The sequence below is a fragment of the Drosophila obscura genome, unplaced genomic scaffold (genome assembly GCF_018151105.1).
Source record: "Drosophila obscura isolate BZ-5 IFL unplaced genomic scaffold, ASM1815110v1 contig_193, whole genome shotgun sequence".
Classification (NCBI taxonomy): domain Eukaryota; kingdom Metazoa; phylum Arthropoda; class Insecta; order Diptera; family Drosophilidae; genus Drosophila; species Drosophila obscura.
The window spans coordinates 627,583-762,884 of NW_024542782.1; the positions used below are offsets into that span (position 1 = coordinate 627,583).

At 41.5% G+C, this 135,302-nt stretch overlaps 2 protein-coding genes and 1 long non-coding RNA gene across 4 annotated transcripts; 2 read left to right on the forward strand and 1 right to left on the reverse strand.

The window, feature by feature from the left end:
* Positions 1 to 45,041: 45,041 nt before the first annotated feature.
* Positions 45,042 to 121,132, reverse strand: LOC111077529. Its single transcript, XM_022371839.2, has 5 exons — positions 121,114 to 121,132; positions 120,834 to 120,975; positions 45,625 to 45,692; positions 45,400 to 45,494; positions 45,042 to 45,335 (listed from the first exon to the last, which is right to left on the reverse strand). The coding sequence occupies exons 2-5, from the start codon at positions 120,944 to 120,946 to the stop codon at positions 45,165 to 45,167; spliced, it is 447 nt and encodes a 148-aa protein (XP_022227531.1). The 5' UTR covers positions 120,947 to 120,975; positions 121,114 to 121,132; the 3' UTR covers positions 45,042 to 45,164.
* Positions 51,922 to 52,428, forward strand: LOC111077530. Its single transcript, XR_005967927.1, has 3 exons — positions 51,922 to 51,960; positions 52,024 to 52,087; positions 52,142 to 52,428. It is a non-coding gene; the product is annotated as an uncharacterized LOC111077530 (long non-coding RNA).
* Positions 88,323 to 94,239, forward strand: LOC121404356. Of its 2 annotated transcripts, none has more exons than XR_005967926.1 (2): positions 88,323 to 88,695; positions 93,647 to 94,239. XR_005967926.1 is itself a non-coding variant. In XM_041593672.1 (2 exons), exons 1-2 carry the CDS (start codon positions 89,147 to 89,149, stop codon positions 93,728 to 93,730), a joined length of 729 nt encoding a protein of 242 aa, XP_041449606.1. In that variant the 5' UTR covers positions 89,116 to 89,146; the 3' UTR covers positions 93,731 to 94,239. The 2 variants fall into 2 exon arrangements, 1 of the variants encoding a protein (XP_041449606.1); XM_041593672.1 differs by lacking the exon at positions 88,323 to 88,695 and adding an exon at positions 89,116 to 89,791.
* Positions 121,133 to 135,302: the final 14,170 nt, after the last annotated feature.

Genomic DNA, 135,302 nt, shown 5'->3' on the forward strand with positions numbered 1-135,302 from the left:
GGTAATTGTAGCCGCTACCCCAACTCCAACATCCTCCACTTTCCAAATAAATTACTCGCGACCAAGGCACGGCGCACTTATAGTAATTATTTGGCAATTTCCACTGCCAATTGGGAAATTGGTGTTTCGGTCTTTTGTTGTTGTTTTTGTTCCGTGCATTAGAGGTGGCGCAATCCAAAAATATCGGTATCGTAACCGAGTCTTGCGTTCGACCAAAAATAAATAAATAAAAAATAAAAAGAAAACCTTACTGATGCACGTTCTAGTTGCATTAAGACAAAACAGCTGTGCCTAAATTGCTTCGCAAGAGGCCATCAGCTTCGCGACTGCTCAAGCTCCCACAATTGCAACACTTGTGGAGGACGACACCACACGCTTCTGCATCGTGGCAATCCAGCTTCCAGCAAGTCACTTTCCACATCCGTACCCAATTCCACAGCTTGGCCAGACGTCAATCGACCAGTACCTTCCGCAGAAAATTCAAGTTCTTCCGAACCTCATCCTAACGTTCAGACGTATTTCGCCTCCGGCACAAGCTCTGTCCTTCTAGGCACGGCAATTATTAATATTTGCCACCTTGGGAAAAATTTCCGCGCCCGCGCTCTGATCGACTCGGGCTCTAAGGCAACGTTCATTACGGAACGCCTTTTCAACACGATTCAATTGCCATTCCAACGTATTCAGACACAGATCTCCAGCCTCAATCAGACAGTATCCGCTCAGTCCGATAAGCTCTGTCAGTTTTCCATTCGCTTTCCAACGAGGCCGGGCTTACAATTAAACGCCAAAGCCTATGTTATCCCCGAATTGGCAATCCTATCCGTTGCATCCGTTGCATCCTATCTCGCCAAGTTTATTGAAAGATTTGCCGAGTCTTCCATTGGCGGATCCTACATTCTTCGAGAGCTCACCAATCGATGTCCTGATTGGAGCCGATATCCCACCATCGGTAATATCAAGCGGCTAACAGCCCAACATATGTGGCTCTCTTCTCGGCCAAGAAACCATTTTTGGTTGGGTGCTCACTGGTTGCATCCTTTTCTTGTCAAATTTCCAGAGAAGCTTTCAATGTCCCAAATGTGCCCGTCATCCGTTCCAAGCTCACTTCTAATGCTTTTTCGACTTTTTCATTTCGCCCTAGCTTCCACATACAGACATGGCTACTCGATCCCATTGTTCACAGTGAGGACGGCGCTGGCGGGGCAACAGATCTGTGGGCATTCCACCCACACCACTGTTAGCAATCCAGCGACGCAAGATGTTGCCCTCGCTCCCGCTCTCACGCTTAAGAGCGAACAATCTGACCAATTCATTATGCTCACGTAGAAGATTTCGCAACTGTTCATATGACATTTAGTCGTAGTAAAAATTGCACAACGCTTGACTTGCTCAGTTGCCAAACTGAAGAAATTTATGATCTTCGTTTGAATGTTTACAAAGCGGACGATCGATGGTCAATTTGAAAGCTATTTCGAAAAAAATGAGAAAAATTGTTCCTCTTAATAATAAGGCGTCTTTATAACTCGGATTGTAGCCGGGTTGATCAACAACTTCGTCGCCAAATGACGTAATTTAAAAACATCCGTTATGTTTTTGAGTATTCGCCAGGAAATGTTTTGATTTAATTGGATTGCATTTTAATAGAGTAACGAATACTGGCGCATGAGTCAAAGAGGGCAATTTCACCTTGCCACCATCGCAGTATATGCAATAGAAAAAAAACCATAACTCTTAAAAATATGTTGAAGTCCCATATCGTTCGTTCTCTTTCGTAGTGACCAGACGTGTTTTTGTTTTACGGTTCGCATTTTCCTTGTGTTTAACTTAAACAGCCGGTGTTTTTTATCTATAATTTAACTCTCTAACTAACTTACATTAAAATCAATTTTTACCGCGGATGCATGCCTGATAATTGTGTAAAAACACAACTTATTTAATTAATTTTGTGCGTCGGTTAGTCGTGTGTTTGTGTGGTTTCTCTTCGTTAGTACGCCCTCTCATTACATTTAGCCGCTCTTTGTCGAAGTTATTGCCGTCTATCACTCTCTCTAACACCTAACTCTCAATAACTATTCTTTCTCTCTCGCACTTGAAAATTTGTTGCGCAGTAACGCTCTCACTTGTAAGCTGTTGCTGCAGCCACTCTCCTCTCTCATCTTTTACCGATTTTGCTTTAAGCATTGCTCTAAGCATTTGCTCTGCACAGTGGTCTGATTGCTATTTGTTTTGAACTTTTTTTCCCGAAGTAAAAAAAATAAAAGACATAAATATGGAATTTTCTGTCGTCTGTGCCAAAAAAACCTGCAAGAAGCAGATCACCCATGACCAGCCCAATATCCCCTGCTGGCTTTGCGAAAGCGTAGTGCACGCAAAATGTGTAGGGATCTCGGACCGTGTAGGAGACGCCATTTCCCAAGACAACAACCTACATTATAGTTGTGAGGAATGCCGTGCTGTGGAAAACGACATGCGTTCGTTCATGAGGCAGACGCGGAGTGGCTTCAAAGAGCTGATCGTAGGCTTTAAACAGCAATATGATCGGCTCTTGGCCATGAACACTCAGTTCAGCAGTATACAGCTGCTGGCTGAGTCTCCGAGGAGCAAGAAGTTTACTCCGCGGGACTGGCAAGTGCCGACTGCCTCATTTCCGCCGGCATCTGAAAAACTTACTCCGACCACTCCCTTAGTGCAGCAGTTGATTACGTTTGCTACTCCAAGGGCAACGATCGCTGCTGGTGATGCAGATTCGGGAGTCGAATGCGTCACTTTGGAGAGTATGGAGTTAGAAATGTCTGTAGAGTCCGTGTCCAACCCCTTAACTATCCCCTCAGTCTCGCTCCCACCAGCTAATAGATGTCCAGGACCACCGGATACTGGCATCACAGGTACTATGCCTTTGGTGCCAAAACCACTGGTGGGAGTCCCACCAAAGCGATAAGTTTTTGTCTCCCCAACTCAATTTGAAACCATTTTTTCCGCTAAGAAAAAGAATAGGCCCCCCATTACTCTTCCTAGAATTCAGACCAGTGCTCCATCTCCATCCTCATCTTCCACCTCTACTTCCACCCATCCAAAAAACTAAATTCCTCTTTTTAGTTACCTACCAGAATGCTAGAGGCTTGCGTAGTAAGCTCAGCACTCTTTTTCTTGAGAGTCTCGCATTTTCGTCCCACGTTATTGTGTTAACCGAGACCTGGTTAAAGCCGGACATCCTTAGTTCCGAAGTTTTGGCAGGTCGGTACACAATTTTTAGAAATGACCGTTCGTCTCGACGTGGAGGTGGGGTCCTTATTCCAGTGGACTCAAACTTCACGTCGGATTATTTCATGGTCCAGGTTCAACAAGACCTGGAATTCCTGTGCGTAAAACTGATTCTCCCAGGCTTTTCCATTTTCATTATTTGCTCGTATATTCCACCTTCCTCGGATATCTTAATATACGAGCATCACCAGTCCGCTTTAAAAACTGTTTCTTCCTCGCTATCAGATAAAGACCATATGATAGTTCTTGGTGATTTCAATTTGCCAGGTACTGTTTGGTCTTCGGTAAACGAGTCTAATTACCTTGTGCCCATGTCACTACATGACTTTATCGACGACTTGCTAGACCTATCCCTGTCTCAAGTCAACCATGTTAAAAATTGCTTGGGTCGATTGCTTGATCTGTGCTTTGTCTCGGATACGACCATAGCGTTGTTAACCCGAGCCCTTCCGCTCACTATACCTGAAGACTCCTACCATCCCAAATTCGAAGTGTCAGTCGATATTGGCCCTACTGTATTGGATCGAATGGGTAGGCTATCTGAACCTGTCCGCTGCTTTCGTAAATCCGAGTTTACGAAGCTTAATAACCTTATTGACCCCTGCTTAAACTATTCACCCTATCCATTAACGCTTCATGCTTCCCCCCCATCTGGTAGGAATCTTTTATTATTCCGCTCCATAAAAAATTTAACAAGTCTGATGCAAATAATTATAGAGGTATATCTAAGTTATCCGCTATTCCTAAAATGTTTGAAAAAATTTTAACTCCGCATTTGCAACATCTCTGCAAATCACTTATATCTCCGTCTCAGCACGGATTTATAAGGCAACAATTACCAATTTATTAGAATTTACCTCTTTTATTATTAAAGGCTTCCAAGGTAACTTGCAGACGGATGTCATTTACGCTGATTTCAGTAAAGCATTCGATTCTGTAAGCCATTCCCTTCTAGCATAAAAACTTGACCTTTTAGGGTTTCCGCCTAATCTACCTTCGTTCTAGGTCTCAAAGAGTCCTCTTCAAAAACCTGTTACGATTACTTCTGGAGTACCACAGGGCAGCCATCTAGGCCCATCTACCATTCACACTCTTTATTAATGACCTGCCTTTAGTATTAACAAACTCTCGAGTACTCATGTATGCGGATGATGTTAAACTCTGCGTCCAGTATAAGGACATTTCATTTCACTCTCGCTTGCAATCCGATCTCAATAACTTTCAGTCATGGTGTTGTGCAAATATGTTACACCTAAATGCCTCGAAATGCAAAGTAATGACATTTCATCGCTCCTGCCCCTTTTTGGCTCCTTATAGCCTCTGCGGTGGTTCTCTTGAGAGAATTACCTTGGTTGATGATCTTGGTGTTAAACTAGACCTAAAGTTAAAGTTTTCTGAACACATTTCTACCATGGTAAATAAGGCCATGGGCGTGCTTGGGTTTATAAAGAGGTGGTCAAAGGAATTTGACTACCCCTATATAACAAAGACTCTCTATATCTCGCTTGTTCGTCCGATTTTAGAGTACGGCTCTTGTGTATGGTGCCCCCAGTACAAAGTGCACCAGGACCGTATAGAATCAGTCCAGAAAAACTTTTTACTTTTTGCTCTGCGTGGCTTAACTGGGATGCAGATGTGAGACTTCTATCTTGCCCTCGTAGATTGCTTTTAATAAACCTTCCAACCTTAGTTAGTCGTAGAAAAATGCTTGGAGTGATTTTTATGTACAACCTGATCAAGGGTGACGTAGATAGCCCTGACTTGTTGAGCCGCATAAACTTTACGATTCCTATTAGATCTACTAGAAACTTTATTACTTTGGATATGGAAATATGGAATTTTCTGTCGTCTGTGCCAAAAAAACCTGCAAGAAGCAGATCACCCATGACCAGCCCAATATCCCCTGCTGGCTTTGCGAAAGCGTAGTGCACGCAAAATGTGTAGGGATCTCGGACCGTGTAGGAGACGCCATTTCCCAAGACAACAACCTACATTATAGTTGTGAGGAATGCCGTGCTGTGGAAAACGACATGCGTTCGTTCATGAGGCAGACGCGGAGTGGCTTCAAAGAGCTGATCGTAGGCTTTAAACAGCAATATGATCGGCTCTTGGCCATGAACACTCAGTTCAGCAGTATACAGCTGCTGGCTGAGTCTCCGAGGAGCAAGAAGTTTACTCCGCGGGACTTGCAAGTGCCGACTGCCTCATTTCCGCCGGCATCTGAAAAACTTACTCCGACCACTCCCTTAGTGCAGCAGTTGATTACGTTTGCTACTCCAAGGGCAACGATCGCTGCTGGTGATGCAGATTCGGGAGTCGAATGCGTCACTTTGGAGAGTATGGAGTTAGAAATGTCTGTAGAGTCCGTGTCCAACCCCTTAACTATCCCCTCAGTCTCGCTCCCACCAGCTAATAGATGTCCAGGACCACCGGATACTGGCATCACAGGTACTATGCCTTTGGTGCCAAAACCACTGGTGGGAGTCCCACCAAAGCGATAAGTTTTTGTCTCCCCAACTCAATTTGAAACCATTTTTTCCGCTAAGAAAAAGAATAGGCCCCCCATTACTCTTCCTAGAATTCAGACCAGTGCTCCATCTCCATCCTCATCTTCCACCTCTACTTCCACCCATCCAAAAAACTAAATTCCTCTTTTTAGTTACCTACCAGAATGCTAGAGGCTTGCGTAGTAAGCTCAGCACTCTTTTCTTGAGAGTCTCGCATTTTCGTCCCACGTTATTGTGTTAACCGAGACCTGGTTAAAGCCGGACATCCTTAGTTCCGAAGTTTTGGCAGGTCGGTACACAATTTTTAGAAATGACCGTTCGTCTCGACGTGGAGGTGGGGTCCTTATTCCAGTGGACTCAAACTTCACGTCGGATTATTTCATGGTCCAGGTTCAACAAGACCTGGAATTCCTGTGCGTAAAACTGATTCTCCCAGGCTTTTTCATTATTTTCATTATTTGCTCGTATATTCCACCTTCCTCGGATATCTTAATATACGAGCATCACCAGTCCGCTTTAAAAACTGTTTCTTCCTCGCTATCAGATAAAGACCATATGATAGTTCTTGGTGATTTCAATTTGCCAGGTACTGTTTGGTCTTCGGTAAACGAGTCTAATTACCTTGTGCCCATGTCACTACATGACTTTATCGACGACTTGCTAGACCTATCCTCTGAGTCAACCATGTTAAAAATTGCTTGGGTCGATTGCTTGATCTGTGCTTTGTCTCGGATACGACCATAGCGTTGTTAACCCGAGCCCTTCCGCTCACTATACCTGAAGACTCCTACCATCCCAAATTCGAAGTGTCAGTCGATATTGGCCCTACTGTATTGGATCGAATGGGTAGGCTATCTGAACCTGTCCGCTGCTTTCGTAAATCCGAGTTTACGAAGCTTAATAACCTTATTGACCCCTGCTTAAACTATTCACCCTATCCATTAACGCTTCATGCTTCCCCCCCATCTGGAAGGAATCTTTTATTATTCCGCTCCATAAAAAATTTAACAAGTCTGATGCAAATAATTATAGAGGTATATCTAAGTTATCCGCTATTCCTAAAATGTTTGAAAAAATTTTAACTCCGCATTTGCAACATCTCTGCAAATCACTTATATCTCCGTCTCAGCACGGATTTATAAGGCAACAATTACCAATTTATTAGAATTTACCTCTTTTATTATTAAAGGCTTCCAAGGTAACTTGCAGACGGATGTCATTTACGCTGATTTCAGTAAAGCATTCGATTCTGTAAGCCATTCCCTTCTAGCATAAAAACTTGACCTTTTAGGGTTTCCGCCTAATCTACCTTCGTTCTAGGTCTCAAAGAGTCCTCTTCAAAAACCTGTTACGATTACTTCTGGAGTACCACAGGGCAGCCATCTAGGCCCATCTACCATTCACACTCTTTATTAATGACCTGCCTTTAGTATTAACAAACTCTCGAGTACTCATGTATGCGGATGATGTTAAACTCTGCGTCCAGTATAAGGACATTTCATTTCACTCTCGCTTGCAATCCGATCTCAATAACTTTCAATCATGGTGTTGTGCAAATATATTACACCTAAATGCCTCGAAATGCAAAGTAATGACATTTCATCGCTCCAGCCCCCTATTGGCTCCTTATAGCCTCTGCGGTGGTTCTCTTGAGAGAATTACCTTGGTTGATGATCTTGGTGTTAAACTAGACCTAAAGTTAAAGTTTTCGCTTTTAAGATCAAATTATTCCATGCACGAACCATTTAGGGTCCTATGCTCGGACTTCAATTCCCTCTACCATATAATATCCACTACTAATTCCCTTCCTCTTCTTAAATCATAATACTAACATACCTTTCCCGTAATTAGTACTATTTCTTAGCTATCTTTGCATGTTTAGCTCTTTGAGTTGTGTTTAGCTCTAATTTTTCTCGAATTTTAGTCTAACACCTATCTTTCCTGCATGCTCGCGATCGGTTCGGTAACACGCGTCGCGCGTCATGCCTGGGTTCCGCGCGTAACAGACTTCTCCTTGGTGTCGCATGGGCCACTTGATGGTGCAGTCATTGCATATCAACGTCCAGACAAATATCGATCAGAAAAATTCGGTTTGGATCATGAGGGAAAAAAACTTAGATTTTGTCGAGTAGTGTTACACTGGCAGATGCATTGATAAGGCGTCGTTTAAGCAATTGCTCATTAAAATCTATGGAGAAACTTTGGAGCTAAAATTCGTTAACCAAACCTAAGAAATGAAAAAAAATTAACAAAAAATAACTTTTCGAAGGTTGCGGGCCCAACTGCCAATTGGGAACAAAGCAATCGAAAAAGGGTTGTAAATTTAGTACCTGATCGCGTTCCTTCTGAGGTAGGCCTCAGGTCAAATGTTTCCTTTATATTCTCTCAAGTGCAGGTCCACACAAATGTTGTTGACATTTGTCGCTTCTACCTATTCATATTCCAATGAAACCAAAGTAGAAATACCTGAGATATAGAATTTAATTTATATACACTTTTTTTTGGTGTTATGTTGCTACAAATTTTAAACGTATGTGATAAATTTTGGGTTTCTACTGCTTGTTACTGTTCTTAAAATAATTTAAGTGTTCTGGTTGTCTTCCATTGTCATTCGAATCAGATTCCCTTATAAGAGTACACACATAGTCGCTCAACATATTCTCATGGCAAGAACCTTGATACCTTCGTTCCATAGCTTTTAATTGTTGGTGAAATCTCTATCCGTGCTCATCACTAACGTCGCCTAGGTTTGTCGGAAAAAGTCCAAGTGGGAGTGCAGGAAAAGGATTTTTATTGACATGGCTTCGATTTCCAAGAAAGTATGTTACTACTATTCGGAGATAAAATATTTTCAAATCCATCATCTTTTAGTAGTTTTCGAATTTTGGGGCCATCAAATACGCCTTCTTTAACTTTTGCCAGCGACAGACGTGGAAAACAGTTTTTGACGCGTCCGAAAATGGGTTATGTTTACGTTTTCCTTTAATAAGCCGGAATCTTTTAAAAACATCCAAAACACTCGGCTTAATATTTAGGAAGATCCAGGTTACTAAGTCTGGGTCGTGTGGAGATCAAGAGTGTGCTTCCTTAGCGTTTCCCTTACTAATTGGAAATAACGAAAAGGATAAGGCGTTTAGGTCGATGGTAGGCATGTGTAGAGTTGCTGATCGAGTCACGCTATGAATTAAATGGGGTTGTTATAACTCTTCTGTTAGGGACTAATGCTAAATATACAATGGTTCTTATGTTAGCGAAGTGGTGTAAAGTGTGAACTAATGAATGTAGCGATCCATTATTCCCATGGTTCGTTACACTACATTACATTACATTGTTCAAAAGCTACTCATAGCATTTTCTGGGCACTTCAGCTAGTTGATTAATGATTTTGATTTTATAAAATTCAAACTTGCACCCATGGTTACACCGAATACTTCGGCTAAATTTCCTGTCCTATCATTTAGGAATTTATCTATTACTACGTGAAATAGAATTTCTATAGAAAATTCGCCAATTTATACAGTTGATAAAATTTGGATTGTGCCACGAATCGAATGTTCTCCAATTACTTTCAAAATAACTACTTCATTCATTTTTTCCCCACCAATTTGGGCCCCAATCCTTACTTAATTCCGTTTTGCAAATGTCGCTATGTTCTGTCTGCTCTGCCGTCATAGTTTCTTGTTGTTGCATTCTTGCTAGGACATACCGCCATTTGTTGGCCGAGCTTTCCACTTGGCAATGACACGTCACTGTTGATAAAAATATCTGCTTCGCACCGGGTTCGTATGTTTGTCGGATATAGTGCCTTCTGCACCCCAGTGTCGACCTGCATGCGCCAACACCACTGAGACTGCTATCTCCTCAAATGTCATGCTTTTTCACTTCGACAGCAATGACGTCACCAGTCGGCTGCCGTATCCCGTTTCCTTTGCCGTTTCCTTTGGTCTCCTACTCAGCATGTTCAGCAAAATGCTGGCTGGTGTCTCTCTACAACATAGATTGAGGGAACACACCAGAACTTCCCCTGATCCGTTCTCATTCTTCTTTATTTAATTAACCGTACAATTTCTTATTTAATCTACGATATAAAAATGTATGTGTGTAATATAATACAATCAGGGCGGCTCCGATTTCCACTCTCGAAAAAAACTTCCTATTTACTTTTGAAAACGGAAAGTTAGGTGCTCCCACATTCGGGAAACGCAAAATTTTTCCATTTTCAAAACGGCAACATATTTCTCGCCGAAACGAAAACTAACAGGCTTTTTATACAACAAAACAAAACTTAATTGAAAAATTAAAAAAAAAACACAGATGACTGATTGATGCATTTACATGGATTTGATACCAATTGATAAATAATTTTTTTTTTTAACCAACCTAAAATTTGATTTTTGTGCGTTATTTTGAACTTTAAAAACTCGGGAAAAGTCGAAAAAAAAAATTATCTTGTGTCCTCTATTTTTTGTGGTTCGTTAACCAAACCTAAAAAAAAAAAAAAAATTAACAAAAAATACCTTTTCGAAGGTTGCGTGCCCAACTGCCAATTGGGAACAAAGCAATCGCAAAAGGGTTGTACATTTAGTACCTGTTCGCGTTCCTTCTGAGGTAGGCCTGTTCAGGTCACATGTTTCCTTTATATTCTCTCAAGTGCAGGTCCACACAAATGTTGTTGACATTTGTCGCTTCTACCTATTCATATTCCAATGAAACCAAAGTAGAAATACCTGAGATATAGAATTTAATTTATATACACTTTTTTTGGTGTTATGTTGCTACAAATTTTAAACGTATGTGATAAATTTTGGGTTTCTACTGCTTGTTACTGTTCTTAAAATAATTTAAGTTTTCTGGTTGTCTTCCTTTGTCATTCGAATCAGATTCCCTTATAAGAGTACACACATAGTCGCTCAACATATTCTCATGGCAAACACCTTGATACCGTCGTTCCAAAGCTTTTAATTGTTGGTGAAATCTCTTTCCGTGCTCATCACTAACGTCCCCTAGGTTTATCGGATAAAAGTCTAAGTGGGAGTGCAGGAAATGGATTGTTAGTGCCATGTTGGCTTCGGCTTCCAAGAAAGTATGTTACTACCATTCGGAGATAAAATATTTTCAAATCCATCATCTTTTAGTAGTTTTCGAATTTGGGGGGCCATCAAATACGCCTTCTTTAACTTTTGCCAGCGACAGACGTGGAAAAACAGTTTTTAGGTAACTCATCGATTCACCTTCCTTATCCAGTGCTTTAACAACATTTTTCATTATTCCCAGCTTAATGTGTAATGGTGGTAAAATAACGTCTTCAAACTTCACGGAGCTGCATTTTGTATGTTGTAATTTTCCAATGTATTTTCCTCCCGTTTTGACCAGAGTTTTCTTGAGTAATGCTCAGTTCTAGCTCTACTATACCATAGGCACAGGAAACAGCAGTATTTTGTGTAACCACCTTGCAATCCCGTTAACATGGCTAAGACTTTTAAGTCACACGCGAACCTTCCAATGGTGTTTTTTATATTTTAAAAAAAATTTAACCAGTTTTTTGGGTCGTAAGATTCACCCAGTTTCTTGAATAAACCGAAAATGTCGTGGGAAATGCACATATCATCCTTCGTCGTATAATGGGTTATGTTGCCGGTTTCCTTTAATAAGCCGGAATCCTTTTAAAAACATCCAAAAACTCGGCTTTTTATTTAGGAAGATCCAGGTTCCTCAGGTTTTCGAAAGTTGCGGGCCCAACTGCCAATTGGGAACAAAGCAAACAAAAAAGGGTTGTACATTTCGTACCGCGTTCCTTTGGTATGAAATGTTGTTAACAGTTACTTTTTTCGTTATCTGAGGAAGGTTACCTGTTCAGGTCAAATGTTTCCTTTATATTCTCACAAGTGCAGGTCCACAAAAATGTTTTGACAGTTACTTTTTTCGTTATACCCAATCTGAGGTAGGATACCTGTTCAGGTCAAATGTTTTCTTTATATTCTCACAAGTTCAGGTCCACACAAATTAGACATTTGTCGCTTCTACTTATTCATATTCCAATGAAACCAAAGTAGAAATACCTGAGATATACCCATACAACAATCAGTAATGTTAGGCTTTTCAGTAAATTTTAAGGATATACACTTTTACACATATACTCTTCCCAATTGTAGCCGTCCAAATCTCCGGCTGAGCTCCAAATAATTATGGCCCTGGGTTTTCTGTAGATGTTAGAATGATCCAGGACGACAGTGTTTATTATATTTAATGTTTTATTTGTATTATTATTAGATATTTTTTCTGGTTACAATGGGTGTATGTTTAAAACGAGGTTATGATATTGGATACAATAGAATGCTGCGCTTTTGCTTTTTGCGTGTTTTCTAGAGAGACTTTGGCACCGAACTGACGGGCGTCGATCGTTGAACTCTTGTTCTCTCCTTTATTCTTTCGACGGCCGCTTCTGGTCTGTCTATCTGTTACGGGCTCTGTTAGCTCAACAGACTCTGCTGGTCTCTGTGGCTTCTCACCTAATCCCACAGATATTGTAGGGAATTATTTGACCGTTAAGTCTCGTCTTGCAAGACCTTTGGTGGGACTTTTGTATGTTCTGGTAATGACCAATCTGACCAATTCAGTATACTCACGTAGAAGATTTTGCAACTGTTCATATCACGTTTAGTCGCAGTAATAATTGCACAACGCTTGACTAGTTTAGTTTCCAACTGAAGAATTTTATGATCTTCGTTTGAAGGTGGTTACAAAGCGAACGCTCGATGGTCAATTTCAAAGCCATTTCGAAAAAAAATGAGAAAACTTGTTCCTCTTGATAATAAAAAGACGCCATTACCTTATAACTCGGATTGTAGACGGGTTGATCTACAACTTCGGCTCCAAATGACGAAATTTAAAAACATCCGTTATATTTTTGAGTATTCGCCAGGAAATGTTTTGATTGAATTGCACCGCAGTATATGCCGGGGGCTTCCGATTGAAACTTCAATGCATTACATGTGACAGAAAATTAGCCGATATCAAAGCAGCGAAGATCTTTGTAGGTGATTGCGAAAGCAGCACGATTCAAATCTTTATTTACAACTGGTCTTCTTCCAATAAAATTTCGTCGAACTAGAGCTGGTAATTATGCAGCTTGAACATGTGGAATATGGACACGTCTCCCCTCATTTTCTTCCGCACGTTCATGTGAGTTTGTTTATAGCTGACTTTTTGACTAATTACAATACTCGACACGAGTTTTCCTTTCCTTTTTTATGGCAGACATTTTTTTTAGAATGTTTTAATTCTGGTATATTTTTTTAAGCTTTATTCAGAGGTAGCGCTTCTTTTTTTCACATAACTTTAGTATCTTACGACTGGTTGTAAAGAACTATGCTATTTTTAAAAGATAATTAAAACAGCCAGAAGTTAAGCCCAAACACTTTGTGATTTCAGCTTACCGTCTGGGAAATATAAAAAATATGACCTGTTACCACTATTTTTTCGTTTATAGGTGCATTATATAGGCGTCGTTTAAGGTATTGCTCATTAAAATCTATGGAGAAACTTTGGTTGATTGCACTGATTGCACTTCTCATGTAAAAGGGTCCCTCTGACTCGACACAACGCGATTTGTGTATCCCCGAATACCTGGTAACTTGGCTAAACAATTGACAAAACGGAGTTGCACCCGATCAGCAGAGCGAATGTAGGTAGCTTGATTGCTGGGGAGGAGTTGTAAGGTTTTTACGCATCCGCTCCAACACACCTACAGAACATATTATCAAGAGTCCCGTAAAGCTCATCTGACTTTACAAGCAGCACGACAATAAATAAAAGTGGCGAAGAAGAAAGTACAAAGTGACTCGGACCATACCGCTTACCTAGGTGTCATGGTAACGCTCTTGCCTCTATACCCACCCTACCAATGATCTTCCGCTGGCAACGATTATAGGAAGATCCCCAAAGCGGTTACAACACTTTAATTACCCTTTTATACCCATCTAGAAAAACCGAACACACGTTTAACTCCATTCTTAATTGTTATTTAATTCCACATAATAATTTCCAAGCTTTTCATTCGAACGTTAATACTAAGTGCTAGTCATATGCACGACATTGTAAACTACATTAAAGTTACTGATAGAAGAGCGAAAACCAAAACAAAAACGAAATTCTTAGCGCTTGCTAAGGCCTTCGTCGTTGCGATAAGGAGGTTTGGTATTTTATTCCGTTTTTACACTAATTCAAAAATATGGGTTATTTATATGAGACACCAATCAAGTTTATAAATGTTTAAGCAACTTGCGCGTTTGAAACCTTCTTTTACGGTTTTAGTTTGAAATTTCCTTTTTTTTTCTTCTCGCTTTGGTCGGTTATTTTTACGTTTTCATTCATTTTTTCCCCACCAATTTTGGCACCAATCCTTACTTAATTCCGTTTTGCAACTGTCGCTATGTTCTGTCTGCTCTGCCGTCATAGTTTCTTGTTGTTGCATTCTTGCTAGGACATACCGCCATTTGTTGGCCGAGCTTTCCACTTGGCAATGACACGTCACTGTTGATAAAAAAATCTGCTTCGCACCGGGTTCGTATGTTTGTCGGATATAGTGCCTTCTGCACCCCAGTGTCGACCTGCATGCGCCAACTGCTATCTCCTCAAATGTCATGCTTTTTCACTTCGACAGCAATGACGTCACCAGTCGGCTGCCGTATCCCGTTTCCTTTGCCGTTTCCTTTGGTCTCCTACTCAGCATGTTCAGCAAAATGCTGGCTGGTGTCTCTCTACAACATAGATTGAGGGAACACACCAGAACTTCCCCTGATCCGTTCTCATTCTTCTTTATTTAATTAACCGTACAATTTCTTATTTAATCTACGATATAAAAATGTATGTGTGTAATATAATACAATCAGGGCGGCTCCGATTTCCACTCTCGAAAAAAACTTCCTATTTACTTTTGAAAACGGAAAGTTAGGTGCTCCCACATTCGGGAAACGCAAAATTTTTCCATTTTCAAAACGGCAACATATTTCTCGCCGAAACGAAAACTAACAGGCTTTTTATACAACAAAACAAAACTTAATTGAAAAATTAAAAAAAAACACAGATGACTGATTGATGCATTTACATGGATTTGATACCATTACCAGTGCAATTGAGCTTTTGCAAATTTTATAAATAATTTTTTTTTAACCAACCTAAAGTTTGATTTTTGTGCGTTATTTCGAACTTTAAAAACTGAGGAAAAGTCGAAAAAAAAAATTATCTTGTGTCCTCTATTTTTTGTGGTTCGTTAACCAAACCTAAAAAATGAAAAAAATTAACAAAAAATACCTTTTCGAAGGTTGCGTGCCCAACTGCCAATTGGGAACAAAGCAATCGAAAAAGGGTTGTACATTTAGTACCTGTTCGCGTTCCTTCTGAGGTAGGCCTGTTCAGGTCACATGTTTCCTTTATATTCTCTCAAGTGCAGGTCCACACAAATGTTGTTGACATTTGTCGCTTCTACCTATTCATATTCCAATGAAACCAAAGTAGAAATACCTGATATATAGAATTTAATTTATATACACTTTTTTTGGTGTTATGTTGCTACAAATTTTAAACGTATGTGATAAATTTTGGGTTTCTACTGCTTGTTACTGTTCTTAAAATAATTTAAGTTTTCTGGTTGTCTTCCTTTGTCATTCGAATCAGATTCCCTTATAAGAGTACACACATAGTCGCTCAACATATTCTCATGGCAAACACCTTGATACCGTCGTTCCATAGCTTTTAATTGTTGGTGAAATCTCTTTCCGTGCTCATCACTAACGTCCCCTAGGTTTATCGGATAAAAGTCTAAGTGGGAGTGCAGGAAATGGATTGTTAGTGCCATGTTGGCTTCGGCTTCCAAGAAAGTATGTTACTACCATTCGGAGATAAAATATTTTCAAATCCATCATCTTTTAGTAGTTTTCGAATTTGGGGGGCCATCAAATACGCCTTCTTTAACTTTTGCCAGCGACAGACGTGGAAAAACAGTTTTTAGGTAACTCATCGATTCACCTTCCTTATCCAGTGCTTTAACAACATTTTTCATTATTCCCAGCTTAATGTGTAATGGTGGTAAAATAACGTCTTCAAACTTCACGGAGCTGCATTTTGTATGTTGTAATTTTCCAATGTATTTTCCTCCCGTTTTGACCAGAGTTTTCTTGAGTAATGCTCAGTTCTAGCTCTACTATACCATAGGCACAGGAAACAGCAGTATTTTGTGTAACCACCTTGCAATCCCGTTAACATGGCTAAGACTTTTAAGTCACACGCGACCTTCCAATGGTGTTTTTTATATTTTATATTTTCAAAAAATTTAACCAGTTTTTTGGGTCGTAAGATTCACCCAGTTTCTTGAATAAACCGAAAATGTCGTGGGAAATGCACATATCATCCTTCGTCGTATAAAATTGTGCGTGAGCCAAATGACGCGTCCGAAAATGGGTTATGTTGCCGGTTTCCTTTAATAAGCCGGAATCCTTTTAAAAACATCCAAAAACTCGGCTTTATATTTAGGAAGATCCAGGTTCCTCAGGTTTTCGAAAGTTGCGGGCCCAACTGCCAATTGGGAACAAAGCAAACAAAAAAGGGTTGTACACTTCGTACCTGATCGCGTTCCTTTGGTATGAAATGTTGTTTACAGTTACTTTTTTCGTTATCTGAGGAAGGTTACCTGTTCAGGTCAAATGTTTCCTTTATATTCTCACAAGTGCAGGTCCACAAAAATGTTTTGACAGTTACTTTTTTCGTTATACCCAATCTTGGGTAGGATACCTGTTCAGGTCAAATGTTTTCTTTATATTCTCACAAGTTCAGGTCCACACAAATTAGACATTTGTCGCTTCTACTTATTCATATTCCAATGAAACCAAAGTAGAAATACCTGAGATATAGAAACCACCCATACAACAATCAGTAATGTTAGGCTTTTCAGTAAATTTTAAGGATATACACTTTTACACATATACTCTTCCCAATTGTAGCCGTCCAAATCTCCGGCTGAGCTCCAAATAATTATGGCCCTGGGATTTCTGTAGATGTTAGAATGATCCAGGACGACAGTGTTTATTATATTTAATGTTTTATTTGTATTATTATTAGATATTTTTTCTGGTTACAATGGGTGTATGTTTAAAACGAGGTTATGATATTGGATACAATAGAATGCTGCGCTTTTGCTTTTTGCGTGTTTTCTAGAGAGACTTTGGCACCGAACTGACGGGCGTCGATCGTTGAACTCTTGTTCTCTCCTTTATTCTTTCGACGGCCGCTTCTGGTCTGTCTATCTGTTACGGGCTCTGTTAGCTCAACAGACTCTGCTGGTCTCTGTGGCTTCTCACCTAATCCCACAGATATTGTAGGGAATTATTTGACCGTTAAGTCTCGTCTTGCAAGACCTTTGGTGGGACTTTTGTATGTTCTGGTAATGACCAATCTGACCAATTCAGTATACTCACGTAGAAGATTTTGCAACTGTTCATATCACGTTTAGTCGCAGTAATAATTGCACAACGCTTGACTAGTTTAGTTTCCAACTGAAGAATTTTATGACCTTCGTTTGAAGGTGGTTACAAAGCGGACGCTCGATGGTCAATTTCAAAGCCATTTCGAAAAAAATGAGAAAACTTGTTCCTCTTGATAATAAAAAGACGCCATTACCTTATAACTCGGATTGTAGACGGGTTGATCTACAACTTCGGCTCCAAATGACGAAATTTAAAAACATCCGTTATATTTTTGAGTATTCGCCAGGAAATGTTTTGATTGAATTGCACCGCAGTATATGCCGGGGGCTTCCGATTGAAACTTCAATGCATTACATGTGACAGAAAATTAGCCGATATCAAAGCAGCGAAGATCTTTGTAGGTGATTGCGAAAGCAGCACGATTCAAATCTTTATTTACAACTGGTCTTCTTCCAATAAAATTTCGTCGAACTAGAGCTGGTAATTATGCAGCTTGAACATGTGGAATATGGACACGTCTCCCCTCATTTTCTTCCGCACGTTCATGTGAGTTTGTTTATAGCTGACTTTTTGACTAATTACAATACTCGACACGAGTTTTCCTTTCCTTTTTTATGGCAGACATTTTTTTAGAATGTTTTAATTCTGGTATATTTTTTTAAGCTTTATTCAGAGGTAGCGCTTCTTTTTTCACATAACTTTAGTATCTTACGACTGGTTGTAAAGAACTATGCTATTTTTAAAAGATAATTAAAACAGCCAGAAGTTAAGCCCAAACACTTTGTGATTTCAGCCTACCGTCTGGGAAATATAAAAAATATATCCTGTTACCACTATTTTTTCGTTTATAGGTGCATTATATAGGCGTCGTTTAAGGTATTGCTCATTAAAATCAATGGAGAAACTTTGGTTGATTGCACTGATTGCACTTCTCATGTAAAAGGGTCCCTCTGACTCGACACAACGCGATTTGTGTATCCCCGAATACCTGGTAACTTGGCTAAACAATTGACAAAACGGAGTTGCACCCGATCAGCAGAGCGAATGTAGGTAGCTTGATTGCTGGGGAGGAGTTGTAAGGTTTTTACGCATCCGCTCCAACACACCTACAGAACATATTATCAAGAGTCCCGTAAAGCTCATCTGACTTTACAAGCAGCACGACAATAAATAAAAGTGGCGAAGAAGAAAGTACAAAGTGACTCGGACCATACCGCTTACCTAGGTGTCATGGTAACGCTCTTGCCTCTATACCCACCCTACCAATGATCTTCCGCTGGCAACGATTATAGGAAGATCCCCAAAGCGGTTACAACACTTTAATTACCCTTTTATACCCATCTAGAAAAACCGAACACACGTTTAACTCCATTCTTAATTGTTATTTAATTCCACATAATAATTTCCAAGCTTTTCATTCGAACGTTAATACTAAGTGCTAGTCATATGCACGACATTGTAAACTACATTAAAGTTACTGATAGAAGAGCGAAAACCAAAACAAAAACGAAATTCTTAGCGCTTGCTAAGGCCTTCGTCGTTGAGATAAGGAGTTTTGGTATTTTATTCCGTTTTTACACTAATTCAAAAATATGGGTTATTTATATGAGACACCAATCAAGTTTATAAATGTTTAAGAAACTTGCGCGTTTGAAACCTTCTTTTACGGTTTTAGTTTGAAATTTCCTTTTTTTTTCTTCTCGCTTTGGTCGGTTATTTTTACGTTTTACGTTACTTTAATTCGATATGTTTAAACAGATAAAACAAAAGAGAAAACAAAAGTCAATTAAGTCTGCTGCCGTCGTCGAACTGACTTTGGAATACTCTACACTTTTCGCCTCCACGAAATCTACCGAACCCTCTAAGTTTGCCCAATATTCCAATCGCGTAGGTGGGGCTCCTGCAACTGCTATAGATATTTGAGATCTCGCCGTTTCCTCCGTAGATTCTCCCGCACCCACTGCCGCTGGTAGTATGGTTTTGCAAGTCCTCCGTCCTTCCAGTGGTATGTTTGCCCCGATCTTTGGGTTGGTGCAGGAAAGCTCGGAGTTAGACACTGTTGCCCAGCATTATGCCAATGCTACGAAAGATGTTTGGCCGCCGTCGCCCCGGTTTTTCTTTTGACCTGTCGTTTCGCTGGTATATTTGCATCCTCTCTGCTATTTCTTTGCACGCCAAGATCGGAGACACTCGCGTCTGAGATTATAGTTTGCTCTTCTCTGGGCCTATTATAACCTCGAAAAAGCGATTGCCTAGGCTAGGAAAATTTGCACAGGGGTTTAAGCTGACTAGTTTTTGCACTAAATGAAAACTCACCATCAAAATATATATCGGCACTGATTTAGTTCACTTGGGTTGTTTTGCCGTTTAATCGAGAAAATGACCACTGATGGGTCGAAATCATTCGGATTACACGTTGTGTTAACATAACGTTGCGGAAACTTTTCCGGGAGGCTGCACGATTTTACATTTGCACCTTTGAGTGGTTGGGGAAGAAAAGAACGAGGGTCAGCCTTCTGCATCGCTCCATGCAGTCGATCCGATATCAGAGCGGGAGAGAGAGACGTAAATTTTTTTTGACATTCCGCTTTCTCTTCTAGTCTTACGTTGCTTTGCGCAATTGTGAGCTCTACTCTTAACGACATTTCCAAGAACTCCAAAATTCCTATGTAAATTCATAACTACATTTAACATTCTACATCCCTGAAAAACTGTTCACTACAAACGGGAGGAACATACTTTGGAAAATTACAATATACATGTAACGAACCATGGATCCCATGGTTCGCCACAACAGTAGAAGCAACCCACGCTACGCCCAAACAAGGAGGCCGACACCCAGGTGTTACGTAATAAGTCTTGCCAACAATATTCAGGAAATAAATATTTCCTTAAAAAAAGTTTATTCAGCCAAATTCGTTTCCCACGGTACAGGTGCACACGGATAACCTTACCTGGGAGGTGGGGCACTACTGGGAGCCGATTGCGTTAGGTAACCATCTGTTACCGTGCAATCGACTAGCAATATATATACTTATGTAAGAACCGGCCATAATTCGGAAATTAGATAGCTGTAAGACATTGGTGGGAAGAGCGATGCCCGGCCGATCCATAAAAGGCACTGCCTGGAATGGGGACAGGGCAGTCGATCGGGAGCAATAACACGTCGCAGTCAATCAAACAAACACACTAACTAAGTAGCCATAATAATAACCCGACAAATAAATAAAAATATTAAAACTCGAAAAGAACCAAAGTTTTGTGAATAGCTAATCGTTCTCTTTCAGTTTCTGACAAAGTTCCTGGTTCTTTCCCGATAAAATCCTCGTGAATTACAAATATCTTTTGATTTAGAACCCTGGACGGACTGATGCATACCTCAGCCTCAGATAGGTCCTCACAACAGAATGCAGCTCTCGTGAAGTTTGAAGACGTTATTTTACCACCATTACACATTAAGCGAATCAATGCGCTACCTAAAAGCTGTTTTCCACGTCTATCGCTGGCAAAAGATAAAGAAGGAGTATTTGATGGGCCCAAATTCGAAAACTACTAAAAGATGATGGATTTGAAAATATTTTATCTTCGAATGAAGAATCAGCTTGGAACTCATTCCGAATGGTAGTTACAAATTTTCTTTGTAACAGCAAGAGTGATGATTACGTTAATATCATTCAAGACCTAATTGAGAATTATGAAAAAATTGGATTCAACATGTCAATAAAAATCCTTTTCCTGCACTCCCACTTGACTTTTTTCCGACAAACCTAGGCGACGTTAGGGATGAACACGGAGAGAGATTTCATCAACAATTAAAATCTATGGAACGACGGTATCAAGGTGTTTGGAATGAGAATATGTTGGGCGACTATGTGTGGACTCTCAAAAGGGAATCTGATTCGAATGACAAAGGAAGACATCCACAAAACTTAAATTATTTTAAGAACAGTAACAAGCTGTAGAAACCCAAAATTTATCACATACGTTTAAAACTTGTAGCAACATAACACCAAATAAAAATGTGTATATAATTTCAATTCTATATCTCAGGTATTTCTACTTTGGTTTCATTGGAATATGAAAAAGTAGATGGGACAAATGTCTAATTTGTGTGGACCTGCACTTGTGAGAATATAAAGGAAACATTTGACCTGAACAGGTATTCTACCTCAGCTTGGGCATAACGAAACAAAAAACTGTCAACAACATTTGTGTGGACCTGCACTTGAGAGAATATAAATTAAACATTTGGCCTGAACAGGTATCCTGCCTCAGATAACGAAAAAAGTAACTGTCCACAACATTTTATACCAAAGGAACGCGAACAGGTACAAACATCCAAAACACTCGGCTTAATATTTAGGAAGATCCAGGTTACTAAGTCTGGGTCGTGTGGAGATCAAGAGTGTGCTTCCTTAGCGTTTCCTTTACTAATTGGAAATAACGAAAAGGATAAGGCGTTTAGGTCGATGGTAGGCATGTGTAGAGTTGCTGATCGAGTCACGTTATGAATTAAATGGGGTTGTTATAACTCTTCTGTTCGGGACTAGTGCTAAATATACAATGGTTCTTATGTTAGCGAAGTGGTGTAAAGTGTGAACTAATGAATGTAGCGATCCATTATTCCCTTGGTTCGTTACACTACATTACATTACATTGTTCAAAAGCTACTCATAGCATTTTCTGGGCACTTCAGCTAGTTCATTAATGATTTTGATTTTATAAAATTCAAACTTGCACCCATGGTTACACCGAATACTTCGGCTAAATTTCCTGTCCTATCATTTAGGAATTTATCTATTACTACGTGAAATAGAATTTCTATAGAATATTCGCCAATTTATACAGTTGATAAAATTTGGATTGTGCCACGAATCGAATGTTCTCCAATTACTTTCAAAATAACTACTTCATTCATTTTTTCCCCACCAATTTTGGCACCAATCCTTACTTAATTCCGTTTTGCAACTGTCGCTATGTTCTGTCTGCTCTGCCGTCATAGTTTCTTGTTGTTGCATTCTTGCTAGGACATACCGCCATTTGTTGGCCGAGCTTTCCACTTGGCAATGACACGTCATTGTTGATAAAAATATCTGCTTCGCACCGGGTTCGTATGAGAAAACTTGTTCCTCTTGATAATAAAAAGACGCCATTACCTTATAACTCGGATTGTAGACGGGTTGATCTACAACTTCGGCTCCAAATGACGAAATTTAAAAACATCCGTTATATTTTTGAGTATTCGCCAGGAAATGTTTTGATTGAATTGCACCGCAGTATATGCCGGGGGCTTCCGATTGAAACTTCAATGCATTACATGTGACAGAAAATTAGCCGATATCAAAGCAGCGAAGATCTTTGTAGGTGATTGCGAAAGCAGCACGATTCAAATCTTTATTTACAACTGGTCTTCTTCCAATAAAATTTCGTCGAACTAGAGCTGGTAATTATGCAGCTTGAACATGTGGAATATGGACACGTCTCCCCTCATTTTCTTCCGCACGTTCATGTGAGTTTGTTTATAGCTGACTTTTTGACTAATTACAATACTCGACACGAGTTTTCCTTTCCTTTTTTATGGCAGACATTTTTTTTTAGAATGTTTTAATTCTGGTATATTTTTTTAAGCTTTATTCAGAGGTAGCGCTTCTTTTTTTCACATAACTTTAGTATCTTACGACTGGTTGTAAAGAACTATGCTATTTTTAAAAGATAATTAAAACAGCCAGAAATTAAGCCCAAACACTTTGTGATTTCAGCTTACCGTCTGGGAAATATAAAAAATATATCCTGTTACCACTATTTTTTCGTTTATAGGTGCATTATATAGGCGTCGTTTAAGGTATTGCTCATTAAAATCTATGGAGAAACTTTGGTTGATTGCACTGATTGCACTTCTCATGTAAAAGGGTCCCTCTGACTCGACACAACGCGATTTGTGTATCCCCGAATACCTGGTAACTTGGCTAAACAATTGACAAAACGGAGGTGCACCCGATCAGCAGAGCGAATGTAGGTAGCTTGATTGCTGGGGAGGAGTTGTAAGGTTTTTACGCATCCGCTCCAACACACCTACAGAACATATTATCAAGAGTCCCGTAAAGCTCATCTGACTTTACAAGCAGCACGACAATAAATAAAAGTGGCGAAGAAGAAAGTACAAAGTGACTCGGACCATACCGCTTACCTAGGTGTCATGGTAACGCTCTTGCCTCTATACCCACCCTACCAATGATCTTCCGCTGGCAACGATTATAGGAAGATCCCCAAAGCGGTTACAACACTTTAATTACCCTTTTATACCCATCTAGAAAAACCGAACACACGTTTAACTCCATTCTTAATTGTTATTTAATTCCACATAATAATTTCCAAGCTTTTCATTCGAACGTTAATACTAAGTGCTAGTCATATGCACGACATTGTAAACTACATTAAAGTTACTGATAGAAGAGCGAAAACCAAAACAAAAACGAAATTCTTAGCGCTTGCTAAGGCCTTCGTCGTTGCGATAAGGAGGTTTGGTATTTTATTCCGTTTTTACACTAATTCAAAAATATGGGTTATTTATATGAGACACCAATCAAGTTTATAAATGTTTAAGCAACTTGCGCGTTTGAAACCTTCTTTTACGGTTTTAGTTTGAAATTTTCTTTTTTTTCTTCTCGCTTTGGTCAGTTATTTTTACGTTTTACGTTACTTTAATTCGATATGTTTAAACAGATAAAACAAAAGAGAAAACAAAAGTCAATTAAGTCTGCTGCCGTCGTCGAACTGACTTTGGAATACTCTACACTTTTCGCCTCCACGAAATCTACCGAACCCTCTAAGTTTGCCCAATATTCCAATCGCGTAGGTGGGGCTCCTGCAACTGCTATAGATATTTGAGATCTCGCCGTTTCCTCCGTAGATTCTCCCGCACCCACTGCCGCTGGTAGTATGGTTTTGCAAATCCTCCGTCCTTCCAGTGGTATGTTTGCCTCGATCTTTGGGTTGGTGCAGGAAAGCTCGGAGTTAGACACTGTTGCCCAGCATTATGCCAATGCTACGAAAGATGTTTGGCCGCCGTCGCCCCGGTTTTTCTTTTGACCTGTCGTTTCGCTGGTATATTTGCATCCTCTCTGCTATTTCTTTGCACGCCAAGATCGGAGACACTCGCGTCTGAGATTATAGTTTGCTCTTCTCTGGGCCTATTATAACCTCGAAAAAGCGATTGCCTAGGCTAGGAAAATTTGCACAGGGGTTTAAGCTGACTAGTTTTTGCACTAAATGAAAACTCACCATCAAAATATATATCGGCACTGATTTAGTTCACTTGGGTTGTTTTGCCGTTTAATCGAGAAAATGACCACTGATGGGTCGAAATCATTCGGATTACACGTTGTGTTAACATAACGTTACGGAAACTTTTCCGGGAGGCTGCACGATTTTACATTTGCACCTTTGAGTGGTTTGGAAAGAAAAGAACGAGGGTCAGCCTTCTGCATCGCTCCATGCAGTCGATCCGATATCAGAGCGGGAGAGAGAGACGTAAATTTTTTTTGACATTCCGCTTTCTCTTCTAGTCTTACGTTGCTTTGCGCAATTGTGAGCTCTACTCTTAACGACATTTCCAAGAACTCCCAAAATTCCTATGTAAATTCATAACTACATTTAACATTCTACATCCCTGAAAAACTGTTCACTACAAACGGGAGGAACATACTTTGGAAAATTACAATATACAGTGTAACGAACCATGGATCCCATGGTTCGCCACAACAGTAGAAGCAACCCACGCTACGCCCAAACAAGGAGGCCGACACCCAGGTGTTACGTAATAAGTCTTGCCAACAATATTCAGGAAATAAATATTTCCTTAAAAAAAGTTTATTCAGCCAAATTCGTTTCCCACGGTACAGGTGCACACGGATAACCTTACCTGGGAGGTGGGGCACTTACTGGGAGCCGATTGCGTTAGGTAACCATCTGTTACCGTGCAATCGACTCAGCAATATATATACTTATGTAAGAACCGGCCATAATTCGGAAATTAGATAGCTGTAAGACATTGGTGGGAAGAGCGATGCCCGGCCGATCCATAAAAGGCACTGCCTGGAATGGGGACAGGGCAGTCGATCGGGAGCAATAACACGTCGCAGTCAATCAAACAAACACACTAACTAAGTAGCCATAATAATAACCCGACAAATAAATAAAAATATTAAAACTCGAAAAGAACCAAAGTTTTGTGAATAGCTAATCGTTCTCTTTCAGTTTCTGACAAAGTTCCTGGTTCTTTCCCGATAAAATCCTCGTGAATTACAAATATCTTTTGATTTAGAACCCTGGACGGACTGATGCATACCTCAGCCTCAGATAGGTCCTCACAACAGAATGCAGCTCTCGTGAAGTTTGAAGACGTTATTTTACCACCATTACACATTAAGCGAATCAATGCGCTACCTAAAAGCTGTTTTCCACGTCTATCGCTGGCAAAAGATAAAGAAGGAGTATTTGATGGGCCCAAATTCGAAAACTACTAAAAGATGATGGATTTGAAAATATTTTATCTTCGAATGAAGAATCAGCTTGGAACTCATTCCGAATGGTAGTTACAAATTTTCTTTGTAACAGCAAGAGTGATGATTACGTTAATATCATTCAAGACCTAATTGAGAATTATGAAAAAATTGGATTCAACATGTCAATAAAAATCCTTTTCCTGCACTCCCACTTTTTTCCGACAAACCTAGGCGACGTTAGGGATGAACACGGAGAGAGATTTCATCAACAATTAAAATCTATGGAACGACGGTATCAAGGTGTTTGGAATGAGAATATGTTGGGCGACTATGTGTGGACTCTCAAAAGGGAATCTGATTCGAATGACAAAGGAAGACATCCACAAAACTTAAATTATTTTAAGAACAGTAACAAGCTGTAGAAACCCAAAATTTATCACATACGTTTAAAACTTGTAGCAACATAACACCAAATAAAAAATGTGTATATAATTTCAATTCTATATCTCAGGTATTTCTACTTTGGTTTCATTGGAATATGAAAAAGTAGATGGGACAAATGTCTAATTTGTGTGGACCTGCACTTGTGAGAATATAAAGGAAACATTTGACCTGAACAGGTATTCTACCTCAGCTTGGGCATAACGAAACAAAAAACTGTCAACAACATTTGTGTGGACCTGCACTTGAGAGAATATAAATTAAACATTTGGCCTGAACAGGTATCCTGCCTCAGATAACGAAAAAAGTAACTGTCCACAACATTTTATACCAAAGGAACGCGAACAGGTACAAACATCCAAAACACTCGGCTTAATATTTAGGAAGATCCAGGTTACTAAGTCTGGGTCGTGTGGAGATCAAGAGTGGGCTTCCTTAGCGTTTCCTTTACTAATTGGAAATAACGAAAAGGATAAGGCGTTTAGGTCGATGGTAGGCATGTGTAGAGTTGCTGATCGAGTCACGTTATGAATTAAATGGGGTTGTTATAACTCTTCTGTTCGGGACTAGTGCTAAATATACAATGGTTCTTATGTTAGCGAAGTGGTGTAAAGTGTGAACTAATGAATGTAGCGATCCATTATTCCCTTGGTTCGTTACACTACATTACATTACATTGTTCAAAAGCTACTCATAGCATTTTCTGGGCACTTCAGCTAGTTCATTAATGATTTTGATTTTATAAAATTCAAACTTGCACCCATGGTTACACCGAATACTTCGGCTAAATTTCCTGTCCTATCATTTAGGAATTTATCTATTACTACGTGAAATAGAATTTCTATAGAAAATTCGCCAATTTATACAGTTGATAAAATTTGGATTGTGCCACGAATCGAATGTTCTCCAATTACTTTCAAAATAACTACTTCATTCATTTTTTCCCCACCAATTTTGGCCCCAATCCTTACTTAATTCCGTTTTGCAACTGTCGCTATGTTCTGTCTGCTCTGCCGTAATAGTTTCTTGTTGTTGCATTCTTGCTAGGACATACCGCCATTTGTTGGCCGAGCTTTCCACTTGGCAATGACACGTCATTGTTGATAAAAATATCTGCTTCGCACCGGGTTCGTATGAGAAAACTTGTTCCTCTTGATAATAAAAAGACGCCATTACCTTATAACTCGGATTGTAGACGGGTTGATCCAACTTCGGCTCCAAATGACGAAATTTAAAAACATCCGTTATATTTTTGAGATTCGCCAGGAAATGTTTTGATTGAATTGCACCGCAGTATATGCCGGGGGCTTCCGATTGAAACTTTAATGCATTACATGTGACAGAAAATTAGCCGATATCAAAGCAGCGAAGATCTTTGTAGGTGATTGCGAAAGCAGCACGATTCAAATCTTTATTTACAACTGGTCTTCTTCCAATAAAATTTCGTCGAACTAGAGCTGGTAATTATGCAGCTTGAACATGTGGAATATGGACACGTCTCCCCTCATTTTCTTCCGCACGTTCATGTGAGTTTGTTTATAGCTGACTTTTTGACTAATTACAATACTCGACACGAGTTTTCCTTTCCTTTTTTATGGCAGACATTTTTTTTAGAATGTTTTAATTCTGGTATATTTTTTTAAGCTTTATTCAGAGGTAGCGCTTCTTTTTTTCACATAACTTTAGTATCTTACGACTGGTTGTAAAGAACTATGCTATTTTTAAAAGATAATTAAAACAGCCAGAAGTTAAGCCCAAACACTTTGTGATTTCAGCTTACCGTCTGGGAAATATAAAAAATATATCCTGTTACCACTATTTTTTCGTTTATAGGTGCATTATATAGGCGTCGTTTAAGGTATTGCTCATTAAAATCTATGGAGAAACTTTGGTTGATTGCACTGATTGCACTTCTCATGTAAAAGGGTCCCTCTGACTCGACACAACGCGATTTGTGTATCCCCGAATACCTGGTAACTTGGCTAAACAATTGACAAAACGGAGTTGCACCCGATCAGCAGAGCGAATGTAGGTAGCTTGATTGCTGGGGAGGAGTTGTAAGGTTTTTACGCATCCGCTCCAACACACCTACAGAACATATTATCAAGAGTCCCGTAAAGCTCATCTGACTTTACAAGCAGCACGACAATAAATAAAAGTGGCGAAGAAGAAAGTACAAAGTGACTCGGACCATACCGCTTACCTAGGTGTCATGGTAACGCTCTTGCCTCTATACCCACCCTACCAATGATCTTCCGCTGGCAACGATTATAGGAAGATCCCCAAAGCGGTTACAACACTTTAATTACCCTTTTATACCCATCTAGAAAAACCGAACACACGTTTAACTCCATTCTTAATTGTTATTTAATTCCACATAATAATTTCCAAGCTTTTCATTCGAACGTTAATACTAAGTGCTAGTCATATGCACGACATTGTAAACTACATTAAAGTTACTGATAGAAGAGCGAAAACCAAAACAAAAACGAAATTCTTAGCGCTTGCTAAGGCCTTCGTCGTTGCGATAAGGAGGTTTGGTATTTTATTCCGTTTTTACACTAATTCAAAAATATGGGTTATTTATATGAGACACCAATCAAGTTTATAAATGTTTAAGCAACTTGCGCGTTTGAAACCTTCTTTTACGGTTTTAGTTTGAAATTTCCTTTTTTTTTCTTCTCGCTTTGGTCGGTTATTTTTACGTTTTCATTCATTTTTTCCCCACCAATTTTGGCCCCAATCCTTACTTAATTCCGTTTTGCAACTGTCGCTATGTTCTGTCTGCTCTGCCGTCATAGTTTCTTGTTGTTGCATTCTTGCTAGGACATACCGTCATTTGTTGGCCGAGCTTTCCACTTGGCAATGACACGTCACTGTTGATAAAAATATCTGCTTCGCACCGGGTTCGTATGTTTGTCGGATATAGTGCCTTCTGCACCCCAGTGTCGACCTGCATGCGCCAACACCACTGAGACTGCTATCTCCTCAAATGTCATGCTTTTTCACTTCGACAGCAATGACGTCACCAGTCGGCTGCCGTATCCTGTTTCCTTTGCCGTTTCCTTTGGTCTCCTACTCAGCATGTTCAGCAAAATGCTGGCTGGTGTCTCTCTACAACATAGATTGAGGGAACACACCAGAACTTCCCCTGATCCGTTCTCATTCTTCTTTATTTAATTAACCGTACAATTTCTTATTTAATCTACGATATAAAAATGTATGTGTGTAATATAATACAATCAGGGCGGCTGATTCCACCTCGAAAAAACCCTTTTACTTTGAAACGGAAAGTTAGGTGCTCCCTTCGGGAAAAATTCCTTTCAAAACGGCAACTATTCTCGCCGAACGAAACTAACGGCTTTTTATACAACAAAACAAAACTTAATGGAAAAATTAAAAAAAAAAACACAGATGACTGATTGATGCATTTACATGGATTTGATACCATAACCAGTGCAATTGAGCTTTTGCAAATTTTATAAATAATTTTTTTTTTAACCAACCTAAAATTTGATTTTTGTGCGTTATTTTGAACTTTAAAAACTGAGGAAAAGTCAATAAAAAAAAATTATCTTGTGTCCTCTATTTTTTGTGGTTCGTTAACCAAACCTAAAAAATGAAAAAAATTAACAAAAAATACCTTTTCGAAGGTTGCGTGCCCAACTGCCAATTGGGAACAAAGCAATCGGAAAAGGGTTGTACATTTAGTACCTGTTCGCGTTCCTTCTGAGGTAGGCCTGTTCAGGTCACATGTTTCCTTTATATTCTCTCAAGTGCAGGTCCACACAAATGTTGTTGACATTTGTCGCTTCTACCTATTCATATTCCAATGAAACCAAAGTAGAAATACCTGAGATATAGAATTTAATTTATATACACTTTTTTTAGTGTTATGTTGCTACAAATTATAAACGTATGTGATAAATTTTGGGTTTCTACTGCTTGTTACTCTTCTTAAAATAATTTAAGTTTTCTGGTTGTCTTCCTTTGTCATTCGAATCAGATTCCCTTATAAGAGTACACACATAGTCGCTCAACATATTCTCATGGCAAACACCTTGATACCGTCGTTCCAAAGCTTTTAATTGTTGGTGAAATCTCTTTCCGTGCTCATCACTAACGTCCCCTAGGTTTATCGGATAAAAGTCTAAGTGGGAGTGCAGGAAATGGATTGTTAGTGCCATGTTGGCTTCGGCTTCCAAGAAAGTATGTTACTACCATTCGGAGATAAAATATTTTCAAATCCATCATCTTTTAGTAGTTTTCGAATTTGGGGGGCCATCAAATACGCCTTATTTAACTTTTGCCAGCGACAGACGTGGAAAAACAGTTTTTAGGTAACTCATCGATTCACCTTCCTTATCCAGTGCTTTAACAACATTTTTCATTATTCCCAGCTTAATGTGTAATGGTGGTAAAATAACGTCTTCAAACTTCACGGAGCTGCATTTTGTATGTTGTAATTTTCCAATGTATTTTCCTCCCGTTTTGACCAGAATTTTCTTAAGTAATGCTCAGTTCTAGCTCTACTATACCATAGGCACAGGAAACAGCAGTATTTTGTGTAACCACCTTGCAATCCCGTTAACATGGCTAAGACTTTTAAGTCACACGCGAACCTTCCAATGGTGTTTTTATATTTTCAAAAAATTTAACCAGTTTTTTGGGTCGTAAGATTCACCCAGTTTCTTGAATAAACCGAAAATGTCGTGGGAAATGCACATATCATCCTTCGTCGTATAAAATTGTGCGTGAGCCAAATGACGCGTCCGAAAATGGGTTATGTTGCCGGTTTCCTTTAATAAGCCGGAATCCTTTTAAAAACATCCAAAAACTCGGCTTTATATTTAGGAAGATCCAGGTTCCTCAGGTTTTCGAAAGTTGCGGGCCCAACTGCCAATTGGGAACAAAGCAAACAAAAAAGGGTTGTACATTTCGTACCTGATCGCGTTCCTTTGGTATGAAATGTTGTTTACAGTTACTTTTTTCGTTATCTGAGGAAGGTTACCTGTTCAGGTCAAATGTTTCCTTTATATTCTCACAAGTGCAGGTCCACAAAAATGTTTTGACAGTTACTTTTTTCGTTATACCCAATCTTGGGTAGGATACCTGTTCAGGTCAAATGTTTTCTTTATATTCTCACAAGTTCAGGTCCACACAAATTAGACATTTGTCGCTTCTACTTATTCATATTCCAATGAAACCAAAGTAGAAATACCTGAGATATACCCATACAACAATCAGTAATGTTAGGCTTTTCAGTAAATTTTAAGGATATACACTTTTACACATATACTCTTCCCAATTGTAGCCGTCCAAATCTCCGGCTGGCTCCAATATTGGCCCTTTTTGTGTGTTAGATGTCCAGGCGCGTGTTTATTTTTTATGTTTTATTTGTATTATTATTAGTATTTTTCTGGTCAATGGGTGTTGTAAAACGGGTTATGTATTGGATACATACTCCTTGCTTTTGGTGTTTGGGTGGCACCGACTGCGGGCGTGATCGTTGAACTCTTGTTCTCTCCTTTATTCTTTCGACGGCCGCTTCTGGTCTGTCTATCTGTTACGGGCTCTGTTAGCTCAACAGACTCTGCTGGTCTCTGTGGCTTCTCACCTAATCCCACAGATATTGTAGGGAATTATTTGACCGTTAAGTCTCGTCTTGCAAGACCTTTGGTGGGACTTTTGTATGTTCTGGTAATGACCAATCTGACCAATTCAGTATACTCACGTAGAAGATTTTGCAACTGTTCATATCACGTTTAATCGCAGTAATAATTGCACAACGCTTGACTAGTTTAGTTTCCAACTGAAGAATTTTATGATCTTCGTTTGAAGGTGGTTACAAAGCGGACGCTCGATGGTCAATTTCAAAGCCATTTCGAAAAAAATGAGAAAACTTGTTCCTCTTGATAATAAAAAGACGCCATTACCTTATAACTCGGATTGTAGACGGGTTGATCTACAACTTCGGCTCCAAATGACGAAATTTAAAAACATCCGTTATATTTTTGAGTATTCGCCAGGAAATGTTTTGATTGAATTGCACCGCAGTATATGCCGGGGGCTTCCGATTGAAACTTCAATGCATTACATGTGACAGAAAATTAGCCGATATCAAAGCAGCGAAGATCTTTGTAGGTGATTGCGAAAGCAGCACGATTCAAATCTTTATTTACAACTGGTCTTCTTCCAATAAAATTTCGTCGAACTAGAGCTGGTAATTATGCAGCTTGAACATGTGGAATATGGACACGTCTCCCCTCATTTTCTTCCGCACGTTCATGTGAGTTTGTTTATAGCTGACTTTTTGACTAATTACAATACTCGACACGAGTTTTCCTTTCCTTTTTTATGGCAGACATTTTTTTTTAGAATGTTTTAATTCTGGTATATTTTTTTAAGCTTTATTCAGAGGTAGCGCTTCTTTTTTTCACATAACTTTAGTATCTTACGACTGGTTGTAAAGAACTATGCTATTTTTAAAAGATAATTAAAACAGCCAGAAGTTAAGCCCAAACACTTTGTGATTTCAGCTTACCGTCTGGGAAATATAAAAAATATATCCTGTTACCACTATTTTTCGTTTATAGGTGCATTATATAGGCGTCGTTTAAGGTATTGCTCATTAAAATCTATGGAGAAACTTTGGTTGATTGCACTGATTGCACTTCTCATGTAAAAGGGTCCCTCTGACTCGACACAACGCGATTTGTGTATCCCCGAATACCTGGTAACTTGGCTAAACAATTGACAAAACGGAGTTGCACCCGATCAGCAGAGCGAATGTAGGTAGCTTGATTGCTGGGGAGGAGTTGTAAGGTTTTTACGCATCCGCTCCAACACACCTACAGAACATATTATCAAGAGTCCCGTAAAGCTCATCTGACTTTACAAGCAGCACGACAATAAATAAAAGTGGCGAAGAAGAAAGTACAAAGTGACTCGGACCATACCGCTTACCTAGGTGTCATGGTAACGCTCTTGCCTCTATACCCACCCTACCAATGATCTTCCGCTGGCAACGATTATAGGAAGATCCCCAAAGCGGTTACAACACTTTAATTACCCTTTTATACCCATCTAGAAAAACCGAACACACGTTTAACTCCATTCTTAATTGTTATTTAATTCCACATAATAATTTCCAAGCTTTTCATTCGAACGTTAATACTAAGTGCTAGTCATATGCACGACATTGTAAACTACATTAAAGTTACTGATAGAAGAGCGAAAACCAAAACAAAAACGAAATTCTTAGCGCTTGCTAAGGCCTTCGTCGTTGCGATAAGGAGGTTTGGTATTTTATTCCGTTTTTACACTAATTCAAAAATATGGGTTATTTATATGAGACACCAATCAAGTTTATAAATGTTTAAGCAACTTGCGCGTTTGAAACCTTCTTTTACGGTTTTAGTTTGAAATTTTCTTTTTTTTCTTCTCGCTTTGGTCAGTTATTTTTACGTTTTCATTCATTTTTTCCCCACCAATTTTGGCCCCAATCCTTACTTAATTCCGTTTTGCAACTGTCGCTATGTTCTGTCTGCTCTGCCGTCATAGTTTCTTGTTGTTGCATTCTTGCTAGGACATACCGTCATTTGTTGGCCGAGCTTTCCACTTGGCAATGACACGTCACTGTTGATAAAAATATCTGCTTCGCACCGGGTTCGTATGTTTGTCGGATATAGTGCCTTCTGCACCCCAGTGTCGACCTGCATGCGCCAACACCACTGAGACTGCTATCTCCTCAAATGTCATGCTTTTTCACTTCGACAGCAATGACGTCACCAGTCGGCTGCCGTATCCTGTTTCCTTTGCCGTTTCCTTTGGTCTCCTACTCAGCATGTTCAGCAAAATGCTGGCTGGTGTCTCTCTACAACATAGATTGAGGGAACACACCAGAACTTCCCCTGATCCGTTCTCATTCTTCTTTATTTAATTAACCGTACAATTTCTTATTTAATCTACGATATAAAAATGTATGTGTGTAATATAATACAATCAGGGCGGCTCCGATTTCCACTCTCGAAAAAAACTTCCTATTTACTTTTGAAAACGGAAAGTTAGGTGCTCCCACATTCGGGAAACGCAAAATTTTTCCATTTTCAAAACGGCAACATATTTCTCGCCGAAACGAAAACTAACAGGCTTTTTATACAACAAAACAAAACTTAATGGAAAAATTAAAAAAAAAACACAGATGACTGATTGATGCATTTACATGGATTTGATACCATTACCAGTGCAATTGAGCTTTTGCAAATTTTATAAATAATTTTTTTTTTAACCAACCTAAAATTTGATTTTTGTGCGTTATTTTGAACTTTAAAAACTGAGGAAAAGTCGAAAAAAAAAAATTATCTTGTGTCCTCTATTTTTTGTGGTTCGTTAACCAAACCTAAAAAATGAAAAAAAATTAACAAAAAATACCTTTTCGAAGGTTGCGTGCCCAACTGCCAATTGGGAACAAAGCAATCGAAAAAGGGTTGTACATTTAGTACCTGTTCGCGTTCCTTCTGAGGTAGGCCTGTTCAGGTCACATGTTTCCTTTATATTCTCTCAAGTGCAGGTCCACACAAATGTTGTTGACATTTGTCGCTTCTACCTATTCATATTCCAATGAAACCAAAGTAGAAATACCTGAGATATAGAATTTAATTTATATACACTTTTTTTGGTGTTATGTTGCTACAAATTATAAACGTATGTGATAAATTTTGGGTTTCTACTGCTTGTTACTCTTCTTAAAATAATTTAAGTTTTCTGGTTGTCTTCCATTGTCATTCGAATCAGATTCCCTTATAAGAGTACACACATAGTCGCTCAACATATTCTCATGGCAAACACCTTGATACCGTCGTTCCAAAGCTTTTAATTGTTGGTGAAATCTCTTTCCGTGCTCATCACTAACGTCCCCTAGGTTTATCGGATAAAAGTCTAAGTGGGAGTGCAGGAAATGGATTGTTAGTGCCATGTTGGCTTCGGCTTCCAAGAAAGTATGTTACTACCATTCGGAGATAAAATATTTTCAAATCCATCATCTTTTAGTAGTTTTCGAATTTGGGGGGCCATCAAATACGCCTTATTTAACTTTTGCCAGCGACAGACGTGGAAAAACAGTTTTTAGGTAACTCATCGATTCACCTTCCTTATCCAGTGCTTTAACAACATTTTTCATTATTCCCAGCTTAATGTGTAATGGTGGTAAAATAACGTCTTCAAACTTCACGGAGCTGCATTTTGTATGTTGTAATTTTCCAATGTATTTTCCTCCCGTTTTGACCAGAATTTTCTTAAGTAATGCTCAGTTCTAGCTCTACTATACCATAGGCACAGGAAACAGCAGTATTTTGTGTAACCACCTTGCAATCCCGTTAACATGGCTAAGACTTTTAAGTCACACGCGAACCTTCCAATGGTGTTTTTTTATATTTTCAAAAAATTTAACCAGTTTTTTGGGTCGTAAGATTCACCCAGTTTCTTGAATAAACCGAAAATGTCGTGGGAAATGCACATATCATCCTTCGTCGTATAAAATTGTGCGTGAGCCAAATGACGCGTCCGAAAATGGGTTATGTTGCCGGTTTCCTTTAATAAGCCGGAATCCTTTTAAAAACATCCAAAAACTCGGCTTTATATTTAGGAAGATCCAGGTTCCTCAGGTTTTCGAAAGTTGCGGGCCCAACTGCCAATTGGGAACAAAGCAAACAAAAAAGGGTTGTACATTTCGTACCTGATCGCGTTCCTTTGGTATGAAATGTTGTTTACAGTTACTTTTTTCGTTATCTGAGGAAGGTTACCTGTTCAGGTCAAATGTTTCCTTTATATTCTCACAAGTGCAGGTCCACAAAAATGTTTTGACAGTTACTTTTTTCGTTATACCCAATCTTGGGTAGGATACCTGTTCAGGTCAAATGTTTTCTTTATATTCTCACAAGTTCAGGTCCACACAAATTAGACATTTGTCGCTTCTACTTATTCATATTCCAATGAAACCAAAGTAGAAATACCTGAGATATACCCATACAACAATCAGTAATGTTAGGCTTTTCAGTAAATTTTAAGGATATACACTTTTACACATATACTCTCCCAATTGTAGCCGTCCAAATCTCCGGCTGAGCTCCAAATAATTATGGCCCTGGGTTTTCTGTAGATGTTAGAATGATCCAGGACGACAGTGTTTATTATATTTAATGTTTTATTTGTATTATTATTAGATATTTTTTCTGGTTACAATGGGTGTATGTTTAAAACGAGGTTATGATATTGGATACAATAGAATGCTGCGCTTTTGCTTTTTGCGTGTTTTCTAGAGAGACTTTGGCACCGAACTGACGGGCGTCGATCGTTGAACTCTTGTTCTCTCCTTTATTCTTTCGACGGCCGCTTCTGGTCTGTCTATCTGTTACGGGCTCTGTTAGCTCAACAGACTCTGCTGGTCTCTGTGGCTTCTCACCTAATCCCACAGATATTGTAGGGAATTATTTGACCGTTAAGTCTCGTCTTGCAAGACCTTTGGTGGGACTTTTGTATGTTCTGGTAATGACCAATCTGACCAATTCAGTATACTCACGTAGAAGATTTTGCAACTGTTCATATCACGTTTAGTCGCAGTAATAATTGCACAACGCTTGACTAGTTTAGTTTCCAACTGAAGAATTTTATGATCTTCGTTTGAAGGTGGTTACAAAGCGGACGCTCGATGGTCAATTTCAAAGCCATTTCGAAAAAAATGAGAAAACTTGTTCCTCTTGATAATAAAAAGACGCCATTACCTTATAACTCGGATTGTAGACGGGTTGATCTACAACTTCGGCTCCAAATGACGAAATTTAAAAACATCCGTTATATTTTTGAGTATTCGCCAGGAAATGTTTTGATTGAATTGCACCGCAGTATATGCCGGGGGCTTCCGATTGAAACTTCAATGCATTACATGTGACAGAAAATTAGCCGATATCAAAGCAGCGAAGATCTTTGTAGGTGATTGCGAAAGCAGCACGATTCAAATCTTTATTTACAACTGGTCTTCTTCCAATAAAATTTCGTCGAACTAGAGCTGGTAATTATGCAGCTTGAACATGTGGAATATGGACACGTCTCCCCTCATTTTCTTCCGCACGTTCATGTGAGTTTGTTTATAGCTGACTTTTTGACTAATTACAATACTCGACACGAGTTTTCCTTTCCTTTTTTATGGCAGACATTTTTTTTTAGAATGTTTTAATTCTGGTATATTTTTTTAAGCTTTATTCAGAGGTAGCGCTTCTTTTTTTCACATAACTTTAGTATCTTACGACTGGTTGTAAAGAACTATGCTATTTTCAAAAGATAATTAAAACAGCCAGAAGTTAAGCCCAAACACTTTGTGATTTCAGCTTACCGTCTGGGAAATATAAAAAATATATCCTGTTACCACTATTTTTTCGTTTATAGGTGCATTATATAGGCGTCGTTTAAGGTATTGCTCATTAAAATCTATGGAGAAACTTTGGTTGATTGCACTGATTGCACTTCTCATGTAAAAGGGTCCCTCTGACTCGACACAACGCGATTTGTGTATCCCCGAATACCTGGTAACTTGGCTAAACAATTGACAAAACGGAGTTGCACCCGATCAGCAGAGCGAATGTAGGTAGCTTGATTTGGGGAGGAGTTGTAAGGTTTTTACGCATCCGCTCCAACACACCTACAGAACATATTATCAAGAGTCCCGTAAAGCTCATCTGACTTTACAAGCAGCACGACAATAAATAAAAGTGGCGAAGAAGAAAGTACAAAGTGACTCGGACCATACCGCTTACCTAGGTGTCATGGTAACGCTCTTGCCTCTATACCCACCCTACCAATGATCTTCCGCTGGCAACGATTATAGGAAGATCCCCAAAGCGGTTACAACACTTTAATTACCCTTTTATACCCATCTAGAAAAACCGAACACACGTTTAACTCCATTCTTAATTGTTATTTAATTCCACATAATAATTTCCAAGCTTTTCATTCGAACGTTAATACTAAGTGCTAGTCATAAGCACGACATTGTTAACTACATTAAAGTTACTGATAGAAGAGCGAAAACCAAAACAAAAACGAAATTCTTAGCGCTTGCTAAGGCCTTCGTCGTTGCGATAAGGAGGTTTGGTATTTTATTCCGTTTTTACACTAATTCAAAAATATGGGTTATTTATATGAGACACCAATCAAGTTTATAAATGTTTAAGCAACTTGCGCGTTTGAAACCTTCTTTTACGGTTTTAGTTTGAAATTTCCTTTTTTTTTCTTCTCGCTTTGGTCGGTTATTTTTACGTTTTACGTTACTTTAATTCGATATGTTTAAACAGATAAAACAAAAGAGAAAACAAAAGTCAATTAAGTCTGCTGCCGTCGTCGAACTGACTTTGGAATACTCTACACTTTTCGCCTCCACGAAATCTACCGAACCCTCTAAGTTTGCCCAATATTCCAATCGCGTAGGTGGGGCTCCTGCAACTGCTATAGATATTTGAGATCTCGCCGTTTCCTCCGTAGATTCTTCCGCACCCACTGCCGCTGGTAGTATGGTTTTGCAAATCCTCCGTCCTTCCAGTGGTATGTTTGCCTCGATCTTTGGGTTGGTGCAGGAAAGCTCGGAGTTAGACACTGTTGCCCAGCATGCTACGAAAGATGTTTGGCCGCCGTCGCCCCGGTTTTTCTTTTGACCTGTCGTTTCGCTGGTATATTTGCATCCTCTCTGCTATTTCTTTGCACGCCAAGATCGGAGACACTCGCGTCTGAGATTATAGTTTGCTCTTCTCTGGGCCTATTATAACCTCGAAAAAGCGATTGCCTAGGCTAGGAAAATTTGCACAGGGGTTTAAGCTGACTAGTTTTTGCACTAAATGAAAACTCACCATCAAAATATATATCGGCACTGATTTAGTTCACTTGGGTTGTTTTGCCGTTTAATCGAGAAAATGACCACTGATGGGTCGAAATCATTCGGATTACACGTTGTGTTAACATAACGTTACGGAAACTTTTCCGGGAGGCTGCACGATTTTACATTTGCACCTTTGAGTGGTTTGGAAAGAAAAGAACGAGGGTCAGCCTTCTGCATCGCTCCATGCAGTCGATCCGATATCAGAGCGGGAGAGAGAGCGTAAATTTTTTTGACATTCCGCTTCTCTTCTAGTCTTACGTTGCTTGCGCAATTGTGAGCTCTACCTTAACGACATTTCCAAGAACTCCCAAAATTCCTATGTAAATTCATAACTACATTTAACATTCTACATCCCTGAAAAACTGTTCACTACAAACGGGAGGAACATACTTTGGAAAATTACAATATACAGTGTAACGAACCATGGATCCCATGGTTCGCCACAACAGTAGAAGCAACCCACGCTACGCCCAAACAAGGAGGCCGACACCCAGGTGTTACGTAATAAGTCTTGCCAACAATATTCAGGAAATAAATATTTCCTTAAAAAAAGTTTATTCAGCCAAATTCGTTTCCCACGGTACAGGTGCACACGGATAACCTTACCTGGGAGGTGGGGCACTACTGGGAGCCGATTGCGTTAGGTAACCATCTGTTACCGTGCAATCGACTCAGCAATATATATACTTATGTAAGAACCGGCCATAATTCGGAAATTAGATAGCTGTAAGACATTGGTGGGAAGAGCGATGCCCGGCCGATCCATAAAAGGCACTGCCTGGAATGGGGACAGGGCAGTCGATCGGGAGCAATAACACGTCGCAGTCAATCAAACAAACACACTAACTAAGTAGCCATAATAATAACCCGACAAATAAATAAAAATATTAAAACTCGAAAAGAACCAAAGTTTTGTGAATAGCTAATCGTTCTCTTTCAGTTTCTGACAAAGTTCCTGGTTCTTTCCCGATAAAATCCTCGTGAATTACAAATATCTTTTGATTTAGAACCCTGGACGGACTGATGCATACCTCAGCCTCAGATAGGTCCTCACAACAGAATGCAGCTCTCGTGAAGTTTGAAGACGTTATTTTACCACCATTACACATTAAGCGAATCAATGCGCTACCTAAAAGCTGTTTTCCACGTCTATCGCTGGCAAAAGATAAAGAAGGAGTATTTGATGGGCCCAAATTCGAAAACTACTAAAAGATGATGGATTTGAAAATATTTTATCTTCGAATGAAGAATCAGCTTGGAACTCATTCCGAATGGTAGTTACAAATTTTCTTTGTAACAGCAAGAGTGATGATTACGTTAATATCATTCAAGACCTAATTGAGAATTATGAAAAAATTGGATTCAACATGTCAATAAAAATCCTTTTCCTGCACTCCCACTTGGACTTTTTTCCGACAAACCTAGGCGACGTTAGTGATGAACACGGAGAGAGATTTCATCAACAATTAAAATCTATGGAACGACGGTATCAAGGTGTTTGGAATGAGAATATGTTGGGCGACTATGTGTGGACTCTCAAAAGGGAATCTGATTCGAATGACAAAGGAAGACATCCACAAAACTTAAATTATTTTAAGAACAGTAACAAGCTGTAGAAACCCAAAATTTATCACATACGTTTAAAACTTGTAGCAACATAACACCAAATAAAAAATGTGTATATAATTTCAATTCTATATCTCAGGTATTTCTACTTTGGTTTCATTGGAATATGAAAAAGTAGATGGGACAAATGTCTAATTTGTGTGGACCTGCACTTGTGAGAATATAAAGGAAACATTTGACCTGAACAGGTATCCTACCTCAGCTTGGGCATAACGAAACAAAAAACTGTCAACAACATTTGTGTGGACCTGCACTTGAGAGAATATAAATTAAACATTTGGCCTGAACAGGTATCCTGCCTCAGATAACGAAAAAAGTAACTGTCCACAACATTTTATACCAAAGGAACGCGAACAGGTACAAACATCCAAAACACTCGGCTTAATATTTAGGAAGATCCAGGTTACTAAGTCTGGGTCGTGTGGAGATCAAGAGTGGGCTTCCTTAGCGTTTCCTTTACTAATTGGAAATAACGAAAAGGATAAGGCGTTTAGGTCGATGGTAGGCATGTGTAGAGTTGCTGATCGAGTCACGTTATGAATTAAATGGGGTTGTTATAACTCTTCTGTTCGGGACTAGTGCTAGATATACAATGGTTCTTATGTTAGCGAAGTGGTGTAAAGTGTGAACTAATGAATGTAGCGATCCATTATTCCCATGGTTCGTTACACTATCATTGTTCAAAAGCTTCTCATAGCATTTTCTGGGCACTTCAGCTAGTTCATTAATGATTTTGATTTTATAAAATTCAAACTTGCACCCATGGTTACACCGAATACTTCGGCTAAATTTCCTGTCCTATCATTTAGGAATTTATCTATTACTACGTGAAATAGAATTTCTATAGAATATTCGCCAATTTATACAGTTGATAAAATTTGGATTGTGCCACGAATCGAATGTTCTCCAATTACTTTCAAAATAACTACTTCATTCATTTTTTCCCCACCAATTTTGGCACCAATCCTTACTTAATTCCGTTTTGCAACTGTCGCTATGTTCTCTCTGCTCTGCCGTCATAGTTTCTTGTTGTTGCATTCTTGCTAGGACATACCGCCATTTGTTGGCCGAGCTTTCCACTTGGCAATGACACGTCACTGTTGATAAAAATATCTGCTTCGCACCGGGTTCGTATGTTTGTCGGATATAGTGCCTTCTGCACCCCAGTGTCGACCTGCATGCGCCAACACCACTGAGACTGCTATCTCCTCAAATGTCATGCTTTTTCACTTCGACAGCAATGACGTCACCAGTCGGCTGCCGTATCCCGTTTCCTTTGGTCTCCTACTCAGCATGTTCAGCAAAATGCTGGCTAGTGTCTCTCTACAACATAGATTGAGGGAACACATCAGAACTTCCTCTGATCCGTTGTCATTCTTCTTTATTTAATTAACCGTACAATTTCTTATTTAATCTACGATATAAAAATGTATGTGTGTAATATAATACTATCAGGGCGGCTCCGATTTCCACTTTCGAAAAAAACTTCCTATTTACTTTTGAAAACGCAAAATTTTTCCGTTTTCAAAACGGCAACATATTTCTCGCCGAAACGAAAAGTAACAGGCTTTTTATACAACAAAACGAAACTTAATTGCAAAATTAAAAAAAAAAAACAGATGACTGATTGATGCATTGACATGGATTTGATACCATTACCAGTGCATTTGAGCTTTTGCTAATTTTATACATAATTTTGGATTTTGGATCTGAAAAAATTGGTCAGGCAGCCGGATTTAATAACGCTAATGACTTTTTCTGATAAATTTCGGGATTTACAAATTTTTATAGCATTCATTTTTTATTTTATAATTTACATTTCGGGATTTAAAAATTTGTATATTATTGTTTTTTTATGGTTTAGTTTTTTTTTAAAGAATTTTTGTAATTTGACATTTTTTCATATTTTTTTTTAGAGGTAGTGCATCTATTTTTTACATAACTTAAGTATGTTATATCTGATTGCATAGAAGTTCTGAGAAGCTGACAAATGCAGCTATAAATCCGACCCAGACACTTTGTAGATGCAGCTTAACGTCTGGACGACATTAAGCTTACAAATTCAAATTTGATCATTTTTTGCGATATTTTTTCCAAAAATTTTGACTTTTCAAACTTAGGAAAAGTCGAAAAAAAAATATTTCTTGGCATGAATTGGTTTGTATAGACGCATTAATTTGGCGTCGTTTAAGGCATCGCTTGAAAGAATTTATGGATAAGCGGCCAAGTTGCAGCCGTTTGACTTTAACGACTGAAAGTTCATTAACTGAAAAAATACCGTCCGGTACGTTGCTGTTCCAACTTCCCATGAGTAGCTAATATATTGGATTTCATGCTTTAACCCATACAACCAGCAGAAATTTTCAGTCTTTTCAGTAAGTTTTAATAAAAATTTGTATACCCGTAATCAAAAAAGAGCTATGGGGTATATTAGATTTGTGGTAAAAGTGGATCAGTGGAAAGTGGTAAAAAGTGGAACAGAGAAGGAAACTTTTCCGACCCCATAAAGTATTCTTGATGGGCGTCAAGAGCCGAGTCGATAAAGCCAAGTCCGTCTGTCCGTCCGTCCATCTGTCCGTCTCGATGAACGTCTAGATCTCAGAGACTATAAGAGCTAGAGCAACCAAATTTTGTTTTGTGCATTTCAAAATTTCGCCCCGCCCACTTCCGCCACAACAAAGGACGAAAATCTGTGGCAGGCACAATTTTAAAGATACGATACAACTGAAAACGTAGTATCGTAGAGAATGACCATATCTACCAGATTGCCGAATCTGAATCAGATCGGATCATAAATATAGCCAGAATGAATAAATTAATTTTCAGTTGCTTCCCCCGCCTCCACCAGAAGGGACCCACTACTCATTCTCTCTTTCGCTCGTACACTCTGCTTAGTTATGTACGCGAGCGCCCGCCCGCTGGCGGAGAAGATGTAGAATCTAAGTGGTTCATGTAGAATCTACATGTTAGATTTAGAATATATATTGTAGATGTAGATAACAGTTGTAGCAAAAAATGTAAAATTTAAAATTTTTTAGAATTCTACATAAATCATAAGCTACAAAATTTATGCACTGACTGAGTACGGGTAAAAAAGTAGAGTCGCGTCCCCAGAAGCGACTCACACGTTCCTTCTCGTTTATTCAAGTGTTATGTTTCTACAATATTTTTAAGATTAGTGGTGAATTGGGGTTGTTACTGCTTTGTACTATTTTTAAAATGGTAACTTGGCTTTATTTTGACATTTATTTTGACATCTTCCTTCAATAAAAGGGCATCCTTTAAAAAATATCCAAGAAGCTCGGCCCTACTTTTAGGAAGATCCAGGATCCTTACCAAATCGTTTAATTGTTCCTGTGAAAAAGGCTTTCATTACTTATATTCTCCTGATTGGTCATTACTTGAATCCGTTGTTCTATGCGACGAAGATTACATCTCCTCTTTTTTTGCGTTTTAGTGGCGGTATTTCCTCTAAAGGAGGAGCAGGAAGTGTGAAGGTTGTTTCGGGTAACCCCATTTCATGGATCTCCCGAGTCCAGTTATTTTGAATGAACAAAAGAAACATTCAGAGCCGTGAATCTCTGGTTTTCGTCGTTTTGATTCGTTTTGGTCAAACGGCTGCAACTTGTCCGTTTATCAATCAATTCTTTCAAACCATTAATCGACGCCTAAGTAATGCATCTATCTAAAACCAAAACGTCATGCTAAGAAATATTTTTTTTTCGACTTTTCCTGAGTTTTTAAACTGAAAATTTCGGGAAAAAAAACGTAATACCTTCCAGGCGTTAAGCTGCAGCTACTGTATCCAGGTTTATAGCTGCATTTGTCAGCTTCTCAGAACAGCAAAGTTATATGCAATCAGATATAAGATACAGAAGTTATGTGAAAAATAAAATAGTGCATCCCTCTAAAAAAAATATGAAAAAATGTCAAATTACAAAAATTCTTAAAAAAAGAATTAAACCATAAAAAAAACGAGAAAGAACGTAAATCTAATATACCCCTTAACTCTTTTTTGAGTACGGGTATAAAAAGATAATACTATAAAAAATTGTAATCCCGAAATCTATCAGAAAGAGGCATTTTGGTCCACAGCGGGAAGAAAAAGTTCATTTTTGTCGAGTAGTGTAATCGATACATCTCTATTAACCATAACATAGGCCGTTTTGTATGAGCTGGCACTAACGCGTGTGTATAAGAGCAGTACATTTTGCCCTTAACAGTACAGGAGAAAAAAAACCTTACCTTTGGTAATGTCAGAGCGCCTTGAAATAAGAAGTATGACTTTTAGCTGAAAACGCAAAAGTAAGTGAAAGCCGGAGCCTGCCTGAATATGTTTATTAATGTTGTCTGAAAATGGATACTCAAAAAGTATTATAGATTTTCTATTCCAAGTATATACATATGTATATGGTGCTTACTAAAGAACCATATCAGTTTCGAACCCCAACGATTCAGAGTGTTTTTTTGCTTTCATTCTTAGATCTTCGATACTTGAACGTTTGCTGTGAGCTGCGGCAAATGCAGCCAGATTTATTGAATACTGTGGTACCGAGAAAATTCCACTTCCATTGGTCATTGCAGCAGCATACTGAAATACAAATATACATGACATACCAAATTCGTGGTCATACTTAAGACTATGAGTCATATACCTGATGAGCAGCTACCGAAATAAGGGCTGGATCAAATGCGGAAAATGCTGCAGCGACGGTGTTGGAAAAATGTTTAGTCCCTGAATGTGATATTGCTGTGGTATAGGTAGGATCTACTGTTACATTTTTGCTATTGTTTTTATCTCTCACTGATTGTGGATTTGTAGTGGTCGCAGTCACAGGGATCGATGCAACTATTGTGTTTTGTATGTTCGCCAAACTTACATATGGCGGCATGCGGCAGGGTTCCAAAGGAGTCGTAAGTGAAGGGCTTCGACTGCGTAAAGCGATTCCTTCAAAACATAAATATGTAGGTAAAAATAATTTTTGTTGGTTGTTGGTCAGATATGAGTTACATATTTAGCAAAAAGTTTTAGATATAAGTTCGATTTCGCGGCTTATTATAAACGAGAAGGAACGTGCGAGTCGCTTCTTGGGACGCGACTCTACTTATACCCGTACTCAGTCAGTATATACATTTTTGAGCATATGATTTTTTCGAATTTTAGAATAAAAAAAAAAATTTACATTTTACATTTTTTTGCTACATCTGTTATCTACATCTACAATGTATATTCTACATCTAACATGTAGATTGTACATGTTCCATTTAGATTCTACATCTCCTCCGCCAGGGGTTGCTCGCGCACTGAACGCGGCAGAGTGTGCGAGCGAGAAAGAGATAGGTCGTTGGCAGGGGGATGCAGAGGAAGCAACAGAAAATTAATTTCTTCATTTTGGCTATAATTTTGATCTGATCTGATTCAGATTCGGCAGTCTGGTAGATATGGGTATTCTCTACGATACTGCGTTTTTAGTTTTATCGTATCTTTAAAATTGTGCTTGCCACAGATTTTCGTCTTTTGTGGGGGCGGAAGAAGGCGGGGCGAAATTTTGAAATACACTTGTAGCAGTGTGATATCACATGAGTCTGGAAACCAAATTTGGTTTCTCTAGCTATTATAGTCTCTGAGATCCAGGCGCTCATCGAGACGGACAGACGGACGGACGGACAGACGGACGGACAGACAGTCATAGCTATATCGACTCGGCTATTGATGCTGATCAAGAATATACATACTTTATGGGGTCGGAAACGTTTCCTTCTCTGCGTTGCACACATCCACTTTTACCACAAATCTAATATACCCTTTAACTCTTTTTTGAGTACGAGTATAAAAAGTGTATATGTACAGTAAAACCAATGTGTAAACCTTAAATAGATTTGACATTTGTGTTCCTGGTAGACTGGTATCCAAAAATGAAAATATTGATTAGCCACCCAGATCCCCAGATTTGACACCTCCGGACTTATTTTTTGTGGGGTTTTTTTACCCTTATACCACTAAACTTCTTTATATATCACTTGTTCGGCTAATCTTAGAATATGATTCCTGCGTCTGGTCTCTGGTGTTACCAAAAATATCTGGATATGCTGGAGTCCGTTTAAAAACAATTCCTCATCTTCGCGCTTTGTGCACTTAATTTGGACTCTTCTAGATATAGTCCTTCTTATGAGAGTAGGGTGCGTATCATCAATATTCACTCTCTCAAATCCTCCACAAACTTACAAAATTCTCGCTGGTGAGATTGATTCTACTGCCCTCCGTAGCCCTCACTGCATCACTGTCCCGTCCCGCCGACTAGGCATTACTTTCCTTCATCTTCAACTTTGTCTTACTAGTTACGCTGACCATGAATCTTTCCGTTGCCGTAACTACAATTCGTTCTTCCATCTCTTTTCCTGTGATACTTGTACTATTAAGGTAAAGTCTACGTTAAGGAATAATTTAAATTTCGTTTATTCTTAATTTTATCGGCTATTCTCTGCTCTCAACTTGTCTGTGAATTGGACCATATCGGCTTTTTGAGCCAATAAATTAGTCACATCAGGTCAGGTTAATAGGGCAGATTAGTATACATATAATTTGTTCTTTCATTAGTTCAACCTCACATTGTTGAACCTTAAACAATAAACTATATCTTCTGCGTTCAACAAAATTCTCTAAATGCCCCACTTGCAAAGCTTCTACCTTGATCGGCTATGATAGGCATTGCCACACCAAAGATCGATATAGATGATTTGACTGATCTTATACAATTGTCGGAGTCGAAATTTACGGTATGATACAAATGAACACACTTTGTAAATGATGATATCAATGTGAATGCTGTGCCAAGGAATATCTACCTTGGGAATCGGATGCAGCTTTATTTAAGCCTTTAAGCTTTATTTTACCCATATACTTTGTTTAGTGTATTTTCCCATCTTTTCCCATTTTCATGCACTTGGTTGATCACAGACCATCTGATTGCTCTAGGTATTACAGGCAAGCAATGAACCTTACAAAAAATCATTCCCATTCTCAATTCATATGCTCCTGTTATATTTTTCCGTAATTTTTTGTTCTGAAGCTTTTTGACCATGTCAGAAGTTTCGGAATCGCACTGCTGGTCATCAACCAGCCAACTATCGGTAATCTATGCTCAGCTTACATGTTTTGTTTCGGTTTTATTGACTGAGTCAAGCTTTGTCATTTAGACGTTTCTAGACAAGAAATCCACATGCTGCACTCTCTCGCCCTTCCGATACTTTATGTTAAAAGTAAAAGATTGCTAAAATTACCATATTCCATGCACTCTAGAAATGAATTCGATCTTATAGCGACTTGCTTTCAATGCATTGTAATCAGTATAAATTATAAGCCCACTCCCATGAAGGTAGTGACGAAAATGCTTTACCGCATAATACACAGCTAGCGTTTCTTACGAAGTATATTTTGATTCATATCCCGTTGTACATTTACTATAGTACGCATTAATATTGCGCCATAGCCACTTGCACATGCATCTGTGTGAAGTTCAATAGAATGCTGAGGATCGAACATGATTAATATCGTATCATTGGTTAAAGTTTTCATAACCAACTTTCGTACTTGGTCGTGTTGAGGTTTCCAGTCAAATGAATTATGTTTAGAATTAAGTTGATTATTATGATCATTAGGTTGATAGTTTGATAGTTCGGTCATATCTATTGCATATAAATTGATACCATTAATATCGTCATTAATCAGTTATTGGCAGTAAAAAACCTGCACAAGTTTTTGCGAACAAGTTAACTAAATATATCAACCTCACTTCTTGATTTTACCAATCGTTAATTTTTTAACAGTAACTACAAAAAAAATTATCAATTTTTTGGTAAAATTTTGGCCCAGCCTAGGCTTCATCTTCTCTGAAAACTTTGGAAGAGACTGCCGAAAATATAATGGAAGGCCTATAAACTGTCTTGATTGTGTAGTGGTAGTGATAGTGGAGGCGGCATATTATGAAATACGTGAACCTTTCTAGGATTAGGTCTGATTTCACCACCTTCTACTATTATCCCAAATATTCTACATGAATTTTAAGAAACGAGCACTTGGTGATATTGAAAGAGAACCCGGCTTTAATGAGTCTGTCAATGACGATGCGAACCCTCTCATATGCTTATTCTTTCGTAACTGCAACTATCAACACATCGTCAATGTAGACAAAGGCATATTGTGAAGGGATGGCTTTTGAGTAGTATAGTAGTGTTTATTGGATATAATAAGTTGAACAATATATGTAGACTGAATTAATTGACAAAAGGTTTTCTTTAATGTGTGCTATCTTGTTCGCTTCGACTTCTTAAGTAAGTATCGCCTCTGTTGTTATCGATGGCTATGGGTCTATCGTGCGTATAACAGCCCCCATAGAGTTGACAGCTTCTGTTTCTAACTCGCCATCTGTCATCATCTTCAGATCCGGGCCTTGGATCGCATTCGTCACTGTGTTCTTGAGGATATCTCGTGGCTCATAACCATACAATAGCTGAAATGGGGAACATTTAGTCGTACTAAATATTGATGCTCCATTGAATTGATCGTTTCTGTTCGTCCCATCGTTTTTCATTTTCATTTAAAGGCAATAGCATTGACAAAATAATCCGGTTGGTTCGCTCTGCATGTCCGTTCGCTCTGCATGTCCGTTTGCTCTCGGTGTCTTTACAGCATTGAGTATGTGCTTTACATTATTCGACTTACAATACTTTTCAAAATCGTTTGAATTAAAAGCTGTACCGCGATCGGTAATAATTCCATCTGGCATTCCCAAGTAGCTGGTTACCTCCTGCAGGATATCAATAACGTGTTTCGTGGCTGTACTTTTTACAGCTCGCACTATGGTAAATTTGGTGAATGCGTCGACAATCACAAGAATGTGCTCATTCCGTTTTGAAATCTTTGGGAAGGGTCCCAGGTGATCCATATGTACGGTGGAAAAAGGGATCAGATTGATGTCATCATAATGGTTCTCTCCTTCCTGACGTCCTCCTGGTTACTTATACAGCGCACAGCCCACACATGACTTTATGTAGCTTTTAACGTAGTTACGCATTCGGGGAAACCAAAACAAATTTAGAATCCGACTAATGGTTTTCTCTGTGCTCATGTGTCCAGCCTTGTCGTGACATTCATGTAAAATATGGAATCTTAGCTGCTTCGGCACAATCCATAGCAGCTAGCCGTCATATGTAATGTACCAAACCCATCTATGCATATAACACAGTGCAGACCGTAGCGTGAGGCCGGTCTTAACGTTGGCCGTTCCCTGAGTATCCTGTTGGCAGTGAAGAAGGTCGATGGGACACAGCTAGCAAAACAGCCTGTGGCGGGGTTCTTGACCCATTCCATCTCCAACCTCAGAGTACACATTTAATAATGTCCCTTGCCTTAATGTTTACTTCCATCGATCCACGCAATGCAAAGTGCAACGCGACGCACAACGAATGTCAAATGATTAACTTTGAACCAGACTCTACTCTCCTCATTGTCTCACTAATACACCCATTCCATACAGATTTATTGATAGTGAGTCTGCTTGATGGTACGCAGCAACGCGTCTCAACCCTCCCGACCAATGCGCTTTTCTGCGCGCAATAAATATTCGAAAAACTCCCAAAAACGATATTGTTGAGCTACTGAGCTTTTTCAGTAGCGTAGTTTAGCGAAGTATTAAAAAGACTATGTTTGTTCAGTTAATATTTTACAGTTTACTGGACCTAAGCTTATATATAGAGACATTACATTAAGAGATGCTCAACTACTCTTTGTGCTGCCATGGGCCGGCGCTTAGCCGAACAGATATCTCTTCTCTCTCTTTTTCTTCACATTACTTCAAGGAAATATTAATTATTTTATTTACTCCATAATCTTTACACAAAACTTAATACTTGAAACCATAATATTTAATTCACATAACTCATTTAATAAGCCATCACCACTTGAATAATTCATAATAATATTCTTTTGCTTCCGTAACTAGAATTTTATACCCTAACTTCATTATTATTTGCTCAAACAATTATATTTAATAAATTCTATTCTTAATAATTTGTAATCTCTTTGCTTTTGCTCAAATTCACTTTCACATATGCAACCGCTGAAAAGAAGTATTAATTAAATAACACTGCTCGACAAAATCCAACTTTTTTTTTCCTCAAGGATCCAAACCGACTTTTTCTGATAGATATGGGGCTTTAAAATTTTTTAAAGAATTATGGTTTTTCTTCTTTGACAGAACTTTTTTTTTAAGTCTGGTATTTTTTTTAACCTTTTTTCAGAGGTAGCGCTTGTTTTTTTCACATAACTCTAGTATCTTATGACTGGTTGTAAAGAACTTTGCTATTTTGAAAAGATAACACTACTCGACAAAATCTAACTTTTTTTTTCCTCAAGGATCCAAACCGACTTTTTCTGATAGATATGGGGCTTTAAAATTTTTTAAAGAATTATGGTTTTTTTTCTATGGCAGAACTTTTTTTTGAACAATTTTTTAAGTCTGGTATTTTTTTTTTTAGCTTTTTTCAGAGGTAGCGCTTGTTTTTTTCACATAACTCTAGTATCTTACGTCTGGTTGTAAAGAACTTTGCTATTTTGAAAAGATAATTGAAACAGCTAGAAGTTGATGCCAAACACTTTGTGATTACAGCTTACCGTCTGGGAAATTTAAAGCATTGAAATGCAAAAATGATGATTTTTGTGGGGTATTTTTTACGAAATTTTGACTTTAAAAACTCAGGAAAAGTCGAAAAAAAATTATATCTTGTGTCCTCTATTTTTTTGTGTATAGGTGCGTTAATTTGGCGTCGTTTTAGGTATCGCTCATTAAAATCCATGGAGAGACTTTGGAGCTAAAATTCGTTAACCAAACCTAAAATATGGAAAAAATGAACAAAAAATACCTTTTGGAAGGTTGCGAGCCCAACTACCAATTGGGAACAAAACAAACGAACAAGGGTTGTACATTTGGTACCTGATCGCGTTCCTTCTGTACGTGGAAGAAAATACATGTGTTGATGATCAGAAGTAGAGCTGGGATAAAATCGATTCAAACATCGATATAATCGATTCTTTGGTTTTGGTGGAAACATCGATTCTTTTTTTGGACATCGATGTTTCTTTGCGACCACCAAAAAAAAAAAAAAAATTCCATCTCCAATTTACCACAATTTAATGCGAACTTGAGTGAAGCAAAAGGGTAAGAATAAAATGTAACTTTAAAAGAATATTTATACAATATTTTTGCATTTTATTTGTGTAGAATCCGAGTGTGCTGGTAATCCGGTAGGAAGGGAGTAGAATGGATATGTTTTTGCAGTTGAAAGGTAAATATTAACAAAATGCAGTGATGCGCACGTGTTTTCACATTTTTTTATTAGGAAAAAGAACTCATGGCGAAAAAAATGAGTCCGATTCGGAAGAGAATGACGAGCCATCGAGGAATGAGAAATGTGGTAGGTCAACCGTATGGAACTACTTTAAGCGCTTGCAAGATGGAAACGCAAAATGTAAACAATGCGCTGGAATATACAAATCATGTGGGAATACGACGAATTTATTCAACCACTTAAAACGTGCGCACCCAACATTGATGGACAAACCAAAGGCAGCTAAGACTTTGGATGCTTACTACAATGCTCAAGCTGGAATACTCATATCAGATAGACGAGCCTTAAAGGCTAACAATGTAAACAAATTGTTATTTGCGGGCAGGAATCAGTGGGTTCTGGAGCAATAAAAGAAAACAATGGATCTAAAAAAAAATGTGTTTATATTCGATTTAATCGATTAAATCGATGTTTTTGTCTAAAAGATCGAAAAGAATCGAATCGAAAATCGATTTTTTCCCAGCTCTAATCAGAAGGTTATTAGAACAAAGCTGTTTATTGTAAGCGTGCTTAACGTTACAGGGTAATCCATGATCAGGAAATGTATAAGTATTTTCATTTGGGGTATTCAATATTTAGACTTATCTTATTGTATAATCCAAAATATACCATATATCCTCTTATTTTTGTGTATATGTGCATTAATTTGTCTTCGTTTAAGGTATCGCTCATTAAAATCTATGGAGAGACTTTGGAGCTAAAATTCGTTAACCAAACCTAAAAAATGAAAAAATTTAACAAAAATTACTTTTTGGAAGGTTTCGGGCCCAACTGTTGTTGACAGTTACTTTCTTTCGTTGTGCCCAGTCTGAGGTATGCATACCTATTCAGGTAAAATGTTTCCTTTACGTTCTCACATTAAGCTGGGACTAATGAAAAATTTTGTTAAAGCACTGGATAAGGAAGGCGAATCAATGCGTTACCTAAAAGCTGTTTTTCCACGTCTATCGCTGGCAAAAGTTAAAGAAGGAGTATTTAATGGTCCCGAAATAAAAAAACTACTAAAAGATGATGGATTTCCAAATATGTTATCTAAGAATGCAAAAGCAGCTTGGAACTCATTCCGAATGGTAGTAACAAACTTTCTTGGAAACAGCAAGTCTGATGATTATGTTAATATCGTCCAAGAGCTAACTAAGAATTATAAAAAAAAAATCGGGGCATATATGTCACTAAAAGTCCATTTCCTGCAGTCCTTTTTTCCGACAAACCTAGGCGACGTTAGTGATGAACACGGAGAGAGATTTCATCAACAATTTAAATCTATGGAACAACGTTAATCAAGGTGTTTGGAATGAGAATATGATGGGCGACTATGTGTGGAAACTCATAAAAGAATCTGGTTCGAATACAAAAAGGTACCTATACACAAAAAAATAGAGGACACAGGATATAATTTTTTTCGACTTTTTCTGAGTTTTTAAAGTCAAAATTTCGTAAAAAATACCGCACAAAAATCATCATTTTTGCATTTCAATGCTTTATATTTCCCAGACGGTAAGCTGAAATCACAAAGTTATTGGGCTTCACTTCTAGCTGTCTTAATCTTTTCAAAATAGCAAAGTTCTTTACAACCAGACGTAAGATACTACAGTTATGTGAAAAAACAAGCGCTACCTCTGAAAAAAGCTTACAAAAAATAACAATTTTCTAAAATTCATTAAAAAAAAGTTCTGCCATAGAAAAAAAAATATCATCAAACCATATCTAAGCCCCAAATCTTTAAGAAAAAGTTCGTTTTGCTCCTTGAGGAAAAATCGTGTTGACTAGTGTAATAACATAATATATAAAAATAATAATAAGATAGAAAAATCAATTCAATGCAAATGTATAATAAGAGGTTAAGGTTTTCTTGTAGCAAAGTGAAACAAATAAAACGAGGAAAGTCAGCAAACGCAAAATCAAAACAAACACACCAAAATTCGGTGCAGGTGATTTGCTGATTGCATCGTTATCTCTGTTAACTCTCTCTTTCGTCACCTCTTCTTTCGACCGCACACTCTATCTCACAGAGACGGGTATGTCGGTTTCGACGTTTTCTTTTACATAGTTAATTCCTTGTGGGTTTTTTTTTAATTGTTTTTATTCTTTTTATTGGACTCACCCAGATTTATCGTAGAAGGCCTTCTCGAAGATCGGTTTTATTTTATTATTAATTTTAAATTTAGGTAATTTTTTTGGGTTGATAGAGCATTACAAGTCTCGCTTCACTGGTTTATTTTCACTTTTCCTTACCCACTTTGCATGTTTAGTTATTTAAACTCGATTCTTTTGTCCGGTTGTACATGTGTTGGTGATCTTTAACGTGCCTATTCTTTTACATGTCTTCTTTTTTATGTAATTGCCAAATTTCTTTTAATCATCCCTAAATTTTCACTAATTGCTGCTGCTTCGCCTTCTTCTGCTTGTCTCCGGTATTCCGTTTTCAAAACGTTCTGCTCCGGTCGTTAACCCTGTTCTCCCGCTAATGACAATCGAACAGACTCAGACCGCGCATATGTAACGTTGCTGCGGCTGCTGGACTGCCAAATAAAGTTGCTTCGGGGAGCTCGGCCCTTTCCACGGGTTCTTCTGCCCTTGACTCGACCCTGATCTGGTCTTTGAGGAGAGGTTAGGTCAGAAAATTTTCTTCAACTATAAAAATCCGGATCTATTGGGTTCCCAGCCACCAGGGCATCGAAGGTAACGAGACAGCAGACGTACTGGCTAAGGAAGGCGTCGGGCTGGCAAACGAGAGGACTGAGAACGTGCCTGTCTCCCTCAGAGCGCTCCAAAGCGATCTAGAAAGGAGGGCACACATACAGGCCAGCAGCAGGTGGAGGAGAACCACCAACTGCAAGATCGCGAAAACCATGTGCAAGGAGAGCAATGGTAAACTCAGCCAATACCTACTACACCTACCACGGAAGGACTGTAGGATGCTAATAGGTTTACTCACAGGTCATTGCCTGGCTGCAGCACATGCAGTCAAACTAGGCATCACCAACAGTGACAAGTGCAGGAAATGTGATGAATCTGGGGCTATCGAAACCCTGGAACATCTAATCTGCCAATGCCCGGCCCTCTCAAGGGCAAGAAACATACATCTTGGCAGCCCGGTACTGGCATCGCTGGAAGATGCATCCAAGAGGACGCCAGCGAAACTCCTTGCCTTTGCAAAACTCTCCTCGATCCTCACGGATTTCAAAACCGCGTAAAAACACTCAGAAGGTCCATACGCACCAATCCGGACAACTGAGGGCCATATTGGGCTATGCGTGGCCCTGTGAGGGCCGTCCGGGACAACCTAACCTAACCTTAAAATCCCTTATTTCTCACCTTTTTCTTCAGAACCGTTTGTATTATTTTCCATCGCAATGCTTTTGTTGGGCACAGCAATATTTTAAAGCACCTGCGTCGAACTAAAATCTGTTCTGGAATATAATCTTATAATTTCCATGTGACTTCCTACATTTTTCCGCAAAATATTTACCTGGCCGAACTATAGAACACTTTCAAAACAATTCTTCACGAAGATTTATTTAAAATTTCCACGGATGCCTTAAATATTTCGAGATTGCTCTTTGAATATTTAGGACTTATACTATTGGACTGTGTTAAGCGCGTGATTTAATTTCGATACGAGAAATTGGGTCTGGTCAGCATCGCTGGTACGATCAAATAGGAAGAGTAAATTCGCTGAGCTAGTCAAAAACCTATTCTCGCTCCACTCAAAACGATCGAGTTTACGAGCTTTCTTCACAGCTGACTGTGTTGTGAAACTCGCGAGTGTAACTGCTAACGTAATGCGCTTAAATTTCCCGCCAAATCGATAACAAATTATACAAATTCTACGAGATACAAATTCTCTTTTTCTGAGAACCATGCACAGCACACCACAGGATAAGCCTGAAATCTGTTACTGCCTTATGTCTTTCGCATGCACCTTTCCTATTAAATTGCATTTTAAGTCTTCTAAGACATAAGTAGAATTTCCAACCTTTTCTCGCACTCGAGCTTTAACAAATGATGGACGCAATTTGCTTGCGATATTTTTCTCAAAATTACTCTGTACAAAGTTTCTTCTAAAAACTTCTTGTCCTACATGATAACTTACTTCCTTAGCACGAAGGTTATACTGCTTTGCCTGTTCTTAATAAAGCCAATTTATCTTCTCTTTTAAGAGGATGTACGGACTCTTCAAAAAGATTTAATTTTCGTAATAGGTCATATTTGGATCCATGTGTTATCAATTCCATGCCATAGATCGCTCGGTAAGGTGAGACTTTAATGCTCTGATGTAAAAAGTTCCTTAATGCAGAACTAATTTCAGCCACATTCTTGTCCCAATCTCTCTGATCTTTCAAATATGCTCGAATCGCCGAAATGATAGACCTGTTCACGAGTTCAGATGCGTTTGCTTGGGGAGAATAAATAGCTGTCAGCATATGTCTGATCTGTAACGATTTCAAAAAACTTTCAAACTCTTTTGCTCTGAATTGTACTCCATTATCACGTATCACAATTTCTGGTACGCCATACGCAAAGAAAATCTCACTTTGTAAAGACGAATTAACACTAGAAGTGGTAAATTTTCCTTATGGACAACCAATGGAACTTAGAAAAATGATCCAATACTATAATTAAACCTATAAATTTAATTTTTCTTCTGGGGTATGGTCCTAACAAATCTATATAGAGTCTCTGAAATGGTCTAGTAGATTTTGCCTGCTTTCCCATTGGTGGTCGCAGAATTATATTCGGTGCAATTTCGCAATTTCGAACATAATCGCGTATTTGTTGAACCATTCCTGGCCAATAAAACTGTCTCCTAATTAAATCCAAAGTTTTCCCCATCCCTCCATGAGCTGCTACAACACAGTCATGAGCTCTTGAGATCACCTCCTTAGTTAAACTCTGCGGTATCCAAAGTTTCCAAACCTGATCTTGCAAATCTTCCGTTCCTTCATCATTTTCGGTATGTAAATAAAGCAGTCCTTCTTCAACTTTCATGTCTGGGTATTTACACTGATCTCCCGCCACCCTAGCTTGTATAGATAGATACTCTGCATTCTGAAATTCTCTGCCTTTAAATCTATTAATGGTCCTATTCCTTCAACTATCGATACTTCATTTTCATATAACCGCGACAAAGCATCTGGTACGACGTGATCCTTTCCTTTACGATGGCTTATAGAAAATCGATACCCTTGCAATTGCATCGCCCATCTAGCAAGTCTACCTTTAAGGTTCGCTTGTCTCATTAGCCAAATAAGACTAGCATGATCCGTAATCACTTCAAAGCTCTGAAGCTCTATATAAAATCTAAACTTTTCAATCGCTAGCAGCGCCGCAAGACATTCTCGTTCTGTTACACTGTAGTTCCTTTGTGCGGTATTCAGTTTCTTACTCATATACGCGATAGGTCTTTTCTCATCATCGGAATAAATCTTCGATACCATCCAGCAAGTCCGAGAAATCCTCTAACTTGTAATGTTTTTGGCACTGGCCTGGCACTGGCAATACCTCATCCTCCCATCACGTATCCCAAATATCTAGTTTGAGTAAAACAAAATTTATTTTTCGCAATGTTTAACGTAAAATTAGCTCGAAGAAATTGTTCTGAAATCCGCTTAAGTACCTCCAAATGAGAATCAAATGTATTTGATACTACAACCAAATAGTCCAGATAACCAAAAACGCAATGTTTTAAATCTGGTGGAATTAGCTCATCTATTAATCTGCACATTGTCTGTGGCGCGTTGCATAACCCAAAAGGCATAACTTTAAATTGATGAAGAGGACGTCCCGGAATAGTAAAAGCCGTAATCGGATGTGCTGCTTTTGACAACTTAATCTGCCAAAAGGCATCTTTCAGGTCCAACTTTGTAATGATATTTGCCATGGGCATTCTCGAATATATTCTCCAATATAAGGTAATGGATATGCGTCCTTTTCAGTAACTGCATTGATTTTTCTCGCATCCAAACAAAGCCTTACTTTGCCTGGTTTTATGACCATGCGCATTGGAGAACTCCACGGACTCGAAGAGACTTCAATGACGTCCATAGCTAACATGCGATAAACTTCTTGATATACAAGTTTTTCTACAGCCGGTGAGACTGGATAAAATCGCTGTTCGACTGGTTTACCCTTACCGATATCAATATCCTGTTCTGTTAAAGATGTTCGTCCTAGGCCTTGAATTTCAAAATTTTGAAACAATTTTACTACTGACTCTAGCTGATGTTGTTGCTGCATTGTCAATGGATATTTATGTTCTTGATTCGCCTCATTTGTAATGAGTGTGTCTGTTTCGAGACTAGCGACTACATTTGGAACCAAATTAAATTCTTTCAAAAAGTCTATTCTCAATATAACCCTTTTGTTCAATGATGGAATGACGAATAAGTTCAAATCTCTTCTAAGGTTATTGTACGTAATAGTAACTCTAAGTTTTCCTACGATTTCATGGCCTTTTCCGTCTGCTGTTTTCACCTGTCCCACAATCCGTTTAAAATCTGGGTATTTTGACCAATCTTTTGTGGCAAGATCGGATCCGACACAGCTAATGTTTGCTCCGGTATCTAGTAAACCGAGCTCTTGAAAATCTAGAAAGGAAACTTTAGCGTAAAGTCGCCCATCTTCTTTGCAATCTAAAATTGACGATATAAGCAATTTTCTGGTAGTTTTCATCTCGTTCCAAAACTTCCGCGCTCTTTGCGTAGATAATTTATTCTTTTCTGAATTCTTAAATATTCGTTCTCGCGTTGTTTCGTAATCTTTTAGCCTTTCATGATATGGCCTAACATGACGATGACATCCCTGAATACGACTTTGAATTTTATTCGTTTCGAACTTTTTCCTATCTGGTATTAAAAGTGACATATCCGGTGAATGTTGTTGTTCTGCTGGTTGTGGCTTTAATTCTGCCTCTTTTGGAACGACCTCCTGCACCAAATGAGTACTATTCTGATCTACTTCGGGGCCATACGACGATCTTGATCGAATGGACCCTTCTTCGGGTTTTCCGACTTTCGACAAACTGGACACTGCGGCTTATAAACGTTCTTCTGACCACATCCATAGCAGAAAATTGTTCTTACTTGAGCACACATGTCCCAACACTGTCCTTCCTGTTCACAGTTCCAACATTTTAAGATACGCTTTGCCAACTGCACCGCATCTATTTCTCCTGGTACTCTTTCAAAATGCTCTTGTTCCATTTCCATTTCTGATACTTTTTTCTGATTCCCAAATCTATCAAAAATCTTGTTCTGAGACTTCAATCCCGCTTATTCTGCTATCAAATTTTCTCTCATGCGACACATCTTTCTTAATTGACCCACGGATGAAATTTCTTTAAACAAAATCTGATGTCGAATTTCCATACGAAGATTTCTAATGAGAATTTTGATGAGGCGCGATTCTTCCAGCGGTACTGTCAACCGTGTTGCAATACTCATGACGTCATCGTAGTAATCATCAAAGCTTTCTCCAACTTCCTACTTTCTAGCCCTCATCTCTTCTTCGGTCTCATCGTCTGTACGTAAATCCACGTATTGTCGTTTAAGTGCCGTACAGAACTCCTGCCGACGACTCACGATGACTTATTTGCGATTACCTCCCTAGTGTTACTGTGGACCGAATCTCTAGCTTCAGTCGTATTATGAGCTGCCGACGGTGAATTTTGTACGGACCTTCCAGCTAGTTTCCTCAATAATTGTTTCCAGACTCTCTAATAGTGCCGATCAATTAGTACCTCCAAAGAACTAGTCAACGAGTGATTCACACTATCCGTTTCTTGCCTGTTCGGTAAATATAAACCTTTGGTATTACCTAGAGGATTTTCTTGACTAGCTAAAAATATCAACATGTCGTCCATAGGTCATTCCCGACCCGCTCTGGGACTATGTTCAACAATTGTTCTATTCATCATTTACTTTGGGAAGAATTTTTAGCAAAATTTAATATTTTTTTTAAACGTTTGAATAATTTTTTCCTAATTTTATAAAATATTTCCTATCCGCAACGAGCCGAAAAATAGTTTAAACATCTGAGTTAAGTAATCGTCTAGTTCAATAAACCAAAAAAAAAAAATAAGAATTTTTTCCAGGTGCATCAATTCAATAACAATATGTTAGCTACGCCAGCTATTGATAGTACAATCTCGGATGCTGTTACCAAAGAAATTGTATTCGACTCAATTCTACCCCAACCACATGCCATGTTAATGACCCGACAAAATTCCTAAGATCATCCAACTTTCCAAGAGACTAACCTCGCTGCTTCAAGCTAACACCTGTCGACCTAGTTCTAACTGGAATCAATCCAATTGTAGAATTCTGTTGGGTAAGCTCGCCACAAGGGAAACAAATCTATTCTCAAATAGTTGGTTGGTATTTAATCCCGTGAAAGCCAGTTCACCCTTTGGATGCACGGACTAACATTCGGTACCATCTTTGATCCATAACAGTTATATACAGGAACATCAAAAGTTAACTCGCGGTAGATTCTCGGTCGTACCAACCATCTGCTTCGCCAATCAATTCTACTTGATTCCTGGACACGAAAAGAAAAAATGTTGTTTTTCACCATAAAGCTGGAACTAAAAATGAAGCACTTATTCAATCCCTAGTCTATCTAGGCTCTTGATCTTAGCTGCCCCACGTTGGGCGCCAAAATATGTAATGCTATGCATATAGCACAGTGCAGACCGTAGTGTGAGGCTGGTCTTAACGTTGGCCGTTCCCTGAGTATCCTGTTGGCAGTGAAGAAGGTCGATGGACACAGCTAGCAAAACAGCCTGTGGCGGGGTTCTTGACCCATTCCATCTCCAACCTTAGAGTACACATTTAATAATGTCCCTTGCCTTAATGTTTACTTCCATCGATCCACGCAATGCAAAGTGCAACGCGACGCACAACGAATGTCAAATGATTAACTTTGAACCAGACTCTACTCTCCTCATTGTCTCACTAATACACCCATTCCATAGAGATTTATTGATAGTGAGTCTGCTTGATGGTATGCAGCAACGCGTCTCAACCCTCCCGACCATTGAGCTTTTCTGCTCGCAATAAATATACGAACAACTCCCAAAAACGATATTGTTGAGTTACTGGGCTACTATAAAGAGAGAAATTACATTAAGAGATGCTCAACTACTCTTTGTGCTGCCATGGGCCGGCGCATAGCCTAACAGATATATCTTCTCTCTCTTCTTTTTCACATTAATTCAAGGAAATATTAAATATTTTATATACTCCATAATCTTTACACAAAACTTAATACTTGAAACCATAATATTTAATTCACATAACTCATTTAATAAGCCATCACCACTTGAATAATTCATAATAATATTCTTTTGCTTCCGTAACTAGAATTTTATACCCTAACTTCATTAATATTTGCTCAAACAATTATATTTAATAAATTCTATTCTTAATAATTTGTAATCTCTTTGCTTTTGCTCAAATTCACTTTCACATATACAACCGCCGAAAATAAGTATTAATTAAATAATAACATAATATGTAACGAACCATGTCTCGTCACAAACGGCGGAGGGTCAGCGCATCCACGCTGGCCGGAGACAATAATCAAACTGATATACACAGAGCTAACGAACCATGGCTCTAGCCACGGTTCTCCACAAATAGCGGTGTGTCAGCCACTCCGGGAAATAAAATAGTCTTAAGCAACGCACACAATTAATTAAGAACTCTCGATCAACAACTTTACCCATTTTTGTCTACATAACAATTTAAAACACCCCACCTATTGAGACATTTCGCAATCAACGGCCTACATAAGAAATATCATTTGCGTTATTTCACAATAAGTCAAGCCAGGATAAATAATTCAGCTATCACCCTCCACGATGAGGAGGTAGCAAAAACCCAATTCCCAACTGCAGCCCGCACCTACTGCGATGCAGCCTCAGCTAAACACTCTCATCAAAACACACTGACCCACTAAGCAATTGTCAACGAAGCACCAAGATTCGACCCACTTACCACGCCCCACAATTATTGTCACCAAATAATAATAAGTTAGCAATAAGCAATTATTTCCGGGTCTCAGGTGCGATCGCCAGCTGCATAAAAGGACCAAGATCGGCCGAAAGAGCAGGCAGTCCATCAACCCTAACACAAGGCACTGCACTAGGCAGTCCCTCAGTTGCACACCTAAGACACTGCACTAGGCAGTACATCAGACCGAAAACAAAAGAGGCCAAGAACACAAGACACTGCACTAGGCAGTCACAAACGCAAAACACCACACTACGCAGTCCACCAGCGCACCACACAGCCAAAAGCAAGGGCAACAACGCAAATAACTAAGTGAATGAAAAGTACTGAATAAACCAAGAACAAACAAAACCCAATCTCTCGCGTCATCATTTCTCCCTTGCCTACTGCATTTTCAAGCCAGCCCAACACCTGAAGTCACCTGCAATCTACAAATTTTCTTGTAGCGGACCATGGACAGACTGAAGCATCGCTCAGCCTGAGATAGGACCTCACAAGTGGCGCCCGAGCAGGTACCTTTTGGTGACTTTAAGGTAACTAACACCTTAATACAGAGCTATGTGGAGTAAAGACCCACGGCCACTGAAAAAGACTAGGCTAGCAATCATCACTAACCGTCAAGCACAAAAACCCCGCCAACACTAAATCCGGTCGCGAACAAGTAGTGCCGAGGTGCCGATCCTACGAGTATCGACCGATAATGCTACCGTACAGGAGTACCACTACACCAAACGTAAATCAGTATCACTAACCGCAGAAACATACCATGGAAGATGAATTCTTCCCTGAGGGACACTATTCCAATCCCGGGGTAACCACCAGCTGGATCTACAAACTCCGTCGGGACGAACTGGAAGTCCTTGCCGAGGAATTCGGATTTGGCAACGAAGGAACAGTCGAGGAACGACGAAAGAGATTCGCCGCTATAGTCGCCGGAACACTCTCGCAGGACGCCTGGGTTCGACTGGGAGACCTCGAACGGCAATACGCCAAACCAGCAGGACGCTCCAGGTCACCCATGACCACCACTCCTGGGACATCTGACCAGCGGAAAACCGACCCAAAAGCCGGGTTACAAGTCCCAACCGCGTCCGAATACAGCACACCTGGCCCACGACGCATCGTAACGCCAGCCGATTTGCCCAGACCTCCAGTTACGGAGACCAGTCGCTCGCCCACACAGAGGATCGTGCCAGCCATGGACCCTTCCATAGATGGACGACACCACAGCCACACCGCCCACATCGCGGAACAGATTCGGAAATGGGGAATTAGGTTCGACGGACAGGACGCCCCACTTGCATTTCTGGAACTACTCGAAGAACGTGCGCTCTCATATGGGGTGGACACAAATCAGCTACCTCGGGCCATGACAGAGCTTTTCACCGATCGGGCCAGTCGCTGGTACCGCACCAGCCAACTACAAGGCAGCTCATGGGCATATTTCCACAAGAATTCTTGACTTTCTTCTTGCCGCCACGGTATTTTGAACAATTGGAAGACCGAATCCGGGCCCGCAAGTAAGCGGTAGGAGAATTGTTCAAGGATTACCTCATCGAGATACGTTTACTCATGCACCACGCCAGGTACGACGCAGCTAAGTAACTGAACGGGATCTACGATAAAGCCCTGCCAGCATACCAGATGTACGTGCGGCGACACGAACTAGAAAGCTTAGCACAGCTCACAATGTTGGCCACCGAGTTCGAGAGCATCCAAGAGCGGACCATCCCGACCAATTTCGCACCCCCGCGGAACACTCCAAGATACGCAAGGCCGACTTCAGAGCAGAGGAATTTCGACTCGCACCCGACGCCATTTCTGAGTCCCCATTGGGAATCGACTGACACACCAGGGAGACCTGGTCATCCAAACAGTAGGACGAATCCCGACGTAGCCCATCACATGATCACGACCCCCATCATCAACCCACGCGCAGCCTGTCGCCGGTGTGGTGGAGCGGGGCATGCGGCATACGACTGCCATAATAACTCCATCCCTAAATTGCTGCTGCCGAAACACGTCGGGAAACGACATGCGTCCCCAACTGACACGGGATCAGCCGGAAACGACCTACCACAACGCACACGGCACCCAATAACGCAACGCAGCACTTCACACCCAAACCAATCGGAACGAATACGAAGCAACGGCACACTACGGAAAACACGAATTCAAGGTCAACACCAGCAAACAGCAATCAAGCAATCGGGAAAATGAGTCCCACGGTCAATACGGAGCAACCGCGTCCTGGGCCAACAACAGGGAACACGCATCCCAAACAAACCACGAGGATCTCACACACGAGACAAACACACCTGAACCCGGCGCCCGACACAGGAAGCCCAGGTCCAAGACAAGCAACAGAGCAAGCACGCACAGAATCCGCAACGGAAGAATTGAACACACGGACACCCTCAAAGCCGACCACCAGCATCGAACAAGGACAACGGCAGCCACCACCCGACAGCCCAGCAACACGGGAAACAGCCACGCTAACCCCACGCTGGTCGGGGACCATAATTGAACTGATATCCACAGAGCCCCTCAGCGCGGGCCCGGAAACCAGGACGATACCCCCACGATGCACCGACCGCCGCCATGTTGTACCCACGGCCAACGCCATACCGATCCTCGCCAACACAATGGAGTACCTTCCGCGTACTGACATGATTCGTAGCGCTATGCAACGAGGCATCCTTCGAGCCATGTTCGAGATCTTCGTCGCCCACACAAGTCGTTGCTGCGATACCAGAGGCGTTATCGCGACTCACCTGTTCACGTACCAGTCTGGCTGTAGTATAACACGAGTACTACACCCGGCATACCAAAACATCGTACCCATGGTCGACACCACACCCATCGTCGCCCAAATAAGCGACTACCAACGGAGGATCGAAACGCACAGCGCCTTCGACACAACCCTCTTACCCGAAGACCCCAGCCAGCCATTTGACTCCGAAGCCGCCGATCCAGCTGAACATGAGCCGGAACCAGTCCCGGAGCCGTGGGCGCAAACCCAAGCATCCGTCGCCCAAACAAGCCATTGGTCCAACAAAAGAGACATCGTCGAGACCAGCCAGTTCATGCACCAGTCTGGAGACAATACCACTCAAGTGTTCCACCAGAGCTACAAAACTACTCTACCCACGTCCAACGCCTCCCCGATTATAGCCCACATAAGCGATTACCACCGGAGCATCGAACCGTGAAGCACATTTGACAAACCCATCCTTCCGAAAACCCCGAATCAAACCTTTGACCCCGGAGCCACCGAACCCAGCGAAGACGACCCAGAACTACCGACGGATCCTTGGCCACCCGACATAGCACCGCAGATTCGAGAATGACTACCAAAGAAAACTGCCGAGAAAACCATCGTCATATGGGATAATCGACCCACCAAGCAGACACCAACTACAACAGAAACGGCGGAGGGTCAGCGCATCCACGCTGGCCGGAGACAATAATCAAACTGATATACACAGAGCTAACGAACCATGGCTCTAGCCACGGTTCTCCACAAATAGCGGTGTGTCAGCAACTCCGGAAATAAAATAGTCTTAAGCAACGCACACAATTAATTAACAACTCTCGATCAACAACTCTACACATTCTTGTTCACACAACAATTTAAAACACCCCACCTCTTGAGAAATTTCGCAATCAACGGCCTACATAAGAAATATCATTTGCGTTATTTCACAATAAGTCAAGCCAGGATAAATAATTCAGCTATCACCCTCCACGATGAGGAGGTAGCAAAAACCCAATTCCCAACTGCAGCCCGCACCTACTGCGATGCAGCCTCAGCTAAACACTCTCACACACAAACTACCGGAAGAATTGCCACCTTGTGTACTGGCCTGCAGCATGTTCCATTCGCGGTGCGGAGGTGCACCACGCGTACACGACCATCCCTTCCGAGCACTGTAGACTGCACTCGGCCTAGTTTCCAGCGTAGTGGGGGCAGGTTGTCCTCATGAATGATGACCATTGTGCCCTCAGTAAGATTCGTTGAGGGTGCTGTCCATTTCGTGCGAGATCACAATTCGTTTATGTAATCCATAGACCACTGCTGCCAAAACCGTTGTTTGACGGCGGTGATCATGTCGTAGCGGTCCAAATTTGACAACTTGACGTTTTCGAGGGACCTCTCAAGCAACGAACGCAATGATTCGCCAACCAAGAGGTGACCAGCCGTAAGAGCGTTGAAGTCGTTAGGGTCTGACGAGAGTGGCGATATCGGGCGCGAGTTAAGGATCGCTTCTATCTCCACTACGACGGTGCTCAGTTCTTCAAACGTAAACCTTGTGTTTGCCAATGTTCGATTCAAGAGTCCCTTCGCACTCTTGACGGCCGCTTCCCAAAGGCCTCCGAAGTGAGGTGCCCTGGGAGGAATAAAGTGGAAATTAATAAAATCTGTGGTGCAAAATTTATAAATTTCATCTTGGGTCTCCTTTTTGAACATAAACCTTTTAAGCTCAAGCAGTTGATTTGATGCCCCGACAAAATTAGTGGCATTAATGCAGAAAATTTCTGTCGGAAATTTGCGACGACCTCCCATCCGCTTCAATGCATTCAAGAACGCCTTCGTTGATAAGTCCGAAACTACTTCAATGTGAACGGCCTTGGTGAGAAGGCAAACGAACACGGCCAAGTACGATTTTTCCTCGAATCCGTAGATTGGTATTAATGGGTCCACAAAAATCCACTCCACAGCGTTCAAACGGTCGGGCAGGAGAGAGTCGATACGGTGGTAATGAGCCCATAAGTTGGTGTAGCAGCTTTGGTCTGTAGCGAACACAGTGTACACAGGAGCGGACAATTCGACGTGCCAAGTCTCTGGCGTTAACGATCCAGTATTCCAAACGAATGAGAGCAACTAAGGCCTTAGGTCCAGCATGATAGTTGCGAATATGCAAGTGACGAATATAATTCCAAACAAGTTTAGACTGGCTAGGCAGCAGCAACGGATGTTTTTGACCGTCTGGTAGGTCTGAATATTCCAATCGTCCACCAACCTTGACGAGCTCGAATCCATTTACGAGTTCTAAAAAGGGAGTAAGAAACTTCAAGCTACTCTTCAAATGTTTTTGCTTCTGAGGTAACCGAATATCTTCTGTGAAAAGAGTTTGTTGAATGTTCCAAATAAGGCAGTGCGAAGCAAAACGAAGCTCATCTGGTGTCGGTGAGGATGTGGTAGGCGTCGATTGCTTCCGACATCTCCTTATGAACCTTACCATCCAGGCAATGAGACGAAGACTATGACTGTACTGACATACTTTTCCGCTTCTCCGAGTTGACCACGTCCATGTCAATGACAAGCTGTTTACTGCTGGTGGGCCATTTCAACGAATCTTCCAGCAGAAATAAGGGACCAGAAAACCATGTCGATTTGATAAGCTCACTAACGTTGCAGCTCGCGACAGAAGATCAGCTGGATTTTGATATGTTGGTACGTAGCGCCACTTCCCACCAGACGTCATCTCCTGAATGTCAGAAACCCTATTCCCAACAAAGGTCGATAAAGTGATTGAGTGTTGTTGCAGCGAATGCAAATCAATTTGTTGATGCCACGTTACGCCGAGTGTGCTACTACTCTCATTCTCTGATGTGTTTAGTTCTTTAATAGACTCATCTTCCATCACGCCTGGATGATTGGAATGCCATTTGCATAAGGGAAACTGACCATAAGCAAGGGTAGCTGTGATTTCTGTTTTGAGTTTGAGAAGAGTTTCTATTTCATCAGCCCCTCCCAGCAGATCATCAACATAAAACGCCTTTTTAACAGCCGCAGCTCCTAAGGGCCACTTATCCTTACAATCATCCGCCAAGTGATGCAAACTACGAGTTGCGAGGTATGGGGCGGACGCGGTCCCATATGTTACGGTATTGAGTTGATAGGTTTGAAGCTCGGCATTTGGGGACGTTCGCCACAAAATATACTGGAACTTTCTATTCACAAGCACCTGTCTATACATCTTAGTGACGTCAGCAGTGATGCCGAACCTATGCATGCGGAATCGTAGCAATTGCAGGTACAACTCATCCTGAATGGTCGGACCGACTAAAAGAAGATCGTTAAGTGACTTCTGCGATGTTGTACGGCAAGAAGCGTCAAATACGAGCTTCGTCGAGGTGCTGCTTGGCTTGAGAACGAAATGGTGAGGAATATAATAATGTGGTTCCTCTAAGTTTGTCTTCGGTAATATGGACATGTGACCAAGACTTTTATATTCCTGCATAAACTATAGATATTGTGAGCGAATCTCCGGTAAACGAGCAAGACGTCTCTCAATGGCAAAAAATCGATTACGAGCTGTATCGACTGAATTTCCAAGACAGTTTGGGTCTTCTTGGAATGGCAAACGCACGACAATTCGCCCACTGTGTTGTATCCGTACAGAGTTCCTCACAGCGACGATGAGTTGGGAGAATTTTAGCTCTTGAATCGCTGATTGAGTCAACCATCCATAACTACTGTAAGTTCTTGTCGATCGACTCTTCTATAGTCACCAAGCACAACGATGGCTGTATATTCTGTTGGCGCTGGTACCTCCCAGCAACAACCCAACCGAACAGAGTCTTCTACAACGGCAAGAGCACCATAGAAGGCTTCGGTTCCCAATAACAAATCAATGCGCTTCGACCTAAAGAACGATTCATCTGTCAGTGGAGTATTGGCAGGTAGGTTCCAATTTGATATGTCGATCTCACTATCTGGCTGGTAGGCAATGTGAGAGGTTATTCCGAACTGGAGAGTTAGCTGATAGCCAGATGTGCGCAACTTAATAGAAGTCGTCGTACGAGCCTTAAGGTTAGTAAGGGACACTCCGATACTGCGGATTCCGATGTGGTGTTTTTCACGACGAAGGCGAAGTTTTTGGTTACAAAATTAACCGGAGAACACGAATCAAGCAATGCTCTACCAAGTTTGTATTCACCTGAGGCGTCCTTGACCAATACCATCGCTGTCGCTAACAGTATCTGATCCTCTGCTGCTACTTCCATGTGCGAATGAGACGCTGCTTGATGAGACTGACTAGCAGTAGGTGGCCAGGAGGGTAGCGATGATTGTGTTTGTTGTGCTGGAGTTGAAGTTTGTCCTTCTGACGATTTGGTGTTTGTTGCGGCTGAGAGTGATGTAAGGTTGAATGATGAGTCCGATTACATGTACGGCAACGATGAGTCGATGAGCATTGTGCCACTCTATGGCCGTTTCCAAGACAATTGATGCAGAGACCGAGGCGTTTCACATTGTCAAACCGTTGATTGTTGATTGCGTTGATTGCGAGGTTCCAGATGAATGGAGAAACTGACAGTGGCGTTCCAACAGCTGTGTGCATTTAGCCAGGTCGGCAGAGTCTTGTAGTCCAGCGATTCCTTCCACTTAATCTGAGTTGGCTGATCACACTTCTCCATAACGATATATATGAGATATGAGATATATAGCTTGAGCAATATTCTCAGGTTTGCCGATGGATTCCAAAGATCTGAAGATAGCGGAGGCTTTATCCACTAAACTGCGAAGCTGCTGACTGTTAGCCCTTTCCACAGGTTGTAATGCAAACAATGACTCGATTTCTTCTAGAAAAATAAGAGTAGAATTATCATAACGTTCTTTGAGTTTTTCTAGAGCCTTCGGATAGTTTTCGCTGGTAACCTGGAATGCCTGAACTGTGTCTAACACCGGCAGGTCATCAAATAATTAAACCTTTCTATGTTAGACAGTCCAAACTCACGCACAATAAGTTGATCGAACGAATTTATGATATTCTTATAATTCGCATAAGTGCCGTCAAACGTAGGCAGCGACAACCTCGGCAACGATGACCGCTCTGGCGGCGGGTGGTGATCCGGCGTCAATATGCTAGCGTTCAGATCTCCTCCTAGTTTTTCCTTTATGGATAGCTTTATTGCTATGTAGGTATCTTCCAAGTCCGCACGTCCTTCATCGTTCGGACTAAGATCCTCGATGTCAGATTGAACGTTTAGAATTTTCTTGAAATACGTTTCCGAGATGCTCAAGCGATAGCGAAGCTCATCATTACAAATTGGGTTTTCCGATTTGCCTTCCACCACAGATTTGATACGAGAAATATTGCGCTTTATATTGCTCCGTTGGCGTTTTAAATCTTCGAGCGTCGTCATTTTGTTGTGTAGTTTAAATTACACGCACACAGAACTAGAGATTCCAAAGGCAATGCACGCAACAACAGCAAGAAGGCACCAAATCAGCAGCAGCACGGCGGCAAAAAAATGGGTTGAGCGCAATTCCAGTCCAGAGTAAGCGAAAATTCCAACGACGGCAACGAAAGCGAAAGTGAAGCGGAGAAATTCGAAGAGATAGATAACTGCGTTGACCGATGGACCAAAGCAGGTAGCAGCAATGCAAACGAAACGAGAGCGCAAGCGCCGTTAAATGCGATGTAGGTGATAAGTGAATGATAGAATTAAGCGAGAATGGCGAGAGCACAACGAGAGGTTAATGAACCCGCGATCGATCAGCTAGCTTATAATATGATTTTCAGCTATTTCGATGGCAACTGCGAGACGAAACGAAAGTGTAGTTGTTGCACTTGCAAATTATATACCGACGAAACTGTTTGATGGAATATACATAAATGCGAGTAATTTAATTGTTCACAGAATTAACACACGAGCCCCACGTTGGGGGCCAAAATGTTTGATCGAAGACCGTTTTCCCCAATATAGTTGTTCAAGGATGAGGGTGTGTCAATCTCCAGTGAGCTAATTATACTCGATGCGAAGAAAATTGCTTTAATCCAAGAATAATGCGAAAGTCGAGGGGGTTCAGTTGAGTACTAGCCAATAACTATTTATTCGGTTTCCAAGTGCATGAGCACTGAGCATAAGCGGGCGTCCAATGTGGTGAATTCAATTACAAATCCAATGCAAGAGCGTAACAAAGAGAGTAAGAATGAGCGTAAGATACTACAATGCGAGGGTCATTTAAGTGATTATTATATTATATTGTGATATTAAGAGTTTGGCCGAACAGTCCGCTACAAGAAAATTTGTAGATTGCAGGTGACTTCAGGTGTCGGGCTGGCTTGAAAATGCAGTAGGCAAGGGAGAAATGATGACGCGAGAGTTTGGGTTTTGTTTGTTCTTGGTTTATTCAGTACTTTTCATTCACTTAGTTATTTGCGTTGTTGCCCTTGCTTTTGGCTGTGTGGTGCGCTGGTGGACTGCGTAGTGTGGTGTTTTGCGTTTGTGACTGCCTAGTGCAGTGTCTTGTGTTCTTGGCCTCTTTTGTTTTCGGTCTGATGTTCTGCCTAGTGCAGTGTCTTGGGTGTGTGACTGAGGGACTGCCTAGTGCAGTGCCTTGTGTTAGGGTTGATGGACTGTCTGCTCTTTCGGCCGATCTTGGTCCTTTTATGCAGCTGGCGATCGCACCTGAGACCCGGAAATAATTGCTTATTGCTAACTTATTATTATTTGGTGACAATAATTGTGGGGCGTGGTAAGTGGGTCGAATCTTGGTGCTTCGTTGACAATTGCTTAGTGGGTCAGTGTGTTTTGATGAGAGTGTTTAGCTGAGGCTGCATCGCAGTAGGTGCGGGCTGCAGTTGGGAATTGGGTTTTTGCTACCTCCTCATCGTGGAGGGTGATAGCTGAATTATTTATCCTGGCTTGACTTATTGTGAAATAACGCAAATGATATTTCTTATGTAGGCCGTTGATTGCGAAATTTCTCAAGAGGTGGGGTGTTTTAAATTGTTGTGTGGACAAAAATGGGTAGAGTTGTTGATCGTGAGTTCTTAATTAATTGTGTGCGTTGCTCAAGACTATTTTATTTCCCGGAGTTGCTGACACACCGCTATTTGTGGAGAACCGTAGCTAGAGCCATGGTTCGTTAGCTCTGTGTATATCAGTTTGATTATTGTCTCCGGCCAGCGTGGATGCGCTGACCCTCCGCCGTTTCTGTTCCCCGTTTCTGTTGTAGTTGGTGTCTGCTTGGTGGGTCGATTATCCCATATGACGATGGTTTTCTCGGCAGTTTTCTTTGGTAGTCATTCTCGAATCTGCGGTGCTATGTCGGGTGGCCAAGGATACGTCGGTAGTTCTGGGTCGTCTTCGCTGGGTTCGGTGGCTCCGGGGTCAAAGGTTTGATTCGGGGTTTTCGGAAGGATGGGTTTGTCAAATGTGCTTCACGGTTCGATGCTACCGTACAGGAGTACCTCTAAACCAAACGTAAATCAGTATCACTAACCGCAGAAAAATACCATGGAAGATGAATTCTTCCCTGAGGGACACTATTCCAATCCCGGGGTAACCACCAGCTGGATCTACAAACTCCGTCGGGACGAACTGGAAGTCCTTGGCGAGGAATTCGGATTTGGCAACGAAGGAACAGTCGAGGAACGACGAAAGAGATTCGCCGCATTAGTCGCCGGAACACTCTCGCAGGACGCCTGGGTTCGACTGGGAGACCTCGAACGGCAATACGCCAAACCAGCAGGACGCTCCAGGTCACCCATGACCACCACTCCTGGGACATCTGACCAGCGGAAAACCGACCCAAAAGCCGGGTTACAAGTCCCAACCGCGTCCGAATACAGCACACCTGGCCCACGACGCATCGTAACGCCAGCCGATTTGCCCAGACCTCCAGTTACGGAGACCAGTCGCTCGCCCACACAGAGGATCGTGCCAGCCATGGACCCTTCCATAGATGGTCGACACCACAGCCACACCGCCCACATCGCGGAACAGATTCGGAAATGGGGAATCAGGTTCGACGGACAGGACGACCCACTTGCATTTCTGGAACTACTCGAAGAACGTGCGCTCTCATATGGGGTGGACACAAATCAGCTACCTCGGGCCATGACAGAGCTTTTCACCGATCGGGCCAGTCGCTGGTACCGCACCAGCCAACTACAAGGCAGCTCATGGGCATATTTCCACCAAGAATTCTTGATTTTCTTCTTGCCGCCACGGAATTTTGAACAATTGTAAGACCGAATCCGGGCCCGCAAGTAAGCGGTAGGAGAATTGTTCAAGGATTACCTCATCGAGATACGTTTACTCATGCACCACGCCAGGTACGACGCAGCTAAGTAACTGAACGGGATCTACGATAAATCCCTGCCAGCATACCAGTTGTAAAAAGCTTAGCACAGCTCACAATGTTGGCCACCGAGTTCGAGAGCATCCAAGAGCGGACCATCCCGACCAATTTCGCACCCCCGCGGAATACTCCAAGATACGCAAGGCCGGCTTCAGAGCAGAGGAATTGCGACTCGCACCCGACGCCATTTCTGAGTCCCCATTGGGAATCGACTGACACACCAGGGAGACCTGGTCATCCAAACAGTACGGCGAATCCCGACGTAGCCCATCACATTATCACGACCCCCATCATCAACCCACGCGCAGCCTGTCGCCGGTGTGGTGGAGCGGGGCATGCGGCATACGACTGCCATAATCCCTCCATCCCTAAATTGCTGCTGCCAAAACACGTCGGATCAGCCGGAAACGACGCCTCCTCCAACCCGCGACTAAATAATTCTCTACACGTAAGCAACGGCCGGATAGTGGCGATGGTAAGCATAGGAGGATACGCAACGAAAGCCACAATCGACACCGGGACATCCAGAAGCTTCATCAGCGCAAACCTCGCCCGACAACTAGACAACAACACCAACCTGCAAGATGCATGCGTCCGCATACGCCTGGCCGATGGATCGGTCAGAGAGATCTCACAAGTTCTACTGGCGCACATCAAGCTGGATCAACGAGATGTTCAAATCCCGCTCCTGGTCCTGCCAAACATGTTGGGACAAGTTATTGTCGGCATGGACTTCCTAGGTGCCACCGAAACGACGATCCAATGCGGCTCCATGCTGCTACAGCTACGAGACCGTCGCCCCATGCCCACTGAACCCGTGCTTACTACCATCCACGTACAAGACGCCGAACCCCGATACCAGAAACCCCACAAATCGCAACGAACCTATGTCCACGACCTACCACAACGCACACGGCACCCAATAACGCAACGCAGCACTTGACACCCAAACCAATCGCAACGAATACGAAGCAACGGCACACTACGGAAAACACGAATTCAAGGTCAACACCAGCAAACAGCAATCAAGCAATCGGGAAAATGAGTCCCACGGTCAATACAGAGCAACCGCGTCCTGGGCCAACAACAGGGAACACGCATCCCAAACAAACCACGAGAATCTCACACACGAGACAAACACACTTGAACCCGGCGCTCGACACAGGAAGCCCAGGTCCAAGACAAGCAACAGAGCAAGCACGCACAGAATCCGCAACGGAAGAATTGAACACACGGACACCCTCAAAGCCGACCACCAGCATCGAACAAGGACAACGGCAGCCACCACCCGACAGCCCAGCAACACGGGAAACAGCCACGCTAACCCCACGCTGGTCGGGGACCATAATTGAACTGATATCCACAGAGCCCCTCAGCGCGGGCCCGGAAACCAGGACGATACCCCCACGATGCACCGACCGCCGCCCTGTTGTACCCACGGCCAACGCCATACCGATCCTCGCCAACACAATGGAGTACCTTCCGCGTACTGACATGATTCGTAGCGCTATGCAACGAGGCATCCTTCGAGCCATGTTCGAGATCTTCGTCGCCCACACAAGTCGTTGCTGCGATACCAGAGGCGTTATCGCGACTCACCTGTTCACGTACCAGTCTGGCTGTAGTATAACACGAGTACTACACCCGGCATACCAAAATATCGTACCCATGGTCGACACCACACCCATCGTCGCCCAAATAAGCGACTACCAACGGAGGATCGAAACGCACAGCGCCTTCGACACAACCCTCTTACCCGAAGACCCCAGCCAGCCATTTGACTCCGAAGCCGCCGATCCAGCCGAACATGAGCCGGAACCAGTCCCGGAGCCGTGGGCGCAGACCCAAGCATCCGTCGCCCAAACAAGCCATTGGTCCAACAAAAGAGACATCGTCGAGACCAGCCAGTTCATGCACCAGTCTGGAGACAATACCACCCAAGTGTTTCACCAGAGCTACAAAACTACTCAACCCACGTCCAACGCCTCCCCGATTATAGCCCACATAAGCGATTACCACCGGAGCATCGAACCGTGAAGCACATTTGACAAACCCATCCTTCCGAAAAGCCCGAATCAAACCTTTGACCCCGGAGCCACCGAACCCAGCGAAGATGACCCAGAACTACCGACGGATCCTTGGCCACCCGACATAGCACCGCAGATTCGAGAATGACTACCAAAGAAAACTGCCGAGAAAACCATCGTCATATGGGATAATCGACCCACCAAGCAGACACCAACTACAACAGAAACGGGGAACAGAAACGGCGGAGGGTCAGCGCATCCACGCTGGCCGGAGACAATAATCAAACTGATATACACAGAGCTAACGAACCATGGCTCTAGCCACGGTTCTCCACAAATAGCGGTGTGTCAGCAACTCCGGAAATAAAATAGTCTTAAGCAACGCACACAATTAATTAACAACTCTCGATCAACAACTCTACACATTCTTGTCCACACAACAATTTAAAACACCCCACCTCTTGGGACATTGACGGCCTACATAAGAAATATCATTTGCGTTATTTCACAATAAGTCAAGCCAGCATAAAATTATCGACTTACCACTCAACTTCCGCGATGCAGAGTTAGCAAAAACTCATTTTGAAACCAAATACCCAATTCTAACTGCACCTTCCGGGATGCAGCATCAGCAAAACCACCCTGACCCACTAAAAATTGTCAACGAAGCACCAAACTTCGACCTAGTTACCACACCCCACAATTATTGTTATCCAATAACCTTAAGTCAGCAAGAATTAATTATTTCCGGGTCTCAGGTGCGATCGCCAGCTGCATAAAAGGGCCAAGATCGGCCGAAAGAGCAGGCAGTCCATCAGCCCAAACACAAGACACTGCACGAGGCAGTCCATCAGCCCGAACACAAGACACTGCACGAGGCAGTCCATCAGCCCGAACACGAGACACTGACTAAGCAGTACACCAGCGCACCATACAACTACAAGCCTGTTAACAGCGTAAAAGAACTAAGTGAATGAAAAAATACTGAATAAACCAAGAACAACCAAAACCCAAACTCTCGCGTCATCATTTCTCCCTTGCCTACTGCATTTCAAGCCAGCCCGACACCTGAAGTCACCTGCAATCTACACATTTTCTTGTAGTGGACCCTGGACAGACTGATGCATACCTCAGCCTGAGATAGGACCTCACATAAAAAAAATCGGAATTCACTACGAAAATGTAAACAATGACAGACAGGAAAATATAAAAAAAAAAAATAACATCTGATATGTCAGAATTGTCTCAGGCACACAACTCGGGAATCCTCTGGGAATTTTTTTATGAATGCTCTGCAAAACTCATTCAGGATATTGCACTCGCTTTTGGCTGACAGCCCTCCGACTCTTCTGTACTCAGAAAAAGAGCCCAAAATATACAATGCTAGACCCACAGAAAACTTTCCTTAGAAAACGCTTCGTTGTTTTCGGGTACATTTTTCTCCCAAAATGTCACAAACCGCTTCTCAGAAAACAAAGAATATATATTTGTATTTAAAACATTGATTGGATTTAGTAGAAGCAGTCTGAAATGACCACGCTTCAGTGTTTTCAAAACAGATATCCACTCCAATAAATTCTCCTCGTCAATGTTAGCCGCATTATCATCATCCATGTCCAGCAACATGATTAACTTGTGCAAGAATATGTTTTGCTGCTGAATCACATTCTCAATAATTGCAATGTTATTTATATTCATTTATCCGATGATCCTATTGGGCTTTGAGGTGGCTCAGAGGGGGCCTAGCTGAGGCCACCGGACGGGTCGCAGGTTGCGGATAGCGAACGGCCTACCCTAGTGGGTAGGTCAGCTGCGAATAAGCGGGCATCCTAAAGAGTATCAACTAAGTTGGCTCTGAGAGTACCGAAATAAGCAGTCCCGGACAGCCAGCGGGTGTTCGCGACGCAGCAACACTGACGATGCGCTTGTGGTGCCGCCTCTCATTAAGTAGCTCACACAATCCCATCCCTACACAACACCTACCCACATCCCAGCCCCAACACTCACCTCACACCGGGCCGGACTAAGGTGTCACTCGACCTGTGCCAAGAGTCAGCCTGGCTGGGGGCCCGGTATAAAAACTAGCCCAGTCGTGAACGGAGAGCTCAGGGACTTGGCAGCCCCCTGTTCTAATTATGCCTTACCCGGATAACGCAGAGCTCTGCCGGGGTGGACCGTTCCCCTTCTCTGCAGCTCGTGGGAACTATATGGATAAAAACGAAAATATAAACAACAACAAAAACAAAAACGAGAGAGGCACTCCCCAAATGCCTGCAGGGAGAAATCCCAAGCGGGAGAAGGCAGCGGCCCAAAGGCCTGGCCCGATCCGCTCAGACGCAGGAAAGACCTGCACGGTGAAGGACGAGGGTATGAATCCGGGTGGGTCCCATCCCAAACCTGGGATGGGTGGAAAGACAACACCCAAAACTGATACCATGGTAGGGCAGCTAAGCAATATTGCGGCTGCTCAACCTTCTGGTGAAGCGGCGGGTGATGGCTTGCCATCAACCAGCGTCCAAACCAAAAGATTCAGTTATGCCGAAAAGAGGAGTGCTGGGCACATACTCCGTCGGCAGAACGCAAGCCAGGAAGTCAGTCCAACAGCAGACTGGCTGAAGAAAGTGGAATGGGCCTCGGTGGTGTTGCCCAACTTCAGTATGGAGCCACAGAAGGTGGCCGCCCAACCGAAGAGGCAGCGCTCTCAAGAGACGCCCGGACCTGTCGCGAAGCGATCCAGGGTTGCACCAAATGTATCCTTCGCGCAGATTGCCAAGGAGAGGACGCTGATAGGCGTTCTCGACAAAGGCAGCGCGGAGGGAGATACCCAGAAGCCAGTGGAAGTGGGTGGAAGTGGCACTGGCCGACCGCTGCTTCGAGCTTCTCGAGAAGGATCCCGGGCCACCCCCAGTCTGCAAAGACATGGGATGGTTCCAGGGAGCATCAAGGTAGTAGCCTGCGAGGATGAGCGCTCGTAAAGCTATACAAAGCTGCGGTGGCGCAAATCGGTGAGGTCTACGCCGGGGCAAAGCTCGTCGCTGTGGACTGGAGCGAGGTGCCCAGTAGGCCAAGGGCCCGTATATGGGTACCGGCCACTTTCAAGGAGCCCGAGCGGATCCTCACGATGTTGCAGAGATGCAACCCCACACTGCCAACCTCAGACTGGAGGGTGGTCAAAGTGGAGGCATCAAAGGGCCCCACAAATCAGGCAGTGGTAGTCCTAAATAAGGAATCGCTAGCCCCGATCGAGGCAGCCAGGGGAGAGCTTAACTTCGGGTTCAGCTCGGTGACCATGAAGGTCTACAAGTCGGACGCAGCGACCGAGGCGCGTTCTGTCAACAACCCAGTTGATCAGGACGTTGCCTTGGAGATCGAGTAGACCCGGAGCCGGAGCCGGCCCTGGAGAGCTACTCCTCGGAGACGGAGTTGATGCTCGATTTTGAGGCGTTATGTCGGGACGAGATACTCGACGACTCTGACGCCGACATAACAGTGGTGGAGAACGTTTCTAATGAAGTCTCTGAGGCTTCTGCAGATAAATCTCCACCACTGTAAAGCAGCATCTGCTGCCCTGATACTCCGCTTGGTCGCAAGCGGAGGGGATATAGTCCTAATCCAAGAGCCCTGGGTGGTAGGAGGCAGGGTCTGTGGATTAGCGACGAAGGACTACAAGCTGATTGTAGCCCAAACTGAAGGTAAAATTAGAACCTGCATATTAGCAAGGAAGCACCTAAATATCTTTCTGCTCCACAATTTTAGCAATGGCGACAATACGGCAGCTAGCCTAGAGCTACAAGGGACACGCCTAAACCTGGTGTCGTCCTACATGGCTCACGAGGAAAGCGATCCTCCCAGTGACCTCGTTCGCAAGATTGCCAGAGACAGCGAGAGGTCGGATACAAGCCTACTAATAGGCTGCGATGCCAACGCTCATCACACCCAATGGGGGAGCTCGGATACAAATGTGAGGGGTGAGTCACTTTTCAGCTTCATCCTAAACTCCAACCTAATTATCGGTAATCGGGGTAATGACCCCACTTTTATCATAAAAAACCGTCAAGAGGTTATTGACCTCACTCTATTGTCTCACAAACTGTCAGACATAATGGAAAGTTGGAGAGTCCTAGAGGACCACTCCTCTCCGACCACAGGTACATCGAGACAATCCTATCGCTCGAAAGCACCATACCCACTAGCTATACTAACCCAGGAAAGCCAACTGGGATATGTATAGTGCAAAAATGGAGGAAACTCCCCCCCCTAGCCCCAAAATGCCGGACACACAAGACGATCTTAATCGTCTTGTGGACAATTTCACGGAAGCTTGCAATAAGGCCTTCATGGCAGCTTGCTCCCCAACCAAACCAAGAGGGAAAAAGAAACCCCCTTGGTGGTCTAAACATATAGATACCCTCCGGAAAGACTGCAGGACTCTCTTTAACAGAGCCAAAAGCAGCAGCGAGGAAGCGCACTGGGAAAATTACAAAAGTAAGCTAACCCTATACAAAAAAGAAACAAGGAGAGCAAAAAGGGCCTCTTGGCACAAATTTTGCTCCGAAATGAGGACACGTCAGAAGCCTCAAGGCTACGCAAGATCCTGTCAAAAACATCCCCTCGGTGGGATATCTCAAGAGAACGGATGGTACGTGGACAAACTCTAGTGAGGACTCCCTACACATTCTACTCGATACTCATTTTCCTGGGTGTACGACCATCGAGCCGGCAGACACCCCAAGTGAAGGCCCGGAAACCTCGATGGTGCACATCCTCACAAAACGGAATATTAGCTGGGCAGTAAACAGCTTTAAATCCTTCAAATCGCCTGGCCCGGACCAAGTCATTCCGGCTCAGTTGCAAAAAGCCGGGGACATGGCCATCAACTGGCTGCAAAGTATCTTCAGGAAGATACTGACAGTGGGAAAAATCCCCCGAGCTTGGTTAAAGGCTAAAATAGTCTTTATCCCCAAAGCAGGGAAACCCTCACACACAACCCCAAAAGACTTCAGACCAATAAGTCTATCGTCCTTTCTTCTCAAAACCTTTGAGAGACTAGTAGGGCTGCAGCTGAGGACAACTATAAACCCTCAGTGGCTGTCAGGCGCTCAACATGCCTACCGAAAAGGAAAATCCACGGAAACGGCACTCCATGAAGTAATCTCGGCGGTAGAGAAATCTCTACAAGTCAACGAATACTCCTTAATCGCTTTCCTAGACATTCAGGGAGCTTTTAACAACGTCATACCAGGAGCCATCACAGAGGCCCTGACTGACCTGGGAGTGGATCGTCACTTGATGATGCTCATAGATCAATTGCTCACATGCAGGACAGTGACATCATCAATGGGATCGTCCACTCAGTCTAGGTATGTCAACAGAGGCACCCCGCAAGGTGGTGTCCTGTCTCCCCTTCTATGGAACATAGCAGTCAATAAGATACTGTGTGACCTGGAAGGGGGGGCTGCAAGGTGGTAGCATACGCGGACGACGTTGCCATATTCTCGGGAAAATTCCCTCAAACACTCTGCGATCTAATGACCGCAAAGCTCGCGCGACTTTCAAAATGGACAGAGTCGCGTGGACTGGGAATCAATCCCTCTAAAACGGAACTTGTATTGTTCACAACCAAATACAAAATCCCGTCCCTCAACCCCCCAATACTAAACGGATGTAGGCTCTCCTTAGCGACAGTGCCAGTTACTTAGGGTTGGTAATTGACAAAAAACTTAGCTGGAACCTGAGCATCAAAGACAGAGTGAAGAAGGCTACGATAGCACTCTACACTTGCAAGAAAGCCATTGGGCTAAGATGGGGCATGAACCCAAGAATAGTCCAATGGATTTACCTGGCAATAGTCAGACCAATACTACTCTACGGAGTCGCAGTGTGGTGGCCAGCCCTATCGAAGGGGACCATCACTAAACAACTGGGCAAGGTGCAGCGCACTGCAGCCCTATGCGTGAGTGGAGCTCTCAGCACAACACCAACGGATGCGCTAAATGCTATCCTATGCTTGCAGAGCCTTGACCTTGCAGGTAAGGAGCAGGCAGAAATGGCAGCAATCCGTCTTAGAGACTCTGACCAATGGGTGTCACATCACACCGGTCATGCGTCCATCCTAAATGGAAACAAAATCGTCCCCACAAAAACGGACTACTGCGTTCCGAGGAAGTATACAGATACCCCCTTCGAGACAATCATCCCTCACAGAAACATCTGGCTTGAGGGACCACCTGGTCCAAAGGGAGCCATTCGAATCTTTACTGATGGCTCAAAGCTGGACAACAAGGTCGGAGGAGGAATCTACTCCGAACAGCTGAACATAAGACAGTCCTTCAGGCTCCCGGATCACTGCAGTGTCTTCCAAGCAGAAGTCATAGCGATCAAGGAGGCTTTGAGCTGTCTTCAGGAAATAGCCCCTGCGGCAACTCATATAAATATCTATAGTGATAGCCAAGCTGCGATCAAATCGCTGAATGCGATAACATCAAGCTCGGCCACCGTGGCAAACTGTCGCAAATCTCTTCATGAGATGGCTTATCAGTTCGTCATCAGATGGCAAACCGTGTCACTATGTCGCAGGAACTCGTAGCAAACATGGCTAACATAAATAAGAGGCACCGATGAGCTTGGCCACCCAAACTCAGTAGGAGTAGGTGCAGCTCAGTCATACGCTCTCTCACGGGACACTGGCTAATAGGCACACATGCAAGCAGGCTGGGCGCCCCATATAACGACTTCTGTCGAAGCTGTAGAGATGAGGACGAGGAGGAGACTGTGGAACACCTGTTCTGCTCCTGTCCGGCTCTCAGTAGAAGGAGACTGCAATACTTGGGCGCTCCTTTTCTAATTGACATTTCGGACATGTCTACAATCAGTCCCAGACGGATCGCAGGCTTCATAAGGGCATCCGGATGGGATAATGGATAACATAGGGTCTCACGAGGGAGAAGGGAACGTAATATGCGGTATCACAACGGGCCGAAACCGGCCTAGGTGTGTCGGGTCTCTGACAATCCCGACAGCCGCTTCAACCTAACCTTCAACCTAACCTATATTCATTTAAATTATAGATGTGAACAAATTTTTCACCTCACGTAATTGTGAGCATCAGCTGTTTTCTGATGGATGGTGGATGGAGTCAATGTGAATCGGTGTTTCACATCTTTCAAAAATTCCCACCAATCCCCCGGGATGGGCTCAGTGTGCAGAGGGCATTAGATTTGTTCCTTAAATTAGGGAAACAAAATTTTTATTCCTAGCTTGAGTACTTTTTGAGAAACATGCATTAACCTTTGCCTTTTAATGCTTTTTTCTCCAGCGAGGAGCCGCAGAAGGCGGAGCCACAAGTCACGGCTAACAACATCCAGGTCGACTCGGGCCCTCCACCTGTGACGGCCGAGAAGACGGAGGCTGAGACCCTACGCAAGCGTCTGTCGGGATACAGGGAATCGGCAAAATACCTTCGTGGTATAAGCCAACGACCCCCCGATACGATGACCGCGAGGGAAAGGAGCCTTAGGAAGAAGCACGAGCAAAACGTGCGCGACTTCAGCGTCAGCAGCAGCTGTCACGAAGACGAAGGTGGACCAAACCTCAACGTCATCGTCTGCGAACGCGAAAGGGAGAAAGCGGAAAAAGGTGTCCGGGAAGCAGAGGGGGAAGACTACACTTCCTGACCGCCATGAAGGATGCCATTGTGCGCGCAGATAACCCGTTTGTCTGCGAGTTCAAGGGTATCAAGTGGTATAAGGGAGCCAAGTCAGTGGCCTGTGGCAATGCAGAAATTCTTGAGTTTCTCAAAACCCCAGTCCAAGGTTTTGGTGAACTTTGGCCTGGATTGGCACTCTGCGTGGTCCCCACGGATCAGATTCGCAGGAGAACGCTCATGAAGGTGTGGATTCCTCCCCCGATCAATTCGGTGAGGACACACTCGTTCTGATCAAGGCACAGAAGGGTAACGGCAAGGAACTCTGGATTAGTATTAGCCAGGAAAGCCTTGCCAAACTCCTTGCAACGGACTGCCGCATATCTTTCGGTATTGGCACCCTGGCGGTAGCAGTACCGTGACACCCCAGGTCCGCTGAATAGCATGACGGTGGTGCAGATTAATCTGCATCACTCAAGTGTACCATCAGCGGACCTGCTGCGGTTTATAGAGGAGAAGGCGGTGGACGTGGACGTGAAAGGGTTCAGGGACTGAACAGTCGCGGAACCGCCTTCTCACGCCACACCCCGTGGGTAAGCCAAGAACCTGTATCGTGTTAAGAAACGAGCTTAATGTTCTGTTTTCTTCCAGGTACAGCTCTACGGACTTAACGGTGGCACTATGTGAGAGGGAGGACGGGAGAAACCTATACCTGGCCTCTGCGTACCTGTCGTACGAAGAAGAAAACCCACCCTTGGAGGATGTGAGGGCCCTGATCCACTAAGCGCGGAGGGAGGGCCTCGACTTTGTCTTACGCTGGGGAAGTACACAAATTCGAGAGGATATTTGATGTTCGAGTACATTCTGTTCACAAATCTTGTTGTGTGCAACCGAGGAGAACACCCCACCTTCCGCAACAGGAACCGTGCAGAGGTTATAGAAATAAAATTGGCCTCGACTAGCAACTCCCTTACCATCGATGACGGGCACGTGTCCAGTGAGTGATCCTTTTCGGACCACTACAGGATAGTGTACAGCATCAAATGGAACAAGGAGAGGCCCAAGGCATACCGCAATCCCAGGCGGATAGACTGGAACCGCTTCTCCGCGACCGTACAGAAGGTGCTGCCCAACCCACCAGAAGGGGACATAATTCAAACGGGAGCACTAGAGGAAGCTACGCAGAACGTTACCAATGCTTAACAGAAGGTGTTTCTCAATTCTTGCCCGATCAGCCGACCCCCAAAGTCCAATCACAACCAGTGGTGGACACGGAAACTGAGCGAAGTCAGAAAGGAATCGAGGAAACTCTTCAACAAAGCAAAAGTGGCAAACACACAGGAAAGTTGGGACGATTATGGCCGCAACTTCAATACCTACAAGAACACCTAAAGGAGGGCGAAAGGGGAGTCATGGGCAGCTTTCTGCGACGCCATAGATGGTAGCACTGAGGCCTCAAGGCTTCGAAAGGTACTGTCGAAGGCACCCACCACACCAGGCCTGCTCCGCAGCCAGGACGGTACCTTCGCAGAGAGCAGCCAAGAATCCCTGGAGCACCTCATGTGTACTCACAACCAGGATGCTCAGATGTCACCGGTGACGAATCAAACGCTACCAACGACACTGATGATCATCAAGGAGAGGAAATCGAGGATCTCATACGACATATAATGGCACCAGACAAGATTATCTGGGCCATCAAATCATTCAGTCCCTACAAGTCTCCGGGACCGGATGATATCCGACCAGCTATGCTGCAAGTAGCGTGCCTTCACCTACTACCATGGCTGAAGAAAATTTTCGAAGGATGCTTCCTCCCCCATGGGTGGAGGGAGGTGAGAGTGGTCTTCATCCCCAAGGCAGGGACGATAAACCGCATGTCCCCAAAGCACTACAGACCCATCAGTCTGTCCTCATTTTTACTAAAAACGATGGAGCGACTAATGGATCTATATATTAGAACCAAGCTATATAAACAAGTGATCAGTGGAGCTCAGCATGCCTACAAGGGTAGATCAGTTGATACCGCACTACACGAAGTTGTTGGACATATCGAAAAGACTCTAAGCCATAAGAAATATGCCTTGGCGGCCTTCCTAGATATAAAGGGGGCCTTCAACAACGTCAGGATCGGATCAATAACGGCCGCACTGGCCAAGATTGGCACACACGTGACGGTAACCAGATGGCTAGACAGCGTTCTCAGGATCAGAAGGATAAGCGTCAACCTGGCCTCCTCCTCGTCAAGAGAGACGGTTACACGCCGCACTCCGCAGGGTGGAGTTATATCCCCTTTCCTGTGGAACCTGGTCCTCAACGACTGGTAACGGGTAAATTTCTGCCCACAATCAGTTACCTTCTGGAATCTGCACTGGGCACCACCGCCAGCTGGCACGCCAAAACGGTTTGGGGGTCAACCCTCAAAAAACAGAACTAATGCTGCTCTCACGAAGATATAAAATACCGATTTTCAAACTACCAGCAATTGGAGGAACGATACTCGAGCTATCAAGCGAAGCCAAGTATCTTGGTGTCTTCCTTGACTCCAAACTCTCCTGGAAGAGAAACACGGAGGAAAGGAAGAAAAAGGCAATTGCAGCTTTCTGCACCTGTAGGAAGACCTTTGGACGAACATGGGGCTTACAGCCGCGCATCATCCACTGGATGTATACAGCGGTAATAAGACCCATCCTGACATACGGAGGCATGGTATGGTGGGAAGCGATTAACACCAAATCCCACCTGGAGAACCTCCGTAGAGTCCAACGGATCTTTCAAATCCACCCACGGGTGGACAGGGAGAAATGGAAGAGTAACACGGCCCTGGGGCAGAATGAGCTCTCCATTTTCACCGACGGGTCAAAGACGGCCGATGGGACAGGAGCTGGAATCTTCTCTGAGGAACAAGCGGTTGTGTTGGTTACATCCCTAAGACTACCAGACTGGTGCAGTGTATTCCAGGCATAGATATATGCAGTATGGCAAGCGGCTAAGTTGGTATATCTTACTCACTTGGGTTCCGGGTCATACCGTCATAGCGGGCAACGAGAGTGCGGACGAGTGTTCCAGTGCTGGATCGGCCAAGCCAAAGGCGGACGCAGTCAGCGACATACGGAGGCCACTACGAGACATCATCTCGCAGATGATGGGCCGAGCAAGAACGAGATCGGACAGGAGGTGGAACACCACTCCAAACTGAGAGATCTCTCGCTCGCTTTGGCCCCACTGTGACCCTAAACGCACCAAGACTCTCCTAAGCTTCAGGAAGAGTCGGGTGCGAACACTGACAGGAGTTATAAAGGGGCACTGTGTCATCGGCCGCATGGCCACAAAGTACAGACTGCCCCACCATGACTTCTGCTGCAGCTGCGGGCAGGAAATAGAGGCATCCAGCACCTTCTCTGCAACTGTCCTGTACTCATGGGGAGGCGTCACCGAATACTCAGCGGCGCCTTCTACGAAGACCTAGACAGCCTGGACAACATGCCTCTAGAGAAACTGGTGCTCCATATAGAGGCCTCGGGATGGTTCGCGAAACCTCCCTAGGCACCGGACAATATCCTGTGACGAGTGTGGGCATTACAATGGGCAGACTTGGTTCCGACTGACCACGTCTTCGGTCAAGCAGCCCTATAAACCTAACCTAACCTACATCTGGTTGTAATAAACTTTGTTACTCTTAAAAGCTGATAAATGCAGCTAAAAAGTGGACCTTTCTGCTTTCAAATGCAAAGATTGAAAAAAAAATTCAAATATGATCGTTTTTTGCGGTATTTTTTTCCCAAAATTTAAAAAACTCAGGAAAAGTAGAAAACAAAAAATTTCTTGGCATGCAATTGACGCCATAATTGGGCTTCGTTTAAGGTATCGTTTGTAAGAATCGATGCAGCCGTTTGATCAAATGGACTCAAAGCTCATTGTGCAGAGTAGCCGCTTGCAACAAGCTCTTTGCGCTAGCTGTCGCTCTTACATCGAAGGCACGCCCACTCACTGATCGTAGATCAAGCCTGAGTGCACAGCCTTGAGCGGGCTGAGAGAGTTGCATTGCTCTTGAGAGTGGGGGAGGCGAAGCCGTAAGAGCACACGGACCGGAATAATATAGTCCGACGACCCTTGGAAAGTAGTTATATGTTCAGTAACCCTTCGCCATAAAACAAACTGATTGAATTTGTCGCTTGTCTAGAATAAAGCCATTGTTAAGTTTAAACGATTTCGCGGTCTGACTTTCTTGTTTTGGAAAATTTTCAAGCGGTCGGAAAAGCCCGACAGCTCACAAGATTTGGAGGTTCTACCGAGATATCCATGTATATCGTGTTTCGTGGGAAGTGCAAAAAACATACTCAGGAAGTCAGCAGTTTTAATATATTGTACAAACATTATTGTGTGCTAGCAGCAGCAAATACGGAATCGGAACCGCTTGAGTACATATATACAGCATAATCGTATGTGCGCTGATTGATTCCGTTGCATTTTTGGTCTTCGCTTTCGCCCTCGGTGCTGGTTCATTTCAGTTACATACATACGTACATACATACGTACGTGCGTTCGCCTTTCTTTTGTGGTTGCTTTCTACCTGCATTCGGTGCCTTTGACCGATATTTCGCTCGCATCGTTAGATCTGCGCAGGTGGCTCGAAAAACTCTGTTTCGTTGAGAGTTTACCGAAAACTAGACAATCACATAAACGAACTTAAAATTAAACAAAAATGAGTGACGACAATATAAACATTGCGTCCGCCTCGGATGTCACGCCGTCGAGTGGCGCTCCATCTTCGACCGACTTCAGGCCCTGTGCTCCCAATTGGACGTCGAAAAGTTGCGAAGCTTGAACGAGTATGATCTGAAAGGCTTTCTAGATCTGTTGGACAAATTGGAGTCGAATTTTTATGTCGCTCAGGACCGATCGGAGGAGCAGGATTTTCAAGCTATTACTAATGACTTTCATGGGCAGGTCGGTACTGCCTTGCTAAAAGTGAAAACCCTACTGCAACGTGAATTAGGCAAGCACTCAGAGCCTACGCATTGTTCCACTTTTCGGATGGATCCCAGTGAATCGCAATCCAACATGTATAAGTAATATTTTAAATCCTTTCGTATTGAATTAAGAGTTAGCCGGCGGGTTGTTTCATTCAAATAGTTATTTATTACTGTTGTTCGCAGCAGAACGCCATCTGAATATATTAGATCTCTACCTCTTAAAATCACGACGTTGAAGTCACATACTATTATTTTTAAATATCATTGTAAATTTCACCACTAATCTATCGATAGGTTTATATAAAAAGTTCGAGAAGTAAAAGCACAGTACAAGCAGTCAAAAGGCTCTTTTTTTGGTTTTTAATGTTTATAAATTACAAAAGGGGCCGAAGTGGGGTGCAAACCAGCATCTCCTTAAAACATTGGTGACCCCGACGTGATCTTGCTTCTCGTCTTGCCGCAAATCTCACTTTCGTTATTCATCGCTCTCTTGCCGCTGCAGCAGAGACACTAAATACATGTACAGACATATGTACATACATATTTCGTACACGGGCTCGAGTGAGCGCTACTCTCTATCGATCTTATCGCGTTATTTAGCAGATCGGCAATAATAACCAAGCTGTTTGGTGCATATCAGTGCCAAGCACAACCGTTTGCTTAGAAAAGAAGCCGTCGAGCCGATACCTACATACTTACATACATACATATGTGAATGCAAGTGCCGCTACAATCGATCTCGCAATACATACACATACACAAGCCGCTGCACGCATAAAAACGGTAATCGCATTCTCGCACTGCCCACTCTGTGACATTCGCAGTGGTCAAGGGCAAAGCTCTCCTCCATAAGTGGAGTTTGGTGACAGGCCGGAGTACATCGAGCACTCAACAAAACGTACCAACCTAACATAACCTCGCCAACAACAGAATGGAAAATTCGACAAGTGAAAAAGACTTTTGCAAAGCCAAACGCGCTTCTGTTCAAGGTCAACTATTAGCAATGAACGAATTCTTCAGCGCCGGTGAGATGGTCAGCTTTGACGAGGCGGACTTGATGGTGCGAATAGAATCTGTGGAGAGCATGAAGGCCGAGTTTGAAATCAGTCAGTCAAGGCTAGAAAAATTTGATTTGCTCGAGCTTTCAACGGACTCCCGCTCAGACTTCGAAAAGGTTTACTGGAAGATTAAAGCTACTCTCGCTCGTCAACTGGATGTACTCACTAAGGGACATATGACGGACGCCAACTCAACAACTATACCACGCTTTGCTGAAAGTACGCACACACTTGCTCACTCGTTCAACCGTAAGTCTCGCCTGCCGGAATTGCAGCTGCCCAGGTTCAGCGGCTCCTACGAGGATTGGCCGGAATTTTACGCCATGTACAGGACTGTCATAGGCAGCAATGAGGACCTGAGTAAGATTGAGAAATTTCAGCATTTACGTGCGTGCTTAGATGGTGCTGCTCTCAACACAATCAAATCGTTAGAGCCTGTCGACGTAAATTACGACAAGGCGTTGGAGTTACTCATAAAGCGTTTTGATAATATGTTGCTACACTTTCAGGGCCACGTGCGAGCTATAATCGGGCTGTCAGGTGTTGAAAAGGGATCAGCAGAGGCGTTGCGTGAGTTGAGTGACAAAATTAACTCTCATCTTCTGGCGCTTAGCACCATGTCAACAACTGAGGAGCTGGCTGATGGATTACTTATACACACAATATCGCACAAGCTCGATCAGCACACCCAGGAAAAGTGGCAGGAGGCGCTTGCAACGGATAAGCTACCCAGGTGGACGGATATGTCTGCGTTCTTAGAAAAGAGATGCCGCATGATGGAAAACTTGAAAGGCGCTACGGTACCTACACCTAGCCAACAGGTGGGCAGAAATCTACAAAAGTCGAACCGTAACACATTCATTGCATCTTCATCTAACAATTACCAGCAAATTTGTAATTTTTGCGACTCAAAAGAGCATTTTCTTGCAAAATGCCCGTTGTTTTTGAATCTGTCCCCAAGTTTGCGCCACAAAGAGGCTAAGCGATTGCATCTTTGCCTAAACTGCTTGCGCAAAGGCCATGGCTTGCAGCAATGTCGCTCAGGTCACTGCAGGCACTGTCAACAAAAACATCATTCGTTGCTGCACATGAGCCCCACCACAACTCAATCATCTGCCCTGTGTACACCAAGCTTGCAGTCTGCAACCACGATCCAGACTCACGCATCGTCTACAGGGAATCCATCATCTTCAACTCTCGTCAGCACTACGCTTCAATTCACACCTGAAGCCACGAATGCCCAGCCTGCAGACTACGTGGTGCTTCCAACCGCCATCATATATGCCAAGAGCCACTCAGGTGTATTCATACCCTGTCGTGCATTACTTGATTCTGGATCTCAGATCAACTTTATCACTGCTCGTCTAGTTAAGCACCTCCAACTCAAAACTCATCATGTTGCCGTATCAATATCTGGTATAGGTGAATCAACCCTATCTTCTAACATGTCCACTGACATCTCAGCGCAGTCAAGTGATAGGAGCTTCAGCACATCATTTTCAGCAGTCGTTACTCGCACTATAACGGATTATCAACCCCATTTTGGATTAGACATCTCTGGGTGGAATATCCCCAAAAACATCTCGCTCGCGGATCCAACGTTTTTCAAATCTCAGAGAATAGATTTATTACTTGGTGCCGGACTATTTTTCGATCTCCTCTGCATCGGCCAAATTCGAATGGCGGATAACCTACCAACTCTCCAAAAGACCAAGCTCGGATGGATTGCGTCTGGCGGTCTCTCTCGCGTACACAAAAAACACACATCCCTATCAGCCCTTTACAAGGAACCTAATTCACTGTCGGATATTGTAAAACGATTCTGGGAAGTCGACAATTGCTGCGGTACAACCCCTGCGCTCTCTGATGAAGACGCGCTATGTGAGCAGCTATTTCTCCAAGGTTACACGCGACTTAAGTCAGGGCAGTATTCAGTTAGGCTTCCAGCAAAGCTCAGCTTTGACACGCTAGGACACTCATATCAACGTGCTCTACGACGTTTCAAGTCGCTGGAAAACAAATTGGCCAAAAATCACCTGTTGAAGGAGAGCTATTCTGCATTCATGCGCGAATACATCGACTTGGGCCACATGTCTTTGGCGTCCAAGCAGCAGCTTTTCCCACAATTCTATTTACCCCACCACTGCGTAGAAAAGCCAGATAGCTCAACCACCAAATTACGCGTCGTTTTTGATGGATCAGCCAAATCCACATCAGGCGCATCTCTAAATGATCTCTTGCATACAGGCCCAGCAATTCAACCCAAATTATTTAACATTTTAATTAAGTTTCGATTCTTAAAGGTTGCCATGTGCGGTGACATCTGTAAGATGTACCGCTGCGTCCGAATAATGCATCCAGACAAATTCCTGCAATGCATCTTATGGCGTGATCATCAAAATGAAAGTATAAGGACGTACACCTTGGATACAGTAACGTATGGAACCAAACCCGCTGCGTTTCTAGCAATTCGAGCTATGCAGCAGCTGGCCCACGACGAAGAGCCTACCTTTCCACTAGCTGCAAAAATAGTTTGTCGCGACTTCTATGTAGACGATTTAATCTCTGGAGGGGACTCAATAGAAGAAGCCATTCAGATCCGACAGCAAGTAAAACTGCTACTGGCAAAAGGTCACTTTCCAATCAGAAAGTGGTGCTCAAACGAGCCTGATGCATTAAAAGGAGAAAGCGAATCTGATTGTGAGAAGCTAATGGAGTTCAAGGATGGCACCAACATTGCAAAGGCGCTTGGTTTAGCTTGGAGCCCTAGCTCTGATAGCCTGCTTTTCAACTTTGCTGAAATCGTACCTCAAGGATCAGTCACAAAGCGGAGCATATTATCAATGATAGCTAGATTTTAGGATCCGCTCGGATTGATCGCTCCCATCGTTACCAGGTTACCAGGTATTTCTCCAAGCACTGTGGAAGGAAAAGGTCAATTGGGACGAATGTCTGTCGCAGTCGCTGCACTCCGAATGGATCAAACTTATATCGCAGCTCTCATTTGTCAGCAACTTGAAATTTTCTCGTTTTGTATTGATGCCACTGGCTACGTATGAGCTGCATGGATTTTGCGACGGCAGCACAGCCGCTTATGGTGCTTGCGTATTTGTCAGATCCGAAATGCAAGGGGTATTTTCATCACATTTGCTATGCTCTAAACCAAGGGTCGCCCCGTTAAAGACGCTGACAATCCCAAAGCTTGAACTGGCAGCCGCACTTTTATTATCAGAGCTCATTGGAAACATCGCGAAGTGCATTCAGTTCGAATGCAAATATTATTGCTGGACCGATTCAACAGTAGCGCTTGCATGGATTCGTGAATCACCTTCAAAGTTTAACGTCTTTGTATCCAACAGGGTATCACAAATACAGGAGCGAACCGGGGGCATGACCTGGCGTCGTGTACCCTCTCAGCTGAACCCTGCGGACATTTTATCACGTGGATGCACACCTCTGGAACTTATGGACTCACAGCTATGGCATAATGGGCCCCCATTCATACAGGCCGCTAGCTCGACTTGGCCTCAAAACGTCGCCTATCCCTTTGAGCTTCCAGAGCGACGCCAGAAAGCGCTGGTACTATCAACGAAGACGGACCTATCGACATCTTGTAAATTTAACAACACATTTGCCAAGTTACAGCGTACGTTCGCATACGTGTATCGATTTATAGCACTAAAAAGATCTGATTCAACGAATTCAAAAGGCCCACTCACTCCAAATGATATCAAGTGCGGAACGCATTTACTTATAAAAAACATTCAACTTACGCACTTCGCAGAGGAATACAAAGCACTCAGCTTAGAAAAGCCGCTTCCGACAAGAAGCAAACTTCGTTCTTTGTGCCCACTGTTGGACGCTGAGGGACTCTTGCGCATCGGCGGGCGCCTTCAGAACTCAGACTTGGAATATGAAGCAAAGCATCCGTTATTGTTGCCTAAACGCCACCCGGTTACAGCAGCTATAATCACACATTATCATTTGAAATTTCTTCATGCTGGTCCGCAATTCCTTCTAGCAACACTCCGGCAGCGATACTGGCCCATCGGAGGTCTCAAGGCTGTCTCGAACATCATCAACAAGTGCGTTCGCTGCTTTCGAATGCGACCTAAACTTCTGGAGCAAGTCATGGCCCCGCTACCAGCTGAGCATGTGTCCGACGTTTCACGTAACTGGCATCGAGTTTTGCGGTCCTTTCTACGTAAAATCAGAGGTCAGGAATCGCTCACCAACGAAGTGCTACATCTCAATTTTTATATGCTTTGCAACGAAAGCAACGCATTTAGAGTTGGTAGAGGACCTGTCCGCGTCATCGTTTATCGCTGCCTTGAAGAGATTCATCAGCCTTCGAGGGAAACCGCATACAATATGGACAGACAACGCCACAAATTTCGTGGGTGCTCGAAATGAGCTGAAGGAACTGCGCGACCTGTTTATAAGCGATCCACAGCGCAATGAAATTGTTTCCAATTGCATAGCACTGGGAGTCAACTGGAAATTCATACCGCCCCGTTCGCCACATTTTGGAGGATTGTGGGAGGCTGCTGTTAAGTCAGCAAAATATCACTTTTACCGCGTCGTTGGAAATTCTCTTCTCTCATTCAACGAATTCCGAACTCTCATCTGTCAAATATCCGCAATGCTTAATTCAAGACCGCTTTGCTCTATTACAGAAAACCCGAATGATTTGGAGATACTCACGCCTGGACACTTCATCTGGGGCAAAGCCAATGCCACTATCGACGAGCCAGACATAACGCACCTAAGCATAGGTCGCCTCAGCCGTTGGCAGCGAATATGTCACATGCAGCAATCATTTTGGAAGAAGTGGAGTACATCGTATTTGTCGTTGCTCTAAGAGCGCGGGAAATGGCGATCGTCCAAGCAAAATCTTCAGGCCGGCAGCATCGTGCTGCTCAAGGAGGACAATGCACCACCGCTCAGGTGGCCGCTTGGTCGAGTCGACAGCGTCATCACTGGTGACGACGGCATAGCAATTATTCGTACACAAAATGGTCTGGTCAAGAGAGCCATTGCCAAAATCGCCGTTCTGCCAATCGAGACCACATCGGTTGAAAGCTTGTATCTTCCAACGGGGGGAGCATGTTCGCAGCAGAACGCCATCTGAATATATTAGATCTCTACCTCTTAAAATCACGACATTGAAGTCACACACTATTATTTTTAAATATCATTGTAAATTTCACCACTAATCTATCGATAGGTTTATATAAAAAGTTCGAGAAGTAAAAGCACAGTACAAGCAGTCAAAAGGCTCTTTTTTTGGTTTTTAATGTTTATAAATTACAAAAGGGGCCGAAGTGGGGTGCAAACCAGCATCTCCTCAAAACAACGGTTATTGTAATATAATTGATTGTTTGAGTAATTTATAGGACAAGACGAATACGTTCTTGCCACTTGGTGATCTGATAAATAACTAAACTATTCTAATTCAGCCCGGCTACCACGAGCCCTCTGCTGTTGGTCGCGACGCCGGCGCAGCGCAGCATAAAAATGCTGACACCCTCGCAGGTGTTCGGGTGGGATCGCTCTCGATCGTCCGATCCCACGCCCAAAAAAATGCAAACTTGGCAGATATTCCTTCGCCCAGTGCACAATTGGTTAGCCCTCGTTAACTACTCCCCCCTTTAAGTCCTGACCGTCCTCGGTCGAGCTAATGCTTTTCAACAGCTGCTGTATGGCGATGGCTGTACTTTTCTGTTGCATGAGCCGCAACCACCAGGATATTGCAATCATGATGGCGCATAGGACCAAACCTGTAGTTGTGGCCAACACTGGGCCAATAACCAGGCGCGTTTGTACCTCGTCGATCCATTGCAAATTTTCCTCATTCAGCTTATGGAGATAAGGTAGACTCAATAGGGACTGGAAAGATAGTTATTTTCTTACAGATAAACTTAGGTCTAGGTATTTCGATTACAAAAACTATTTATTCTTTACTAGCTAGAGCCCTTCTAGTTGCGACACCCAATAGCTGGGTTGCGCTGATCTCGGTGGAACCCTTATTCAAAATCGCCTCCAATGGAATGACGTACGTAGAAGTACTCCTTTCAAACTACTGTCCGTCCGTCAATTACCGGAATGTAGTCTGCATGTGAGTAGTCTGTCAGTGTTGCTCCGGCTATAGTTGCCGTCGTTACGATCACGAAGATATATTGAAAGAGGCCGTAGTAGAAATGGAAGGTAAAAGCTTATTAACTACAAAATTTCAAAGGCAAAACTACGCTAATTAACTTAAAATTTTTACTTTAGGTTGTCCTTATGGACCACCCTCCCTTTTATGAGAACAGTAGTACCCATATCTGCTTGTATTCTGTTCTCTACGCATAAAGGCGTGAGCTGTTCTTGCTGAGCTTTTTCGAGTTTCTGGCGAATTTCTTCACTGAGGTCCGAGGTCGCGTGTATCACTTCGACTGGATTCATATTTGTGACCGAGTGAAATGTTTTGTTATATTCTATAGTTGCCTGGAGGATGAGGTCGACCGTGTTTTCGATCTTCCTCTGTATTTTCAGACACCTAGCGACTTCCACCAAGGTACTGTGAAACCGCTCTACCTACCCATTTGAGGTGCTGTGCAAGGGTGGAGCATTCGCGACGTCGATGTCAAATTGATTTTTTAGGGTTGACCGGATGGTCTCGGAATTAAATGCTGCTTCATTATCGAAGTAAATCCATTTAATCCCAGGGAAAAAGTTTACAATCTGTAGGAGTGGGAGCTTGACATCCGCGATTGTGCGGGAAGCAATTGGCTGTACCAGAGAAAATTTTGAGAATTTGTCGGCGGCCGTTAAAAAAGATTTACCAGCCGTCGAGAAAATGTCTATGTGTACCATTTCACCTACCCGTGAAGGTATCGGTGTGGTCCAGAGTTCCTGTTATTTGGGATGCCTGTCATATTTGGATTTGGCACATGTCCGACAGTTGGCCACCACTTCCGTTGCTATCTTTCCCATTTTGGGGAAGTAGTAGTCGCGGAGTACCTGCTTCACATTTTCTCGGGCTGCTTTGTGCGCTCTATTATGCTCAGTGGTTATTATTTCGGTTTTTTCGTCTTCGTTAGTGATGTCACTGACCATCGTTTTGCAGTACCAAAATTTTGTAGCTGGAAAGGCTTCGATCAGGTCAATTTGCAGAAAGGCCAATACTGGTAAACTACAGTGTATTGCGTTGACCCGTTCTGGTTGTATAACTTCTTTAATCGCTTCGAGAAGTCCTTACCGTGTGACGAAATTGAGAAAGTTTCTAGTTTTCTCTCGGAACAAGAAAATGAGTTGTTTTGATGGTCTCAGTGGTCTCAATTGAGTGAGGGAGACCTCACTGTGAGTAGTTGCCGCGTATGACCAGCTGGCACTCTCCAAGGCGTTGAAACTCTGCCGCGAGAACGCATCTGCGACATGGTTGTCCCTGCCTGGCTTGTAAAGGACTCTCGCCCCAGACTCTTCGATTCGGGCTTTCCAGCGCTTTATCTTGGGGGTTCTTGTCCACGACCGCAAATACGAGGGGCTGGAGGTCTGTGTAGATGTTAATATCGTTTTTACCGTAAAGGTAGTGACGGAGAGTGTCTAATGCCCATACTATGGATAGGAGCTCTCTTTCGTTCGTTGCGTAGTTAATTTCGCTGTCCTTTAAGGTCCTAGAAATCATTGTGATCGGACGGTTTTTTTGGGACAGCACCGCGCCTATGCCGGTAGAAGACGCGTCTGTGGTCAAGTAAAATGGGAGGTTAAAGTCAGGGTAATGAAGTATGACGTTCTCCGACGCAAAAATGTTTCTAAGCTTGTCGAAAGCTTACTTCTGGGCTTCGTCAAATTCTATGCAAATCGACTGTTTGGTCTCCCAGCCGAGCATTTTTTAGTATGTTTAGTCAGTGCTGAAGACTTAAAGTAATTTCTGTTATTTGTTCGTTATTCGCACTGCCCACTGTAATAGCCGTTTCAACCGTTCCTTCGTCTCGCGCCTTTCTCCTTTCAATCATTCTCGCTCTGTCGCTCTTTCGTTCTACCGTTCATTTAAGCTCTCTCGATCTCTCGAAAACTCTCTCGCTCTCTATGTCGTAGCATCGCGTAGGGCACGGGCAATTCGGTCCGTCTGCCCTAGTGCCTTCGCCTTCGCCTGCCCTCGCAATGGTCATGATCGGGTCTAGCACTTGCATGCCTTTGCAATGTCTCGCACTTTTCTTTCGTCGCATATATAAACACGAATCGCGGTTTATATATGCATCTAGCTGACTTCTTTCTTTCGCCTTCGCTATCGCTCTCTTCATCTATCTTTCTCGCGCTTGTATTAGGGCACGGGCAATTCGGTCCGCCTGCCCTTAGTTGAGTCTGGACGTAGCACTAGTACCTGACACATCGTCGCCTAATCGACCTAATCGACAATGAATAAACATATTTGTATAATAATCTGTTCGTGACGTTTTATTGTAAAACCAGGTGGTACATTTAGTATCCTCCTTTAAACATCGACTTTGAACGTTGTTTGCTGACTTTGCCGTTGTCCCCTTTCAGTATGTTTGTGATGGGTCGAGCATATTGGGCAAAGCCGTTAATGCAACACCTATAGTAACTCGCAAGCCTCCGGAAGGACCTTACCTCAAAAAGAGAGGTAGGTTGCCTGAAATCTTGTATGGACTTGACCTTGTCAGGGCTTGTTCTGGTGCATTCTCTAGACACAACAAATCCCAAAAATTCAACGCTTTCTTTGAAAAACTGCGATATTTCCCTGGACACCCTTATATTTGCGACATAAAGGCTTTCTAGAATCCTGTCAATGTCCTTCACATGTTCATCTTCACTTCTGGAGAAGACAATAACAGCATCTACATATCTTTCCGATATGCTCACGCAGTACGTCATCTATGGCCCGTTGGAATATTCTTGACGCATTTCTAAGGCCAAACGGTAACCGGCAAAATTCATATTTGCCCCCGTTAACAGAAAATGAGTTCTTTTCCCGGTCACGTTCTGCGAGCGTGATCTGATGGTACCCTGACTTTAAGTCAAGGGTAGTGAAATACTTGGCCTTTCCTAAGTTCGATAGTATCATAGAGATGCTGGGCATCGGATATCTGTCTGCAATGGTCTTTGAGTTTAACTTTCGAAAATCAATGACAAGCCTTTGCTGTCTTGAACCTGTGTCATCAAGACCTTTCTTTCCTACAGCCCAGATGGGGTTGTTGTAGGGGGATCTTGATGGGCGAAGAATCTGGTTTTTCAATAGCTCCTTGACTTCTTCATTGACAAAGTCGGTGGACCCTACAGTAAAGGAGTACATTCTTGAATATACCGGCTCGTCGTCTTCGGTCATAATCGTGGCCACAACTGCTGTGTTAAACGGCAGAATTTCTTCTGGGTCTGCAAAGGCTATTATTCGGTTAGACATCATTCTTAGAAAAGCCACACTTACAACTGGTGGTACTACAATGTCATTTACTTTTGTGAAATTGACGCTGGGGCACTTGTGGAACAGAATCTTTTCAGGTCCCTTAGCCAAGTGAAGTTTCTTTGACCCTAAGTCAATATTAGCGCCATCTTCAGATAACGTGTCGAGCCCTATGATGCCGACAAAAGTTGACAGTTCTGGCAGAATAAAGAACAGGCTTTTTACACCGAAGATGGTCAGAAAGCATTTACGCTCGACTTTGTTAAAACAATGTAGGGACTTAACAACGAATGGGGCTTCTACCGAGACAACTCCCCGCAGTCCTTTTAGGGGTTTAATGTAGTTTTTTGCAGCACCCGTATCTATGAGCAATTTTAGTTTTTTCCCCGCTACTGTTCGATTGACGAATGTGAGCAGGGATTCCCCTCTAAAAAATTGACTTTCATTGACTCTATTGACGAACCCTGCATTTGCTTCATCGTCAATTTCAGCGACCGCTTCCGACGCTAGCTGCTCACGCTAGCTGCTCGCTTTGGTATTGGTCTGAGTTCTCCTGAGCGAGGTGATTAACATTCTTCCGGCGCTGGCCAGAGAATCTCTGGGACCCAGTCGTTTTCTTCTCTCCGCCCGACTACAATTAGCCAGCACCCGTGGCAGAGACATGACCGTACCAGGACCTGTTACCAGCCGCCCTCGCACTTCCACCCCAGATTGATGGTTGCCCAGGGCCCGGTTGAGGGTTGATCTGGCCCTAAATAGGTCGATTTTGGTTTTAAAATTTAAAATTGAAAGTTGTTATTTGTTTGTATTGTTTGTATTTACAGTGGTTACTCAGCCGAAAAGAGGTGGCACAATTAAAAAATATTTTATGAACGCTTTGAATAAAATAAATGTACACATCTAGTAGAACATTTTCCAGAGCTTTAGCGAATCTAATTTTCAAGATAATTTTAGATTAGGAGATATGAGCAGAGATAACATCCTTTACTTGTATATATTGTATTTATTTCCCACCCCCACACACTCTGCCCATTCCTCATTTATGTTGCGGCAGGACAGCTCAGATCGATACATCAGCCCTTCAAATCAAAACGAAAAACCGAAATTCAGTTCAAGCGACCAAAAATTGTAAAGCCAACAAGCACAGTATGTGTGAATACATGGCACACACACATTTACTTAAACTGGAAACGAAACTCAAAACAAACTTAAAACGTTTTCGGAAAATAAGAACTGAAATATATTTTTTCGTGCCTGAGTACACACATACATTTGCAATTCTCGGCTTGCTTTCGTATCTCGTCATGAATGGAACATGTCGAAAAAATGCCGGAACGTCTCAGGTTCACACCCGAACGTTTCCGGTCCAGCAGCCTGGGGACCTGGGACAGAAAACTCATCTGCGAAACGTTCGGTGTATGAACTGGCACATCTATCTACTGTATGGTTAGTGACAAAACATACTCGGAAAGTCAGCAATTTATATATTGTGTGCTAGCAGCAGCAAATACGGAATCGGAACCTCTTGAGTACATATATACAGAATAATCGTATGTGCGCTGCTTCATTTCGTTGAATTTTTGATCTTCGCTTTCGCCCTCGGTGCTGGTTCATTTCAGTGACATACATACGTACATACATACGTACGTGCGTTCGCCGTTCTTTCGTAGTTGCAGCTTTCTACCTGCATTCGCTGCCTTTGACCGCTCTTTCGCTCTTATCGTTAGATATGCGCAGGCGGCTCGAAAAACTCTGTTTCGTGGAGGGTTTACCGTAAACTAGACAATCACATAAACAAACTAAAAATAAAACAAAAATGAGTGACGACAATATAAACATCGCGTCCGCCTCGGATGTCACGCCGTGGAGTGGCGCTGCAGTTGGTGAAGTGGCGGCTAGTGCTGATCCAGCTACTAGGATTTTCAAGCTATTACTAGTGACTTGCCTGGGCTGTTCGGTACTGCCTTACTAAAAGTGAAAACCCTTCTGCAGCGTGAGTTAGGCAAGCACTCAAAACCTACGCATTGTTCCACTTTTCGGATAGATCCTAGTGAATCGCAATCCATCAATCGATCCCGTTGGCCGCAGCTGCCCAAGTTCAGCGAAGCCTATACCGAGTGGTCATGCTTCTATTCAATGTTCACTGCTGTGATTGATAGTGTAGCTGATCTGACTTATATCGAGAAGTTGCAACATTTGCGATCCTGTTTGAGCGGCGCGGCGTTGGACACCATTAGTTCATTGGCGATGAACTAGACCAACTATACGACTGCATTAGATATACTTAAAAAACGATTTAGTAATAAACGTCTCATCCTAAAGGCACACGTTGGAGAGGTATTTTGGCTGGAGCAATCAGATTTATCGGTTGGCAAGCTGCGTGCGTTTACGGACTCCGTCACCGCACACCTTCGCACGCTGGAAGCGCTGGCAACAAAGGAAGAGATCGACGATTGCGTAATCGTTCACGCAGTCGTGCAGAAGTTGGAGAGGGCGACTCAATCGACTCAATCCTCTTGGGAGAAATTGTCTGCCTTTCTGGACAAAAGATGTCGTACCCTGGAAAATGTTGATCACGCCCTGCATGGGAGTTCTGGTCAGGCTAGCAAGCCAGTAAAGACCGTGAGTACGTACCCTAAAAAATCATTCGTTGCATCGGCGGGCTTAGTTTTTTGTGAGCTATGCCGTGCCCAAGACCATTTGATTTCGCAATGCAAGCGCTTTGAGAAGATGTCTCCTAGAGCGTGGCATAAAGAGGCCAAGCGACTGTCACTTTGCATTAACTGCTTGCATAAGGGCCATCAGATGCGAGACTGCCGATCAGGTCCCTGACGTACCTGCCAATCAAAGCACCATACGCTGCTTCATAACATGCCATCGCCCGTATCCACGCAGTCTATGGACCAAGCTCGATGGTCGCAGTTTCGCCCAGCGCTCCCCAGTCCTCTCGTATCTCGTGTGATGTGCTTCCAGCAACAGCTGTTATGCTCATCAAGGATCTGGCTATCACGTTTGTACCACGTCGAGCTCTCTTGGATTCTGATTCCCAAGTTCATTTCGTCACTTCTCGGTTTGTGGAGCAGCTAAAACTTCGCAAAATGAAATCGTTGGCTGCAGTTTCAGGCATTGGAGACTTCAGCTTTTCCACAGAAGGTTACTGAGTCGATATCGTCCTAAAATCTCGCATCTCGGAGTACTCAACAACTATGAGGGCCATTGTAGCTCCGTGGATAACAGACCAGCAGCCTATCCATTCGTTCAACATTGAATCTTGGAGCGTACCGTCGAATATACAGCTTGCTGATCCATCGATTTTCGTACCACAGCGAATTGATTTGTTCATCGGAACATATCTATTTTTTGAATTGCTGTGCGTTGGCCAAATCCATTTAGCTTCGGGATTGACATTGCTGCAAAAAACACTCCTTGGATGGGTGTTCTCGGGAGGCTGCAATCGACTGCCCCAGTCGTCATCATTCGTTGCATCGCAAAGAGCAGCGCCTGCGCCTACCCCAGTTGGCCAGTTAGATGAGTTGGTTCGTAAGTTCTGGGAAGTAGAACATGTCTACGAGCCAATCTCAAGGATGTCCGCAGAAGAGCTTCATTGTGAAGAGCACTTCAATCAGCACTACGGTGTGTAAATACTTCTTGCCGCACCATTGCGATTGAAAGAGGAGAGTTCGTCCACAAAGTTACGGTGTTACGATCCCCTCGGTTTAATCGGACCAACGTTGACAAGGGCGAAGATAATTCTTCAGAAGATGTGGAGAAGCAAGTTGGACTGGGACGAGAGCTTGCCGCAGCCTTTGGGGAGTGAATGGACCCAATTCTGCCAGGATGTTGCCGAAGTTGACCGTGCTGAGTTTCCTCTCTACGTTCTGCAAGTTGGAGCCAGGCTCGAAGTTCACGCGTTTTGTGATGCCAGTCTCGCTGCGTTTGGAACGTGCATTTATACGCGATCGGTTACTTTGGAGTTCAGACACATCTACTTTGTTCGAAATCTCGGCTGGCACCTCTGAACACGATCGGCATTCACAAGTTAGAGCTCTGTGGTGCCGCGCTTCTTGCGCACTTGGTAAGCGAGGTCTTGAGGATAAAAGCGCTCAATTGCAAAGTCTATTGTTGGTCAGACTCCTCTGTGGTGCTTTCGTGGCTGAAAGAAGAGTCTTCGAAATTCAACGTGTTCGTTGCAAAACAGGGTCGATGCCATACAGCAGCTGGCGCAGGGAATGGAATGGAATTATGTCCCGACAGCGTTGAATCCGGCTGACATAATTTCCAAGGCAGCCTCACCTCAGGAACTCTTGCAGTCGTCTATTTGGATGAAGGGACCGGCATTTCTACAAATGGAGAAGGATAGTTGGCCCAAATCTTGTTTTCCAGAGAGAGACCTTCCTGAAGTTCGGCAGAAGGCTCTGCTCACTTCGGCTCGAGTGGACATTTCGCGTAATTTCAAGTACATCATCTCGTTTGGAACGATGCACCGAATCTTTGGATATGTTTTTAAATTTGTCAAAGGATTCTCGTTAAATCCAAAAATTTGTCAATTTGTCACCAAAGCTCACACTGGAGGATATTCGTGGGGGAATCCACATGCTCCTTCGCATTGTTCAAAGTGCTTCGTTGTCTCCAAAGTATAAGGCTTTGACAAATGAAAGTAAAATTGATTCTTCAAGCAGCATTGCATTGCTGTGTCCTGTTCTGGACTGGTTTGGATTTATTCGCATAGGTGGACGACTTCAACACTCATCGCTTGATAATGATGCTCGCCATTCAATTATTTTACCGAAGGATCATTCGTTGACGTTTGCCGTCGTTGAGCCACAGTCGCTGCTCGGCTTGATTCGGTTGCATATTGGCCGATAGGCGGAATAAAGACGGGATCTCGCGCATTGCGGAAATGCATCTGCAGTAAATATCGGCTTCGTCTCCTGAAGAACATAATGGCAGATTTGCCAAGGTATCGAGTGGAGAAGTCACCGGCATTCCCTGTGACCGGGATTGACTACTGTGGACCCTTCTACTACAAGACCGATGTACGCAACAAGGCCCCTCAGAAGTGTTACATATCGGTGTTTATTGGCTTCGCCACCAAGGCAGTATGGCTGGTGCGGGTAAAGAATCTGACGATAGCTTCGGTTCTGGCCGCCCTCAAACGTTTTACGGCCACAAGAGGCATTCCAAGGTGTAATGGGTCGGACAATACGACCAACTTCGTTGGCGCAAGGAATGAGCTGGAGGAACTAAAACGCCTGTTCTTAAGCCAGAATCATATCGACGACGTTCATGCGCACTGCCTGAACACTGGCTTCGATTGGCGTTTCATCCCACCTCCCACCTTGGCGGACTTTGGGAGTCTGCTGTCAAAATGACTAAGCGGCACCTGTACACTTCAGTCGGAACGGGCATCCTTGGTTTCGAAATGGAGGTCCGTGGAGCCGTCCGTCAAGGTCAACGACATCGTTTGCATCTAGGACGAAGGGCTGCCTCCGTTGAAGTGGCCGCTAGCTCGATTCGTCGACGTCATCCCTGGAGCTGATGGCGTAATCAGAGTTGCCGTTCTTCGTACGTCAACTGGTACTACTCGACGAGCTATTACCGAGCTCTGCGTCCTTCCCGTGGATGCTGATGTGGAAGTCCCTGATATTCCGCAGGGGGAGAAGGTTCGAAGCAGCCGCTGGCAACAAGTTCTTTGCGCTATTGGTAGTTGGGCCCGCAACCTTCCAAACGGTCTGTTTTGTTGTTTTTTTTTTTATTTTTTAGGTTTGGTTAATGAATTTTAGCTCCAAAGTTTCTCCATTGATTTTAATGAGCAATACCTTAAACGACGCTTAATTAATGTACTTATACACGAAAAAATAGAGAACACATGATATAAATTTTTTTCGACCTTTCCTGAGTTTTTAAAATCAAAATTTCGTAAAAAAATACCGCACAAAAATAATAATAATTGCATTTCAATGCTTTTTATTTCCCAGACGGTAATCCTAAATCACAAAGTTTTTGGGCTTAACCTCTAGCTGTTTTAATTATCTTTGCAAAATAAAGTTCTTTACAACCAGACATAAGATACTAGAGTTATGTGAAAAAACAAAGCCATACCTCTTAAAAAAGCTTACAAAAAAAATAACAGTTTTCAAAAATTATCTAAAAAAAAGTTCTGCCATAGAAAAAAAAAATATCTTCAAACCATTTCTAAGCCCCAAATCTTTAAGAAAAAGTTGGTTTTGTTCCTTGAGGAAAACTCGTGTCGAGTAGTGTAATTCTTTTTCTATTGTTGATTTATTGGATTCGCCTTTTGTGAATGCCTTAGAGGCATATGCATCTGATAGCTTACCATCGTACTATTGGCTTAGTACTGCTCCACCCGCTAGCATCTGTGGTTAAGCAAAATGATTTTTTAAAACCTGGGAATTGTAAGATTTGAGGGCTTATAAGAGCCTGTTTAAGATAGTTGAAAGCTAAACTGCACTCTTCAGTCCATATAAAAGGTGTATTTTTTTACTTAATCTTAATAATAATAATTATGTAATAAAATGTAAAATGTAATTCTAAAAAATCAGAAGCTAGAAAATGTATATACTGACTAAGTACGGGTATAAGTAGAGTCGCGTCCCCAGAAGGGACTCACACGTGCCTCTCGTTTTTTATGGTTTAGTTTTTTTTGTTTTAATTTTTTAAAATCTCGTCTTTTTTTATATGTTTTTTTGTTTCAGAGGCAGTGCTTTTATTTTTCACATAACTTAAGTATATGTTATCTGGTTGCATAGAACTTTGCAGTTCTGAAAAGCTGACAAATACAGCTATAAATCCTACCGTGACACTTTGCAACTGTAGTTTAACGCCTGGAAGATATTAAGCTTTCAAATTCAAATTTCATAATTTTTTTTGCGGTATTTTTTTCCCGAAATTTCAATTTTAAAAACTCTGGAAAAGTCGAAAAAAAATTATCCTTGGCATGCATTTTTATTTTTAGATAGACGCATTAATTAGGCGTCGTTTAACCTAATCGATACAACCTCATCGATATATGGTTCCTTGTTGTCGATAGGCGATGACTAAAATATCTCAAATGCAATGCTCTCGTCTTGAACAGAGTCGATCGTGTGACCAAACAGAAATGGGAAAAACAGCTCGATTATGAGAAGCTGCCGCTTTGGGCTGACTGCGAAAAAATGCTTAATCGCAGGTATCAGCATCTTTCGGCCGAAGAATCGGCAAAACTAAAGCAGGAGCAGAAAGCTGTGCCAAGCCAGACTCACAATCGGAGCTCATTCGCGTGTTCTACTGCGACTGCTAAAAACCAACAATGCAAAAGACCATTTGTGTACTACTGTGGACTGCATTTGCGCTGCTTGTGGTGATGCAAAGATTCGAATTTGTCAAATCGGCATCGCTCTGCATCAACTGTCTGCAACAAGGACACACTGTGGTACGATGCAAAGCTAGCAAGTTTCGAGTGTGTGGCCGCTCACATCATGCCTTATTGCATAGGAACACAATTGTGGATAAAAGTTTAGCGTTTACTCTCACCCCCAGAGAATTCTTCTCCCCCTCCTATTCAGAATAACCCATTCACTTCGCATGCGGTCCATGCGACAGCTTTGGATAGAGTAATTCTGGCAATAAATACTCAAATAAAGAAGCTTATAAAAGATAATATAATAGAGCCCTCAGTATCCGCATATAACAGCTATTGCTATTAGTACAAAAAAAATTATTACCGGGCAATCCTCAAAAAAAGATGGAAAATGGTAGTTGATAACACTACTCGACAAAATTGAACTTTTGATTTGGGCTGTGAACCAAAATGACTTTTTCTGATAGATTTCGGGATTTAACAATTTTTGTAGTACTTTATTATTTTTTTTATGGTGTAATTTTTTTTTCACATAACTTTAGTATCTTTTATCTTGTTGCATAGAACTTTACAGTTCTGAAAAGCTGACAAACGCAGCTATAAATCCGGCCCAGACCTTTTTGTATCTGCAGCTTTACGCCTGGAAGATATTAAGCTTTCAAATTCAAATTTCATAATTTTTTGCGGTATTATTTTTCGAAATTTTGAATTAAAAAACTCGGGAAAAGTCGAAAAAAAATAGTTCTTAAAAATCTATAAGAAACTAAATTTTGGGCCACAGCCTAATTCTAGTGTTTACTAGTGTTATAGGGGCATAAACAAAAAACTTATAGCCGATAGATTCCCACTACCCAGAATAGATGATATTTTGGATCAATTGGGAAGATCAAAGTATTTCTCTTGTTTGGATTTAACATCAGGTTTCCAACAAATTGAACTAGAGAAACAATCAAGAAATGTCACATCGTTTACAGCAGACAACGGTACACATAGATTCAAAAGATTTCCCTACGGCCTCAAAATTGCGCCAAACTCATTCCAAAGAATGATGACCATGACATTTGCTGGATTATCATCAGCACAAGCATTCCTCTACATGGACGTCTTGGTCGTAATAGGATGTTCCAAAGAGCACATATTAGCACAAATACTGCAGAAAATACAATCTTAAGTTACAACCAGATAAATGTTTATTTTTCAGTCATCAAGGAACTTATTTGGGGCATAAGTGCACAGACAAGGGAATATTGCCAGATGACACCAAGTTCGTATTAATTCAAAACTACCCAGCACCAACATCAGCAGATGAAACAAGAATATATGTTGCATGTTTTAACTAATATAGAAGATTAATTCCAGACTTTGCGTAACATGCTCGTAATCTAACAAGATTAAGTAAAATCGAGAAGGAACGTGTGAGTTGCTTCTGGGGACGCGACTCTACTTATACCCGTACTCAGTCAGTAAATACATTTTTAAGCTAACGATTTTTTAGAATTTAAAAATTAAAAAAAATTTGCTACATCTGTTATCTACATCTACAATGTATATTATACATCTAAAATGTAGATTTTACATGTACCATTTAGATTCTACATCTTCTCCGCTGGGGGTTGCTCGCGCACTGAACGCGGCAGAGTGTGCGAGCGAGAAAGAGAATCAGTAGCGTGGGAAATTAACAGCAGTGATGGGAGTCGAATATGTAGAAGATCGAGAGTGCAGGTAAATGTTACAATCCATCGGTGATGAAGCTGGAATCGCCTATTCCAGAAACTGTTTTTGATGATTTGCTTTTCCGAAACTGAAGTTGATTTGTAAAACTGGACGTTATTAAATGCAGCTGAGAACCAGAATCTAGAAGCGCTCGGCAAGAATCGAATGCTCCAGAACGATCTTTGATCAGGACAGTGGGCAATAATACATCATAATTGTTGAGATCTTGCAGCAGAGCGTTAAGTGACGCTGGACGACTCAGATGGGAAAGAGGACGGTGACCTGACTCTGATAGTCAACCCGTCGAGATAAGTTGAGCTAGCCACTCATAACGTTGAGGGTGCTGCAGCTCAATTTCCATAAAATCAAGCTCGCATCGACGGAGCTCCTCATTGCTATGGAGCAAGGGCCCGTCGATATAGCTTTCGTCCAGGAGCCATGGATTGCCTCTGGCAATGCTGTGGCTGGACTAAAGTCCTCTAATTACAACCTTATCCAACCACCATCGGTAAGCAGTACAAGAACCGCCGTACTCGCACGAAAGGGCATCCATGCTTACCTATTGTCTCATTAGAGCACTTACGACCTGACTGCGGTGATGCTAGAAAGCGAGGAAAAGCACCTTATGGTAGCTTCCGGCTATATGGCACACGACAGGCCAGCTCCGGAAGCCAGCCCGAAAGACCAGCAACTTCCTGTTGGTACGGACGACAATTCCCGCCATAGCGTGTGAGGAAGCCCCGATATCAACGACAGAGGTGAGTCACTCATAGACTTTATATATTTGAAAAGACAGTTACATCGAAGCTCGCGACTCGCCAGGGCACAGTGAAATCCGCGGAAGACATAGAAACGTCCATAGAGATTCTATCCAAGAAACTACTCGAACCGGAACTTATCGCTTCAAGATAAAAAACCTCAAAGAATTTTTCAAAATCGCCAAATAGGTGAACGATGAGACAATCAATGAGAAATATAAAACCCTACTCAGGCCACATAGAAACTCGAGGAGAAACTTCTGCTAGACTCCGAAAGTTGCTATCAAAGCAACCTACCATACAGAGTCAGCTTAAGCGAAAGGACTGACAGTGGACTGAGGGCAGTGAAGAAGCCCTAACAGCACTAATGGAAGCTCACTTCCCAGGATGCCCCGAGGTTGCCGACGCTAAAACGCATCAAGACATAGCAACTGAAGATCAGCACCCCCCAACGGATCTCATATCCTCTTAGAGAATCCACAGGTCCATAGACTGTAGACGGGTGCATTCAGAGTGAGGCACCGCTTCCATGGTAAAGGGGGCGCACAGAGGCACACCTCAAGTCGGGGTCCTGCCGCCCCTCCTGTGGAATCTGGTGGTCGACGACCCAATAAAGAGAGATTCGAGAGGAGAGCCCCAAAAACAACGTCTTATGCGGATTTCATAGGCATAGTTATTACGGGAGTTGGTACATCGAAGCTCAGCTCCATAATGGAGTCAACACTCAGGGAGATATGTGAGTGGGTGGAAAAAGTAGGACTTAGTATCAAAGGGCTCAAGACGGACCTCATTCTCTTCACCAAGAGATACAACGTGCCGGCATGGTTCCCTCCAAAAATCGACAGAGCCAGGTTGACCCCAAAAACACAAGTCAAATACCTCGGCATTGTACAGGACAGCAAGCTGGTATGGAGGCCCAATGTAGTGGAAAGAAGCATCCAAGAAGATGTTTAGCACATGGGGCCTATCACCTGCTTTAATGCACTGGATCTACATCTCGGTGTTCTTAGTGTGGTCTTAGTGTGGTGGCAGGCTAAGGAAAAGAAGACATAAGACGAGCATCACAAGGGCGCTGAGGTCAACCCTAACAAAATTACTCGAAACAATACTCGGAGTCGACCCCCTGGACATCTACGCCGAACTGATTGCAGGAAAGGCAGTACAACGCCTATCCGAGATATGATAGTATATCTGACTACATGATCCTCAAAACTTGCCTGGACGTCGAAACAACCTCATTCATGGGACCCGACGACTGGAAAGAGGGTCGGGACCAGACCCAAGATCCCAGATCCTGACCCAGATGCGGCCCTGTTCATGGTTCTAGGATACGGGGGGATCAGGAGCAGTGATGCCGTTTCAGCCTTTTTTCGGATAGATCTGTCCGTTTTTAAACTGCTTCAGCCTGAAAAAATGCCAAACATCCCCTATCCGGAAATATATCCCGTTTTGAGTTTAATTTGACCTTTATAACCTTTAATGATTTTTTGCTAAAATATGTGCAAATTTTACCCAATTTCAACAAAATCGCATTACATTTATACATACTGTAAAGAACAATGGCTCTAGCCACGGTTCTCCACAAATAGCGGTGTGTCAGCACCTCCCCCTTACGTAATCACTGTAATTTAAGCCAACACCAACACTCTTGATCATTTATGTCCACGCGCCAATTCCCGGTCTTTCCACCTCTTACGCTATTTCGCAATCAGCGAAGACAGCACTAAATTCTCGGTCACTCACTTTTTTGCGCTATTTCGCAAATATTTTTTTTTTCAGAGGTAGTGCTTTTATTTTTCACATAACTTAAGTATCTTATATCTGGTTGCATAGAACATTGCAGTTCTCAAAAGCAGACAAATGAAGCTAATAAATACGACCCAGACACTCTGTATCTGCAGCTTAATGCCTGGAAGATATTAAGCTTTCAAATTCCGTCTATCTAAAACTAAACATGTTGGCCAAGAATTATTTCTTTTTTCGACTTTTCCCGAGTTTTTAAAAAATTATGGAATTTGAAAGCTTCCAGGCGTTAAGCTGCAGCTACAAAGTGTCTTGGTCGGACTTATACCTGCATTTGTCAGCTTTTCAGAACTGCAAAGCAGTTGGTTCTATGCAACCAGATATAAGATACTTAAGTTATGTGAAAAATAGAAGCACTACCTCCGAAAAAAAACATTAAAAAAATACCAGATTTTAAAAAATTCTTTAAAAAAAAAACTAAACCATAAAAAAAAACCGTAATTCGTTAAAAATTTTTAAACTCCGAAATATATAAGAAAAAGTAATTTTGGGCCACAGCGTAAATGTCGTGTTGACTAGTGTAATTCAATTCTTTTTCAACGAGCAATGGCTCTTATCGTTTTACGCGATTACCATTTTGTTTAAAGATAGCGCTGAATTCATTTCAAATAATGATGACGGATAATGGATGCAAGTAAGCAAGCGTGGGGAGCGGTTTTGACTTATAACCATAACGGACTCCAACTTCCAGTTGCATACGCATCCAGATCATTCACTAAGGGCGAAAGTAACAAGAGTAAAACTGAACAGGAACTAGAAGCAAATAATTTGGCAATAACACATTTCAGATCATACGTTTATGGTAGACATTTCACTGTCAAAACAGATCACAGACCACTTACATATCTATTTTCAATGGTAAACCCCAGTTCCAAATTAACACGTATGAGGCTTGAACTAGAGGAATATAATTTTACAGTAGAGTATCTAAAGCAGCGATGCCCAGGCCCATTGCCCTCCGAGCCCTTTTGTTTTTGTAATTGTCCTCAGCATAGGAAAGCAATTCTTGTATGCATACACAGTTTTTGCTGTGTGCCAGCATATCGAAAGACCAACACATGCAAACATCTTTGTGTGTATGCGATCCGTCCAGCAAAAACCGGTTTTGTCTCTTCTCTGATTGGTGTTACCCGACTTTTGTTATGATTTTGTTGTTGTCTTTTCTTCGAGATTTCACTGGGAGTATTGGTGAGTGCCCTGCCGTAAGCTGACTTTGGGCATCGCTGATCTAAAGGGTAAAGATAATCATGTAGCTGACGCGTTTTCAAGAATAACCATCAGAAAACTACAAAACATAACGGAAAAAAATAAAAAGGCTTGAAATGCAAGTTGGCATATATAAAACGAGAAGGAACGTGTGAGTCGCTTCTAAAGACGCGACTCTACTTATACCCGTACTCAGTCAGTATTTTTACATTTTTGAACATATGATTTTTTAGAATTTTAGAATTAAAAAAAAAATTTTACATTTAAAATTTTTTTTCTACATCTGTTATCTACATCTACATATACAATGTATATTATACATCTAATATGTAGATTGTACCTGTACCATTTAGATTCTACATCTCCTCCGCTAGGGGTTGCTCGCGTACTGAGCGCGGCAGAGTGTGCGAGCGAGATGGAAAATTAGATGTGTTGTCGTTGGCAGGAGGGGGCAGGGGAAGAAACTGAAAATTAATTTCGTCATTCTGGCTATAATAATGATCCGATCTGATTCAGATTCGGCAATCTGGTAGATATGGGCATTCTCTACGATACTGCGTTTTAGGTTTTATCATATCTTTAAAAATGTGCCTGCCACAGATTTTCGTCTTTTATGGGGGCAAAGGGGGCGGGGCGAAATTTTGAAATACACTTGTAGCAGTGGGATATCACATGAGTCCGGAAACCTAATTTGGTTGCCCTAGCTCTTATAGTCTCTGAGATCTAGGCGCTCATCGAGACAGACAGACAGACGGACAGACAGACATGGCTATATCGACTCGGCTATTGATGCTGATCAAGAATATATATACTTTATGGGGTCGGAAACGTTTCCTTCTCTGCGTTACACACATCCACTTTTACCACAAATCTAATATAACCCTTAACTCTTTTTTGAGTACGGGTATAATTAGCCAACTCAAAGTGGCACCGTGGGAAAATATCTTTGAACACGTTTCAATTGATAATTTTATAAAAATGGGCAATAAAATATTGATTTCATTACTCTCAGATGATAGCGCTACCAAACCCGGTGACCGTAATAAAAAATGAACAAGAAAAATAAGCTATTTTCCCTATATACCATGTACGGATCTCTGGCTGAAGTAGACGGGGGAACCAACAGAAAACTAATTTGTTCATTCTGGCTATAATTATAATCCGATCTGATTCAGATTCGGCAATCTGGATATGGGAATTCTCTATGATACTGCGTTTTTAGTTTTATCGTATCTTTTAAATTGTGCCTGCCACATATTTACGTCCTTTGTGGTGGCGGAAGGGGGCGGTGTGAAATTTTAAAATACACTTGTAGCAGTGTGATATCACATGAGTCTGGAAACCAAATTTGGTTTCTCTAGCTTTTATAGTCTCTGAGATCTAGGCGCTCATCAAGACGGACGGACGGACGGACAGACGGACATGGCTATATCGACTCGGCTATTGATGCTGCTCAAGAATATATATACTTTATGGGGTCGGATACGTTTCCTTCCCATCCACTTTTACCACAAATACATTATACCCCTTAACTCTTTTTTGGGTACGGGTATAAAAATACCGCAAAAAAATAATCAAATTTGAATTTGAAAGCCTTATATCTTCCAGACGTTAAGCTGCAGTTGTCAGCTTTTCAAAACTTTTCTATGCAACCAGATATAAGATACTTATGTTATGTGAAAAATAGAAGAACTACCTCTGAAAAAAAAACACGAAAAAAATACCAGATTTTAAAAAATTGTTTTTATAAAAACTAAACCATAAAAAACCATAATTTGTTAAAAAATTGTTAATCCCGAAATCTATCAGAAAAAGTCATTTTGGGCCACAGCGGAAATGTCTTGTCGACTAGTGTTATAATTATCTTGTATAAGGAAGATGTAGTTTGTTGTGGTTCTGAATCATGGCTAGAGTACAGGTAATAGACAAAATGTTAGGATAAATTAATTTATATCGGTTTGTTTTGTTCATGCCCTTTACGTTGACAGCGAAATATTAACAACCATTACTCAGGCAGGTTTCCTAGAACTTTAATAAAGTTTTTACTAATTTGAGGTCGCTGATTTCAAATCTCATATCCAATTTTATACCCGTACTCAAAGAGTTAAGGGTATATTTTCAGTAAAAGTGGATGTGTGTAACGCACAGAAAAAAAACATTTCCGACCCCATGATGATTGCTATGGAAGATGAGTTACAGGCAGTAGGTTATACTAGGACGGGACTGATTCTGATACTGAACTTTATTGAACAAAAGCATATACTTATAAAGCTATCAGTGATAATCTTATTTTATGGGAAAAGTAGTGACAAGGCTCCCTGTGAGTATGTATTTTTAGATATGTTGCACTTACCCAATGCGGCGGATCGCATTTGGTTGCATGAACATACGTAGGTACTTGACCGTTAGACAGTTTATTGCTTGATCTCATTTTAATTTTCGTGTAGTCCTATTTGAAATATATGAAATGACATAGACAATTCTAATTATGAGTATTTGCATGAGACAACGTTTAGTATTTTCTTGTAATATTATGTAGATTTAATTGAGCGACTCAACATTCTCCCGGCTGTTGAACTGGTGTTCAACCATCACCCAAGTTGACGGGAAAACGGCGTGGCTTTGGAATAGGTGATGATGATCCGCGCGGTTCTCCTGAGTTCCTCGATTTCCATAATTAAAGCTCCTTCGCTAGGGCAGCATAAGAAGCAATGTGATGATGCTCCACTACATATTGTGAGTTCATGTGGCAATTTTGACCATGGACTGTTACTAATTTCTCATCAAGCTCTTGATATCCTGTACCCGTTGATTGGTTGTACAGTTGCAAGGTTGGTGGCGAAGATGGTCTGGCTGATAAGCTTACGTTGCCAAATCGGGTTGTAATGAACTGTTTCTGTCCGTTTCTGTTTCAGCGAGGCTGGTTCAGCGGCCGACGCGCTCATGCTTGCTGGTGGCTATGTGTCCGACCCGGCTCGCGCCTAATCCACGTACACAGCTCCGCACACTCCGATTCTCTTTCGACCGCCTTGGCGATACAGCGTTACCTATTGGCCTTCCTTTGGCACCTCGCAGACCTTTTACCCTCTGCTGGGCCTGTTGGTATGGTCACTTTGATCCTTCCTTGGACTCTCTGGGTGACTCTACTTTTTATACAACTACTCAAAAAGAGTTAAGGGGTATATTGTATTTGTGGTAAAAGTGGATGTGTGCAACGCATAGAAGGAAACGTTTCCGACCCCATAAAGAATATATATTCTTGATCAGCATCAATAGCCGAGTCGATAGAGCCATGTCTGTCTGTCCGTCTGTCCGTCCATCCGTCTTGTTTGTCGGCTAGATCTCAGAGACTATAAGAGCTAGGGCAACGAAATTTAGTTTCCAGACTCATGTGATATCACACTGCTACAAGTGTATTTCAAAATTTCGCCCCGCCCCTTCCGCCTCCACAAAGGACGAAAATCTGTGGCAGGCACATTTTTAAAGATACGAAAAATAGGAAAACGCACTATCGTAGAGAATGACCATATCTACCAGATTGCCCCAATCTGAATCAGATCGGATCATAATTATAGCCAGAATGAAGAAATTAATTTTCTGTTGCTTCCCCCGCCTACTTCAGTCATAGACCCGCTACACTATCTCTTTCTAGCTCGCACAGCGTTCAGTACGCGAGCTACCCCTAGATACATTTAGAATCTACATGTTAGATGTAGAATATACATAGTAGATGCAGATAACAAATGCCGAGTCGATATAGCCATGTCTGTCTGTCTGTCTGTCTCGATGAGCGCCTAGATCTCAGAGACTATAAGAGCTAGGGCAACCAAATTTGGTTTCCAGACTCATGTGATATCCCATTGCTACAAGTGTATTTCAAAATTTTTTCCGATTCTTCCGTTCGCGGGATGGTATATGCAAGTTTTAAAATAAACTCCATTCATCTTATTCTTGCATGCAATTGGGAAATGCCATATTCGAAATTTTCCTCTTTAATTAAGGAATTATTCAAGTTTTGAAATTCCTTTTGTGTTTTTTTGCAAAAAGCGCATGTCAAGGTCGATTTTGTATTTGTTAGTTCGTTTAGAACTTTTCCATCAATCATAGTAAGGGAAAATTCATAGTTCACAGTAATGGTTGGATCTATACTCGAATTCCAATAATCCTGGCTTTATATATTCCATCTGATTCTTAATATCAGTCACTGTGGACTTTATTAATTCTGAAGATTCCTTGGCGTATTTAAATAATATCGGCCGACGAAGGTCGGGGATTTTTACAATGTTCAGAAGCATCCGATTTTAGCCTCAGGGGGACAAGAGAAGTCATAAACAAGTTGGCATCTGTAATGGATTTATCAATTGTTTCTATTATTTGCTTATATGCACTTTGTCCTGAAGATCCATCACATCCCCACTTGCTGATCAATGTGAGATTTCGCGGAAGACTCTCAATCTGATGGTAAGGTAAGCTTTTTATGAGCCGATTCGCAGTGTGGTCCACCAGGTCTTGCAGTTTTACTTTCGCTGATATTGAATATTTATCCTTAGATATTCCCAAATCCATAAACAATGCCAAAGCCTCTTCAACGGTGTACGGCCTTAGTTGTGAATTTGGCGGCGTGACGATGCTCTTGTTTTTTCTCTTAAGTCTAATCGGGCTTGCCTTCGAAACAGATTTTGTGATATGTGACCTCTTGTTTTCCTTGTCGTTCGTATATTTGATTGACAGCACCTCCGATAAGTGACCCGTAGCTATATGACATGTTGCATCTACAAGTTTTCTCTTTCTTGTATAAGCTGAAAACTCTTTCAGGGTTTTGATTGGTCTTCCTGTATATCGTCCTGTGGACGTGGAGGGTCCATCATCTAGCAAGTGCTTTCCAACTAACCAGGTTGCTTTTTTTATTACGATGCGAGATCTCCCATTTAGTTTTAATACAAGTATATGCAAGTTTAATATTGTTTCCTATACTTATATGCTGCTCTGGGTTGTCCGATACTACATTTATTTCAACAAAAAAAGCTTCCTGAAATTGAAGTTCTAAATAGTTCTAAAAAGTTCTAAATATTTCATACAATTTTATATTTCCATCGCAATTTTCACTGTTTATACACAACTTAATGGTTTAGAAGTCAAAATAAGACTATGGAGCTGTACAAAAAAGACATCAATATATATACATATGAATATACCATCCTTTGGCAAAATAAAAAGCAGGTTACAAAACTTGGTCAAATGCAGGTCAAATATAAAAATCCAATCTGCATAAGCAGTGCTAAAAACTGGTCAAAAAGGTAGGTCGAAGTTTAAAAGGCTTACCTGCAAATTGATTAATAGCTAACAACATAATTTATGTATCGAAAACTTAAAAATGATTAAATTATTGAGTGTACCTGAGTATATAGTTTCATTAGTACATTAGTACCTGCTTTTTTTGTTTTTCGACTTTGACCTGAATTAAAAAAAAGTATGTTTTTGTATTCCCGAAATTTTTTTAAACGTGCTCTTCGCATAATCCTTTACATAAAATTAAAAACCCTATCTGCATTTTTGCGTTGTTTGTCTTCTACATCGATAAAAACTTCAAAATTGTGATTTTGTTTGGGAATTAGAGCTGCGACAGGCCATTTTTTGCAGTTTTTCGTGCGAGGTAGCGTCACTGTTATCGATGTATACGATTTTTTTTTAAACTTGCATTTTTGAAAACTCTGGAAAATTTTCTATCGGATTTGTGTTTTGAATTTATCTAAAGCGTTAAAAAAATTCATTGACTTTGTCATATCTTTGCGGCTGAGGCCCCACTGTGCGTCCTTTAAAGTATTGTTCATAAAAATCTATAGAGAAACGGCTGAGCTCAAATTGGATGACCAACCCTCCGAAAATCACATTTTAGAGTTTGGAAAACTTATGGCACTCCAGGCATTCTGATTTAGCCATTTTTGAATTTTTTCATGTAGCAAATTTGGAATTACATACCAAGTAAACTCGCAGTGCTTGGTGATATATAAAATGGGGTACATTTACTACAACAATCGTACCGTTGGAATTCTTTGGACAATTTTAATTATTAGTAGCTTATATTGTTAAAAAGTTCATGTCTGAAAATAAAACCATACCCAATAAACATATTTTTTTTATTAATCCAGACGCTGTAAAATATTAGAAAACTTAAACTTTGATTCGCTATATCTTCAGGTATATCCCTTCTATCACCACTCATTAAATATGCTGTGAAAGGTGGTAAAATTTTCTTGTCAATTTTTTGTTTTGGGCACTTTCATAATTTTTACTCAAAATCTGAAGCTCATATACCAACAAAAATAAAAAAAAACATTGACAAGAAAATTGTACCGCTTTTCACAGCATTTTTAATTCGTGGTGATAGAATAGATATACCTGAAGATATAGCGAATAAAAGTTTAAGTTTTCTAACATTTTTACAGTTTTAGCAACTAGTAACAGAGGCCTTTGTCAAAATATCGTATATTTCAACGTTGGACTCAATTCGGCACCCCTAAACGTATTCCTATAGGGCTAAAACCTTTCATTTTATTTCATTTTACAATTTAAGATTCCGAGACCTTAAATTTCGACATATTTTTTTCGCCAAGTTGTATGGTCGCAACCCTATTATTCATACATATGTACATAGCTCATAAAGTATGGAAAACCTTATGCTCACAAAAATAAAAACCAGGTTGGCTGGCCTTAAATGGAGAAATAAACTTTATGTTTAATAAGGGTTGATATCAGCACGACGAAGTAGTAACCATTTAAATTACACAGCATACATATGCACATTTGATTGCCTATATGTATGTACATTCGTAAATGTTTACTTTTCAGATTGAAAATCGTTTCGAGATTCAGAGACGGGTAATTTTGTAATTTATTGCATTGTAAACGCCCCTTTACGAGGGTTGCGTCTCCCAACAAAAGGGACGTGATATTTTTTCCTAATATGTACATAAAAGCTTTTACAAATTACTCCCAAGGGACCAATTTTCAGGTTACTTATTCTTTATATCATAGTATTTTTTTCCTGCACCTCCTATCTGTCAATTTATTTAAGGTTACACTACTCAACACCATTTTTATACCCATACTCGAAAAGTAAAGGGGCATGTAAGATTTGTAGTAAAAGTCGATGTGTGTAACGCAGAGAAGGAAACTTTTCCGACCGCATAAAGTATATATATTCTTGATCAGCATCAATAGCCGAGTCAATATAACCATGTCTGTCTGTCCGTCCGTCCGTTCGTCCCTCCCGATGAGCGCCTAGTTCTCAGAAGCTATAAGAGCTAGAGCAACCAAATTTTGAACTTAGTCTTCTATGATATCACATTGTTAAAATTGTATTTCCAAATTTTGCCACATTCCCTTCTGCCCAGAGGACGAAAATAAGTGGCATCCACAATTTTAAACAAACGGGAAAACAGAATACGCAGTACAATAGAAAATGACCATATTTATTAGATCTATCGAATCTGGTTCAAAATATTCCCCATTTTAGCAGACCAGGTCAAACTGCCGCTTATTGTTTTTCTAATAGCTGGAAAATTGACAATTCATAGTAATAAAAAACAAATATATACATACTAGGGGCAAGCCCCCTGCTCGCTCCAATTGCTTCGCTCGTCCGCCAACCCCCAAGTCTTCTATGTCATTTAATAGATCTTTATTAAAAAGTTATTTTTGCTTTGTATTTGTATCATTTCATTCATATTCATAAACAAAATAATCTTGTATTATTTTCATTTAATCGAGAAGCACATCAGCATTTTGAATTTGATGCCATATCGCTGCTTTTATTCACATACTTGAAAATGTATTTGATAGATTTCACTGAACTGCAGAACTCAACATTAACGTGAGCATTGAATTTTTTGCTCAGGAGAGGAGAATTTGGTAATACCACTAAGCAAACAACACATAGAGGCGTCAAATCGACTAAAAACTGCCTGCATAAAATTTTTGGACGATTGGCTCCCAGGCCTTCGGTCGGGAGCCGATAGCTTCGCGAGGGCACTCGGCTTTCTCCGGTTTGAGCCGAGAGAGACCGCCTTTGCAGCTGTGTCGAATATAAACCGTGTGCGTGTGTAGCTATCAATATTTCTTCTTTAATATATTGGATATCCATCGACGTTTGTGCTCGTCTCATTGGTGAGACGTTTTTGCCCATCAACTGTATACATGAATAATGAATCTCGTTAAAGACTTCAATTTTTGTTTGATGAATAATTTCAAAAATAATTCCTTGTGCTGATTAAGTAATTCGTCCAGTTTTCCAACTATTCGCGTGGATATTGCCGAACTGAGGTTATGGTAACTGCAAAGTGCATCTACGCTATTGGCGAGTGAGCGACTTTCGTCCTCACCACCCATGAACTATATTTGTAAAAACTAATGTGCTTCGTTTGGGATTGGAAGCAATGAGCCTACTTTGTGGTACACTTGTCCTTTAATTTTAAATGTGGAATTGTATTGTTGACCATTTTCCGCAGTATTCTTGACTATTTCCGTTGCTCCGAAGGTTGTCATTTGAAAGCAGGAATTGAATTTTCGAATGTACTTGACGAAGATGTTTAAATCAGGATCCGTGCCGATGAGCAAGCTGTTCAATGGTTCCGGTGGTGTAATAGTTTGAGGTTTGCACTTTTCCTGATGCGCAACACATACCATTTGACTCATGTCTATATTTGACAATGGGAACGTTTTTTTTTCAAGCCTAGTACTCAGACGCGCTAAATTTTCAGTCGACCGAAAGTGCTATATATTCCGCACGGTGCCTAGTGTGACCTAAGGTGGCAAAATGTATGCTCTACGGTTACACTGTTTAGTGTTTGTTTACAAACAGAAATCTGTTTGAATTTCAAATGTTTTGCTAAAGTAAGCAGAAATATCTTATTTGTGGGCGCTGTGGAGCTGGAGGGCGATAATGCACACGGCACTATTGAATAAATCCGATCCTGCAGGAAAGATATTGCAATCAACATGGTTTTAATCTTCTTTTTAAAGATTAAAATGAGTAAAATTAATAAATAATAATGTCCATATAATCGGTATTCATTCGACTCCCTAATTAAATTTAATTTATCTTCATTATTGCACTTTTTTAGCTGGCTTGCACTTGTTTCCTTCCATATTTAATGTGATTGTGTTGTGTGTGGTGTGTTATTTTTGTCGTGTCATTAGACGACGGAAGATGAAAATTTTCAATGTTCCGATCGAGATGGGAAAATACCATCGGTTGCTTTTCTAGTATGTATCGAATGGCTTTTTCTCGGAACTGAGTACCGATCTGCGAAACGCCTGCTACGAAATTTTCGGTCGACCAAAAAACAGGGATGATTTCTTATCGGTTTTCATACGAATATCATCCCTGATTTCGGTCGACGGAAAATTTAGCGCGCCTGAGTACTAGGCTTCACCAATTAACACTTTCTGATGTGCGGAATATTCAATATCTGGCTCGTATTCGAATACGAGACGAAGGAACGAAGCGTATGTAAATGCTCTATGTTCTTGTTGGCGTTGTCGGTCAATTTCTCTGATATTGTCAATTGTAGCGACGCCCGACGTCACCGATCCAATTTTTTTTGTTCATTTCGTACCTCTTGTGATTGAGATTCACGCATGTGCGATATGCCATCACGCACATTTTCGATATCTTCTTCGACTTGTTGGACGGTTCTTTCTCATCTACTATGCCACATGAATGTTCCATTATTTGTTCGACGGTGCAACTGGGACCTCCTGTGTTCATGGCAATTTTCATTGTAGTACAATTAGAAATTATAAAAATTCCCACACAAGCGTAATAAACACAAAGAAAGATATTAAATCGAGATTATGACACAAAACACACTGACAACTAATCAGAGCACTATTTACCCAAAAACACTAAAATCGTTATTAAAAGGATATGGTTGGAAATATGAAAATAAAAAATAACACTAGTCGACACGATTTTGTCTCAAGGAACAAAACAAACTTTTTCTTAACTGACTTTAAAAGCTCAGGAAAAGTCGGGAAAAAATTATATCCTGCGTCTTTTATTTTTTTTTATATTTGTATTAAATAAGCGTCGTTTAAGGTATTGCTCATTAAAGTCTATGGAAAACCTTTGATGCTAAAATTCGTTAACCAAACCTAAAAAATGGAAAAAATTAACTAAAAATACCTTTTGAAAGGTTGCGGGCCCAGCTGCCAACTGCTTCCTGTGTTTATGGGATAGTAGAGCTAGAGAACAGCATTACTCGAGAAAACTCTGGCCAAAACGGGACTAACATACTTTGGAAAATTAAAACGTACAGAATGCAGCTCTCATGAAATTGAAAGACGTTATTTTACCATCATTACACATTAAGCTGGGACTAATGAAACATTTTTTAAAGCACTGGATAAGGAAGGCGAATCGATGAGCCACCTAAAAACTGTTTTTCCACGGCTGTCGCTGTCAAAAGTTAAAGAAGGCGTATTTGATGGCCCCAAATTCGAAAACTACTGAAGGACCATGGATTTAAAAATATTTTATCTAAGAATGAAAAAGCAGCTTGGAACTCCTTCTGAATGGTAGTAACAAACTTTCTTGGAAACAGCAAGTCTGATGATTATGTTAATATCGTCCAAGAGCTAATTAAGAAATATAAAAATATCGGGGCAAATATGTCACTAAAAGTCCATTTCCTGCATTTGGACTTTTATCCGACAAAGAGATATTGAGATTGCAGCAACAATTAAAATCTATGGAATAACGTTATCAAGGTGTTTGGAATGATGAAAAAGGAAGACAGCCAGAAAACTTAAATTATTTTAAAAAATGTTAACAAGCATTAACAAACCAAATGTATCAATTATGTTTAAAAACTTGTAGCAACATACAACAAAAAAAGTTTGTATAGTATTGTATATTTGTTTGTAAAAATGACTGATTGTTGTATGGTCTGATATATATATCAGACCAGGTATTTCTACTTTGGCTTTATTGAAATATTATTATGTAGACGCGACAAGATCTAATTTGTGTGAACCTGCACTTGTGAGAATATAAAGAAAACATTTGACTTGAACAGGTATACTACCTCAGATTGGGTATAACGAAAAAAGTAACTGTCAACAACATTTCATACCAAGGGAACGCGATCAGGTACCCTTTTTCGTTTGCTTTGGGTTGGGTCCGCAACCTTCCAGGTACAAGCTTTGAAAAAAATTCCAGACTTCAAAAATGGTTTAAAAAAAGTTTTGCCACAGATAAAAAACATAATTCTTAAAAAAATTGTAAAGTCCTATATCTATCAGAAAAAGTCGGTTTGGGTCCTTGACCAGAAATGTAGATTTTGTCGAGTAGTGTAATTTACGACCTATGCGCAGTTCTACCTAATATACCTAATAATCTTGCATGATTTTTTCGACGCAACTAGAATTTTTCATTTGAACACAATTTATTAGATTATGTAACAAAACACACTGATAAACGAGAAGGAACGTGTGTGTCGCTTCTGGGGACGCGACTCTACTTGTACCCGTACACAGTCAGTATATAAATTTTTGAGCTTATGATTTTGTAGAATTTTAGAAAAAAAAAAAAAATTTACATTTAACATTTTTTTGCTACATCTGATATCTACATCTACATATACAATGTCTATTCTTTATCTAACATGTAGATTGTACATGTTCCATTCATATTCTACATCTTCTCCGCTAGGGGTTGCCCGCGCACTGAACGCGGCAGAGTGTGCGAGCGAGAAGGAAAATGAGTTGCGCTGTCTATGGAAGGAGTGGGCAGGGGAAGCAACTGAAAATTAATTTCTTCATTCTGGCTATGATTATGACCTGATCTGATTCAGATTCGGCAGTCTGGTAGATATGAGCATTCTCTACGATACTGCGTTTTAAGTTTTATCGTATCTTTAAAAATGTGCCTGCCACAGATTTTCGTCTTTTGTGGGGCGGAAGGCGGCGGGGCGAAGTTTTGAAATACACTTGTAGCAGTGTGATATCACATGAGTCTGGAAATCAAATTTGGTTTCTCTAGCTCTTATAATCTCTGAGATCTAGGCGCTCATCGAGACGGACGGACGGACAGACGGATAGACGGACATGGCTATATCGACTCGGCTATTGATGCTGATCAAGAATATATATACTTTATGGGGTCTCAAACGTTTCCTTCTCTGCGTTGCACACATCCACTTTTACCACAAATCTAATACACCCCTTAACTCTTTTTTGAGTACGGTTATAAAAATGCATTTTCGACTTTTCCTGAGTTTTTAAAGTCAAAATTTCGGGGAAAAATACCGCAAAAAAAAAATTCTAAAATTTGAATGTGAAAGTTTAATATCTTCCAGGCGTTAATCTGTAGCTAAAAAGTGTCTGGGTCGAATTTATAGCTGCATTTTTCAGCAACTGCAAAGTGCTATGCAAACAGATATAAGATACTTAAGTAATGTAAAAAATAGAAGCACTACTTTTGAAAAAAAAACATTGAAGAATACCAGATTTTTAAAAATTCTTAAAAAAAAAAACTAAACCATAACAAAACTTAAAACTTAAAAACAAAACGAAATCCCAAAATCTATCATAAAAAGTTTTTTTGGGCAACTGCGCAAAAGTCGTGTTTACTAGTGTAATTGCTTACAAAAAACCTACATAATGAACATAGAAACCTAGAAAAACAAAAATTATTACTAGTTCCCTATGCACACAATTTGGTGCTGTGAAAAATTTGTTCTCTTTTATATTTGAAATTAAAATAATATATTAATGGTTTTGATTGTGATTTTGTGCCTTAGACAGTTCTGACATATCAGATTTTTCGTTGTTGTTTTTACCGATTTCATGTCTGTCATTGTTTAAATTTTCTTAGTGAATGGCACTTTTTTCGTTGTGAATGTGAAATATTTAAGGTTGCATTTGAAAGTGATCGAAAAAATACCGCACAGAACCGTGGGAATTAGGAACATCCCCGATGGATGGTGGAATAACTGGGAAATTTTCGAAACGGCAAAACCTTACGAACCATCCCCGAAATTGATGGTGGATGGTCGCCAGTGTGAAAAGGCTATCAGTGTGCAGAGACTATTATTGCACTTTTGTAGCTGGCTTCCACTTGTTTCAGTCCATTTTAATGTGTGTGTCTTTTTGACTTCGAAAGATAGAATAATCTCGCTCGAGATGGGAAAATACCATCAGTTGCTTTTCCAATATCTATCGGCTAGTTTATTTCACGAAATAAGTACTGCTCTGCGAAACGCCTGCTGCTAAATTTTCGGTCGACCGAAATACAGGCATGCATTTTTATACTTTCAATAAAAATATCATCCCTGACTCTATCGACGGAAAATCAAGCGAGTCTGAGTATTACTCAGAGACTATTCAATACAAAGATGTTGCATGAGGAGCAAATGCTCGTTCGATTTTCAGTTGACGCTTCATGGTATGGGCGCGCGGGGTATTTCTTCCATTCTCTTTAAGGGTATCCTTTGCCTTTGCTCTCGGCTTCGTCAATGATTCAGCCCGCGTCGAATCGAGCGACAGAATACACCAACAAAATATGAAGTCTGACGACAGGAATAGGTCCAGGGCCGGATTAGCAGTTGCCTAGGGACACGCTAGGGAAAACAGAGTGTGCGAGCGAGAAGGAAAATGAGTTGCGCTGTCGTTGGAAGGAGTGGGCAGGGGAAGCAACTGAAAATTAATTTCTTCATTCTGGCTATGATTATGACCTGATCTGATTCAGATTCGGCAGTCTGGTAGATATGAGCATTCTCTACGATACTGCGTTTTTAGTTTTATCGTATCTTTAAAAATGTGCCTGCCACAGATTTTCGTCTTTGGTGGCCGGAAGGGGGCGGGGCGAAGTTTTGAAATACACTTGTAGCAGTGGGATATCACATGAGTCTGGAAGTCTCTGAGATATAGGCGCTCAACAAGACAGACAGACGGACAGACAGACATGGCTATATCGACTCGGCTATTGATGCTGATCAAGAATATATATACTTTATGAGGTCGGAAACGTTTCCTTCTCTGCGTTACACACATTTACTTTTACCACAAATCTAATATACCCCTTAACTCTTTTTTGAGTACGGGTATAAATATAATAGCCACTGAGAAAAAATACAAAATAACACTACTCGACAAAATCGAACTCTTTTTTCCCTCAAGAATCCAAACCAACTTTTGATAGATATTGGACTTTAAATTTTTTTTAAAGAATTATGGTTTTTTTAATGGCAGAACTTTTTTTTCGAAGTCTGGAATTTTTTTGTAAAGCTTTTTTCAGAGGTAGCGCTTCTTTTTTCCACATAGCTCTAGTATCTTACGCCTAGTTGTACAGAACTTTGCTATTTTGAAAAGATAATGAAAACAGCTAGAAATAAAGCCCAAAAACTTTGCATTTCAATGCTTTTTATTTCCCTGACGGTAAGCTGAAGTCACAAAGTGTTTGTGCTTAACTTCTAGCTGTTTTCATTTTCTTTTAAAAATAGCAAAGTTCTTTATAACCAGACGTAAGATACTAGAGTTACGTGAAAAAAAAAGCGCTTCCTCTGAAAAAAGCTTTTCAAACAATTAAAAAAAAAGGTTTTCCATAGAAAAAAAAATTGTTATCAAACCATTTCTAAGCCCTAAGTCTTTAAGAGAAAGTTGGTTTTGTTCCTTGAGGAAAACTCGTGTATAGTAGTGTAATTGGTCACGGCCACAACACTTTACGTTTTCCTTGTAACACCTGGCGTAGTCCTATTTAGTTACACATTAAAGCGGATTTTGTGCAAAAGTTTGTGAACCGGGAGCAAGTGAAAAAGCTTAACTCAAAGAACATAAGAGACAAGCAGAGCCCGTCTGATAGCACTATCCGACACGATATTTCCTAAAGGAACCGAGCCGACTTTTTCTGATAGATTTAGGGCTTGAGAACGGCTGGGCAGATTTGGTTTAACTTTTATTCAGTTTGTAGTATATTCATGCAGTGTGTTTGGGCTAATCAATTTTAGCACCACTCTAGAAACAAATTGCAATATGACGCGGGCCCAGCGGCGGTCGCTGGCATTGCTCAAAAGTGATGCGTCTGCATCCAGACCAAGAACCTTGCGTAACAGGCATTGGGCAGCTACCGCCGCCATCCGAAATCCGACGCCCCATATTGCATATTGACCGTGGGAGCCTTACGTAACGAGGCTTTGTTTCGCACGGCAATACACCTGCATGGGGGTGTAGTGGCACCTGTCCCAACAAAATATATTGTGCAAGCTTCACTCAGTTTCCCCCTCTCGTTAAATGCACCTTGCGCGGGCAGTTGAGCCAGTGTTAAAAATGACACTCGTTTAACAGAGCCAAGTGTCAATGTGTGGTGAATAAGAAAACAAAGACAAAAAGAGCTCGAGCGGATGGAGAGTTGCCCATGTCTTTCTTTTCTTTTGAGCTTGCGATCCCAGATGGACGTCTTATAAATTCAGTGCAGAAAAAAAAAAAGAAAAGTAAACCTAACCTTGACTGTGGTCTATAATACTACCGCGTATAATACCGCGTGTTACGACCCAAGATCTATTTTGACATCCGCACGACCCGAAAAAAAAACCAATTTAACGCTATTTATCATCAGGCCGATTCCATTGGGGTGAGTTCTCGTATATACCACCAGCGGCCACTGGGAATTTACTTCGGTTTAAAACCTATTTGCAGGGTTGGCCGTATGTAGTGCCGTACGAAGTATCGTACGCACATATGGGCTTTTTATCGTGCTGCTGACTTAAGGTTCCACTCTCTGGGCGCATACTGCTACGGGGAACTGTACCCAACATACCCAAAGGGTACCGCTTTCGCCCCTACACCGACACGTCTAGCTTGGCATAAGAACGTTGCAGCAGCGGTCTACGTATACATATATACATACAGCACAAGCTGTCGACTTCTCGTACGCTGCTTCGAACATCATGCAGAGAATTTTCTGGGCGAGCCATTTCTACATTCGTCTTCACACCCACGCTCTCCAGCAGCCAGCATACGGACAGTAGCAGAAAAAGGAGAGAGCGATTACCGTTGCAGAGCCGTGCCGATCACCGTTTGCCAGTGGATCTTCCGTTTAGTCGGACCACTAGTTTTCGTGCCAATGCAGTGTTTCTTTCTATTAGTGATTTATTTTAAACGAAAGTAAAGTACATAGCGTCAATTGATTGTGAATTTGATTAAGCCGCCTCTAAGAAGTTTCTTTTTGTTATGATTTCTTTTGGTTGTGCATTAAGTAAGGAAGAAAAATTTGGTAAAGAAAGAGTAGAGAAAACCAATACTTGTGCCTAAATGTTGTCGTGCTAATACACTGAATTCTGAAAGTTTACAGCCACCTGCAGAAATCCTATGGAAGCGCTTTCATCGATGGATTAACCCTACTGTGAGTGATTGACTTTGAGCGTATACTGTATGTGTAGTAGTTGAATCTCGAATTAAAACGGTATTAACGTTTACAGTATCGTCGACCGTAAATTTATTGGCAGTACTGTAATGCTGACCTATGCCAAGTATTCGATCATTTGTTTTGCTCTGCTCTTTCGCAAGCCGTGCTAATTTTCGTTCACGCTGTAACTCACGACAAGCGAATATATGAGTGATTACCCAACAGACAATTAATGTGCACCTAAAAGAGGCATTGCGCTTTCAAAGATTTTGTATTCCATCGGAACCACATTCCGAATAGTTTTTCTAATCCATACCTAGGCCAGTTTAGCAGCTATGAAAGCTTTAAGGAACAATAACACTAGTCAACACGATTTTTCCTCAAGGAACAAAACGAACTTTTTCTTAAAGATTTGGGGCTTAGAAATGGTTTGATGATATTTTTTTTGTTTTCTATGGCAGAACTTTTTTTTGAAAAATTTTTTAAGTCTGGTATATTTTTTAAAAGCTTTTTTCAGAGGTAGCGCTTGTTTTTTTCACATAACATTAGTATCTTTCATCTGGTTGTTAAGAAGTTTGCTATTTTGAAAAGGTAATTGAAACAGCTAGAAGTTGATGCCAAACACTTTGTAATTTCAGCTTACCGTCTGGGAAATATAAAGCATTGAAATGCAAAAATGATGATTTTTGTGCGCTATTTTTTACAAAATTTTGACTTTAAAAACTCAGGAAAAGTCGAAAAAAAATTATATCCTATGTCCTCTATTTTTTTGTGTATAGGTGCATTAATTTGGCGTCGTTCAAGGTATCGCTCATTAAAATCTATGTAGAGACTTTGGAGCTAAAATTCGTTAACCAAACCTAAAATATGGAAAAAATGAACAAAAAATACCTTTTGGAAGGTGGCGAGCCCAACTGCCCATTGGGAACAAAGGAACGCGATCAGGTACCAAATGTACAACCCTTGTTCGTTTGCTTTGTTCCCAATGGGCAGTTGGGCTGCTCGACTTCGACTGCGGTTGAATCTGACCAAATCTGTCCGTTTTATTTCTTCCGTCTGAACCTGGAACCGCACGCGAATTATATTTATTCTCATTGTTATGCACGAGCCCTTGACGCGATCTCTCCCTTCCCCCACCCCCACTCTACCCGACTAACCATGAGACCGGCAGCAACGCGTGCATGGATCTCGATGATACCCACCATCTACTCAACTAATGATTCGGTTTTTAGTTTCTGGCTGCGTTAACTGTTACAGGGGCAACTCGCCTTTATGATTTCTGTATAAATATAAGTTTTAAATCAATAAAGATTCATTAATAAAACGGAACTTGCCAAGCGCGTTTCTATACATATTACATGGCGATCCTGCCAGGAGCAATAAGAAGATTCCAGGAGGAATCAGAAGATTCCAGGAGACTAAGAAAATAATTTTGTATTGGCATCAGCGGCGTTTATCGCCAGATACCAGTACAAAAATAAATAAAATATACAAGGCTTGACCTTGTCACGTCCCAAAATTTTGTTTGTCAACCAACAGGCGCAGGACGTTTGAAACAAAAACAACGTCCTTGCAAATCAATGACAGGATGACAGTGGCGCAGGACTTTTGAAACAAAAACAACGTCCTTGCAAATCAATGACAGGATGACAGTGGCGCAGGACGTTTGAAACAAAAACAACGTCCTTGCAAATCAATGACAGGATGACAGTGACGATCAAATAAGAGGCAGCCCCTTATGTGCTGGCTAGAAACGAAAAGGAACCAACAAGCAAAATATATAAAACCAAATATTCCTCACATGACGTCTGAAGCTGAGGTTCAATTCTTGGCTGGGAGTCCATCAACCCAGAGAGACCCACCAAGAATGGAGGAAGTACTGGAACAGTACCCCGAGTCGGGCCCCAAGAGGCTCACAATTGAGGAATACAGGGCACGGCAAAAGAGGGCCGCACCACCACGAGAAATAACACCGCCCGGCAAAGCGGTACCAAAAGCAAAGAGAGGCGGAAAGAAGGCTCGCCTCATCAGAACTCGCCGGCTTTTAATTGAGTGCGAGAAGGCGGCAACCGGATCGCCCGACGACATACAGCGTTACCGAGAGCTGCTAGACGCAACCAAGGCGGCACTTCGTGATGCGAAGAAACGGCTACAGGCGAAACAACCTTCTAGCCCAAATTAATTTTTAATATGTACTACAATTTGACATAGTGTTAGATGAAATAACTTAAATAAAATATATATGTATATGGACGGAAGAGTGCGGTAAAGCTTTCAATTATCTTAAACAGGCTCTTATAAGTCCTCAAATCTTAAATACCCAGATTTCAAAAAATCATTTTGTCTAACCACAGATGCTAGCGGGTTCGCATGTGGAGCAGTACTAAGCCAAGAGTACGATGGCAAGCAACTACCAGTTGCATATGCCTCTAAGGCATTCACAAAAGGCGAATCCAATAAATCAACAATAGAAAAAGAATTAGCAGCAATTTACTGGGCAATCACATATTTCAGACCCTACCTATACGGTACCAAATTTTTAGTAGAAACCGATCATCGTCCATTAACATACTTATTTTTAATGCGATTGGATTTAGAAGAATATGATTTTGTGGTGGAGTACATAGCAGGGAAGGAGAACTATGTAGCGGATGCGCTATCCCGCATAGAAATATCAGATTTGAAAAGTTTAACTGCCAAGGCAGCCCAAATACTCAAGGTAACAACACGGTCGGAAGCCGAAAAATTAAAAATAAAAACCACTCCTAATATGAGTATCAAAGAAAGTCTTAAGGTTCCAAAAATATTCGAAGCGCTATATAAAAAAGAAGTAAAACGACATGTCGAGTTCATTCTGACCCTTCCGAATTTACTATTCAAAAAGGGGAAAAGAATTAGTAGCCAATTTATAGTGAATGACCTGATTACACTATTCAACACGATTTTTCCTCAAGGAACAAAACGAACTTTTTCTTAAAGATTTGGGGCTTAGAAATGGTTTGATGATATTTTTTTTTTTTCTATGGCAGAACTTTTTTTTTAAATAATTTTTGAAAACTGGTATTTTTTTTAAAGCTTTTTTTAGAGGTAGCGCTTGTTTTTTTCACATAACTCTAGTATCTTACGCCTGGTTATAAAGATCTTTGCTATTTTGAAAAGATAATTAAAACCGCTAGAAGTTTAGCCTAAACACTTTGCGATTACAGCTTACCGTCTGGAAAATATAAAGCATTGAAGGTTTTTTTGATGCAAAAATTATGATTTTTGTTTTTACTGGGAAATTTTGACTTTAAAAATTTGGGAAAGACTTTAAAAACTAGGAAAAGTCGAAAAAATATCCTGTGTCCTCTATTTTTTTGTGTATAGGTGCATTAATTTGGCGTCGTTCAAGGTATCGCTCATTAAAATGTATGTAGAGACTTTGGAGCTAAAATTCGTTAACCAAACCTAAAATATGGAAAAAATGAACAAAAAATACCTTTTCGGGCATACTCGTTGAGTGTTCGGTGGGTGCGTTCTTCTGCACCGAGTGTCTGATGGTGATGGGCTGTCGATGTTCTATGGTCAATTTTCAATAACTGGCATAATTCGGAAAAAATGTTGTTTTTATATTCTGTACCCATATCCGTTATGAGCGTCCTCATAGGACCATAGATAAGAATAAAGTTATTAAAGATACTATTTGCTACGACCTTAGCATGCTTGCTGGGGATCGGTATTGTAATAAGATATTTAGTCAAATCGCATAGGATTGTGACGGCATATTCATTATTATTTTCCGACCTTGGTAGGGGTCCGACCGTGTCGATCTGAACCGTATCAAATGCTTTTGCTGGCGTTGCAGTTAATTGCATTTATTCTTTGTTGTGTTTGAAAGTTTTGTTCTTCAAACATTTGTCGCAGTGTTTTATATACTGTTTTATATCCCTTGTCATGTTTTTCCAGTTGTATTTTTGTCTAATTTTGTTAATTGTACGATTGACTCCCTGGTGGCCTCCAGTAATGGGGTCATCGTGGAATTGTTTTAATATTTTATCGATCGATTTTTTGTCTTGCAAGTATATTGTTTTTGGCGTTAACGCAATTGTTATGTCTATAAGGTTTTTATTTCCAATTTCTTTAAATTCATCTACCCGGGTATACTTAAACAGTCTGTCTTCTAAGGACAGCTGTAATTTGGTGACGCCTAGATTACCGGCTTCTATAGTAAGCCTCTTGAAGAATTGTCCTAAGTCAATTTTCTCGTTAATAACACTACTCGACAAAATTGAACCTTTTTTTTTCCTCAAGGATCCAAACCGACTTTTTCTGATAGATATGGAGATTTAAAATTTTTTAAAGAATTATGGTTTTTTTTCTATGGCAGAACTTTTTTTTGAAAAATTTTTGAAGTCTGGTATTTTTTTTAAAGCTTTTTCAGAGGAAGCGCTTGTTTTTTTTACATAACTCTAGTATCTTACGTCTGGTTGTAAAGACCTTTGCTATTTTGAAAAGATAATTAAAACCGCTAGAAGTTAAGCCTAAACACTTTGTGATTACAGCTTACCGTCTGGGAAATATAAAGCATTGAAATGCAAAAATTATGATTTTTGTGCGGTATTTTTTACGAAATTTTGACTTTAAAAACTCAGGAAAAGTCGAAAGGTTTCTATACATATTACAAGTTGTTATTCCCGTACTCAAAAAGAGTTAAGGGGTATATTGTATTTGTGGTAAAAGTTTATGTCTGTCTGTCTGTCTTGATGAGCGCCTAGATCTCAGAGACTATAAGAGCAAGAGCAGCCAAATTTCGTTTCCAGACTCATGTGATATCACACTGCTACAAGTGTATTTCAAAACTTCGCCCCGCCACCATCTGCCCACACAAAGGACGAAAATCTGTAGCAGGTACAATTTTAAAGATACGATTAAACTGAAAAGGCAGTATCGTAGAGAATGACCATATCTACCAGATTGACGAATCTGAATCAGATGGGATTCATAATTGTAGCCAGAATGAAGAAATTAATTTTCAGTTATTTCCCCCGCCCCCTCCGGCAAGAGACCCGCTACTCATACTCTTTTTCGCTCGCGCCCTCTAGCGGAGGAGATGTAGAATCTAAATAGTACATCATTTCGTAATTCTAAAGTTCTAAAAAATCATAAGCTAAAAAATATACTGACTGAGTACGGGTATACATATAGTCACGTCCCCAGAAGCGACTCACACGTTCCTTCTCGTTTTTTTTATTAACTGTTAAAAATTAACGATCAGTGAAAATCAAGAAGTTCAGCTTAGGTTGATATATTTAGTTAACTAGTTCGCAAAAACTTGTGCAGGTTTTTGACTGCAAATAACTGAATAATGACGATATTAATGGTATCAATATATATGCAATATGTAGATGTCACCGAATTATCCAACTCATTCAGCTAAAAAAAATTTATTTTAGTTTTCTTGCTTAAAATTGTTAGCGAAATTCGGTAGCAACCTCTAAATAAATTTATTAAATAAAAATAAAAACTGTAATATTCAGGCAGGCAACGGCTTTCAAATTCACATTGCGTTTTACTTTTCAGCAAAAAGTCATACTTTTCATTTCAAGACGTAATTCTGTAAGATCATAAGCTCAAAAATGTGTATAAGTAGAGTCGTGTCCCCAGAAGCGACTCACACGTTCCTTCTCGTTCGTATTTGCTAGAAGAGTGATTTTGTATTTATTTTGTATTTAAAATAAAAATTTCGTAAAAAATACCTCACAAAAATCATAATTTTTGCATTTCAATGATTTATATTTCCCAGAGGGTAAGCGAAAATCACATAGTGTTTAAGGCTTAACTTCTAGCTGTTTTAGTTATATTTTCAAAGTAGCAAAGCTTTTACAACCAGACGTAAGATACTAGAGTTATGTGAAAAAAAGCGCTACCTCTGAAAAAATCTTTAAAAAAAATACCAGACTTCAAAAATTCTTAAAAAAAGTTCTGCCATAGAAAAAAAAACCATAACTCTTTAAAAAAATTTAAAGTCCCATATCTATCAGAAAAAGTCAGTTTGGATCCTTGGGGAAAAAAAAGGTAGATTTTGTCGAGTAGTGTAATTAATTGGTCAGATCAAAGATTTTATAACACAACCAGATGCGTAACGAGGAAGAAAAAAATGGATGACAGCATCAAAATTTTTAAAGAAATCTAACTCCACACTTGTGTATGTGTGAGTGCGCTACACAAAATGCCCTGCAGTACGGGTAAAGCGATGTGTAAGGGGCAACCACACATCGATGGCAATCGTCATGCAGCTCGATGAATAAGCGATGACCTGCAATACGATGGGCTGTTTACTTTAACACAGGGATGTCCTGCGGAGAATAATCGATGACCATAGTAAGAAAGAATTAGCAAAAGTCAGGCCTTAAAAAAACAAATAAAAGCGATGAATTTCCCTTGAAAAGTAAGGCCTTAATAAGCGATGAATGTATGTAGGAGACATACAGTCGTCAATATGTCACGTTGATTTCTTGTTGCGAACATACGAGAACATACGAAAAAACGCACTCAAACAACCAAGTCCTCAAACACGGACAATTCAACGCAAACATAGAAAAATCGAAAATCCACATCGAAAATCCACGCTAAAAATTTCGTGTGCTTTTCAGCAGTATGGTCGTTACGCATCTTGTTGTTTTATAGAATCTTTGGTCAGATTGTTCAAAACTGCATTGGATACAATGCATTCTGACGAACACAGAGCAGACAAAAGACAAGCTGGAGGCCATGCAAGACAATTCAATGCTCCAACTATCAATGAAGTCGAAGTGGTAAATATTGGAGAGAATGTAGAATCACGCGATATTGATCTAAAGCGTCGGGATGGCGGATAATTACAAAGAGTATACGAGACTCATCATGTGAATCACTTCAATACCCAATGATGTTCTGGAGAGATGGCTATCACTTAAATATAAAGATGGTCAATACAACGACAGGTTTGTTTAAACGTCATTGCATCTTTTTTCACTCCACAATTAAGTTTTATAAATTCATATTTCAGAAGAAGAAACGCATAAGAAGGTCATCGCAATCAATTTTTATGCATATCGATGATGTTTCGGCAAGAGGTTGACAATCATCTGTTGAGATATCGCCGGTTGTTCCAAAAGCACTGCGTCGATATGTACATTTTCATCAGTCAAATTTACGGTTAGAAGAGTACATCCACTTGCGTCACGCCATCGCTACTGAAGGAAACGCCGTCAACATAGGTTGTTTGACCATTCTCCCAGCTACTTATGTTGGAATTACGCATAAGTATGCATAAGTTCAAGACGCTCAAGATGAATTAAGGAAAAGGTTTTTGGAGAAATTCGTTGTTGGATGTACTCGATTGAAGCGTGGTTTACCACATTCACACATTTGGCTTTGGATGTACGACAAGATTCGACCAGATCTATATTTCTGCCGAAATACCAGATCCAGAAACTGACCCGGAGTTGCATTCCATTGTGACAACGAACATTATCCATGGCCCTTGCGGAGTCCACAACCCAGACTCACCGTGTATGGAAAACGGAACGACACAATCAGTGGAATGGACGGATATCCATTGTATCGGCGTCGCTCTCCAAATGGCAACGGCAGAATAATCGTGATGAAAGTGAAAGCAAAAGATTTCGTTATCGATAACCACTGGATCGTTCCATACTGT

Coding starts and splice junctions, on each gene's coding strand:
- LOC121404356 (XM_041593672.1), top strand. CDS start 89,147: ATGACGGACGCCAACTCAACAACTATACCACGCTTTGCTGAAAGTACG. Junction 89,792..93,646: donor TACCTACACCTAGCCAACAG/GTGGGCAGAAAT, acceptor GCTCTATTACAG/AAAACCCGAATGATTTGGAG.
- LOC111077529 (XM_022371839.2), bottom strand. CDS start 120,946: ATGGAACATTCATGTGGCATAGTAGATGAGAAAGAACCGTCCAACAAG. Junction 45,693..120,833: donor GTGAATCTCAATCACAAGAG/GTACGAAATGAA, acceptor TATGTTTTGAAG/GAATCGCTTTACGCAGTCGA. Junction 45,336..45,399: donor TTTCGGTAGCTGCTCATCAG/GTATATGACTCA, acceptor TTTGTATTTCAG/TATGCTGCTGCAATGACCAA.